At 51.7% G+C, this 135049-nt stretch overlaps 7 protein-coding genes across 10 annotated transcripts; 4 read left to right on the forward strand and 3 right to left on the reverse strand.

Moving 5' to 3' along the window:
- Positions 1–274: 274 nt before the first annotated feature.
- OCSTAMP (osteoclast stimulatory transmembrane protein) lies at positions 275–9113 on the forward strand. 2 transcript variants are annotated; one of them, XM_063350372.1, is made up of 4 exons: positions 275–1310; positions 2225–3269; positions 4473–4816; positions 6754–9113. In XM_063350372.1, the coding sequence occupies exons 2-3, from the start codon at positions 2226–2228 to the stop codon at positions 4812–4814; spliced, it is 1386 nt and encodes a 461-aa protein (XP_063206442.1). In that variant the 5' UTR covers positions 275–1310; position 2225; the 3' UTR covers positions 4815–4816; positions 6754–9113. The 2 variants fall into 2 exon arrangements, with proteins under 2 accessions (XP_063206442.1, XP_063206441.1); XM_063350371.1 differs by having other exon boundaries at positions 4473–9113.
- An 11631-nt stretch (positions 9114–20744) lies between these two features.
- LOC134522642 (thyrotropin-releasing hormone receptor-like) lies at positions 20745–30749 on the forward strand. Its single transcript, XM_063350461.1, has 2 exons — positions 20745–21530; positions 28562–30749. The coding sequence occupies exons 1-2, from the start codon at positions 20745–20747 to the stop codon at positions 28955–28957; spliced, it is 1182 nt and encodes a 393-aa protein (XP_063206531.1). The 3' UTR covers positions 28958–30749.
- Positions 30750–36423: 5674 nt separating this feature from the next.
- On the reverse strand, positions 36424–70669 carry JPH2 (junctophilin 2). Its single transcript, XM_063350177.1, has 6 exons — positions 69869–70669; positions 60787–61570; positions 45210–45328; positions 41145–41929; positions 39990–40087; positions 36424–38945 (listed from the first exon to the last, which is right to left on the reverse strand). The coding sequence occupies exons 1-5, from the start codon at positions 70245–70247 to the stop codon at positions 40007–40009; spliced, it is 2148 nt and encodes a 715-aa protein (XP_063206247.1). The 5' UTR covers positions 70248–70669; the 3' UTR covers positions 36424–38945; positions 39990–40006.
- A 3281-nt stretch (positions 70670–73950) lies between these two features.
- Positions 73951–80936, reverse strand: OSER1 (oxidative stress responsive serine rich 1). 2 transcript variants are annotated; one of them, XM_063350022.1, is made up of 4 exons: positions 80856–80936; positions 77445–77561; positions 75514–75627; positions 73951–74760 (listed from the first exon to the last, which is right to left on the reverse strand). In XM_063350022.1, exons 2-4 carry the CDS (start codon positions 77519–77521, stop codon positions 74073–74075), a joined length of 879 nt encoding a protein of 292 aa, XP_063206092.1. In that variant the 5' UTR covers positions 77522–77561; positions 80856–80936; the 3' UTR covers positions 73951–74072. The 2 variants fall into 2 exon arrangements, with proteins under 2 accessions (XP_063206092.1, XP_063206093.1); XM_063350023.1 differs by lacking the exon at positions 80856–80936 and adding an exon at positions 80271–80467.
- Positions 80937–80941: 5 nt separating this feature from the next.
- On the forward strand, positions 80942–85513 carry LOC134522382 (oxidative stress-responsive serine-rich protein 1-like). Of its 2 annotated transcripts, XM_063350025.1 has the most exons (4): positions 80942–81069; positions 81359–81479; positions 83144–83254; positions 83935–85513. In XM_063350025.1, exons 2-4 carry the CDS (start codon positions 81403–81405, stop codon positions 84617–84619), a joined length of 873 nt encoding a protein of 290 aa, XP_063206095.1. In that variant the 5' UTR covers positions 80942–81069; positions 81359–81402; the 3' UTR covers positions 84620–85513. The 2 variants fall into 2 exon arrangements, with proteins under 2 accessions (XP_063206095.1, XP_063206094.1); XM_063350024.1 differs by lacking the exon at positions 80942–81069 and having other exon boundaries at positions 81097–81479.
- A 3859-nt stretch (positions 85514–89372) lies between these two features.
- GDAP1L1 (ganglioside induced differentiation associated protein 1 like 1) lies at positions 89373–103522 on the forward strand. The gene is made up of 6 exons (XM_063350300.1): positions 89373–89875; positions 92726–92918; positions 96319–96492; positions 98579–98676; positions 98861–98975; positions 101889–103522. Exons 1-6 carry the CDS (start codon positions 89696–89698, stop codon positions 102230–102232), a joined length of 1104 nt encoding a protein of 367 aa, XP_063206370.1. The 5' UTR covers positions 89373–89695; the 3' UTR covers positions 102233–103522.
- A 5047-nt stretch (positions 103523–108569) lies between these two features.
- FITM2 (fat storage inducing transmembrane protein 2) lies at positions 108570–116677 on the reverse strand. The gene is made up of 2 exons (XM_063350193.1): positions 116474–116677; positions 108570–114514 (listed from the first exon to the last, which is right to left on the reverse strand). The coding sequence occupies exons 1-2, from the start codon at positions 116644–116646 to the stop codon at positions 113872–113874; spliced, it is 816 nt and encodes a 271-aa protein (XP_063206263.1). The 5' UTR covers positions 116647–116677; the 3' UTR covers positions 108570–113871.
- Positions 116678–135049: the final 18372 nt, after the last annotated feature.

A 135049-nucleotide genomic window follows, 5' to 3' on the forward strand; every position in this document is an offset into this window, starting at 1 on the left:
CGTCCCCCGGGGAAGGTGCTGCTCTCCCACCGCTCGCTGGAGAGCAGATCCCTGCGTGTTCCGTCCCTGGGGGCGGCTGGGACAGGGCTGACCTCCAGCCCTTTGCCCTCTCCTGCCCAGGGGAGCACGAGAACATCGCGGGGGCCTGGCAGTTCCCAGCCAGCGGGAGGGCTCGGCTCGGCACGGGACAGCGGGTCCCCGTAAGGAGTGTGCTCAGCGGTGGCTGGGTGAGCTGTGTCACCTTTGCCCACAAGCAGTGGCTTAGTGTGAAAGCACCTGGCAAAGGGTCAGGTTTGGTGGGGGCCAGGGAAGGCTCCCATGAACCCTGAGCTCAGTGCAGGGGGTGGGCAGCGGCGGTACACCTTTCTCGTGTGCCAGCTGATGGAGCAGGGGCAATCCTCTTCTTTGGAAACATAACTGAAGAGCAAACACCATGGGCTGGTCCTTGTCTCCCAGCGTGTGGGTTTGGTGGCTGGAGCTCTGTGCCCTGCACATCCCGGGGCTCGGGAGAGTCAGTCCCATGGGGACCGCATGTCTTGGCTTGCACGTCTGGGAGCTTCTCAGTGCTTTGGGAATCCTGCCTGTGGCAGGGCTTTCTTTGCAGTGGACTTGCTGGCTATAAAGAATTGGGAAAGGTTCAAGTTTGAAGCTTCATTTTCCTCCGCTCGGACTATGAGATGAGCCTTTAAGCAGTTCACGTACCCTGCCCACCAGCTCACAGTTTCAGCAGGGAGCAGCAGCTTGCTGAAACAATTATCAGCGCATGGTTTGATGGATCCTACCATGCCCTTCACACCATGACCAATGTCTGAAAGAGGAAAAGCTCCCCTTCTCTCTGAGAGATCCCAAACTTGCTACTTGCTGCTGAGCAGTGGGAGGAGAAGTCAGCTGGGATGAGACAGCTGATTTCCCCACAGGGGATGGCAACACCCCACGTTCCATGTGATGCTTGTTCCATCTTCGTCAGTCCGTATGTCATTGACTCATTTTTTTCAGCTATGTGTCATGAAAATAAGCCTTCTCTGCAACAAGGGTAAAGCCCAAGCAGTGCTGTGCGTCCCGGCTCTGTCCTGTACTGGGGTTATTCCCCGGGCTTCACACACCAGGTTTGCCCACTCACTTTAGGAATTGCCAGCATTGCTGTTCTGAATTGCCTTAAAACAGCTTTGTTTTTGAGTCCTGGATCTCAGCCGCATCGGTTTCCTATCCCGTTTCTCCCAGTAGCTGCATCCAGGATCCTCTCTCATAGCAATAAGGCACTGGAGCAAGGAGAGTTTTCGAGCAAGACTGGGGCACCTCTCTGCCGCTGGGTAAGTAGTGTCTGCTGTAATCCCGCTCCTTCCCTCTGTCTTGGTAGCTCTTGAATGGCCTTTTGCCACTGGAAAACCTCCTTTTCTAGTCAAATTTTTCCCTCAAAGGATAACCGCGGCTGCTGTCGGGCAGGGGGAGAAGGGGATCGCCTGGTTGGGTTTAATCCTGGGGAGAGGCTCCTTCTCCCCACCAGGTTTTGGAGAGTCACTCCAGATGTGAGGCCTGAGAAATGATATTCCTGCCCAAACATTTGTTTTCGGTAGACATTTAAATAGCTTTATGTGACATTTCATCCTGTCTGCAGTGGCCAAATTATTTTCCTGGGAGATTTCCTCTGGCACCGGAGCTTCAATGTGAAACTGTTTTCTCTGATCAGTTCTGTATCTGTCACCCTTAAACCTGCAGATTTTTGTTTGGTCTCTCTTGAGAGGCAGGGAGACCAGAAACTCCCACTCAACTGCCTCTTATCCATTGAACACCTTGTAATTACAGAGCTGATATAATGATGTCCACAGCAACCAGGAGCCGCCTCTTTCTCCCTCCAGCATCCTCTAAATAACCACTAAAGCCACTCTTAGCCACAGCTAAGGAGATGACCCCTCTGAATAGCTTTATTATGATTTTTACAGAAGAGTACAATGCTTTCCTGTGCTTGCTTTAGAGGAGCAGCAGTCGCATTGTACTTGGTATTTGATCTTTCAAGAAATGCCTTGAACTTCCCTGTCCTGCATGCTTCCCGGGAAGATCTCAGTCCCAGCTATCCAGGTTAGTGGAGAGGTAGAGAAGAGTGAGACCAGAGACACTCAGAGAAGGACCTTAGAAAGACCCATGAGTGATCATCTTGAGAAAGCCCCCTAATTAGCGCGTTTCTGTACTTCCTCTGCTAACACCCGGGCACTTGTTCTGTGTGCAGGATGGGAGCCCGTGTCTACTGTGAAGAATTTCTGTTCCCAAAGGTGCGCAGGACCGTTGCAGACCTATGGTTGGTTTACTCCAAGCCTGTCCCAGCAAATGGCAGAGAGCTGTGGACCTTGTTTCTACAGTGTTCCTGCATTGCGGCGGTGATAGGAGGCCTCTTTTACAACTGGATGTTTGCTTCCCTGGAGTACTCCTGGCACCTCTCTGTTGCAATGGCCGTCTCCTTCAGTCTGCTCCTTCTCCTGACCCTTTTCTTGGTGCATCCCGCCCGTTGTGTCTTCAGTATGATCATGCCTACGCTAGGTACCAAACAAGGCCGGAAGCTTCTCTTGTCGACCTGCACCATGATTGTGGTGGTTAACATACTACCCAACATCATAAGCAACATTAAGACCATACTGCAGGTTATTCAGTGTATCTGCAAGAATTCCTCTGAGAGTCTTTTGAACTCAACCGCTCTGCTAGGGACAGCTGCCTGGGAGTTTGGGGATGCAATCCAAGAAACCAGCAATTCCATTAATATTCATAGGCCTATGAATGGACATTTTCAGTTTTCATTGCTTAAGAACAGCTCGTTGATTTACCAGCAAATGCACCTTGCTGGCGAGAAAATTGGGAGGGACTTTTTGGCTGTCGAAGTACTGGTCAAAGACTCTGTACGAGTAGGCAACAAGCTGGTTGCTGGCTTCTCCATGCTTTATCTCTGTTTTGAGTCCACCTGGTATTTGAAAAATTATCTCACCAACCTCCGCTTTGACAATTTTTACGTCACCAAGAAGCTGGAGCGTTTAGCTGTGGACAGAAAAGAAGCTCATCTGCTGGTGGGCCCATGCAAAAACCTCCTTCGACCAACGGGCATGAAGTTGTCCCGGGAAGAAGTGATGCTGTGCCTCGTGCAAGCCATGCTCCTCACTGTGGCCCTGCTGCTGATGCTGGTGGTTGTGGCGATGGACCACTTTGCGTTCAGTGTGGCAGACACCGCGGAGAGAAAGGCGTCTCAGTTCTCCACAGTGCCCGTCACTCTCAACATCAAATACAGTGTAAGTGCTGGGGTCCCCTCCTTCCCTGCACGGGGACCCCGCTGTGTGTCATAGAATCACAGAATGGTTTGGGTTGGAAGGGACCTTAAAGATCACTTAGTTCCAACCCCCCTGCCATGGGCAGGGACACCTCCCACCAGACCAGGTTGCTCAAAGCCTCATCCAGCCTGGCCTTGAACACCTCCAGGGATGGGGCAGCCACAGCTTCTCTGGGCAACCTGTTCCAAGGTTCCAGACCTGTGTCACATCGTAGGAGGTGGCGGTGGGGATTTCAGTCTTCGTAGCCTGACTTACATGACCCTTGCTTCCCTTCCCTGCAGCCAGCTGGACAAGGAACAGGCTTGGGGAGGAGGAGGCAGAGGCACAACCTTGGTTGCTTCTTCCAGTGCACCAAATAGCAGCATCTGCCTGCTCCAAATTACCGCTTCTTGGGAGTGAGAAGGGGATCAAACAGTGCCTCACGCTGCAAAGGCACTGCTAGCATGGGGCAGCCAGATGTCCCCGTGTCTCCGGGTCCCTTCCCTGGCACCATCCCCCAGCTGCAGCGTGGGTGCAAGCACAAAAGGAAGGGGGAAGTGGATGAATATACGTCTCGGCTGCGAGGATATCTCCTCATCTTATTGCACTGGCTGTTCTTTAAGGAGAAAGTCCTGCTCACTGGCTTTGTTGTCACCCTGCACAATCTTTTTCACAAGCCTCCCCAGTTTCTATCTCTTTTAATATCCTTTATTTGGACTAGTTCTGGTTTATTTTTTTAGCCTTCCTCTTCTGCCGTGCGGCCTGCCCCCCTCCCCAGCCCCAGGGTTCCTTATCTCAGATAGCGGCTTATGACGCATTTGCAGTGAAATAATCAGGGATCAGAAAAAAAAACTCAAATATTTAAATATGCAGCCACTAATACTGCCGTCTGTGCTATGTGTTTCACTGTAAATCTCACACGGCGAATACCTGTTATGAGCTCTGTAATAGCAGGTAAAGATGACAGATAGGATCGAGTCTCACCGGGCCAAGTACTCCGCGCCTACACATCGTGCTGTTACTCTCGCTCAGCCTGAGGTGTACATGAACTTCAGCGTCCTTCTCTTAATGCCCCCAAACAAGCTGTAATGGTGATTACACCCCCCCCAGGCCGATGTTTTTGTAGTAACCAATTGATTTTGTTTTGGTCATACCCTGTTTAACTTTTCACTCTCTTTATTTCAGGCTAAAATAGGGATCCTAAGCTCTCTTCTGGAATTTTTGGGGCTTCCTTCCAAAGAATTACCACTTCAGGACTTCAAAGGAAGCTACCACCACTACCTGATCTTCAGCTCTGCCCACTGCAGGATCAGCCGCCCGAAGCCTCCCAACCCCTCCGTGCTGCTCGCTGTGGGGCTGCTCTTCTGCATCCTCTACGCCACCGTATTCCTGCAAACCTACGCACACCGCCTGTGCAGAAAAATCGCAGGCTCCTTCTTCGAGAGCTGGGAGGAGAAGCGAGCACTTTACCTCTACAAGAAGCTGTCCAGGAAGCACAAGGAGGGAAAAAAACGCGTGAGAAACTAAGGGTACTTTTGGAAACACAGGGGATGCCTGAGAGCCGTGGCAGTGGTTGGGCACAGGCTTCTTTGACGGGATCGTGCGTTTAATTTTCCAGAGTCAGAGAAGTGCTTGGAGTCTGAGGAAAAATATTTGCCAAGTAGAAAAAAAAGAAGAAAAACGGTGAAATGCCACACTTTGCATCAATTTAAGAAAAATGGACTAAATTTACTTCCCTTTTTTTTTTTAAACCTAGAAGGTCTGGAGTCAGCGGTTCCAGGAATGGTGGGAGATAGCTCATATGACTTGGAGAATATCCACAGCATTAGGCAAGGCTAACTGGGAAATATGTGCAAGTCAGGGTGGGGGAAGAGCTCATTTGCCTCCCTCACCTCATCCATGCTAGAAGAAGTACACACTTCCTTTCTTTAGCAAGTTATCCCTTCAGGCAGTAAGAAAGGAAACTCATTTAAGGTGATCAATTTAATTTTCAGGGATTTTTTCTTTCAGGTTTCATGCACAGAAACCTGTGCAGACTGGGTAAACATTAGGCTTTAGAAGACAGCTTATTCACCGAAGACAGTGTCATTTCAGCCAACCGAAATAAATTCAAGGCCAATATGACCATGAGATGCACATCCTGGGCATGGGTGGTGGTGGAAATCAGCACGAGGGCTTTACGAAATCACTTCACAAGGGCTCTTTGAAATAAGACATAAATAAAATAGCTGAAGGACCTTAGAAGAGGATGAGACCAGCCAATAAAAGTCAATTTGGGTGTCAGTCTCTTTTACCAAGTAAGAAGTGATAGAACAAAAGGAAACAGCCTCGAATTGTGCCAAGGGAGGTTTAGATTGGATATTAGGAAAAATTTCTTCACTGAAAGAATTGTCCAGCATTGGAAGAGGCTGCCCAGGGAAGTGGTGGAGTCACCATCCCTGGAGGTATTTAAAAGACATGTAGATGTGGCACTGAGGGACATGGTTCACTGGTAACTTGGCAGTGTTAGGTTTATGGTTGGACTCGATGATCTTAAAGGTGTTTTCCAACCTAAAGGATTATATTATTCTTTGATTCTAATTTAGGCCAACATCCTGGAGGACTTCAAATGTGGTAGACAGAAACTTGACTTTGCAGGGAACAGGGAGGTAGCAGGATTTAGAGGGCTGGACTTGCCTGAACCGAGAGCCGGTTTTACGTGTTGCGTTGTTTCAAACTGAGAAACTATGGTATTGTATCCAAGATGCCAAAAATCCATCACTGGAGCAGCATCTGAAACACGTTACTTTTGAAAGAGAGTCAGATCGGCCACATCTGTAAGGGCAAGAGTCAGAGGAGGGGAAGATAAATCAGTGCCAGGTTAAAAAAAAGCAACTTCGCATCTTCTTTTCTTCAAAGTATCTCTATTATTTTCCTCCCTTCTGCCATTAGAGTCTTCATTAAGGTAATTATTTGACATAATGCACCTCAATGAGATTAAATTACAGAACTGAAGTGGCAGCTGCAGCCGGATGCACTGAATTCTCTCAGCTTCTGAGGTGCTTGAAACAAAGTAGGTCTGGATTATTTTTTTTTGAAAGCATCTATCTAACAAAACCCTGGTGCATTCATCTCCCTAGGTTTCTTAATTCCCTGCTGTTTTGATGATTAATCCAAGCACTTTTCTGCCTCTACAGCGACTAGGGGGCTTTGTCATGAGGTTTCTGTAGAAAATGCTCTGTGTCGTTGTTTGGGGAAAGCAAATAGATTTCCACATGCCCATTGAGTAGCCCAAATTATCGGGATCCAGGGGTTAAAATAGCTGGGAGGAGAACAGAGGAGCTCCTTCAGCCAGCAAAGCATCCCAGAAGCATGTTTTCTTCCAACAAGCACATATTTATAAAAAAGTTTTCCTTGGGAAGGCTTGCCTTTTTGACAAGAGATTTGCATTAATCTTTATTTTATTTTATTTTTTTTTAATGGCCAGCAGCATTTGAGGAACCCTCCTGATCAACATCCAGTTCCTTGCCTTCCAAGGGAGATCTTCAGAGGAGATTGGGACATGGGGGAGAGGAGGCTGAAATGGTGAAGTTCTGGGGACCAGCATGGGACTGGCTTTGCTTTAGAGATAGGCCCTCCAGGTTCAGATGGGGGTTTGGAGTGAATGAGACCACAGAGACGGACTAAGAGGACTAAGTACCACCCTGAGTGTCCCATTGAATCCTTCAGACAAGCGCTGCCCAGCTTCCAGCTGGGGCAGCTGAGCAGCATGTGAAGCAACTCCTGAAACACCCCTTTTCAGCCTCAAAAATCATATTTATTAGCAAAAAGCTGTCCCAGTCCAGAGCAGTTCTTGACATCTTCTCTAGAGTCTCCTTCATCTCCCACTAAATGTTAACCACTAAAGACTAGTCCTCGGAACTTTGCACTTCTAGATTGTAAAATTCAGCATCAGACAAGCCTTGATTAGCATAATTACATCTGCTTGAAAGGATAATAATCAGTGTGAGGTATTGCCGCTCTGCCTCCAGAGTCGCAGCCTTCATAAACCCTTCATGAAGCAGAGATGTGCTCCCAGTTCCATTTTGCAGAAGACACTAAGGATGAGAGGGGTAAGTTCTTTGGTGGGTGTCACACCACTTTTAGCAGGGTCACTGGCAGGGAACCATGGGCAGCAGAGCCCCTGTCACCTGCCTGCACGTAGGGGTCAATTCTCCTGCCCTCATTTGGACATCTGCCCTAGGAGCCAACGGGTCGTGCCCCACATGCCATCCGTCTCCTCAGCCTCGTGACCCTCACACATGGATTTTTGCTTCAATACCCATGTAGATATCAGCACGGGAAGAATTTGGTTTTGGAAGGTGAACACCTTGCAAAGCACCGGTGAGGAGGTGAGGGTTGGGTGGTAGCCCAAAACCTGGCTTTTCTCATGGCAGCGCTGAGAAAGGATGGTAACAAACGTTGTGAAGTGTTACGCTCTGCCTGTGTCATCTCATTAGTGTCAGAAGGGTTTTGGTTTTTTTAATTGTAGGAAGGAAGAAGTCAGTTTGATACCCATTATGGTTATTTCGGAGGTGAAGTTGTGCTGATGTTAAAATGTGTGTATGCTAAAGGCTGATACACTTGAATGTCACTGAACCAATGCACGTGAAGAGGTGTTAACACGAGACTACTGCTGCCTGCGTTGATGTCATCAAATATAGACATGTATTGTACATACTTAAGTGATGAATGTGTTTCGAGGAGAAAAGGGATGTTGAAAGCTGGCTCTTTGCCATTATGCCACTTAACCCAGAGCCCCAGACTTCCACGTAAGAAACTAAACCCAGGGAAGGGTGGTAAACGTGACACCTGAGGGGGAGACTCAGGGAAGATGAGCTCCGAGTGGTTTCCAGGCTGAGGGACCAGCAAGGAGAGTCGTGGGGAAACCACAGGGATGGAGTTAAACCCGAAGAAGTGTGTGACAGAGGTGACACCTGGGGCAGCCTGTGCAGGGCGAGCAGAGGGGACCTGCCAGCACGGCTGGAAGGAGCTTAGTCCCTGCAGTAACTTGCTTTTTCACCTCCCTGGGGATGTCAGCAGGACCCCGGGAACAGAAATGGAAAGGGAGGCCCTGAGGAGCAGAGGATGCTCCGACGGTCCCCGCTTTGGCAGGAACAGCTTGTGCAGCACATCAGCCACGTCGTCCCTGGGGCCAAATCAGGCTGCGATGCGTTCCCTGGGCGGGGGCGGGGGGTGCAGCGGGACCAGAGCTGCTGGAAATTGCTTTGCTCTCCTGTGAGGTGTTGTTCCTCAGCAAGATAAAGGCATAACAAAATAGAAAACGTTACCCGTTAGAGTCACATTATGTGCTCGAGAGGTAAGCTGCCTTGCCAGAGTTTGCTTAATGGTGCAACAGAGAAATACTGAACAGATTTACCCAGCAGGCAAAGTTAATTTACTCACATATTTTTATTAAGTAGGGCTAATTTACAAGCCTCGTTATTTGCTAGGGGATTTTCATCCCTCACAGCCACCTCCCACTCCCACCCTCACTTCTGCTCATCACGGCTCTTGTTGCCTTCGTTTTTGCTCAGCATCACCCTCCCGTCCCGCAGGCAGGAGGGAGCGAGACCGAGGCTTTGTCCTGTGTTGCTTCCACGTGGGAGCTCCCGGCGCTGTGCCTGCAGCCCACGGACCAGGTCCTGCGTGTCCACCTCCTGCACGGGCACGTCCACCTGCTCCCTGCTGGGCCGCGCTGCTCCTACACTACCGCAGTGGCTTATTTACTGTCTCCAACCGCTTTCTGCAGGGCAGGATTTCATCACATCTGGCCTCTAGTTTTCGAAACCCGTGAAGTTGAAAGTTCAGGGTCAGACGTTTGTGTGCAATGAGGCAGAGGCAGGGCTGGGGGTGGGGGGGGGGGTGCATTAGGTGGTGGGTACCAAACTCATTGGTGCCGATGCCAGCCCATATCCTTGCTGATGCCAGCCTTGACCCTGCTGTCATGGCTTGTCATTGTAACTCAAACCGGCTGCAGCTGCCGCCAGTGTAAATGCTGCTGTTGATTCTGGGGAAGCCGGAGCAGCCCGCTGCACCCACACTCGCCCTTCACTGCTGTTGCTGTTCCAGAGCTGGATGCCACAATAACCCATCGAGGGCATGGGAACCAGGAGGGGTTTCTGGAGGGCTGGGCAAGAGAGGGGACTTGCAGATGCAACAGCTCCAGCAGCTCTCCCTGGAGCTCTTGTCAGAGCAGGGCTCATCGCTGGGGGCAAAGTCCTTTTATTTTGGCTTTGGTGGGGGCTGTGACTCTCTCTGGAATCATTGTCCCCACCAGGTCACCCTGAGGCAGTTTCTCCACCCCATGCTGCCTGCAGAGGGGGGTTTGGCAGGGCACACAGGAGTGCATCAGTCAGGGTTCTTTGCCTGTTTTCCTCCATGCACTTTTTGACGTTGGAGACTTCTTAATTACCTAGAGAAAAGTGTTAATTACAAGAGAGAAAGGCCCAGGGACTAGTCTTTCCTCCACCGGTGCAACAAACCCAGGGGACAGAAAGACCCTCACACATGGGACAGGATCTACCCTGAAGCCCTGGATTCCCTTGGGGCTTTGTGGTGTATTTTTGTGGATTTTTCACAGATAAAATATATGCTAAGTTCCTGCTTATGGCTGTCTGGCAGGCAAGAATGAATGGCCTTAATATACTGAGGAGCAAATATAAACTATTCAGCTAAGACAGTGCTCTGGGAAAGATGTCATCCATAGTCACAAAACTGCATCCACTGGAGCAACCAATCAATCAAAAACCTCTCTCCAGAATTATTTCCTGATTTTTAAGCAAATTCCATTTTTATTGCATTTATCCTATCTATAGTATTTTCACTGTAATTACAATGAAGAAGCAACATTTCCATGCACCGAACTTCAGAAAAGGAAATATTAATAAACATAAATAAAAGCAAATAAAAGCTATTTCACAGCATTGTGCATGCCCCGCCGTGGATGCGTGCCCTTGCTCGCAGTGCCATGCAGCGTACCCGGGCAGCCATCGGCGCAGGTGGGGAGCACCCTCTCTGCAGGAAGCCTCATCTCCAGGGTGTGAGGAGCTGGTGGGGATGGAGTTAATGGAGTTATGGGGTGGGTGAGGCGATGCGGCTCCCCTTGAGCTGCCCACGGCTGCGAGCTTGCTGCACGCTCGCCAACACGCAATGGCTGGGCTCTACCTGCCCGTCCTGTGTGACCATGGCTACATGGACCTGTGGGTCTGATACAGCTGCTTCGTATGCTCAGGGACAGGATTTGCCTGCGCAGTGCCCTCCGGCAACCAGCGTGGCACTGGAGCTCACCACAAGCTTCATTTACAGAGCGGAGCCTCCAGAAAGCCCCAGCAGAAGATGGACTGACCAGGTCTCGGTTTTCCAGGCTTACTGATGTCCCCAGCTCTACCTAGTGCTCAAGAAAACTCTCCTGTTGCAAGTGTCCAGAACTAGATTTGTACCATGGTCAAAAGCCCAAATCAAGCATGACTACAATGAAGGAAAGCAAAAAAAATGCCAATGCGAAGCCTTCTAGAAGGGGATGTCTGCTCGTGCTTTGATTTGACCAGATTTGATTTGCAGAAGCTGATGCTGTGGCTGGCCACAAAGAAGCACTTTCCGTGTCACCAGACTGCGCATTGCAGCAACGTGGGTGGCACAGGGCCAGCTGGCATGGCATACCTGCAGGGTGCTGCCAGCAGCACTGGTGCCCGGCGGGAGAAGGTCCCAAATGGTTAATCCCATCTGCAGCTTCCATAGGAATATGCAAAACCTTCAAGCAGTGATTCAGTAACGATGCTCTCCACGCATCTGCATCTCCAATTACAGCTGAGATGGGGAAGCTCAAGACTTCATCATGCCGTTCCCGGCGCGGGCGGGGAATGGCTGAGTTAGTGTTTATTTAAGGGAGCGCTTTGTGCGTGAGAAGCCCCATCTGAAGGCAGCTCCACCGTGCCGAGCACTGCACGGCCACCCAGCAAGGGCAGCTCTGCCCCAAGGCATTTATTTACCTTTTAGACAAGGATGGGAGAGATGAGGGAGTTCTTCAAAGCCTTAAAGACAGTCAGTGAGGAGGAAAGCTTCCTTGGGACGGGGTTTTCCCTGCTTTCCCCACAAGGAGAGCTTACTGCAGGGCCTTGGCTGGGCTGTGAGACACTGGTGCCAAAACAAGAGGTAGGGAAAAGAGGCAAGATTATCTTTAGAGGTAAGAGGTGATAAACAAACCGCTATCCAAGTGCAAAGCTTGCCAGAGGCTGATTTGAAGCAGCAAAGAGATGTCAGCACCACGTTATGCTGAACCGATGCCCGGTGCTGTTAAAAAGTGCCTGTTTCCTGACTTGGGGCTCAAAGCAGAAATTGATAAACCCCCAGGACCACAGCACTCCTGCAGTGTCTGACACTGCCCTGGCTGGCAGATGCGATCCAGGACTATCAGGACCAGTAGCTGATGACCAGGCATCCCACCACTCCTAACATGATACCCGATAATTATCTTGAAGCAACTGCCAGGAGATGTGATGTGAATCGGGAACTGGCACCACAGCTCGTTCTTGTTCTTTTGAGCAAATTCTCTTAGCGACCAACATTTTTCCCAAGGAGGAACCAAAATGTGTCAAAATGAGTTGGAGATGTGAGACAGCTGCAGAGAGAAGGGGAGCAATTAGCAATTCGTAGGGAGAGTTTCCCCAGTCCTGGCTCTTTCGAATGCAGGTTGTGTCAGGGTTTCACTCTGAACTCAATGCCCCACATTTTGCAACAGAAAATTTCCAAATTAGTTGCAACAGGCCTTCAGCCTACAAAAAAAGGAGTAGAAATGAGGAAGAAGCAACGCTGGCTATCCCAGAAGACTGATAAAAGCCAGGATTGTCGATACTGAAGCCAACCCTCCAGGCACCTTTCCCAGTCCCCTGATTTCCAGCACTCTGCGCACATAGAATCGTAGAATGGGTCACTGATTTCTGAAGGTGATGGGAGATTCGACCACCCGCTCATTCTTCAGGCCCTCAGAAAAGCCCAGAGACGTGTGATTTCAGCCAGGAACTCCAGTGGTTCATGGGCAACATGAGACTCTGTGGCACGTTGAGATGCTGGTGGAATCGAGTTAGTCAAAGGTTTGTCTCCATCGCTTCACAACCCTTCCCCAGGAGCAGGGCAGAAGCAGTCCTGGGTTTCTTTGCAGACGAGCAACTGAGGAAAAGAAATCACCAGAAGAGATGTTTGCAACATGCAAAAATAAGGTGGAAAATAGTATCATCTTTCCACTTATTTCTTATTTATATGCTGTTCCAGTTGAACCCTCTGTGATTCCTCATCCTACCTGGAAATAGCTGGGGAGATGCTTTCATATCTGAGAAGGGAGAGAAGCCAATTCTGTGAATTTATTTCCCAAGAGATATTAAAAAAACCCCCAGCGCTATGACCAGTCAGGAGTGATCCACGACTCGGATAGGAAATTTTCCTTTGAAGTAGGTTGAGAAACTGAAATGGCCAAGTTCAAAGGCTGAAATCTTCCTCCTGCGTTAGCTGGAAATACGCCGTGGCTGTTCAGGCAATAAAGCGGGAACTCTGCGAATTACAGGAAGGAGCAGGTCGCAGCTGATGACTCGGCTGGGCCAGGCTGAGTCATTTTTTCCTTTTATCAGGGGAGAGAAAAAATTGCACCCTGTGCCCGATGCTTCATGCTCTGTGGTCCCAGGGCATCAGCAACGCCAGGTTCACAGCCCCAGTTAGGTGGGTGTGCGGGGTGGGGGGGAACTTTGGTCCCATCTAGCCCTTTCCTGAAAAAAAGGTGCCTAAAACCAGTGTGGGTTTTGCTCTCTCTGGAGCAGCTGGTGCTGCATGTGAGGTCCTGGGCTCCGTGGCAGCTTTCTCCAACATTAAACCAAATTAATTTCAGAGTGGGGAGAGCTTTTTCCTCTGGCTGGACACTGCGATGAGCAGTGTCTGCAGGAAAAATTGAAAAATGATCAAACCCCACAATCAGCTGAAACTCTTTGAAACCACTAATTGGGTGGAGGAGGCTGCCTAGCCGCACGAGCTGCTGCAATTTCGCCCGCTGTGCTTTGGGATGGACCATATTGGCAGAACTAGTGGGTCAGGCAGGATCCGTGCAGCACCGAGGCGTCAAGGTGGACGGATTGGAGACACTTGTTTGGGGGGAGCATCTGCGACAGCAAGACCAGAAAGGGGAGCTTCAGCCAGACCTTTTCCTGCACTTTCATGCCCTAGACAGTTAGGCAGGGCGCAGTGATGGAGTTCAGTGATGGAGAACTTTATGGACCCCAGTTCAAGCGGGTCCCTGGGTATTTGCATGGGTGCTGACTAAGGACTCGGAGCATTTTGCCATCCCCATGGTGGACGTACTGTGCTGTGCCTCTCCTGGGCTGCGTTTAACAGGCGTGCACCACGGTGCTATACTAAGTGCTTGCTGTTACAGTGTTACGGAGTTGACATTCAGGTGTCACAGAATCTGAAATAACCTTTAATTACAGCCTAATTATTCTGCCAGGGTTTTGTTCTTTCATAATATTGCATGCAGTGCTTTTGTCTCCCCTCAGTGTTATCGCTGCTATTATCCCTGCAGGATGCCCCCCCAGCACCTCATCCACCCTAATTACTGGTTTTGGGAACTGCCTATTTCTGTCCCCACCCCAGGTGTATCCCACCCCGTGTGTTGCCCTTGGGATGAGCACTGGGGTGAGTGATTCGGGTCGGATGTGATGCAGCCAGTGCCCAAAAGGCACATGGGAAGATGTGTCAATTTTCACGCTGAGCACAGCTTCAAGCCTTGCTGGTTTTGGCAAAGGCTCAGCTTTGGTTACCCAAACCACAATTCCCTCTTACAGCCACCAGTTTTTGCACTGAGTGGGAGACCTGGGAAAGACGAGGACTCTCGAGGCTTCCCCTTCATTGTGCTGCCCTGAAAGCCAACGCCTCCGCCTGGCTCTTTGCTCACCCGGGCAGAATTCCTGGTGGACCGGGCACACCGGAGTAAACAGCAGAGCTCATTGGCAGCAGCAAGAGTTGTGAACCCCGATTTGGTGCTGTGGGCAATGCCTTGAGCCCTGGAGGGGCCACGGGGTGTGCAGGGGATGCCAGGGGGGCTGGCTTGGCGGGAGGGGAAGGGGATCTTTGGGCTCCTTCTCCCACGACTGAATTCCCTCCAGTTGCCTGCAGCCAGCCTGGAGCTGGAGATGTGGGGCAGGGCAGGGAATCCCTTGGCACACAGGATGACAAGGTTATTTCCACAGGCTTTGTAAAGATGTGCTGTGGGCCACACTCCCTTGGGTTCGCTCAAGCCAAACGCCTGCTGCAGTGGGGGTTTAAGAGTGAGGGGAATGTGGCACCCCAAGAGCTGCACAAAGCATCCTCTCCCACACCGTTATGCTTCGCAGAGCTGCATAAATCCCCAGCAGTTTGGTTCATTGCACTTCTCAGATCACTCCAATGCATATTACTGCAGAGTGGGTTTTTTTTTTTTTTTTTTACTATTCAGGCTGCATATCTAAGAGCTCAGCCCTTCCAGGAGCTACTTGGAAGAGAATCTGAAGGATGTGCCTATTAAAATGTTAATAGGGGCAGTTCACAAATAAGCTGTACTTAGAAGCAATGACTTCATTGGGGATGCTCCTGGCTGTACAAGGCAGCTGCTGGACGTGGGGGACTGAGCCTGCAGCGCAGGGAGGCAACATCCATCACACACGCTTACAGCTTCAAGAAGAGCAGCCTAGTTCCTCCTTTGTTATTAAAAATTCATCCCAAAGCTGACCTCCTCTGTATCAGAAAACAACTGCTGCATTGGTCCATCTGTGCAATATTTTGTTTAAAAGCCAACTGCACGATGCTGGCCAAGAGAAGCTGATGCAGTCGCTGCTCCAAGGGGTGGCAGGCTACCTCCTTCCTTCAGCCTCCGGAGGATGAATCTGGTTTTGCAATGACTATGTGGTGATGTATTTCTGGGGAAAGATCAGCGAATACCACCTATTAGTGTATTAAAAATTCTTGCCTTTTTATTCTTCAGCGGGACAAAGCCTTAGCGCTGTTGGCAGGACGGCTCCTGAAGGCTGCGCCCCATCGCCTGTGTCAACAACGGGACAATGTACCCTGACAGCAGCTCCCTGCTTTGGAAATTCAGGTATTTACATCGGAGCTTGCGATATCTGTTTTCATCTGTTTGCTAATCTCTGCACAGTGAGTGGCTTTTTCCTTGAGGACTCAGGCTCTGAACGCAGCAGGGATGCGGGGTTGGGCGGGGGGGGGGGGGGGGGGGGGGATGGGGGGTGGATTTTTCGCCCTCTCCCAGTTTGTGAAAGTGGCCTCACTTTGCTTTCTTTAAAAGCTGGAATTATACTTATTAGCTGAAGAAAAATCACCAAGTTCCTCCATGCCCTGAAGGCAATGCCAAGACCTGGTACATCACAGATTTAGCAACATATCCTTAGAAGAGGGTATACAAAGCAGAAAGAAAACAACACAAAAGCCAGGAGGTAACTCTGCTGGTCAGGCAGGGAAGAGAGGAACCTGAGCCAACCCACAGAGCTGCCTCTGCTCACTGAGTCTGGAAATAACAAACCACCCCTGCCCTCATTTGGGGCTGGGGAAACATCATTTCTCCATGACAGTGTTGCCTCGAGCTTGGTGCTACAATAAATGGAAGGAGCTCCTTAAGCCTAGCACCACCAGGCAGGTTTTCCCATCCATCCATCCATCCATCCATCCATCCATCCATCCATCCATCCATCCACCCACCCACCCACCAGGCACCTGCAGGCCCCATGGGAGATGCTGCCTGCCCTGTTCCTGGGTCTAAGAATCTAAAGATATTCTTCATTGTTTACAAGCCTGAATTGGTTTTCCTCCACAGAAATCCATATCACTGCCTTCCTCTTAATCTTTTTCCATTCCCTCAGCTGCCTTTTCATCCACCAAGTTTTCCATAGGGACCACGTGCTGTTCCTTCCACGTCACTGACACAGATGTGATGAAGCCCAGGACCACGAGCTGGTCCCTGGGGGGCTCTCCAGGAACTGCATCCCTCCAGGGACGGTTCCCTGCTCACAAGAATCATTAGAAAAACACCAGCTAGATCATTTTTACATGTGTGTAGCACATATCGAGGTTGATTTTGCGTCTTTTTAACTCCTTCACATCTGCCTCTTTGCTTGGGTTTGATCTCTGAGGGCATTAACCCATAAAGCCCCAAAGCGATTTGCTTCTGGGCTGTGACCCTGGAACAGGTGAAGGCAATTTTGACAGAACTTCTCCCTCCTTTGCCTTTCTAAGCGAGCAGTAACTGCTGCATGTGGCAGACTGACTCATACCTGCCTCTGACAGCACTTGTCACCCCTCAGGTTGACCTGCAGAGCCACTGAGCACCTTCCCACCCGCTCTAAGCCGAGCTGCAGGTCGGGGGGAACCCCTTCCCCACCATCGCTCGCAATTCAAGGCCCAAAATCCTGTAACCCAGCCCCCGCAAAACCACTCGTGGCCTCTTGTGATTCAGCTGCTCCACGTTCACCGGCGCCGTGCGGATGCAGCCTCTGTATCCTGGCTCTAACAGCAGAAGTTTTATGGGTTTAATATCTGCAGGTTATGAAGCACCAGAGAATGGAGAGGTGTTTATCGCAGATTTGGGTAAAAGAGGATCTCTTTCTCCAAGCGTTGTTTATTAAACACGCGAAGCCTCAGAGGTCTCTTTTGTCCATAGGACTAAATGAGCTGCCCGGCGAGGCTGAGCAAGAGGGATGAGCTTCACGGGGAGCGCGGGGAGATACCGAAGCTGGCGCTGAACATCCTGAGCACCCATCCCGGGCGCCGTGCTGCTAACCCAGCCACGGGGCTGCACAGCTTCCCCTTCCCAGAAACACCCCCGCCACGGCCAGCGCCCGGGGACACGGCCATCCCCATTGGGAATCCCCAGGGGAGCAAAGACCTCTCCTTCCAGACGTCACAGGCAGTGGGTGACGGCAGGTATTCACAGGGGACGGCAGCTCGAGGCAATGCCAGCAGGGCCAGAAATACAGAAGTATGTTAAAAGAACCTAACATTAAATGTTAGTTAAAAGAATCAATGCCTTTGGCCACCAAAATATTTGGATTTAAGTAAAGCTGGAAGAAAAAACTTCATATAAGTGTCAAAAAAGTTAGCTTGAGAAATCTTTACTCTCAGCTGGTTGGCCTTATCTTAAATACGCGCCTCAGTCATGTCCTGAATGTTATAGCTCCCGAAAGAGTCTACAATGGGAAAGGTTAATCAGTCTTCACAGCAAACCTCACTGTTTTGACGATGCGTAGGAAATCTCACCCCGGCGTGTGCACCGGGCGTAGACACGGGCACCTGCATCCCCGGCCTTGCGGTGGCACTGAGATGAGCCCGGGGGCCCAGGCAGGAGGAGCCGCTTCAGCCGGGTGATGTAATGCCGTTGTTATCGCTGTGCTAATAACTACCGAATTGTCAGTGCCACAAAGAAAAGCATCGAGGGAAATAATTATCTGTAACATTCCTACACAATGTTCCAGGTTCGAGCCAAACCAAAAACTTCTCTGGTCTCCGTGGGAGTTTGTTTTGTTTCCTGATCCCACAAAGCCAATTCCTGGAATGTGTTTGAGGAAGCAGATGAACCCCAAGTTCCCCCTCAGGAGGTTTGCGAAGGGTTTGTGCCTTCTCCCCTCCCACACACAGTGCCACCAGGCTGGCAGCTCACCCGCCTGTGTTTTCCCCCCGTTTGAAAAAAATACTGTTTTCCATGAGCTCATGAAAAGCAGGCACTAATGACTGTATTTCTGAGGCCTCAGCTGTCTCTGCCCCACGCATCCCGAGGAACCCTGGCATCACTACGATCCAGCAGCAGTCTCACGAAGCCTGCCTGTGTCGGAGTCACTGCGGAGCAGCAGGGTGTGCAAACCCTTGAATACAAATACAACTGTCTTTGTGAGCAAACACACATGGCCACACTTCCCCTCCTTCCCCCAAACACGTGCAATAAGATTAAATGTTATCACTACTCATTTACTTCCTGATATGTTCCGCTCCTCACCCAACCCCAAGTGCCACGCAGAAGCAGAGCCCGGTTTCTGACCACGATGATCCTCAGACCGGGGTGTTTCCCAGCAGTATCCATCACGGCCAGCACAGGGAGCTGCTGGCGCTGACAGATTCCCATCTGTTGAAATAACCATGTGTTGACCACAGTGAGCAATATGCCAGAATAGAGTATTTTTTCAGCTTGGAGAAGGACTGAGGCAGATGGGAGCGACAGCGGGCCCAGGGAGAAACTTCAGAGGGTGATAATGTATTACAGTTCTGCTAAAGATACAGGATAAAGCAACCAGGATCCTGCACCCCTGATAACCACGCTGTGTTCTTGACAGAGGACAGCGATGCTGATTATTACGGATAATTGTGGTAGTGCCTTTTGCCTGACAGCACCACGAGCCTCGCCAAATGGTGTGTGATGGATGCCATCAGACTGGTCCTTACCGGAGGTAGGTGATGGGTATTTGTGTAACGTGCGCTGGAACGGCTGCGAGTGCTCGTGCTCGGGTGGCAGGATCCCGGGGAAAGGCTGCGGGATGACGCAGAGGGGGAAAGCAGGGGAATTCGGGCTGTCGGGGTGGCTAAAGGGGGGCATTGCCTGGCTCCTGAAGAGGTGACTGCCGACTCAGTAGGTGCACACAGCCCAGATAGTATCATTAAACAAATGTGATTTCTAGGGGGATTTTACAGTGCATCTATTTAAAAAAAGGAGGAAAGTTAGAGCAAAGTGCAGCCTGGGGAGGTCTCCAAGGGCAGGGACAAGACCTGCTGTGTGTCCCTGGCCCAGGGCCGTAAGGCAGAGGTGTGAGGCTGGCCGGAGCACACGCTGGCCCTGGTGCAGCCTGACAGTGGAGCCCCAAGGAAAACAAATGGAAAGAGAAGACAATGTTTGTCCTTTATAACTGACCCAAAGGTGAATGAAATGCCATGGGAGGGAGTGAAAAACTGCAAGGATTGTCCTCTGTGGAGCTAAATGGAGGCATAAGGTTTCCCAGAGGAAAGGGGAAAATATTATTTGCCGCAGCAAGCCAGAGTTTGGGCAGACTGCTGTTCCCTGGGAGAGGAGCACGGAGGTGAGGCAAAAAGGCATTTTATCCACCCGGACAGCCCAGGCTTAGAAATTTACCCGTGAAACCCTTCACATTTTGGATATGCGCCTCAGTGTCTGGGATTAATGGGGCAGCTCTGCCTCTAATTGAAACCTAATCTAATAAAACAGTGAGCTTTCTCCTTGTTCTCTCCTCCCCTCCACAGGTTAGGGGACCCTTAGCATTTTATCTCTGCAAACACAATTGCTCTTTCAAATTGAAAATGCATTTTCTGACAGACTGCGGAGATGTCAGGAGCAAGTACAGAATTGACAGCAAATTCTGGTTACTGCTGACCGCCAGGGAGATACTGGATCTCCCAGCCTGACCATCAGGGAGACACCAGCTATCCCAGCCTCTTTGCTGGGGAGATAAGGGATCTCCCAGTCCAGGACTAAGTAAGCCTTTCCCCAAAGGAGTGACACTGATGTGCTTGTTTGGGACAGGGGTGGCTGCAGAAAAGACAACACAAAGAGGACCTCACTTCATGTTTAATGACCCCCAGGGAAGGGGCTCCTTGTCCCCAGCCCAAGGGAAACGGGAAAGGCCATGGGTCTCCGTGGCATCGCCCTGGTCCCATCCTCCTGAGGAAGAGGAAGGAAGGACCCCTCATCCTCAGCTCTCCTTGCCCAGGGGCGACGGTGCAGCCTGTGACTCGGCTGGGGACACAAGGCACCCACAGCCCTGGGTCCTGGAGCAGAGCTGCTCGCTGCTAGGGTGCTCTCAGACCCTGTGCCTCTCCATCCCGGGGTCTCCAAGCTGTCACCCCCATCCCCTGCCCGGGCTCCTTCATCCTCCTCCTCGTGGGCTCAGCGGTGCGCTAGGACCCGGCGGGCGCAGGCGGGGGATGCGGGCGGGAGGCAGTCGGGGGGTCCCGGGGCTGGGGTAGCCCTGGAGGGTCTCCGGCGGTCCTGGGGCGGTCCCGACGGTTTCAGGGGGGGGCTCGACCGCTGGGGGAGGCCTGGAGGGTCCTGGGAGCTGGGGGTCCGAGACGGTCCCGGGTGGTTTCCGTGGCTGGGGGGTCCTGGAGCATCCCGGGGGGTGCGGGGAGCTGGAGGAGTCCTGGCCGCTCCCCGCCCCTCCCGGCGGAGGCTCAGCGGGGGATTTGCAGTGGAGGGGCGGGGGGGGGGGGGGGTGTGTGTGCGAGGAGCCGGGCGGCCGCAAGACTTGGGGTGAACCGTGGAGATAACAGGGAGGGAGGAGCCGGGGCGGGAGGGAGGGCGGGGAGGGGGCGCGGGGGGCAGCGGGGCTCCGCGGCGCGGCTCCGGGCTGCCGGCTCCCCCCTCTCCCCGCTCCCCGCCGCAGGGTGCGCGGAGCTTTGGCTTTGGCGGGGCCGATGGAGAACGGCTCGGCCAGCCCCGGAGCCGCGCTGGGCGGCAGCGGCAACCAGACCCTGGGCAGGATGCCCCGGCAGCCGCTGGAGCTGCAGGTGGTCACCATCCTGCTGGTGCTGCTCATCTGCGGGGTGGGCATCGCGGGCAACGTGATGGTGGTGCTGGTGGTGCTGCGCACCAAGCACATGGTGACCCCCACCAACTGCTACCTGGTGAGCCTGGCAGTGGCTGACCTCATCGTGCTGCTGGCGGCCGGGCTGCCCAACATCTCAGAAGTGGTGGCTTCTTGGGTGTACGGCTACGCCGGCTGCCTCTGCATCACCTACTTGCAGTACTTGGGCATCAACATCTCTGCCTGGTCCATCACCGCCTTCACGGTGGAGCGTTACATCGCGATCTGCCACGCCATCAAAGCGCAGCTCCTGTGCACCGTGTCCCGCGCCAAGCGCATCATCACCTCGCTGTGGCTCTTCACCTCCCTCTATTGCCTCATGTGGTTCTTCCTGGTGGACACGACCCAGGTCACCTTCTCGGATGGGGCACAGGTCAGCTGCGGCTACCGCGTCTCCAGAAGCCTTTACATGCCCATTTACTTTTTGGATTTTGCTGTCTTCTATGTCATCCCATTGGGACTGGCAACTGTCCTCTACGGCCTCATCGCCCGCATCCTCTTCATGAGCCCCCTGCCTGCCACCCCGCAGCACTCCTGCCTGGGCTCCACACACCAGGGTGGCTCCCTCAAGCTCTCCTGCCGGAGCAACAAGGGGGCCCTGAGCTCCCGCAAGCAGGTAGGGGCTCCCCGCCGGGCTGGGGCATGCTGGGCTGCAGGCAGCGCTGTCAGGGGCTCAGTGCTTTGAGGGACATTCTGGCAGGGGGTGGGGTGCCCCAGTATTTTGCTTCCCTTTGTGGAGGTAGTGGAGAGGGTTGGTTTGCTGCACAGAAGCCCCCCCCCCCCCGCCCGCCAAGCCCAGATGGGTTCTGGCAGCACAGATGCGCTCCCCCTGCTTTGGCTGAGCTCAGCGGAGCGAGACAGGGCTCCAGCATCCCTCGGGAGGGGCAGGAGTGCAGGGATGTTTGCTGGATAACTAATTACTGATTGCGTCCCCGAGGAGGGGAGTCACATTATGCCGGTGGGACTCACGTCTGAGGCAGAGTCCTGGGCAGGCGACCTCAGGTTTAGAGGAGCAAAGGGAGGGAAGAGCTGGTGTGAACCCCTGCCTCGTGAGCTGCAGCCCCCTGGTCCCTGCAGGCAGGGAAGGCACCTCAGCATCATAGTGGTGTGTTTGCCTCTGTGACTCCTCCGTCATTCAGCTTCCTGCTCGCTCCCCGTCTCTTCTCCGTTCTTATGGAACAGGCTGCCCAGAGAAGTGGTCGACTCACCATCCCTGGAGGTGTTTAAAAGACGGGTAGACATAGTGCTTAGAGATGTGGTTTAGTGATGTTTTTTTGTCAGAGTAGGTTGATGGTTGGACTAGATGATCTGAAAGGTCCCTTCCAACCTAGGTGATTCTATGATTCTCCTCCTACCTCCTGCCGTCGGTCCTCCTCTTTCTCTGTCCAAATGGACAATCAGTCTCTTGCCCCATCTCCTTGGACAGGTCAGATTCGGGACCTGGGACACTGTTGCCTGCTCGCTGGCCATTTGCAGGAGACCAGCCCATTCCAATTTCAAACTTTGCATAGGCAAAGGCATGGACTATTTTAAAGGAAAGGGCTGAATCTGGGAATCTGGCTTAAGTCTCTGAAATCACCAGTTCTGTTGTCATTTGGAGTGAGCAGGACCTGATTTCCAGACAGCCTGAAATATGCTTCAGCCTGTCTTAAAGCACTTGTTTTTCCAACTCAGTATCTCACTGCCCGACTTGCACAGGAACCTCCATTCCCCAGGAGAGACGATTCAGTCGCAGAGGGGAAGCAAACAGCCCAGAGAACGTGTATTTCTTCATGAACTTCTAAATCTTTTCAGTTCAGCTTTTTTTTCTCCCTTCTGCTCTGGCACAGAAAGGTTTAAAGCAAATCCTGACTTCTGCAAAATTACTTGCCTGCTCTCCCAGGGTTGCTGGCTGCTGCCGGAGCCTCGGCAGGGTGTCCGGCAGCGAGGCTTCGAGATACTACAAGGCAGTACCTAAAGGTGTGGGTTGATGGACCTCCGCTTCCAGAGCCACGGCTGCGGGGCTGTGCCGCTGAGTGGCCGTGCTGCACACAGCGTGCTCCAGCCTCATTAGGATGAGTGTCCGAGGCCGTCAGTCCTTATGGGGCTGGATGACGGGTGCTCCAGCTCCTGGAAGCATCTTGTGCTCTCTTTTCTGTTACACTGGGGATTTTCTCAAGATCATCATTACCTCCTGAAATATCTTGGCATGCAGAGACTTCGCCTGGCTGGCCTGACATCGCAGAGCCGGCATCATTAGGAATAAAGATGGCACCGAGTTTTTAAACTGTAAAGCAATTTCCCAGGGCTTCCAGCTATGATTTGTTGAATGCTTCCTTCTGATTTCACACCAGCAGCCCTTCAAAGCAAACAGTGTTGAGAGTGACAGAGGAAGTAACTCCAGCTGTGCCCCAGGTGGCATTGTGGGCTAGCCGGCTGCCGCACGGGTTGGTGCTGCACCCCAGAGGTGGCCGCAACCCAACTTTTTCCGTAAACATCTTTCACAAGTTCCATATGGCATAGGACAAGATCGCTTCATTTGATATATAATCAGAGGGAAATTTATATGGTTGTCCATAAAAATCAGAGGGGACAAAACCAGGTGTTCAACTTTAACCTTTTGATTAATTGCTGAGGGGATCTGCTGGATGCTTGGTGCAGAAATAAGTTTTCTGTGCACCAAAGCGACGTAAAACCACACAGCTATTTTGATGAGAGTTCTGGGCAGTGTGTGGAGGAGTGCTTCGAGCATAACAAACCCAGGTCCTGTCAGAGCATCTACCTTAGCACTGAAATCCAGCCGGAGGTTTTTACTGGTGGTGCAATGGATTGAGGAGCAGGAGCTGCAGTGAATCATGATTCTGCATATGGTTATGAGGGAAAAAACAACAACCCAACCACCCAGAGAGGAAAGAGGCCTCCAGAGACCCCAAGGGGTCAGCACTGATTCTGCCTTCAATTTGTCTCCCTAGCAGGGGCAGCCAGGGCCACAGGAAAGATATTTTGGGGAGATGCTGCAGTGTGCAGGACCCCAGCAGGGCGGTGGGTGCAGAGCAGAGGGGAGGCATGGGCTGGGCGCTGGGGAATGGGCAGATCATTAAGAAAGGGATTTTGATGTGAGAAAGAAGGTAGCTAAATCCATTCATTCCAGCAGAGCTGCATGAGTTGCGTGTGCCCATGTGAAGGGGCAGGGCAGAGTCTGGGGGGACTATGGCCCCCTCAGCACCTCCAGCACCCGGGTCCGTGGGACACCCCACCAACGTGGCTTTAGCAAAGGCAAGAGAGAGGCACAGAAGGGACCTACCTGGTCTTCTCCAGGAGAGGTTCACCTCCAAGGAAATCAATGGCAAAAAGCCCCCATGCAGTGGGCAAGTATGAGACCTAAAAAGAAGCAGCTTGGACACCTGTGTCCTGTGTCGTCTTCACCAGAGGAAAGGTTTCCTCTCTGATTTTCTGATAGCCATGGCATCACTGCCCTCAAAACCAGAGGAAACTTATAGAAAGAAGAAACACACATGGCGCTCAACTCGGACACTGCTTGATAATAGGTGATGCTGGCTGAGGAGCTCATAAGCAGGTTTCCTTGCTCATTAATCACCCTTGGCCAGTAGGGAAAGGAAAGGGCAGCCTGACAGGTAATGCCATTGACTTCTCATGCTCTCCTGAGAAGTGCTGACAGCCCTTGAAAGTGTCACCAGGAATTCCATGGGGCGCCTGGGTAAAGGGTCTTGTCCTGAGCATCAGAAATGAGGACACAGCATCGGAAACTGCTCAAATGACAAATGCTGGTGGTCTCCAATCTGGCAGGGTGATGAGGAGGCTGTGAAAGTCATGCATGTGCTACCAGTGGGGAAGACTAAAGCGCAGGTGCAGCTTGTTTAAACTGCAATTGCCGTGTAGACTAAACCACTAAAGATGCCGCTACAAATCAGGTTTGCGAGTTTGGTCCGAAACAGCAATAGTGTTGCTGTCTGACAGGCTTCACCTCTGCAGTGAGAGCTTCACAGGACCCTGCAGACAGCAGGTTGCGTCCCAGTCGTGTGGCAAAACAGGACCCCAACCCTTCAAACACCTTTTGAGTTTGTTGGGGTGATGGTGCGCAGTCTGCCGGATTCCCATCACAGACCAGTGGCGTGAGAGGGTGGGTTTGGCTTCTGGAGGATCTGTTGGCCAGGAGAGCAGAGCAGGGTGGGAGGACAGGTGATGGGTGTGTGTAGCTCAGGACCACAATACAGGCATCCATGTCAGCACTCCTCCTCTGGCCTCTCTTTATAGAGGGACCGGCCCTTCCAGGCCCCACGCCCAGAGTCCCCTGGGAGATGTCCAAAAGGGGTTACCCCATAGTTGCCCATTTTTCTCCCTGGACTATAAAGAGCCTGGATGGCTGGGGGTGTTTTGCTGTGGGTGTGCTCCTACGCAGCCCTAGTGCTGCACCGCTTGCTTTTCAGAGCATGAAGATGATGCTGTTTCTTCACTGGTGCCTCTAAAACACATAAGTCCAGAGCAGGACAATGCAAGGCGTGAGTTTTGCTGTATTTATCACTTATAGAAGAAAGGGCCATAGATACAAACACCAGCCACCTCCAAGCGCATATTTCACCCGCCGGAGAGGGGCCACTAGAGGGAGTGGGATTCCTAAGAAAGGATGCTGCAGCTCAGGATGGTGGTTCCTGGACAAGGAGGGGTAGCACTGGATGGGGAGAAGAGTCTGTGGCCTCCAGGACAGGGGCAGAGGCTGGACACAGCACTGCGAGAGGGGATGGGTTGGAAGGGCTGTGCGGGGATGCAAGATGCCGACCATCTTGTACGGAGCAAGAAGGACGCTCACAGTGGGTTTGCTCTGGGAGTTACAGCAGGCTTGACCCATGGAGGTGGAAGATGAGCTGCCCCTTTGCTTTGGCAGAGGGACCCAGGATGTCGTCAGGGGTCTGTACAGCAGATATCCTTGGCCATCCAGCAACAGCACTGGCTTATGTGCTCAAAAGTGGTTTTTCAGCTAAATATCAACAGTTCTAGTAAAACATCCTGTCCTGTCTACAAACCCTTGTCTTGCTTCTATCCATAGCTCCTTTACAGCTGTTGGGTGCACACACTATGTACAACAGAGTTGTTGCAAAACACTTGTCGGAAAAATTGCTGTCCCTGAAGTAGTGCTTCCCTGAGGGATGCCTCGAGGCCACAGCAAAGCTCTGGCTTTTTTTGAGTGCAGCTGGTTTCTTTGGGGCATAATTCAGGACCAGTTCAGTTAGGGATAAATGTCCCAAACACTCCTCGGTGCTGATTAGGTTCATTTTTTAGATGAGCACCAGAAGTAGTAAGTTCAGAGCACCTCAAGTGTGGTATAGTTACTCGCTTCAGCAAGGTGGAGTGAGGAAAGGCATGGAGACAGGTTTTAGCCAGGCACGCAGACAGCGCTGGAGATTTCTTTCCCCACGATGGAGATATGAGAGCGAGTTTGGGATAGACTGTTAGGTTTTATCCAGAGGAGACATCCTGTGTCAACACAACTTTGCTAAAGTCGCACTCAGGAGAACACGGCCAGTACAGATAGTTGACTTTCAAAGGCAAATTTCAATCTTACAGCAAGCTCAGGGCAGGGCTGCCCATCCCAGTTTGTGGTCTGGATGCAGCGTCCTCGGGGAGCACTGAAGGCGTTTAGTGAGACGGAGGTAATAAATCCTCATGGTGCTGTTTCCAGCCGGTTTCCCCTCCCAGGACAAAGATCGCTTTGTCGCAGGGCTGTGGGACACGTAGCAGCAAACGCTCTGTGGATGAGAGCCCTGTGTGGTCTTCTGGGGACTGGAGGGAGGCGTTGGGAGATTGCTCAGGCAGGAGCTGAGCGAGCGCTCGCTGGCACCGCCGGCATTTCCATAACAACCAGGGAAAAAGCAGGGACAGTTATGGCTAAAAAGCAGATGAATCACTGGTTCTTTTCCCAACAACATTTCTTTTGGTCTCAGAAAGGACCGGAATGAACTTACTTTTCAGCCTTATAAGGATACGCTCCCCCTGGTGTTGTCACTCCGTGCAGAGTTCAGATCACTGTTCACCATCACCGTGGGCTCCTGAACAGTAAAACAAGGCAGAGAATTCCAACAGTAAAAAAGCCAAAGATGTTTCAGTCTCAGGAGAAAGCACGTGAGCAGTATTAATCTGTTAGCTTTCTCCCAGCAGAAGGGAGACCTGCCAGAGCGCAGGGCTAAGCGTATAGAAGCTCAGGGGTTTATTGTCCCAGCAGCTACAACCATGCTGGTACGTAGAGATTTTGACCATGGTCAACTGTGCGCCAAGCAGCTGCTCTCCACTCCAAGCCTACCTGTTCAGGAGTATTTCTATCAACCAGATTATCACCCGAGCAGTTGCACGCTAGGTAGGGTGGTTTGAAACCAAAAGCTTCTGAGAAGGCTCTTACTCTTCTGCATGCAGCCAGCCCTTGTAAGAGGCATTGAAAAGCTCTGAAGCTACCTTTTACTGACACATCTTGTACAATCTCTCACATCTTTCCCAAAAGGCAACAAATTGTGGCAGCAAACATGCTGAAGTCTTAGCAACAGCCTCAGCACTGACCATATCACTGCAAGATGTTATTCTGGGAAGTGTCCTCACACAGCAAACCACTTCTATTTTGGCCTCAGCTTGACAATAGCCCCTTTCTTGTAGGGAAAGTTTTGTTGCCGCTACCAACCATCCCCAATTTCTAGTCAAAGCATTACAGGAAGGCATAGTTACTCATGACTAAGTAAAAAAAAAAAACACCACTCCACGAAAAGCTGAGAGACTGTGAACACGAGCCAAGTGCTTATTTCCATATCGAGAACTGGAGTCATTGCACAACTCCCCTTCTGACGTTGGAAACGCCACTGCCTTAATATGCGTGTGGCATCACTGTTTACTCATACTTTCCTCCGTGGGGACATGTGTATTCTGTAAGTATTTGCTGGAGGACAATTGTCGCCTACCAGAAATAGCTGTTGAAATTATTAGGATCACTGAAGTTTCAGTACAAAACCCGATTTTCTTAAACAAGCTTGAGTCGAGCTGAGGGCAATTACTGCTCACTTCTGAATTCTCAATATCTTCTTGTTCCTATTATGTTAATGTAGTACTTCCCTAGTGTGCTGCAAATTAAAATAACCCATGCCAATTAGCTAAGTAACTCCCATATCAGCGCAAGTAGGAATTTCTGTAAGACTCCAGGCAGTCTCCTCTGCTCTCAGTGCTGCTCCGTACCAGGAGCATATCCCTGGGAACAGCATAGCTGGCACAGGAAACCAGAAGATCCTCGGCAGGGAGTTGGGATATACCCCATGGCACCCCCAAAAGTTAGGACCCCACTTTTGCATGAGTTATTCTCCCCATTGATTTATTGTTATGTGCAATTTTCAGATTTGCTGGTGGATGCTTGCCCTAAAGACCTTTAAATGTTCTTCAATGGTAGGTGAAAACCTGTCATTTAAGGGTTTATTCATGCAAGATTATTTCATGAGCAAAATGGATTCAGAGAGGAATAGTCCCATGGTTTGGGTGCCTATTTGGAACACTTAAAGAAAGAGCTAAGCAATATGTAGACTGAATTATCTGTCTGCACCATTTCTCCAGGTGGGAAAGCTCTGCTGGAGATGTGGCATCATCTAACTGTTTCTCTTTTTGCATATCCCCCCTGGCAAGGTCACCAAAATGCTGGCTGTCGTGGTGGTCCTCTTTGCCCTTCTGTGGATGCCTTATCGCACACTGGTGGTGGTGAACTCCTTCATGGACCCCCCGTACCTGAACATCTGGTTCCTTCTCTTCTGCCGCATGTGCATCTACCTGAACAGTGCCATCAACCCCATCATCTACAACCTCATGTCACAGAAATTCAGGGCTGCCTTTAGGAAGTTATGCAAGTGTGAAGAGAAGAGTACTGAGAACCCCGCGCCATACACTGCCCCGGTGTACTACAGCGTTACGAAGGACTGTTCTCATGACAGCTCCGATCACGTTGTCACCGAACATGAAGATCTGAACAGTCTCCCTGCACCTGCAAAGAAGAACAAGCCTGCCAAAGAAATCCTGGGACCCTGAAACAGCACAGGCAGTGGGAGCTCCGCGGCTGTATGCACTGTGTTGGGAAAGTGCCAACAGAAATTGCTTTGGCATTGCAGCAAGCTAAATTTAATACCTCTCCAGGGCATTTAACAAAACAGATTCTTAGAGGCAAATTAATTTGCTTTTCCTCGACGCTAATTTATTCTTGTTTGGTGAAGTGTTAGGTACAGGTTAATGTTTAGCATCTTTAAAGAATCTGTAGTTAAATATAGCAGTGCAACGCTAATCTGTGTTATGTGCAAGTGCAACCGTTTGTTGAGTCGGGCCAGAACATTGAAAGGAAATCCAGGAAGAGAAGGGCATTCAAGGAAAAAAAACAACCTTCTTTCTGCTGGGCCAGTTTTCTTATAGGCTGAGATTCACCTACCTGAATCTACATGCCTGTACCACAGACACCCTATGTGAGCCGCTCCTCTAAGGTCCTTTTAGGATTAACAGGGACAATTAGGCACTTCCAGAAAGTGGCTCTTATCTCAGCATAGTCCTCTGAGGAAGACACCTACCTCAGAGGGGGATGAATGCCTCCCAAGATGATGGTCTTTAACTTCTGATCTAGTTGAAGACGTCCCTGCTTACTGCAGGGGGGGTTGGACTAGATGACTTTTAAAGGTCCCTTCCAACCCAATACATTCTATGATTTTCTATTCTATGATTCTATGTGACTATTTCTGGCCATTGACTGTAAAGGGATTCTCCGGCAGAGGCTCCTGTGTTAGGAATGATTGAAGTTGGGTGCCATGAACCTCGCGCCATGCTTCTGGAAACATTGCTGTGCTGGTAGCACATACACCCAAGGTCCAGACCAGTTGGATTCGTTACAGAAAAATGAACAAACTAATAATGAGTATTCCCTAAGGTAATAGTAATACTTCTGACACTGTGGCCTAAGCTTCTTTTGGATAATTTTACCTTTTCTGTCCAAATTCTTCTAGTTGCTTCAGCTGGATATCGTAGCCTTGTCCTGTAAGCCCCGGTGTGGTTTAGCTGCGTACCATCAAGCAGTCTTGCTCTCCATCCCAGCCACAGTTGCATTTCAATGGCAGGTGAAGCAATTCTCTTATTTCCTGAAAATAATTTGTAAAAGTCCATCAAGTGTTTTGTGATAAGTGACACGCTGACTGTAAGACATTAACAATACTTATTGCCACTGTCATCTTGGGAGCAAAGTAGATATTCATAACCTGCGGTGGCCAAGAAACCAGCCCACGGACGCTTGCCCCAGACTTGCAAGAGACAATCTGGACAGGAACAAAAGGAAAAAGATTACACATGAGCCAAACGCTTAGGCTCTTGCCAAATAAAACAAGTGTCAACCACCAGTAACCCTCAAGTGACTGTAAAAAATTCTTTGAACAGCCAATTCGGCCTCACTAGTCAACACCGGTTTTCAGCAAACTACAGTGTTACGAGGTCTTAGAATTTTGCATCCACTTTGGAAAATATCCATGTGATAACTTTTAAGAGCACAAGACGTTAAGTGATCATTCTGCCTCTATGGGAAACCACTTCCCTGGGCGAGTCAGAAGAAGACCTCACCTCGCACCAGCGTGTCAGGAACCGTCCAGGACCTATTTCATTTTGGTGTAGGGTGGCTTTCCATGTATCATTATTGTATTGTGAGTTGTTAAAATATCTACTTTGCCCCCCTAATAACTGCAGGATGAGGGAAGAGAACATTGTTTTTTGCAATTATGTGTAAAGGTGTGTGTTTGGAATTTAAGGATTCATGTCATTTTTGCGCTCTTTTGTGTATATTGGGAATTTAGGAATGAAGCTCCTCTTTATTGTTGTCACAGTAGTTCTGTACAGAAATTTGGGATTTGCTTCTTGAAGAAAACAGAAGTGTTTTTGCTATAATGTGAGAAAATTGTTCCACTTAGCAAAAGAAACTAAGAAATGAAACAATTTGCTTATAACAATCTTTTCTCTAGTACAGATTTTTTTTTTCCCTTAGATTTTTCCTTAGCAACTCAGAACAAGAAATGGATAAAAGCACCTGCAGCCAAACCAGGGCAGTAAGGACCTTGAAGTAACACACAGGTAAGGCACAGGAGGCAGAAGGGGAGCCCTGGGGCTGCTGCTGGTCCCCTGGACGTGGTGAAATCCAGCGCTGAGGTTTGAGAGTGTCAGCTCTTACCTTCGCATGTGTCAGCTCTTACGTGGGCTGGGTTGAGGCTAACAGGAACAATTTATTGCATAGCCCAGAGCTAAGCTGGGCTCTTGAGCTAATGAGTTCTCCTTCCAATGCATCAGAGTTATCGCCTCAAAACGTAACAGCTGCTTCCCCTGAAGCCACTCCATGCCCTGTCTAGCCAGCACAGGAATTAATTTTCTTCATCTTCACAGCTAACTGTGCCTTGCAGCTCCCTGGGGTGCAGGGCCCTGAGCACGCCGGCACCTTTGGGCGCGCACACGGCATAGCTGTCCCTGACAGCCAGAGACATACGGCGAGCAGTATCCCACCTCTCCTCTCGCCTTTCCCTCCCTGCCCTCCAGCCACCTAACCTGTACAGCTATAAGGGGACGGGGGATGGCAAGGAAGGAAGAGAGGAGCAAATTAACCTTTTTTAGCAGTGCAATAAATTGGTGACACGCTGCAAACACGTTGGGTTGGAGAGGAGGAAGAGCCGGGACGGGGACTCGGCATCCCTGTGCTGTTTGCTTTGGTACAATAACTAGATCACGGCAGCAAAGCAGAGCCCAGCTGCCCTCGGGGGGCTGGGGAGGATGGTGCCTCCCTGGGCGTCAAGCACAGGCAGCATATCCCTGGGGACAGGCTGTCCTGTATCCCCCAGCCCTTCACCCTGTGGCTGCGGGTCAGAGAGCAGCAGGAAAGCCAGCTGTGCCCCGAGGCCATGTGGGAAGAGAATTTACTGTCCGAGCTCAGAAAACCACCCGCATCCTGACCTAAGGCATTCCTCAGGCATGGGATGTGCAGTTTGACAGACAGCCTTGATCTCTGCAAACCCAAGTAGCAGCTCAACTCTGAAGCATCTGCAGCAGGATCTTTCCACCTTGGCATCACATTTCCAGTGTCCGCTGTTCCCCTTTATGCTTTTTTTCCCCTGGAGACATCCTAAAAGCACTATTCTCTTAATTAAATTTCAGCCCCAGGCCAACAGCTAATTGATAGTTCTGAAATTTTTGTTCAACATACTCGGAAGTCAATTAAACTCCAGTTCTCTTCTCCCTTTTCTGCCCTTATCTGCCATGCACTGCGTGATCTTTTGTTATTTTTTGAGAAATAATTGGCAGATAAATTCCCCCAGCACCACGAGATCTCCAGCAAATGCACCAGAGCATTAAACTCTGCAGATGAGGAACGAGTTCCTGCTCCTTCCTCCCACAATACTTTGACCCATTAGGAGGATTTGAGAGAGTTTTAGGTGGAAGTGGAGGCGGAAGGTCAGCACTCAGCTTGCTAAGGAGATGCTGGTTGAGAGGACAGGCAGCTGCATGCCGTTGGGAAATAAAATCACCAGCAGAAAGGAATTAAAAGAAATAACTCACCACTGTAACTTCCTCTGGATATCCAGGGTCTGAATAAAAACCTTGATTCCTTAAAAGCAATCAAAGAGCCCCCTTCAAGCTTGTGCCTGGATTACCTTGTACCCTGCAACACCCCACCCTGCTCATGAAATCTGAAGCTGCATTTTACTCTTAGCACTTATTTACTCTCAACAGCTTGAGCGTAGGCTGCAAGTTTATAAATACGCCACCAAATAGAGAATCTACTACTCCTAAATAACTCACCACATTGAAGACACTCCTCAATTTGATCTAACCTGTTAGTTTCTTAATTAAAGCCCTCCCAGTGCTTGTTGACCTGGTAAAATGCCATCTGCTTTCTTCGATTACACAGCAAACAAGTCCTCTGGCAGGAGAGGGGAGACCTGGCACTGCCGCAGAGCCCTGGGGAGCGGGATGAATTTGTGAGCAGTGCAGGGAGGGGGACGGAGGAGGCAGCTGCTTGGGGAAGGGCTGGTGGGAGAGGGATGAGTGATGTTTATGGGCTGGGAGGGCTACGGGTTGGCTGAAGCTCGCAGCCCTCATCAGAGACCTCCAGTGTAGGAAACACCACATCCATCATGCTTACCTGAATCCGGCTGGTCCCAATGCAGTATTGGTGACAGAGGCCATGGAGTAATCACCTCTATAGAGTGTACAGATGGGTCCTCAGCAAGGGCTATTTACTCCTGCGAAACACAGAAATTTAAATAACTTACCAAAATCTTCAGTTTAAGCCCCAGTCAGGTTGTCTTCTTACCTCATGTCTAGATTTGGGTGGTAGAAAAAGTTCTTTCAGGGGAAAAACTGGGCATCCATGCCAGCCTGCGCTGGAGGACAGCGTGACCATGCTGATGGATCTTTGGGAGAGCCTCTCCCTTGTGATCCCAGCCAGTGCCCTGGGAGCCAGCCGGCCCCAGGGCCATAGAATCATAGAATGTGTTGGGTTGGAAGGGACCCACAAAACACCATCAGTTCCCTAAAAAAGGGAAAAAAAAATCACAAGGGCACCCAGCACCTCTCTGGAACCAGAGCAAGGTATTTGAGCTTGGCTTCTGCTCGGTGGTACAAGCCTGCAAAGAGCACGTTTTTAAAATTAAAGTAGTGGTACCTTTAAATCAGTAATACTCGGGTCACTGAAGAAGATGCTGAACAACTGCTTAAATTTTTCAGAGACACAAGAGAAGGTGGACCACATGTTAGGGAATGAATTCAGTACAGCCACTCTTCAATCCGGTCTGGCCCCTGGCTGCTTCTTTGAATGAATTAGTTCAAGCAGACTCCAATTAAGGAGCTGGTAATAAAGCCTTCGGGATAGCCCTACAGCAACAGTAATGTAATCACGCAGCAGTTATTTATTTATTTTGCAATCCATGCTTCCTAAGGGCCTTGAAGGGCTCTTTGGCCAGTGCTGCCCCAGGACCTGCCTCCTCTTTGCTTGCTCAGAAGTTGCTCCTCAGCGCTCTTCAAACCAAGGCACCCATTCTGGGGAGCGCGCTGTGATGCACAGCAGATCGGAGCTCGCCAGTCCCAAAGGACTGATTCTAATTTCCTAAAATACCCCCAGTTTAGCAGTTAACCAGACCTGCCCATTTCTGTCCTGCTGGGATTTAAAGGCAGACCCTGATGGGAGGGCACTGATGGCACTGCCCAGTGCCCCGATTGCCTGAGGGAGGGAACATGACTGCAACGCCACGGGTCCCCTCTGGCATGGGTGATGGGCAGAAGTATTAAGGATAATCTGTGTTTTGTAATTGCTGAATTTTCTTTAGTACCCACCTTGTGCATTGTGCTCTGAGCGTGCTGTTTCTATAGAGACAGGGGATGCTGTGAGTGCACCAGTGGCCGCTCGCTGCTCCTCTGAAAGGGAACGCTTGAAGGCACAAGCCGAGAAGCCTTTAAAAACTTTCCCCTTTCACGGAGAAGGTCCTGGGGTGGTCCCGGTGCTAGTTCTGAGACGGTCAGCGAGGGCCTGTTGTCCTCCTGTGGTAGCTGATCCTGCCTGTCCCCACGGGCACAGCGTGGGTGGCTGCTAAGAGGAATTAAAATAAAAGCAACTTTTCCCAGTTGTGCAGTGCCAGCCTTTCTGGCAGAAGAGGACAGGAGCGGGTGGCCACTGCGGGGCCTCTTGCTGCTGGTCCCGAGCCGGGCATGGTGCACCCTTGGCTTGGCCAAGCAGGAGGAGAAAGTCACAGCTTTTGAAACTGGGGCTGGGGGCTAAGCCATGGCCAGGCGTGAGAAAACATTTTGCTGGAGTTGCTAGCGGTGGCTATTCCCTGTTGCATTAATGCTCCCAGGACTCACTTTGGCTTTCTCCAGGAAGGGTCTTGGAGCGAAGGCGGTGGCATGGAGGCAGCCCTGTTCCCAGCTCCTGGGCCAGAAAGGAGCACAGTAACCCCCCTCTGCACTTCCCAACACCTATGGGCTGCTGGGGCCACCTCGTCCCCAGCTCTGGCCCTTCCTCTCGTGCAAAGATGAAGGCCAAGAGAGGGGGTTGCTCCCACAAGCCTCAACATCCCACAAGGACGGTGGAGGGCAGCGTGGTCGTCCCCAGGATGCCTGGGCAGGTCACGCTCGAAGGACACCAGGGCTCAGATTGCACCTTCCCTCCCACCCGTGGAGGTTAAGGCTGCTGCCCTTCGGTCACAGGATCAGGCCGGTGCCTTTATCCCGCTTCTCACATATCGGACACCTCCCTGCCCGCACCCGGGGACGCTCTGCCGGGAGCAGTGTCCGGGGTGTTACCCCTGAGACGAGCAGCTCCCGAGGCAGAGACCCAGCACTGTTCCCCCTACCCTGGGGAAGGGGCAGGCTTTTCATTTTGCCCTTATTAGTATTTTTGAGGCAATACGTCATTGCTTTTAGCAGCAGACCCACCTCCCTCCCTGCTGCCTCTGCCACACATGGGCCAAAGATCTGCTCCATTCATCAGCCTAAGATTTATGAGGTGCAAAGGGCTCCAGTTACACAGCTGCCCCCAGCCTCCTCCCAGAGACTGCATGAATGAGACGCTGCCGGTTCCTCCCATACCAGAAGCAAAATAAGCCCAGAGGAGAGTAAAACCATCATTTCACTGTACTCAGCTCCTTAAGTCTCTACCAGAATATGAAATCTTCCCCCACAAGACCCCTTGTGTCCTGCAGAAGCTGGGGGGAGCCCCTGCTGCCCGCGGAGGCTGAGCCTGCGTCCCGCCAGCCCCTCTGCACAGCCCGGCTTTGCTCATGTGAGACACTCCAGAAATAGAAAAGGGATTGAAGGTTTTGGCTACTCTGCATTCCTCAGGCCCCCAAGCCCCGCTGCCCCTGGCTGGCGCTGGGCTCTGCTCTCCTTTCCTCCCCTGTAAATCGCTCTTCCCCCGACTGCCATTTCCCTGTGCCCCGTGCCTGGCTTTCCTCTCACTCTGGCCATTTCAAGGGGCTGAGCGAGAGGACGGGCCACAGGTGAAGGAGAATCAGTCCTCTCCAAACCCAGGAGGACTGTGGTGCCAGAGGAGCGGGTAGCAATGCACAGCTTGGAAGAAACTTGGCAGCAGTCCTGGGGTCCGGAGGCAGCAAAGGGACCTGTCAGCGGCCGTCTGCATCACCCCAGCAGGCTTCGGGCCAGCGAGCTGCCTTTCCTCCTGGCCCCGTGCAACCTCTGGAGGAGGCCGGCGTGATGGTAGCACCCGGAGCTTTCTCAGAGAGCTGGAGGCGTGCTCAAACATCTGGCACCAAACTTTTAAAATGCAGTAAGTGAAAACAATTCTCTTTGCAAAGTACCCCCCAAACAACAAAAAGTACAAGATTTTGAAATAGATATTGGGAAAAAGCTAAAAACCAACCAGATGCCACCTATGAAATTCTGTACCACACGTCAATGAAATCTCCTTTTAGACAGGAGTGAATGTGTCAACCTGGAAAGAAACCTGGAGATTCCCCTGCAAAGATCCACATGGATACAGTGAGCAGATAACTGTTTATTATTGCACGTAATCCAGCAGAACAACCGACAGAAAACTCTGGACAGTAGTACACAGATTGTAGTAAACAGCTTGCAAAATCTGTGATGAAGGTATTTTTGTGTGAAGAGTGAAATGTATCTGCATCTTTGTAAGACCTGAAAAGTATAACACAATATCCTAGTCAGTTTTGAAAGCATGCAGTTTGAGGTAAATCTGTTATTTTTGCATCTAAGAAAACAAAATTCCTAAGGGGCTATATATATGTATATATATCCATATCTCAGTGCAATACGGATATATTTATACGTCACATAAAAGCAAATCTACCTACTTTTCTCAGAAGGTTACTAGGAGGAAAGCACATTACTGAGTGCACATCACATGCATAAAAAAATGGGGCGGGGGAATTACCTTAGCACTGTTGAAAAAGATCCATTTTTGTGCTTAGTGATAAATAAAAGCCCCTCAGGTCTCTCAACGGAAATTGTCTCGGTGGTTAATAAAAGCGGTTGGCATATTGAGACTGCAGAGCTGGCAAGTGAGTGTCAGCAAACGGAGATAAAACGTCAAAGGCAGCAGAGCCTGGGGTTTGCAATACATTTATACTTCAAAAAAGAAAAAAGAAAAGAAGCAAATTGCTACTAAACTATGCTCTGTGGAAGTGTAGATGATGCTGCACAGCTTTCTCAGGACTGGTACAGCCACATGGCTTTTAGGAACAGATCACATTCACTTCTCCCACAGTTAACACCATGTATTTGCTACTGTGGCAACATTCCTGAGCTGAATAAGGTTAAAAAATAAACTTGGTTCACAAAGAAAAGTACTGAATTATTCTCACTTTCCTATGCCATAATTAGAGCAGTTAAATTAGGCAGGTTTTGCCCCGTGTCTCCAGTCAGTGTAAACTCCTGCCTGTCTGCTAACCTGTCTCTGAAATCCTTTCAGACTGACCTTTGAAGCAGACTGGGCATCTGTTTTTCCTTAACAATCATTTCCCCATTCTTTCCAGTCCCTCAGGTTTTCCCACCCAGTCCTGTGCTGTGGGACTTCAGGATACACAGAGGTGCACAACCAACTACAAATAACATTTCCGATTATCTTAAAAAGGGATAGAAAATACATATTGCCCTTAAAAGAAGGAAGAAACACGTCCAAGCACTCAGCCTCACACTAAACTGTAACTTCATCTGTGCCGACTTTCTAAGCTCGCACTGCTAAGGATCAGAGCAGAACACGGTGGAAACATCTTCCAAAGGTCACTCTCTGTCACAGCTTTGGGAAGAATCGGTGCAAACCGCTCAGGTCTCTAAGTCTCACACACAAGAACAGCAGCTAGAATTGCCCCTCTGTACTCCACCACTGCTTAAAGTCTGGCTGCTGCATATTTTTGAGCCTAACACCCAAATACACTGGAGTCACTCAGTGTATTTGCACCTCTTTCCTTTTGGGAATAACATATCTACTCCCACAACAGCCACCCTGCATCCTCTGGCTGGAAAGCCTGTTCGCTCTGTTGCAATGGAAGCGCACAGGAGCCCCCCTTCAGCCCAGCACACCAAGGGGAGGAACCCGCGGGCGTACGGAGGTATTTTTCAGTAAGTACCTCCTTTTTGTTGTAACTCGCACCATTTTCACAGAAGAAAAAGGGGTAAGGGGACAAATTCGGCACACCTGTTCCCTTTCCCGTTACAGCAGGAAGTCTCCCACTGCAAGACACTTCTGAGCAGAGCATTGCTGGTGGCAGGAAAGCGCTCGGATGGCATGCGGTCCCGAAATGGGCACCATCTCCCCCCGCAGCACCCCCCGCATGCACAAACAGCCTCGGATCAGGCAGCCCCTCACACCCCACCCCGCGGTCCCCGTCCCTGGCGCATCAGCAGGCATGGGCAGGACTCTTGGTTACACTTCAACAAGCACAATTTCAACTTGCTCCCCCTCTCAGTCCTCCATACACGGAAAACGACTCCAGGCGACGGGGAAAGACTTTTTGTTCATCCTTTTGGATGACTTCCAAGCATGGAGGGTGATGCTGTCCACCCCTAGCCATGGCACGGCTCTCGTGAGTCATTTTGGTTGCTGTGTATTGCTTCATCTCCATACTGTGGATGATACTCTTTGGGAAGTCTCTGACAATGAGTCAACCAAGGGAGTTAGAAAACACACCAGTGTGCACGGATGAGACCTTCTCACTCATTTTCCTACAGCTACAGACAAATCCCTCATCCCTGGCATGACAGGACAGTTGATGGCTTTGGTGAGAATAATTTAAGGCAACTGCTATTTTATACAAAGAAGAGAAGGAGGCTGAATTGCAGAAACCCTGGCTTTTCCTTGGTAGATTGCAGAGGCCAGCCACAGCTTGGGAGCAGGGAGACTGAACCGATCTTCAGGCACTTTTGTTTCAGGTTGATGTTTGCAGTGCAACCTTGGGATCTCAAGTCCTCCTCTTAGGTGTTTCCAGGTGGCTGAGATTTAATCCCTGCCAGGGTCCATGGTCTCCATCAGCAGCAACGCCTGTCCCAGACACAGATGAATGGGAGAGTCAAGGGGGAGCAAAACACACGATCAACATGTAATCACGGCTGTCTGCAAGGCTTTCACCTGCGCAGGCTGAGTGGGGACTGAGAACACAACAGAAAGCAGTGCCCAGCGGAGCAGTTTTATCCCCCAGGAGGCCCCAGGAAGGCATCCTGATACCCTCATGGGGGCTTGGGAGGTGCCTCTCACATTATGTTCACGTGAGGCCCAAGGGTCAGGTTCAGCGTTGATGAGGTTTTTTTGCAATATTTGAGCCCAAGGCGACAGAAAACTTGTGCAAACCCATGACACATTCCTGTGGGTACGAATTCCACAGGCACAAGAAACCTCACAAGATTTTATTGCCCCTAAATCCAAATGCAAACCCTCATCCCAATTCAAGTGGAAGACCTGAGCGAGCTCCAGTTTAACCTTAGTCAGATACATATCTCAGCTCCTATTTACCTTAAGTAACACAACTACGTAACAGCAGCAGGACTAGCACTGGTGCAATTAGAGCTGCAAATTTCACAGTTTCACATTCTCATTGTGTTCCGGCCTCTTGCTGGGCTGAGTGACAAGAACTATTGCAATGCACAATTCGTCTGGCAGCAGCAGCCATGGAACAGCAAATTGGAAGTGTTTCTTGCAAAAAACAAATTTCAAATTCAACAACACACATTCTTGTACTGGAAGTCTCACTCCATGAATCATGTCCATCCAAGTGAGAAGGCAAAATTATATTGTGGGACTGTATCTGATCAACACAGTTCATTTTTTCCAACTTTAAGGAAATCATTTTATGAATACACTCAGTAACTATTTACTGAAATTACTCCAAAAATTTAGAATAGACAAAGGGTAAGCAAAAATATCAACACTTAACGCAAAGTAATTGTAGCTACTGAATAAATGCCCATGCATTTTTATCACCAGGGCACCAATCAGTGAATGATTTGCGTTGGGGGTACAGCTAGTCAACCCTAAAACATCCACAGTGATGTATACAAACTGAGGATAAAATCTCATTGCTTGTCTTACCTTGTCCGAGGGGCACATCATGTCAAAAAATGTACAAATAGGATGGCCAGACCAATGTTCAGTAAGATGACCATGCAGATCACGATTGTGTTAGGTCCCTAAAGGAAAAACCCAAAACAGAGTATTATACACCACAGCTCCAGGCAAGGAGACAGACACAGCTTGATTCTGCTATTCAAAAATACCAGAATCATCCCTTCCTGACACGCATAAATCTGGTACTTAACAACCATCTGGAATTTCAAACAAGTTGAATATCTATCAATCCCAATTCCTATTTCTCCCCTGTAAACTCCTGCTGAGGAGGCTAAAGCAGGCTAAAGGAGACCCTCACCACAGGCACACAAACTGCCAAGCCCATGTTAAGCTGCTCCTCCCAACTCCTTTCTCCACCCACATCGCCCACATTTGTCAAGTTGCCATTTTTAAGATGAACAAATGCATCCGTATGAGAATGCTCTAATTTCAGACCAAAATACTTCCAAGCTGTGCTTTTCTAAAGTCGCGTTGGAACTGTTCACATCCAAAGGGCTGCAAGATGAGAAGCAGTGGGCTAATGAAACGTCTGGTTTTACAGCTGTATTTGCTAACAGCAAAATTGAGTTTCTGTACTTTCAACCTGGGAAATCAGCTGGTGATTCGATACCACAGTTCAGCTCATGAGGTGCCTCTACTGCAAAAAAGTAAAAGTAACAGGTGAAAAAGAAACTCCACTCAGCTTTTTCTTCCCTGTCCTACATTTTCCCCCCGCTTTCCAGATCCATGTTGGCTGGTGAAGGGGTGGGAAAGGAAGGGGAGAAGAGTGTAAAAGATGTATGACAAAACACCTGTTTTCCTCATATTTTGAAACTGGGACATGTCTGAAAGCATATCTGGCCTGATGCAGAGAGGAAGTTAAAATAACAGGGTTAGGAACGCCAGCCTAGGCGGCCTGGGAAGGCAGCAGGAGAGGGGAAACCAAGACTCTCTCCTCTTCAGCAGGCCTTGGGATCCCGAAAAGAGCCTCTCCGGGCCCACTGCAGCCTGGAGGCCATGGGCTCTGCATCCCTCCAGGCCATTTCTGACGTCCGGGGGGAAAAATAAACAACAACAACAACAAAAAAAAATAAAGCAAAGATGTCTCCCAGGGGTGCCTCCCGGGCTGCCCCACATCACCTCTTCACACTCCTCTGCCTCCTGCGCTGCCACCGCTGTTGTGGCCGGGCCCCGCTTGGCCCCCGCCTTGGCCTCCGTCCGTCCCGGTGCCCTGGCCTCAGTCTTCCTGTTGGCAGCGGGCTCGGCCCGGCCGGCGGCCCTGCGCTCGGGGCTGGGGCGCTGCTTCAGCTCCTTGGGCCGGGGCGGCTCCGGCTTGGCCTCCACCCTGGCTGCCGGCTTCTCCTCCTGCTCCTGTGGCGGGACAGAGGTGCCCCCCCGGCGCTGGGGGTCCCTCCGGGGCTCCGGGGAGGGCGGCTTGGGCTCAGGGAGCGGCTCCTCCTCATAGTCCTCAGCCGGGGAGATGGGGGAGGTCCGGACAGCGTAGCTGTGGTAGCCCTTGATGAGCTCGACGTCGGGCTCGCGCGCCATCCTCTGCAGCGGCCCGATCTCCATCTGCTCGGCGGGACGCCCCCGGCCCCGCGAGGCCGGCCGGCCCTCACCCTCAGTGGGCACGGGGCTCCCGCCGCCCGGCTGGCCGCCCGCCTCAGCCCAGCTGCCGGGACGGAGGGCACCATCCTGGCGAGGGGCCGCCTTGGCCCGCTTGGCCTCGGGAGGGGTGGCGGCGGGGCTGGGGGCCGGGCTGGGCCGTCGTCGGGCCTCATCCTGCTCGTGGAGCTGGGGGCTCTCGGGGGGTGTGGGGGGCGGTGGGGCGCCCTCGGGCCGCGGCGCCTCCTCCTCCATGTTGACGGCGTGCTCCGCGTTCTCCATGATCTCATGCAGCAGCTTCCGCTTCTGGTACTCGGGGCCTGCGGAGAGAGGGCTTGGTGTGAGGAGCTGCTCCGGGGGACGGAGGGACGGCAGCCCACTCCAGCTCCGTGCCACCGTCACGTACCCGTGACAGCTGTGCCCCCAGCCCCGAGGGTTTGGGGATGACTGTGAGAGGGTCCAGGCTGGAGGACGGGAGAGGAGGTGCTCCCAAACCGCAGCCTGCTTCCAGGAGGGACTTCCTCCAGGAGCAGCTGGAGGCTCTGTGTCCCAACACATGCTGTCCAGCTGGAAGAGCTGAAGGAGCAGGCGGGGAGCTCCAGATGAGGGTAAAGAAACAGTGAAAATCTGCAGCCCGGCTTTTTGCAGTCACACAGGTGGGTTATCCTGGGGCTAAAGAGGATCCAGCTCCCATCTAATTTTTTGGGTTTTTTAGTGGCTGGGAAACCCTTCCGTGTGGCTTCTTTGGTGTCTAATAGTGTGGCAACTTCACAAGTGACATGGGGGATGCCCAGTCTCCTCGGGAAAGGCAGATATCCCCAAATGATCTACCTGTCATCCCTCACGATGGGAAAAACACGTTTCTCATGCATGGAGCAGGGCTTTTGGTTTCTCAGCCCTCCTCTCTGCACCGAGCCCTGCAACACCAGAAAAATCACCTGGCACCATCACACAAGGTGACTTGGGGCTTTGGCTTTTGTTCTGGTCTCATTGCCCACACTGACTTATCAGCTCTTAGCAACGTTGCCCTCGCTTCAATTATTCACCGACCATTAAATCTTCACTTCTTGTTAACCCTAGGCCGTGTCTGCAAAGCAAATTGCAGCCCAGCTAGCACCTGGGGAAGTCAGCCAGAGCCTGACATCAAAGACACCCATCGTGCTGGGCAGCTGTCTGAGCAAAATCCACCACTGAACAACTGGGAACATATTTTGGAATAACAACCCTGCACAGTGCTCTGCACACTGGGATCCACGCTGGGACAGGAGTCCCTGGACATCATCGCAATGCTCATAGCAAGTGAGAACAAGAACATGGGCACCGCAAGGTCGCAAACCAGCTTGTTTGAAAGCAAAGCACCTGCTTTTGAAAGTGACTTTGGCCTCATTCTGCTGACCCCAAGTGATGCTGAGGGGTGCAGATGTACAAGGCTTGCTATGTGGTCCTGAATGGCACAGACCCTGGAGCCCTGGCTGCCTCACGGTTCCACCCCTCGTCTCCTCCACCTCAAGGACTGATGCAGACTTGAGCCTGGACAGGAAATTGGGACTGGTGCTCCTTTCCCTCTAATAAATCAGCGGTGCGATTTGCATGCTGCTACCTCCAGCCCATGCAGGCAATGCCTCTGCTTGGAGGGGGCAGTGGGGAGAAAGAGGGCACTGATTTTAGCCGCTCTGCCCTGCCTGCACGCTCCTGTCAATCAGCAGGCGACCCATTCAGGGCCATTTATTTCTGGCTGCAAGTGGATTATTTGGAAGCCATTTCAACAGTTGTTCAGACTCCTCAAAATAGGCTGCCTGTAGCTCCAGGCTCCTTGCTCTCTCCTGCTGCTTTCTTCTCCTCCTGAATAATTCACACCAAAAAACCTCCCAACTGCCTGGAGGGCACGGCACAGCTCTGATTCTCCTCACTTCCCCACCCCACCATCACCTCCCCGCATGACATTTCACCAAGGGCTTTGGCTTACATCGCTCTCCTCTAAGCTATTAACGTTGATATCCTAAATGAAACCCAGAGCTAAATACTTCTTAGAGAAGTGAGGCTTGCTGAGCAGGATTGCCCTGTGCCAAAACCAGCAGCTCCGCTTCCTAGCAAAATCCAAGGGTAGACTTTTGTCTGTTTGTTCCTGAACGGTGCACCCGTGCAAGAAGAGATATTTCCCCTTGTTGTGCACTTAGGGAATTTAGAGATTTAAAAGAATCATAAAAGAAAAACAAGCGTCGGCAGCTTACAAGGGCATTGAAAGAGGCCAGGACCCAAGTGAAGCCCTACATAAAAGTGGTGAGAGGATTCAGCACCGGAGGAGTCAGGAGCGGAGGCCAGGCTGCTTCAGGCATTTTGCAGAGACTGTTTCAATTGTTTTGTTCAATTGCCATGGGTGGAAAAAATAATGTACCTAGATGTCACTATTCTATGATTCTATGTCAAAAACCTCCCATCAGGAATTCTGGTTTCCTTTGCCTCTGAGCTATAAATACCCCAGTGTGCAAAGGGTGAATGTGGAGCAGTGAGTGGCAGCTGGGGGGGCTTATGTCAGGATCAAGCGACGTTTAGCTATTGTTAAGTGAAGTGCCACACGCTGGCTCACGCCCATGCCCAGGCCCTGTAGTGTTTCCCTGCTCAAAGCCAGCTTCGATGGGCCTTGCCGGGCGGTGGGGAGGAACGAGCAGCCCTCCAGCACAGCGTCTCCCCAGCTAGTAGGTGCAGGGCAAGGTGGGAGTACAGGGAATTTAAGCAAATCTGTCAGCGTGACTCTCCCCAGCCAAGCATCGGGTGTGAGCCATTCCCTTTTCTCGCTGCTATGATGGTCCCTTGTGATCCTGCCTCAGCAGCCACGGGGCACTTGTTCCAGGTAACAAAGCCGGATAATAAGAAAAACAGGATAAAAATGTAGGCACTTGGATCCTCATTTTCTGCTCTGTTATTACCTCTCTGGAAAGGAGAGCTTTCCAGGAAGAACAGCTAGCTCGGTCTAGGGAAAGGTAATGGCATTCACAATGCTGCTTCTAATATTACACTTCCTAGCTACTAATCCTCGGTGCTCGGTCTCATAGAAGGAACCTCTCAAGTGTTTTCACAGCCAAATAATCAGCAGTGATGCTAATAAATAAATAGGGAATCAGGGAAGTAGTATTTTGCATTAGCAACTTTCTTGTAGGATATTCCAGCCCCTAATTACCTGAGACTGATCATATCCTGGTGCGGTGTGGGGCCCCACAGGGTATGTGCTCCGAGTCAATGTGCAAAGCTGTTCCAAGAAAAAGCCACGAGGAATATATCTACAGGAGCACTGCAAATAGACCCGAGCTCGCTGCCTGCCCTGCCTGGCGCTGACAGGCCTTCAGAGGGTGGAGAAACATAAGGGGAAGTTGAGGGATTGTGGATTTTTCCTCCAGGCTATGGTAACATATTCCAGCAGGTAAAACGGCAGTGTAAGGAAGACAGCAAATCATCCAGGGCAAGGGGCTGGCTGAACTTGCACAAAAGAAGATTTAGGATACACAGGAGGGCAACTTGTGGAGTTCTAAGGCGGGTGAAGCATTTGAACGGATTCCCCAAGGAAACTGGAAAATCCCTCTTAGAAGATGTCTCTGGTCTTACCTGGCTGGTAGAAATCCGGGGAGAGCTCCCTGGCCATCATCCTGGCTATACCCGATTCGTTGTTAGCTGCCTGAGCTGCCTGCTCAGACCCTTCAGCCTTGGCTTTGGCATGAGCTGTCCTGCGGAGAGAAGAGGGGATGACAGTGAGCACCATCCCAGCTGAGATCAGTCCGGCTCAAGCAGCAGACCCTGTCCTGCAACAAGACCGAATCAATCCATCTGGCTTAACACAGCACTCAGAGACTGCCCACTCGACCCAAAAACCCCACACTCGAGGAGAAAAGACCAGATTTTCAACAAGTAAAGGGCACAGATGCTTAAGGCTAAGGTGCGAAAGTTGCACGTAGCCAGGCAAGGGAGCAGGGTGCATGTATTTGCAAACATGAGCACGTTCACTTGTTGCAGCGAGGCAGCAGGTGCTGCAAAACAGCCTTGCTGTTGTGCTGGGAACACAGAAAACTTAGCTTAGAGGAATTCCTAAAGCATCGCTGTAGGTGTCTTTGGGGCATAAGGGGACAATAATGTGATGGCTGAATGCCGCTACGCTGTCACCAGCCCTGAGCTTGCTGCACCTCACCGGAGGCAGCGTGCCCCTGCCCAGCCCACTGGACACGTTACGTTTTACCCCAAATGTCTCTCCTGCAGCTCTCCAGCAAACACCACAGCTTTTCCAAGAGGCTCCTTTACTCACTGCAGCCCGGGGTGTAGGAAAGGCAGAGATATTGCCTCCCTCTCAGCTTGGCTCCCTGAGTCCTCTCCACTCTTTCCCAGCACATCTCCACCTTGCTCCTCAGGGCTATAGGGCGATCAGAGTTATTTCGCTGGCCGGCTGTCGTATTCCTCACATGCCTCGCGCTCGGTGCCCTGTGATCTTTACACTAAAAGCATGACTGGCTTTACAGCCCAGCTGCCCGCGGTCCGGGAAGGAGCTGACTTCAAGCAGCAAAATCGCACCTTAAAAAATAAGGGAGGGCGAAGCACCGTATATTCAGCTGCTTTGTTCCACCCCGGGGCTTACGGAGAGCTGCTTTCCCCATGCTCTCACTATCATGTTTTCCAAGGCTCCCCATATCTCCCTTGCTGCATGTAACGGAGCACACACTGGCTGCACATTCAAAACCACATACTTTTGTGTGGACAGTTAGATAAGCAGTTAGCAGCCCTCAAACACCAATTCACTACGAATTGCAACCTTTAATGTGGTCTTGTGGTGTCTGATGAGCCCTTTTCAGACTCAGGTTGGTATCTGGGTCATGTTTTAGGGCAAAAAATGAGGAAAGATGCAGTTCTCATCCCTGCAGTGAAAAAACTCCAGAGGAAATTTTGGACTGTCAGTCATGAAATCAGGATTAATTCTTTCCCATTAAACAGAGATGCGGTACACAGACAAAACTAGCTTTAGCCTGAAATTAAAAGGTGATAGAAATGCTGTTCTGAGGCCCTTAGAAGGTAGAAGATATATACATATATGTACATGCATATACACACAAACCATTTTGAGTAGCTGCAGGGAAAGAACTAAACACAGGGCATCAATCCCAACTGATACAGGCAATAGTGTGACTGTTGGGGGAGCTGAAAACACTGTTCAGGTCCCTGCGATAGAGAAGAGGGTGCGGAGCTGCTATGGCTCAGCCCATCTCTCCCTGGGATGACATCCTGCTCCACCGGAGCCACGGTTCACCTCCCTGCCCATGCTCACACGTTATCTCCCTGCTTTCTCTGCAGGCTGAGCTGCCTGGGATTGCTGTCATTCTTTGCCTTTTTATCCAAAATTATTAGAGCTCCTGAAAAACCCAGAGACAAGACATGATGAGGCAGAAAACAGCAATTTTAAGCTGCTGCTCGCAAGCAGGAGGTCTGAGGCAACTCTGAACAGAGAAAGCACCTCCTTTTTTGGTAGCATATAATCAGCGTGATTAATTCCACTATAATCTGGCAGGGGCCAAGGGGGATGTTTCTGTGCTCTCCGTGCCTGGGGGATCAGAGCTGGCTGGGTGTGGGGCACACAGCCTGCCCGGCGCCGGCCCCGGGAAGAAGCTTGAAAAATCAGTGTCCAGCTCTTCACCCCGGCAGGACGTGCTCCGACCCCTGGCTTCGTCCTTCTGCTCTTGGAGGATGGGATTCACCATACAGAGATAAAATTCTCCCTCTCAGCCGCTCGCTGGGCAGGCAGAGCCTATGCCAACCACTTCCCAGCCAGACAACCCCCCAGCTGGTCTGAGGGAGCAGCAGGCAGCTCCTGGCAGGGGGGTGGATGCTTTCCTGAAGGCGACTTCCAAAAAAGTAGTCTGCAAGTGGACTGGATGCAGGGTCTGCTCCCTCTGCTAGTAGGGACGTAGCTGGACTTATGCTGATGTGTAATCAAATGGGTGCAGGTGGCTCCCACATGCTCAGCTCTCCCCCAGCGAGTGGGGACAATGCAAGGGAACAGCCTAGGTGTGTCAGGTGACAAGGCAGCTCCCAATTACACTCATCTCCTGACAGAGATTTCCTTTCCTCCAGAGAAGCTGCTGGATGCTACCTGGCTGCTGCATGGGGCTTGAGTACTGCAATTCCCAGGGACAAAGAGGTGGCGATGCCAAGAAGACCCCGAACCGGGTTGCAGAGGCTGCAGCGAGGATGCCGTGGGTGCTGAGGAACTGAGCCAGCTGGGCTGAGCCACCGCTGTGAGCCACCGCAGCCCCAAGGCTACCAGGGCTCTGCAACGAGCTCTCCTGGGCAGAGGGGCATGAGGCCAAGGAGGCCACGGGGCAGCTCCCGAGCTCCACACAGGGATCTGTGACAAGTTGAACGGCACGACTTCAGGATCCCCTGCTGTCCTGGGGATGTGAGCTGCACGGCAGTTTTACCCGGCTCCCTCACTCTCAGGACACTCGACCTCTGCTCCTGTCCCCTTGCTTGCAAAGTCATCCAGAAGTGCCTGATAGTGGGGGACTGAGCTCAACGCAGCCGCAGCTTCAAATCTGTCAGCTCCGGCACAGCACGTGTTGGCTCTGCCAGCATCCCGGGGAGACCATGGCATCACTCTGCCCCGGCCAGCAGCCTGGCCCCAGCAGGGATGCTGACACCCTGCACTGGTCCCACTGTCCCCGAGATCACTTATTACAGCAGCAGTCAGGTGATGAACATCTGGCTTACAGAGACACAGCATGGTCTTTTCAGGATGTCTACCCTGGCTGTGCCGCACATCCCCGAGGCACAGAGGGAAGGCATCGCTGCTCGCAGCCCTCCAAAAAGACATGCTGAGGGTTTAGTAACCCCGTGACAAAGCACAGCCTGGAGGAATGGGCTCAGCCATAACAATAACATCTAACTCGCCTAGAGTATTTCTGAATCTATTATTTATCCGCATAGCTGGCAGTGCCTGGGAGCTCAACACAGAGCAAAAGTTGGCCCCGGCTGCAAAGCAGGAGACAAACACCATCCGCCCTGGGAGAGCCCAGCACACACAACCTGCAGCGCAGAATCCTCTCCCAGCCACGGCCCGGGGTCTGCCGGGCGCAGTAGTTAAAAAAGAAAATGCTCAGGCAGGTTTGAGGGAGGCAGGAAGGTGATCTTCGAACCTTAGACATGAAACGGAAAAGAGGAGAAATTTCTTCCAAGGTTAAGATCTGCTCAAAAACCAGAACCAGCTTCTGCAAAAAGGAAAATGCCGGCCTTTTATTATGTACTTATCAATTTGACACTTTTCAGGTAGGACTTGAATCAGGGCCACACTTTTTTATTTACTGCTGGGTGTGCTGTCAGCTCCCAGCGCCTCTGCAGAAAACAGCCCGTGCAAAAACCAGCAGAGGAGAAAGTCTGGAGATGGAGGAGGTCGGGGTGAAATTGAAACAGAGGCACAAGGATTTTACAGGACCCAGAAGAAGAATTCAAAAGCCTTTTCAAGGCAGTGCTGGAAACCAAACCGTGAGCATTAAACACATCCGACCAGGGGCAAGAAACACAAACACAGGGCCTTTACAAACCGAGTCTGGTGCTCCCCATCCCAAGCGAGGCAGCACCGCCGGGGATGAGCGCTTCCCAGCTTCTCCCTCAGCCATTTCCCTGGGCAGCGCCGTTAAAAATAGCTCTTGTGAATTCTTTACAAGGAGGAGCAGCAGGCCCGCGCCAAGCCGAGGGGAGGTATGTGGGCAATGCCTGCAGCCCCTGTCCCAGCCCCGCGGCCACTGCCTCCCGGGAGCATCAGCTGGGACACAGCGGCTGCGCCAGCGCTGCTTCAAACCCCACTGGACGGGTGGGAGAGGGAGGGTTAAATGCATCTGCTGTTTTATTTGTTCCTCTGGCACGGCTCTAATGCTCTAATTGTTTTTGTACTGGTGCAGGACAGAGCACCGCTCCTGTCCTTCCTGGCTGTCTCCCAGAAACACTGCCCGAATCATTCCTCCGACTGCTACTAAAATCCCCTGTGGATACTCGAGCCACAGCTGAGCACCGCGCTAACAGGTGAGACCCAAAGCCAAGCCAGCACTCCCGTCTCTTTGGACAGTTTATGCGGTTTTGCACATCCACATTGGATTAGACTGTAAATGAGATTGGAATTAGCAGAGAATACTGCAAATACCAGACGGGGCTAGGGCGCCTGCAGGTGCAGCCATGACCTTGCAGCTAGAAATAGGGGAAGAGCTCAGCTCTCTGCCCAAGCTATTGCACATTTGCTTATTAAGGGAAAGGCAGACCTGTTCAGCACCATCCATACTTCTCCAGGGTCTCCCTCCTCCCTTTGATTCAGCAAACCCTGAGCACGGACCAACTGAATACCTTTTTCTTGCCATTCTTGCTATCATGAGCTGCCAAAAAGGCCATTAAACAAATGCAATTCATCAGTCAGCTCTACAAAGGGAGACTTCTGCTAAACTTTACTTTCCTGGAAACTGGCTTTTCCACCCCCAGCCAAATTCCTGCTCCAGCATCCAGCAGGAATTATTTTGTCCTTCTGGAGAAACTTAAGATAACGGTTTGTCTCGGCAGGAATGTTTGCAGCACTCTGAAGGGATACAGGCAAAGCTGCAGAAGTGCTTTTGCTGATGGCAATATGGTCCCTTCTGCGTTCACCTCACAAAGGGCAAGGACACACAGACCTGACCAGCACACATCTGTGTTGGACTAGACATCCTTTAAAAGTCGCTTCCAACCCAAACCATTCTATGATACTATCACCTGACCAGGACAGACGCTTTCTGGCTTCTCCACTTACCACACTGTCTTTGGACTTGTGTCGCCTCTATAGTTGGAGCATCCCTTTCTTCCTGCTCAGTCACAATCCATCTTGTTCATGCTTCTCCCTCTGCCTCCACGAGTGTGCAGATACCAGCGAAGCTCTGCCACCCTCATTTGCCTGTAGGCAGCCCATGGGACTGAATATCCCTTGTCAGTTCATCTCTCATGCCGCTTTCCCAGCTCACAAGTCAAACCCATCTGTGTCCCAGCGCACGGTCCTGCCCTGTGAGCCAGCTGTACCTTTCACCCTCCTTTTGCGCTTTTTGCTCCATCACGGCTGTGCACGTACCCACTCTGACATCCCTGGGGCTCACTGAGTCTTTGCTGTTTATATTATGGACTCTGCACCCGCAAGGTGTGCTCTAATCATGAAATAAGCATAAATCAACACAAACTGCTTCCTAAAGGAAACACCTCCATACCACCGTAAAAGAAATGTGGAAGGAGAAGCCATCCTGACCTTGCAGAGCAGCTCTGCCCTGCAGGCTCCCTTCCCTTGCAGCCAGCCGATGAGATGCCCCAGGCTTTGCACTCAGGGTACCAGCACTCACACAGAAGTGGTGGCACTCTGTACCTGCCCAGGCTACTTAGCTGGATAAATCGGACCTTTTCTCCTTCCTTCCACAGAAAGGGCACAAACAGGCCATTCAGCCAGGAGAAAAGCATCCTTTTCTGTGCAGTGCTTCAGGAGCACAGGCCTGGCAGAGCTCCTTGCCACCTAACGAGCTCAACAAGCATTAGCCTTTATGATTACTTGGTGAATTTTTAAAATACCGAAATGTTATCCTCAGCTCTAAATAGCTCAGAGCCACTTGCATCTTTCACCAAGGGATACTTCCCCTCAGAACAGTTAAAGTGATATTAATCTTACAGCAGACAGATCTGCAGCTGTCTTCAATAAGACAACAACCTACGCACCCTGGCCCTGCGTTCGGGAGATTTGCTCAATTAATTTCCGCTGCCCTGATTGCCCCGCAAGCCAAGCAGGATGGGGTGGGCAGCTAGCCGGCACGGCTTGGCCATGCCAGCCTGCACGGGAGTCCGTGGGCTGCTACGAGCCGGTGGGGCCAGCACAGACCGCAGCTGCTCTCTGTTTCCCCCGCAGCCCTCAGATGCCAGCCGGCAGCTGCCTGGAGCCAGCTCTAAATGGAGTGGTGCAAGCCAGAACCTGCTGGCTCAAAGGGCTGCCGGCCACTGGTCCGGCACCATGACCCAGTGGCCACTGCACTGGCCCCAGGCAGGGAGGACAGGCAGCTCCTTGCCCTGTCAGAGCCCATCCTGCCAGCACAGCCAGGCTGGGAGGAGCTCATGAGAGCATCCACAGAGGTATCTTTGGGCGAAAAAAAGGGGGATTTGCAGCTGACCCCTGGACTCCCTCCTCCTCCCCTGGTTGTCAGGCCTGCTCTCCTCCATGCTGCCCTGCGTGCAGATCAAGCAGAGCCCGCAGGAAAGAGACTCCGAAAGCAGCACCGCTTTGGGACTATGCACAAATGCCACCGCTTTATTCCAGCTTCCACCACACCATGACCAAAGAGGCTCAACTAATGCTCTGGGGAGCCTTATTTAATTAGCCACCACAGCAAGATCAAAGCAGCCGGGTTATTCCACTGATGAGTCCATCAGAATTTCTCTACAGCACATACGCAATCAGGGTGTTCCAGCCTTTTGTCCCCTGCACGTTCCTGCCTCCCTGCCTGTACCTGCACTGAGCAGGCAGGGGCTGCTCCCTGCCCTCTCCAGGGGAATGAACTCCCGCTTCCAAGAAAACACCAGGGCCGCAGCAGTCATTTGTTTCGAGGGAGCCCAGCCTGACCCAGGAGCTCCAGACCCAAGCTCTGCCAAATGGACAGAGTTCACAATCCGAGCGTGTTTTAACTGACTGCCAGCCCCACCAGCATTAAAATGGGTCAGAAAGTACGTGTTTTCTCTCCAAGACTGTTGTTTTTTTTCAACCAAAAATTTTATCAACTTCTGACTTGAATGTTTTTCAGATTTCAGCAATCGAAACTGAAAGAGTGAGGAGCTGCAGTATCTGTTTTGTGATAGGTTTTTTTTTTTCCCCAGACAAAATGAAAGCAGGCAGATTTCTTTAAATACTGCATTTGGTCAGAAGCCCAATTATTCATCAAAGCTTGCAGCAGGAGCCTTTTTCTCCCAGCCCTCTCGGTCTCTTGAGTTGACATTCACAAATCTGAGGTCCAGAAGAAACAAGAGAGGGAGAAGGGAACTGCGAGGGCTGCCAGCCCGCTGCCGGTTGCAGCACCCATGTCCCCCGTGTCTGCACCCAAGGCTGCTAAGGGCACCCAGGCGATGGGACACCAGGTCCCTCCCAGCACTCGCTGAAGGCTCAGCAGGCCTCGTAGGAGCAAAACGACAAAGCCTTGGACTCAGAAAGCCAATGAGCTCTGTCTCGGCACCGGGGTAAGCTGAAAAAAAATGCACCTCCTCCAGAAGGAGGGAGGGTTTCTGTATCTCAGGCTTTATATTTCAATTGGACGTTCTACTTAAATATTTTCTAGTTTTCAAGATAAGCCTATTTCACATTCCACTGAAATGACGATAACCTCTGAGCAAAGCCTGATGGAATCAGATGATTTTAAAGCCCGGCTGCCTGCTGGCTGATTTCAAGCATTTGGACGGGAGTCAAAACCTTCCTGCTCCACGCGGCAGCAGATCAATTGAGCGAGAAGCTACTATTTTCCACAGTCATTTTGCAGATTAAAGTTGCACTTCATTTTTCCCTTTCTGTGTCTGTAAGCTGTTGAGATAAGGATTTCCCTCAAGGTCAGACTGAACAGCCCATTAATTCCACTTTCCCTGCCTGGCCAGCTATCTGAGCCATACCCATCGCTGCGACTGATGTCCTGCCGTCCCAACTCTGCTCCTCTCGAGGAGATCCCTGCAAGGCACATCCCTGCTGGCTTCAACCCCAAAGACCCAGGAAGCCCTGGAGAAAGCAGTCTGCTGCCCAAGAGATGCTTTCTCCTTGGAGTTACTGAAAGTGCACGCTCCCTCTTACCCTAATAGGGCATGAAAGTGCCTAAGAAAATTCATGCAAGGCGGGTGGAAAACAGCTAAAGCCGTGCGCACCCTCCTCTGGAGTCAAAAACGCATCTCAGCCTAACAAGCACGGGGGGCCAAAAATGCGTTAGTGCTGGAGCCGCGGCCAGTCTGGGCTGGGGATGAGGCTGTTCCGGGAAAAGGAACGGGGTGACGGCATCACACCGTCACTCATTCCACAGCACCCAACCCCTCCAGCCCGCAGAGCCCCACACATGGGGGGACACATCATGGGGGTCGTGTAGCCGGGGCAGGTGTCTGATCCTGGCAATGGACCCCAACCCTGTGGCTCGCTGTCCCCATGGAGGCACGGGGGCAGGAACGGAGAGGGGCTCACCTGAACCCTGCCGTCGGTCGCTGCCTGGCTCCAGCAGCCGCGACAGCAAGGCTGAGCGAGAAGGAGGGGTGAGCCCAAGGGCCCTTTGGGGTTGGATGAGGTTTGAAACAGGCAATACTCCTCCAGAGCTGGAGACTGCTGCTCTGGGGCAGCAAAACCGCTAAAACACAGCCCAACCATGCCCAAACCAGCCCCGCTCGGTCCAGATCATGAGGCTGTAAAGACCAAGCCCTGGCTCTGGGATAGGAGCTGGGTATCTCCATCTCCACGGTGCGAGTGACAAAGTCCCTGAGCTTCCAATCCAGGGTGCAGGGAGGCTCGGGTGGAAGTATTCCTCCTAACCAAACCATGCGCGGTGACAACACAGCGCCATGGCACAAGGCACCTGGGGGCTTTCTTGCTTCAAGAGCTTTGAGGGAAACCCAAGCTGAAGTGGTCCTGGCCGTGGTGGCACAGGCCAGGCAGGTTTCCCCTCGCTGTCCCCACGAATGGTTATCCTGGACACTGACCTCAATTTGTGCTGATAAACCACGCGGAGGAGATCATGCCTGCTCAGGAGCCACGGGGTGAAAAGGTCTTTATTGGCCTGGTTTCACAGGAAGGAGTGAGCGCTGCCAGCACTAGTGATGCACAGAAAAGAGGAGAGTCCCAGCCCCGGGCTTTGGTTGGTGTGGAAACAGATGCCAGCGACTGGGTTTCTATCAACCAAGAGTGAATTAAACAAGATTATCCATTTTATAAACACACTGAGCTCCTTAAGAAACATCTTTGCTGGGAGAGCAGGACCAAGGAGCATCCCCTCACTGCTGTGTCCTGGCATCCGTGTCCTGGCACCCAGCTGTGGCAGGATCCATGGGGCTGCCCACGCGCGTGCTGGCTCTCTCCGCGCCCTGCCTGTGGAAGCGGGGAGATGCTCATTCGCAGTATGGGGGCTGCAGAGCAGTCTGAATACCTGGCCATCAAGGACCTGTCCTCTGCCCCCCTCCTCGACCACCTCCAGGCATGGCTGCACCTTGCTCAGCATGAGCCTCCCCTTGCACCCTGCGGGGAGTCTGGGGGGGATTTTAATGAATCCAGGGCAGTTCTGTCCCCCCCCCGCCCCCTCACCTGCACCCACCTATCTTTTAAGCCTCCTGAGAGGTCAGCCTGTGGCATCTTCAGTGTCCGATGGTACAGCTACAGAAATGCTGCTCCCAACTCCCATGTTTCTCCCTGGCAGCTCCTGCTCAGAGGCGAATTGCAGCCAATATCCCACCTCTTGCTGCCTCCTCGTTACACACCCACCCATCACCCGCTGTGTGCAGACCTGGAGCAACGAGACTGTGAAGCTGGGACAGCAGAGGAGGATGCGCTGCTCTCCCGGGAGGGGAGCCTGCCCGGGGGACTGCCTTGATCCACCGCTGCTGCCTGCTCTCACGGGGTGGCCAGGAGCATCCTGTCCTCCGGCCTCAGACCTAAAGGTCTGGGAACGCTCTGGTCTCCTGATGTGTCTAACGCCTGTGCTTTTGGCTAAAAGCCTGAGGAAAGCAGAAAGCAAAGGATATTTAAAAAGAAAGATAAAAATCCTAAAACTCTTTCAGAGCAAAGCCTGAGTCTGATTTGACAGACCTGAAAATCCCAGGTCCGAACTCTCTGCCCTTGGGGGAGCCAAGCTGTGCCATCAGCCCCAGGAGGCCACCGTGGCCATGGGGCCTGCCCAGCTGTGCCCTGGCCGCACGCCACGCCTCACCGAAGGAGTGCATCGGGAAGACATCGCTTCGGTTGCCCACCTTCCCAGCCAGCAGCATAAACCCCCGGGAGGAGGGAGGGAAGGAGGGAGGGCAGGGCAGCTCGCTGGGGCAGCGCCGTGCCAAATAAAGCACGTTACCGGTGTAAGCGTGCGGCCGAGCTCCATCGGCGTGGGCTGCCGCCGGCCGCGGCGCTCAGCTGTCGCGCTGGGGCAGCGCTGATAGAGCCCTGCTCTGCCTGCCCTTATTTAGTCAGGAGGCTCTGCTGACTCCAGCGATTTCAGGACGTCATTTGCACCACACACCCGCGTTCCCCGAGGAGACGCTGGCTGCCGCCCGGCCACGCAGGCTGGGAACGCTGAGCTCAGGGAGACAGCAGCCGGGCAGGGGAGGCTCGGAAAGCGATACGGGAGCCGTCAAGCACTCCTGTTATTTGAAGGGGGAGCTAAGACGTGCCCCCAAGACACGGGTACAGACAGAAGAACAACTTAGCCTTCAAAACCAGGCAACAGTGCACACTATGAAGGGTGCCCAGGTGTCGCTGCCAGGGAAGCCACACCGATGTGATTTCTGACGCCAAGCGCTCACCGCAGCTCTGCGAGGCTTTAACAGCCCGAGCTCACCCTGATGATAAACCCTACTTCAACAAGAATTAATGCCTAGCATTTCAGAATGCAGTTTAGAAACTCTTATGGATACCTATCCGAGCAGCAGTATTGCGGAACCCCTACAGATATAACATTAAAAAGAAAAATAAATCCAAAATGTATTCATTTTTAGTTGTACTCTCCAAACATAAAACACCCGGCTGCTCAGAGGCTTCAGGGACAGTGATAAGCACAGCAGCAATTATTGCCCCTTGTGCTCCTATTGATTCAAGACCACCTGGCAGATGTGTCTGAGGTGTCGCTAACAGCCCATCAGCGTGGCCAGACCCGTGCCTTGCAGGACACATGGCCAAGTCCCTCCATTGATTTTTGTCCAAGTCACTGGGAAGCCCAACCGTGTGCAGAAACAGACCACAGCAGACGCTGTTGCACTGGAACGGAGATGGGATTTGCAGTATTTACGCTCATTTTGTCCCCTGAAAGCACCAGTGAGAAGGAAATCCCCCCCACGAGCTGCCCAGCTACTGAGCGCACAGCTTCCAAAAAAATCAAAGGTTTCCCCCGCAGCCGGTCCTGCCCTTCCTCTCGCTTTTTATTTTATTTTATTCTACTCTGAAGAGATGAAAGCTGACCGCTTCCACGCTCCTCCTCCCTGCTTTCAGCAGGACCGCCCTATCTATGTGAAGGGCAAGCATATATGGCACAGGCAGCACCCCTGGGTGTTGCTGCTCCCCGAGCACCCAGGGATGCAGAGCACCCACCCACATGCCCGGAAGACTCCAAGGCAGCCGTTACGCACCTCGGGATGGCTTTTAACTCACTCGCTTATGGCTTGGTGGTGGCTGTCCCCTCCTCGCAAGGGCAGGGGACAGACCTGCTGGCTGTCCTTGAGCCCGCTTCTCTACTTAAGCACCAGGGAGATGATGTCCTGGCTGCGATCCCAGGACCTCACTGCCTTTCCCACCCACCCCAACATTTTTTTGAAGGAGCCCCCAGACGGGCCAGAGGGTGGGAAAGCGGAAGGATGGAGGGATGCAGCGGGTGCCTTCGTGTGGCACTGCGGGAACGGCTGTGTTCCAGCTCTGATGGGAGTCCCGTGGGATCACAGCAAGGCAAGTCCCAGGGCACCAGCAGTACGGGGCACAGCTAACGAACATCATACGGTGTACGTTAACCCCCGTGTCCATCTGCGGTTACCCCCGGCAGGAGTAAAGTCACCTCCACTGGCTGCCGCAGAGGCTGTACTTCAGGATGACTTTTCTCCTGAGTGACGGCACTCTGGGCAAGGATTCACTGTACTTGAACTTCCATGAGCTCCATCCTATTAGCTGATCCCCAGCGCTGCTGCAAGACGTGCCCTGGGTCTCTGCCTGACCTCTGAGCAGCACTGAGGGGCTTTGCCCGGGGCGAGGGGACGGCTGGCTGAGCTGTGATGGGCTGTTCAGGACAGTGTGACCCCATGCCAAATGATTCTCCCTGAAATAATGGGGAAAAAAAAGAAAAAAATCACTGTTCGCTCAGCCAGTGGTGAGTCAATGCCAGCTCTGTCCTCAGTCTCTTGCACAACGGGGAAAGCAGCTGGATTCCTGACCTGGGAGGATTTGGGAGGGAGCTGAGGGGGCCAGGGCAGCGGTGTGGGGCAGGACAGGCAGCAGGGCAGGCAATAGCTGGCACTGCTGGCAGCGCCAGCTGGAACGCCTGAACCGGGCAGGCAGGCAGGGCTGGAGCTGCAAAGCAGCCGGCACCTCAGACGCCCTCGGAGCAGCGTGCGGGATGAGGAAGGTTTGCTGACCGCAGCTTACCATTGTCCCCAAACGCCACCGCTCTCCCACCCGTCTCGGCAGGGCAGGTGACAGGCAGGACACCCACCGGCACCGCCGCGCTGCCGGCAGCCTCCTGCCCGCGCACCCCCGGAGCTCCAGCACGTGCCTGGGATTCCTGCGGTGCAACTGGCCGAGGCAGCTTGCAGCGCCTGGGCTTGTTTTCCTCAGGATTTCTATCCCCAAAGAGCCTTTTATGGTGCAAGAGAGTGAAATCTGGACTTCTCCTGACATTTTGCCCCCAGGCAGCGGAAGGCTGGATGTGACGGTGGTTTAGCTCTGTGAGGGGCTGCCCCAAGTGCCAGAAGGAAATGAAACTTAAACATCCATAAACAACAGTGTAGGTATGCGGAGGTACTCAGGCATCCGCACAGTCCGGCCCCTGTGTCCTGCTAATTAGTTCCTAGCAATAATCTTACATACAGATATGTCACATCTTTCCCCCCAAAAGACATTTCTTTGGGGTAAGGTACACGCTGCCATCCGAAAATAAATACAAACGCTCCCTCCAGAAAACTCCACCTTGCAGTTACGACAACGCTAATGATAGTACAGCCCTTTTATAAACCAAAATAAGCGATTTTCACAATCTGTCTGGAATGACTCTCTGTCCTGGGTGTGGAAACTGAGGCAAGGTTCAAGGCCAAAGAGAAAGTTGGTGGCACAGCTGGGATTTAACCTAAGGACCCTCCGGTGGCAAAATTATCTGTATTTACTCTCAAGCCCCAAGCTGAGCTGAAAGGAGGAGGAAGGAGAGCGTGAGTCAGATTTTCAAAAGGCAGCAGGTAGAGAGAGTGGCTCTGCCTAGAGCAACACAGGCCAGGAATAAACACTGATGGAAACGGTGAGTTATAGTTTACAGGACGGAGGAGCCCGAATTCTCCTCCGTGCAGCGGGTCCAGCTCAGCTGCCGGCAGCGCCGTGGGGATGGGGCCAGGGCACCGCAGCATCCTCCTCCTCCCCTGCCGCAACGGCCGCCCCACCACGGGGTCTGCGAGGGGAGGACTCCCCGGAGGAAACCGGCTTTAACATCTTATTTCCTCCAGCTCCGAGGTTTCCTTAATAGGAAATTATTCCCCGGCTGCGCTGGGGAGGGATGCAGTCTCCCGTCAGGGCAGCGGGCGCATTCCAGCCCCTGATGGAAAACACTGCGGAGCCGCTTTTGATCCAACGTGTAAATAGTGTATAATAAAAAGAGGCTTGTGTAAACCGGCCGAGCTCTCGGGGAACAGCTTTTGCAGCTCCAGTCCCCTTCTTTACGGCCGCCCAGCGCTGCGGCCGCACGCTTTGCCTGGGCTTAGTGAAGCCGGTGTCAGGCTGAGCCTGCCCTGCCAGAGGCTCCGGCGGGCCCCATGCCACCCCAGCCCGTTATTTTTATCCCAGCTGGCCCTGCACGGCATTTCGCTTGCAATCCCGCCAGTTTTCTCCATCGGTCTCCAAGGCAACTGGGTTTTGCTAAAAAAACAATTGCACTCCCGACAAAACTTTGGAGCAGAAACAGCCGCTGGGAGAGTAAAGCCGAGGTTTCTCGGAAGGGGAGGGATGGGGTCTGGGAACAGGCGCCCTCCCCGCTGCCGTGACTTCCCATCTCTGCTTGGTAATGAAGTAACTTTCATAATTAAACCGCACTAAAAAGGAGCAAGGCAGGACAGCCCTGGAGCCCCAGCCACTGCCCAGCAGCTGAGCAAAGCCCGTGCGGGGCGAGGTTTCAACGGAGAGGCAAGGTGAAACCTCGAGGTCTCTCACAACCGTGTTTTCCCCAAAGAAGAGGAGAGGAGCGAAGGCTCCAACCCTGCCTGACAATCTCTGGTCTCTGCCAAGCCAGTTCCAAGGTTGGCAGGAACACTGTGGGAGGAGGAGCGCGCTGCCGGCACAGCGCGGGTGCAGGCAGGGACACGAGCAGAACTTTTTCCCTTGCCCTTCCTGGTCCCACTCCGGGACCCGGCCAGGACAGAACTGGGAGGACAAAAGGGGGCAAACCCAGCTGAGCCCTCCCCAGTTCCTCCTTTCCTAGCATCCTAAAGCACTGCGGGCTGCAGGCTGTGGCTGTGTGCCGTGGGATCGGGCTCAGCCGTCCAGCGTGGGCTCAGCTGCTTGCCCTGGCTCCAGCTGCTGGCACAAACGGTCACTCAAAACCTGGCCGAGGACAGCTGGGTCCTGGGGTGCAGATGGGGCTCCCCAAGGCAGCCCCCTCCTCGGTTTGGTACCCGCTGTCGGTTCTGCCTCCCAGTCCGCAGCATCCCAGCACAGCACATCCCATTACAGTGAGCCGCTAAAATTAAGCGACGGCCCTAATGCATCCCATAAACTCCCTACAGAGCTACACTGGGGTCTCCAGGGTTGAGCCATACTCTGCTGCAGACCTGATTCATCTGGGACATGCGCCCCTGGCTGCTCACAAGCTTCTTGGATTTACCATAGCCAAATCCGACTATTTCTCAGGACATCCAGCAGCCTGGCACGGCACCAGGGTGATCCGCATCCCACTGGCTCATGCTCCCCATCCTGCTGAGCACCTGGGATGGAGCCAGTCCCTGCTCCCCCCTGGGTCAGGGCTGCAGGGAGGCAGGAGAGCGGGCAAGAAAGAGGACGGGTCCTGAACAATCCCAGGCTTCCACGAGGGCCCTCAGCCTCACATCACCAGCATTTAGTACAAAGAATTAGATAGAAACTGCGAGAAGCCACGTTTAACCCCACTACTGGCACACGGCGAGGAGGCCCGCAAAACGGCTTCCGCGGGACACGTAGGATGGGGACCACCACCATCATGGGGACCTGCGCATTGGAGCCCTGAGCGCCTACCTGGATGCCGCGATCTCTGACTTCTGCCGGGCGATGGCCGCAGCCCTCTGAGCCCCCTCCACGCTCCTGTCCACCTTCTGACGGATCTTGGCGCTCTTGAGGGGTATCACGCGCTTCTTCATGCCCTTGACGAGGACGTTGTGGCGATACTTGCCCTCCTCCTTCTTGCCGTCGGGCAGCGTGGTGCAGCCGTAGCCATGCCGCAGGTTGTCCAGCCACTCGCCCTCATACTTCAGCCCGCTGGAGCGCTCGCTGACTCCAAAGCCGGCACGCTTGTCGTTCTTCCACTCGCCCATGTAGGTCTCCGTGGTGGTGGCGTCAATGTCGGACTCGAAGGGGGGGTACTCCTCGCCCTCAGCGCCCTCTCCCAGGCTGACAGTGGAGGTGGCGTCGCTGGCGGCCGAGCTGATCCCACTCTCACTCTTGAGGAAGCTGACGCGGCTCTTCTGGCTGGCCAGGGACGACTTGGACTCGGACTTCTTCAGCTTGCCCAGCAAGGAGCCCCTGCGGAAGAGCCCCCCCTTCTTGGGCTTGCCGGCCTCCACCTCCGCGTAGAGGCTGAGGGCGAAGCCCCCCCGGGTGATGGTGGGTGAGAGAGGCAGGCTCTCGGGGTTGGCGGCGGGGGAGTCCTGCTGGGGCAGGGTGCCGTTGCTGTGCTCGCTCCGCAGGGAGGAGAGGGAGGTGCGCAGCGGGGAGCGGACCACGGAGGCCATGCCGTAGGGCACGCTCTGCCGCACGCCGTAGCCATGCCGCATGCCGTTGGTGAACTGGCCCTGGTACGTGCCTGCGGGAGAGAAGAGGGAGGGGGTGAAAAGGCAGCTTGCCCCTGGGTGAGCCAGCAAAGGCAGGTGGGCTGCGGGGTAGCCCCAACTCTGTTACTGCTCACTCGCATGCAGAAGGATCCATCCCCAGGGAGCAGAGGGGACAAGCCCAAGAGCCACTGCTGGCTGGTGACAGCTCACTGGAAAGGGACTGAGGCGCCAGGGGACACTGGTGCAAACCCAAAGCCACTTAACAGACCGGGTCTGGATTTGCATCCGGAGCAGGGAGTGGGAGGCAGCCCCCTGGGGCTGGAGTTTGGGCTGTGTTGAGGGCGGCGGCAGCCCCAGCGGCATGTGAGCTGTGGTGGCACAGCTCTCCTTGGCTCGGTGACAGTCCCTTTCAGCCCATTCTGCAGTTTGTCACTCACAGGCTGCCAGGACTGGCTCTAGACCCCTGACACGGGTGCCTGGCCATAGCACAGGCTGCCCTGAACCTGCAGCTGCATCTGCTTGGCCCTGACATACAGCTTCAACACTTATAAATACTTAAAGGGTGGGTGTCAGGAGGATGGGGCCAGGCTCTTTTCAGTGGTGCCCGGGGACAGGACAAGAGGCAATGGGCACAAACTGGAACATAGGAAGTTCCACCTAAACATGAGGAGGAACTTCTTTACCCTGAGGGTGGCAGAGCACTGGAACAGGCTGCCCAGAGAGGTGGTGGAGTCTCCAACTCTGGAGACATTCAAAACCCGCCTGGACGTGTTCCTGTGTAACCTGCTCTAGGTGACCCTGCTGTGGCAGGGGGGTTGGACTAGATGATCTCCAGAGGTCCCTTCCAACCCTATGATTCTATGATTCTATGATTCTATGATTCTCCGTGGTCCCCAGACCAAGGCTTGTGTCACACTGCACGAAGCAAGAGATGGGTAAAAAAAGGGAGAAGAGGAGCGGAGCAGCTCCGTGTGGGGTTCCTCCAGCTCTACCCCAAAACCCACCACCCTACCACGCTCCTCCAGACCACCCGGTGTCACACGATGATGGGGGACACAGGGTGGACTGTGCTCACTATGGCAGGGCTGCACCCTGGGTACAAGACCCTGCTAAGAGCCATCAGGACCTTGGCAGTGACACCTTGAAGGACTAGGAAAAGCAAGTTGCTCCTCTCCAGACCCCTTCCAGGTCTGCACCTTCACAGGCTCCAGAAGAGTGAACTGGAGACCACTGCTCTGATTTTTCTCACCGTGATGTCAAGAGACTTAAAGTAATAGCATCAAAGCCCCCTGCAAGAAGCGGTCCTAGGAAAGGTGGGAGGGCTGGTGGGGCAGCCTGTGCCTACAGCACCCACACTCACATGCACAGCATGGAGGGCTGCGAGGGTCAGCGCATCCCCGCTGAGCCGGGTCTGGTGGGATGGGACGGGATGGATAAGCCATCTCCCCAGCCCAGCTCTCCCTCCTCTGCAGATATAGTTGCCTCAGAAACCAGCAAACCACCCAAAACAAAAGCAGCATTCAGCTCTGCTCCTGGCATCACAGGACCTGGAATGGGCCATCTCATCCCAAACCAGCACCCCGCGGGGCAGAGGCCGCCAGCAGCCCCCATCCCGGGGCACAGGCAGAGGGTGCTGGGGGAGCACGAACGCCCTGGGAAAGGCCACCCCACTCCTTTACCCTCCCAGCTGCTGCTTCATGCAAGCGACAGGCCAGCCATGCTGGGGACATTATCTTGGGCATCTCTCCTAAACCTGGTTTTCGTTAAGCAGTGACCTACAAGGAGGGACCAAGTTTTGGGAGAACAAGCACTCCCAGGGGCCTGGGCAGACTCAGCAGGGCCAGGCTGAAGCAGAAGGGGGTGACCTGTCTTCAAGGCATTCGTCTACCCCTCTCAGTCGCTGTCACTGAGACCAGGGATGACCCTGCTCCCCAGGGAACAAATCCAGTTCCTTCTTTGGCAATTGTGGGAGTGCATATTTTACAGTCTCCCAGGCCACTTCTGCAGCATAATCTCTCCTCTCAAGCTTCAGGTTTCGTTGAAATCCTCTTTGGACCCGCCTGTGGGGTGTTAACTTACAGCGCCGGGGGCCAGGGAAGACAAGAAGTGCCCGAGCGGGCAGCAGCTGCTGCCCTGGGGTGAGCTGCCCCCCGCCAGCCCCTGCCCACCCCGCGGCACATGGGATTTCGGGCTCCCTGCAGCAGTTGGCTTCCCCTACCAAAAAAAAAATTAGGGTTTAGGTAGCGCAGAGCATCTGCGGTCTGAGGCCAGGCACGAGGAGCACTCTGCCAGGGCATGGGGACGTTGCCTAGTTGCTTGGCAGAAGCTCTGTTAGGAAAAATAAGGGGGGCAGCACGGGTTAGGGGTCTGGGCATGAGCTGGGGACCAAGGACCATCGTTGGAGATGTCCAGGCATCTGGGTGAGCTCTTCACCCTGCCGTGCTCCCAAATCCCTCTCCGTAAAACGATGATGAGTCTTCCTCGCACAAAATGAAGTCACGGAGACTCCTGTAGTGCCCCCACATCCCTCCCCACCAAAAGCCGGTGCTCCATCCCCGCTTGCCCAGCCAGCGAGCAGGGCCGACACACGATTGGGGTGACATTGGAGACCTCCTAGGATGGGACAACCTTGCACATAGCAGGCTGCAGCTGATACTGCTGCCGTGTTAACCCCCTGGGAGAGGAACTCTGGAAAAGTCCCTCAGGTTCAGGGGGGCTCAGCTGCTCCTCGGGGGACGGGTCAGAGCAGCCACTACCCTCCAGCAAGTCCCCAGCCCCCTCTGTCCCCCCCGGAGCAGCACCAGGGCCACCTGGATGGGAAAAGCCATGTGTCACAGTGGGTCTTCAGGGAGCAGATATTGGGGTCTCTCAGGGGCGCGTGTGTCCACACTCAACGCGAGGTGCCACACCAGCTCTTCAGGCTGGTCTCAGCTGCCTGATTTCAGCCCGTATGGCACAAGCAGCATCATCCCCCCCGGCGCACGGTGTGACTGAACCTGCCAACCACATCTGGCTTAACGGAGGGCACCGACACACGGCGCTGCCCAACGACTGCAGGGCGAGCGGGCACTGCCGTGTCCCCACCGTGCCACCATTCAGCGCCCGGCCGAGGCTCCGTGCCAGCGCAGAGCCATGAACCGCCTCTGGAGCGGAGCCAGTGGCTGCTGAGAGCGGCTGGAGGCGCCGGCGGCCGTGCGTCGGGGCACGTGAGGTTTGAGCAGAGCCAAGCCCTGGCTCACCAGCACGTCCCAGTGCGGCCAGTGCAAGAGAGAAAAGGGGCTGCGCAATCCCCTTCTGCATCACCAGCAGGGCTGCACGTCCCTGAGCCGCCACTACCCCCCAAATATCACAGCAGCATGGCCAAGGGGGGCAGGTAGGACAGCCACGCGCTCACACGCGTCTGAGGTTCTGGAAAAAATAACTAAAAAAGCAGCGGATGTGGAAAAAAAAAATTAATCTATTTAGGATGAAAAAGGAAGAGCCTCGCTTCCCTGCCTCCCCAGCCCTCCCTGATTTACCAGGGCGGTGGGACAGGGCCACGTAACCCCAGCAGGTGCAATTATTGGGGGACAGGACCCCAATAATCCTTCAATGCCACATTTTTTCATTTCATAATGACAAAAAACACTGTTTCCCCTGCGACCCACAGGTGCACGGTTCATCACCTCTGCCCATCCCCGACCAAAGCTGGGGGGTGGCCCTGCCTGGGTGCCGTCATAGGATGGGAAGGATTAAATTGCGAGAGTGATAAAAGTGTTAACCCTGCAGCCTTCACCTCCAAACACGCCCCCGGGGTGGCAGCACCCTGCATTTCGTCGGGCAGCAGGACAGGACTGTGCCCGGCCGCATCGAAGGCAAAAGCTTCAGCTCCTGGTGCACACCCAGCCCGGCCGCCAGAGCCCGCGTCAGCAGCGTCACAGCTCCCCTTCCCAGCCCGCCTCTGAGCTCTAGTATAATTAGCGATGAATGTAAATACAAACAACCAGGTAAATAAAGCAAACAACTCGAATCGTATCACTGCCCTACGATCCTCCACTGTCACCCAGATACTGTGGTGACAGACGTGTTAGAACTCAGTGTAAAAGGCTGGGGATGCTAAATCAGTGCACAGAACCACTGGCTAGCCGAAACCTAGTGTTTCTTTTTGCTGCCAACAGTATTACCTGATGGTTTCTGTTGGAAAAGAAAGCGGGGGGGGAAACCCCATAACAAAAGACAAAAAGAGAGGGGGGAAAAAAAACACCATCGCAGCGTTAATTCATGGGTCAAATTCAGTCATGCAGGAGCTTTGCTACAGAGGCAGCAGACACAAGCCAGCACCATCTCGGCTCTCCCAGAGCCCATTCCTGCTTCTCCAGCTGCAGTCCCGGAGCATGGATGGATGCTGCTCCTTCTGCCCCAGCCCAGGCCCCTTCCCACCATGTTTTCCTGCCCCGGGCATCCGAGGAGCCGGCATTGCTGCACATCACCCCATTTCATCTCTCCCGCTAAAGCACACTTCTGCATTTCTGTTCCCCTTTCTCGTGGTCTGATGATCACCGAATGGTGTAATTGTCTCCGCATGCAGTTAATTGACATCACTGGTTTTTCTCTTAGCGCCCTAGAGACCAAATTGCAGCGTCAAAAATAAGTTGGCTTCAGGCTGCTTCTATTACAAGTGAGGTTTTTTCCCCCCTCATATAGATATATTAAGTTATTTGTACAGCAAAGCCTAGCTTTGGGCCAGCTCCTGGATACACACTATGATTCTGCATTAGCAGTGAGATTATTTTTTTTTTGCAGTAAGACTTGACCGGGTCAAGCACTTGGAGTCAAAAGCACAAAAGTACCAAAAAAAATGCGGCTTTTCCTATAGTGGAGACAAAGTGTACAGGTGGAATCCAAATAACTGGGTATTTACTCATAGCTTAGGTTGCAAAACCATGAGTTCCTTCACGCTGTGCCTTCCACAGCCCCAGTTGTCATCTGCTTTAGCGCATCCTGCCCCGATATTGCCCCGATGTTGAAGGAGGTGATTCTGCCCCTCTACTCTGCTCTGGTGAGACCCCACCTGGAGTACCGCCTCCAGCTCTGGAGTCCTCAGCACAAGGACATGGACCCGTTGGAATGGGTCCAGCGGAGGGCCATGAAGATGATCCGAGGGCTGGAGCACCTCTGCTATGAGGAGAGGCTGAGAGAGTTGGGGTTGTTCAGCCTGGAGAAGAGAAGGCTCCGGGGAGACCTTATAGCAGCCGTCCAGTGCTTAAAGGGGGTCTACAGGAAGGATGGGGAGGGACACTTTGTCAGGGAGTGGAGTGATAGGACACGGGGTAACAGTTTCACACTGAAGGAGGGTAGATTTAGATTGGATATTAGGAAGAAATTCTTTCCCTTGAGGGTGGTGAGGCACTGGAACAGGTTGCCCAGGGAAGCTGTCAATGCCCCATCCCTGGAGGTGTTCAAGGCCAGGCTGGATGAGGCTTTGAGCAACCTGGTCTGGTGGGGGGTGTCCCTGCCCAGGGCAGGGGGGTTGGAACTAAGTGATCTTTAAGGTCCCTTCCAACCCGAACCATTCTGTGATTCTGTGATAAAGGGCTCTGAGCTCTTTGCTGGTGACAGCAGCAGACACACACGCGTATATTTAGCTTGGATACCCAAGGAAATATATCATAGCGTTACTGCCTCTGCCCGGCCACACCAGCAGCTCTGAACCCTTCGGCTGATTTCAATCAACACTGCAGAAGGCAAGCTATTTAAGCCACCAGTCTCCTAAAGTTTTCACAGAAATGGACACTTGGTAGCCGAGAGAAAAAGCAAACCACCCACGCAGTGCCTGGGCTAAACCATACCACGAGTCCGCTTCTTATTAGACACTAAAAATCTATACATGATTTCCAAAAGCTTCACTGCAGATTTGGGCTTTATTTAGCCACCAACCTCAGACAGCCACAAGATAAAATATCCTTACAGGGTTGTCTGTCATTGGTAAGCGTATTTTAAAGTTTTTATGTGTGTGGGCATATATCTATATAAAATATAGACATAAAAAGTTGATTTTAAGTTTATTTTAAAACATTAGAATCAGCTCCATCCCCCTGAAATCCACAGGCAGCCCAACCGTGACCTTAAGCTTCTAACGACCTGGCAAGAGCCGCGCGTTCCCAGAGCCCTCCTTCCTCGCGTGGCTGGCTTCCAGGGGGCTTGGGAATCACGTCCCCTACTTGAGGGATGGCAGATTTCCAAAGCCTTTCCAGATGTTTATCTTGGCAACCTCAAATTGAAATATTAACAGGTCCAGTTAGCAGCCCAGTCATGTCTGGATCTTGCAGATGGTGACTGCGTACAGGTGAGGAGACAAAATGGGACAGGGTCCTGCAAGTCCTACAAATGTGATGCTGGCGATTCCCACCTTGGCTTTGGATGCAGCTTTCTACGTGTCCCCGTACCACCAGAGAAGCCGACGTGTTGAATGAACTGCTTGGATGCGATGGCCCAACGCAAGGAGGGAGCTGGGCACCAGCCCCATGAGCCGGGTCTGGCGGGATCTCGGGGGGCTGGGCTCAGTTCAGCACGGCCCAGGTGGCTTTGGCAGGGCACATCTTCATGGGTCAGGGACAAACTGCCAGCCTCGGGCAGCACCGGGGATCACGCAGACGGCACATTCTTGGGCGCAGCACAACACCCCGGGGAGCGCAATGCTGACAGAAGCAATAGATGATATATCTTACAGGAGAAAATCTTGACTCATCTTTCCCCCTCTTCTGTCCCAAAATCTAATCAAATTCAAACTCCTACAGCAAATTTTGCCTCTCCAAATTCTCTCTCCACAACATTAACTTGAACTTCAGTAGCCCTGCACCCTTAGAAGATGATGCATTTTAGGAAGCAGCGAGGAAGCGGCCATGGAAATTCATAGGAGACCTTGACATCTCCAGAATGAAAGTCCCAGCGGCAGCCGTTGCTGACGGTTAGCTGATCGCTGGTCGTTACTCATCAGAGCACACCTTACACATAACCTACACGTCTTACAGCCACGTGAGAAGGTTCCGCAATGCACAAGCACACACGTATGCGTCAGCCTGAACTCTCGCTGCCGCCCTGCAACCTGCACATCCCAGTGTTTAACCGTTCCGCGGCCACGGGGCAGAGGAGGGAGAAAATTAAAGGAGCTGGAAGGACGCATCAGTTCGTGTCTACACCGACAACCTCAAAGGGCACAAACAAAATCACTCAGCTTCCAAGACTATATGCCCAGGCTTAAAGTTAGCCATGTACCAAGGCAGCTCATTGATAAAGATATATATATATATATATACACAAAAGCATAACCCTGACAGCCAGTCTTGAATTAGTCCATTTTTCTAATCTCCGTAAATCCGATGCTTTTCATTCTGAAGATTTATATCATTACCATTATTTTTCTTTACAAACTAACTCCATTGCCTGTCCTAGATAAATATAGATGCAATTCTGATCCATATTTTGAAGGGTATTTCTTTCAAATCACGCTCTCTATTTAGCTATCCTAAATAGGGCAGCCTGGAACATTACAGTACTGAAGAGCTACAGAATTACTTGCACAGAGATTCTTGCGATGTTTCTAACTCCAAAATTGCCACTAATGCAAGAACACAATTAGATTGAGTATTTACAGAGCACAACAAATATCTGACTGCACGGTGCATTTCTGTACTAGCAGGGGTTGAGAGCTTCCAAGTAATTGAAGGGATTTATTTTAGGGAAAGGCGTGTGACTACGTATTTGAAACAGCTTAGATGAACTCAACCAAAACAGTTCGGGCAAAGCAGATGTCCAGGCAGCCTGTCAGAGGCACGCGAGCAGTGTTTAATGCATAGGCACAGCGTGCTACCATGCCGTGGGTGGCTTATATCCGACGCAAAAACATTCACAACCGGCTGCCCAGCGGGCGAGTGACCAGCTTGCTGCGGCCACACACCAGCGAGGAGCTTCTGGTTTGGTTCGGCGATGAACGGCAATAACCAGCCCCTGGGGAACCAGGAGTCACAGACTACACAAATCCAGTTGCTTGGTGTTAACTATTGATACGGACACTCGAGAGCGGCTCCCGAGGGAGGGATGGCAGGGAACACTCCGGCTGCTCCTCCCCTGTATCTGCAGACGGCGAGCCACACACGCTGCGCCCGGCAGTGGGCATCAGGGTGAAAACACAGGCATTTACGAGGCGGCTGTGCCCCAAGCCCTGCTTCTTGACTGAAGCACCCCAATGGCAGACAACTGCGCCCGTCTGGATCTCACCAGTAGGGACAGGTCACCCCTTCAGCAGGGACAACACGCAGCCTCTGCCGTCACCCTGCCAGAGTCCCCCTTACCTCCGTCAGCGTACGTCTCGGTGCCATAGCCATCCTGCAGGCCGTTATTCCAGGTACCTTCATACTTGGCTCCACTGCTCATGCTCTGCCTCGCGCCGTACCGTCCCTTAAAGCCATGGGTCCACTCGCCTCTGTAAACCCACCGTCCTTTGGTCTCGATTCCTAGGCCGTGCCTCTTGCCTTGGGACCAGTAGCCTTCGTAGGTGTTGCCACTGGGCCACGTGTATATGCCCACCACTTCGAAGCCGTAGTTCCAGGAGCCCGAGTACTCGCCCTGGCCCTTGGGGCCGGTGCAGATGCCATGCCCGTGGGCTTTGCCCCCTTCCCACCCGCCGCAATAGGCGCCTCCATCGTCAAAATCAAACCTGCCGCCGCTCATGGTACCCTCCGGTGCCCCCTCAGCCGGGCAGCTTTCCCAGGGGCGCAGCTCCGGGGCGGCTGCCGCATCCCCGAAGGGGCCGGGCTGGGCACCGGGACCGGCCGCCCCCGCCTCGCCTCGCCCGGCCGAGGGGCCGGGGAACGGCAGGAAGGCGAGATCGGAGGGAGGGGAAAGGGGCAGCCGAGCCGCCCCGCTACCTGCCCCGCCGCCGCGTCCCCGCCGCGGGCATGGGGCCCCCCCCGGGCGACCGAGCCCCGCTGCTGGGGAGCCGAGCCCAGCCCCGGGCGGAGGAAGGGGGTCCCCAGCCGGCCGCCGCCCGCCCCGTCCCGTCCCGTCCCGCTCCGCTCTCCTCCCCCGCCGGGAGAAAGGTCAGCGCTGCCCTAACAAGGCCATCGGATCCCAGGAGCTGCTCCCAAAAATAACCCCCCGGAGCCCGGCCTCCGCCTCGGGGCCCTTTTATGAAGGAGGGAAGAGGCACATCCCCCCCCCGCCCCCCCCCCCCCCCCCCCCGGGCAGGGATCCAGGCGGAGAAGAGGCTGGGAAAGTAAATGTCTGCTTAAAATAGAGCCTGGGAAGGGGCCGCGTCGCTCCCCCCACACCGCCCGCCCGCCCCAGCGCACCGGCAGAGGAGGGGGCCGTGCCCCGCTCCGCCCCGACGGACCCCGGGGGGCGCCCGGGGCAGGGAACCAACGCCTCAGGGGGCGTCTTCACGCAGGTTTGGTCGCACCGGTGGGGAAACGGGCAGAGTTAGAGCAAGGGGTAGAAGCACAGCCCTCGCCCAGGTTACAGCGTACATCTTACCCCGGCTGCTACTTTTAAAGTGAATATCCAGAGCTGCTTTAAGGTAGTGAAGAGGATCCACAGAGAATCATTCCCCCCTCTCCCAAAGAGCAACAAACTTACCAAAATCTCCTTCTGTTTAACAGCTGGCAGCATAATTTAGCCTGGAAAATAAAGATGAGACCCTATACTTGGGGCAGCTGCAGATGCGCAGAGCAGTGACAGCCCATGTCCTCTCTACCACCTGTATTTGATGATCAGGGATGAAACACCAGGGTTACAGGCTAATCCAAGCCTTCTCCCAGCCGCCCCTGCCCCATCTCCTAAAGACACTGTCACAGAAGGACCATGAAGAGATGACCTTCCCCTCCCTGACCACGAGCTGCTGAGAAGCTGCAAGGGCTGCGGGACGAGACCATGCCATCAGCAGGATGCGTTCTGCCCTTCCAGAGGGGCTCCCGAGGCCCACGCCGAGCTCTGGGGCAAAGCTGCCACAGGCAACAGCGAGTTCCAGACTCATGTAACACAGCTCTACAACTTGGACAACCTCCACATTGGTGTTTCTACAAACAAAAGGCATAGAAAAAAGCCATACAATATGTAACGGCAAGAAAAGCTAAGCATGTATATGCAGCACAAACTATACAATACCTGCAGGCACAGGTGAGAAGGATCAACTGCCCAATATAAAGCTAATTACAAAAGACTTCAGTCTTATTCAGCCACAAGAAGGAATGGGCGCTTCAGTCAGGGACTCCAACACAACAGAGGATTGCTGCTTGGCAGACCTACCCCTCTAATGCATTTAAAAAAAAAATTTAAAAAAGTCAGATTTTTAAATTGGCTCAAGTGGGATTTTTTTTTTTTTTAAAGCTAAGCTCTTCGACTACTCAGTCATGCTTTCAAGGTTCTCTCTGCACAATTAAGGGTTGGAAATCCACATTTTCTCAAAGCAAAACCAGAGGTTTTTGTTTTGTGGTTTCTGGGTAGACCAAAACATCCTAAAACACCCTGTAGTAGCAGAAGGGAAAGCGTTAAGGCAGCAGTCGCAGCTGCCCACGGTCTTGTATTTCATGGTGTTCCAGGATTTACCAGCCCAAATATGGTGTAACTGCCCTAAGAGGATGCCAAGTTCAGGACCATGTAATTATTTACTTAGCAACTCTTCCTAATCACATAGCACAGTTGTGAGCTGATAGTACACTTTGTCTAAATGTTAATAACTTATGCAGATGTTGGCATTTAAAGAGCCTTTGTTGACCGCTAACATACCACACAACGAGGCTTCAGAAAGTGCTAGCACTGTGCGCACACCAAGGCACCACCCAGAGCACGTCGTCTTTCTTCGTTTTGGCAGAAAAAGTCCCATTCTCCCCCAAAAGGCTGAGGCTCAGAGGAGCCGGCTGTGCCCGGCCAGCCCGCAGCTGGCCTGGGGGGGACCTCTAGTGGCCCTGCACTGCTCGCCTGCCTCCCCAGCCTGCACCAGTTCACATCTTCCTACTCTATTTTTTAACATTACCTCCTGGATTTCCATCCGCTTTCTGTAACACGGTACTGAGCACTTGACTCTGCAGTCCCTAACCCTGCAGGTACCGGTCTGCGGTGACTAGTGACAGAAATGGTAAAAAGCAGCACCGTACAGAAAGGTGTTCTCAGCCCCACAACGCTGCGGTGGCTGCTGCCTGCCAACATTTGGGAACAGGAAAGAATAAGTATTTGAGAAGTAAGGTCATTTTGCACTTTGAAGCTCAGCATTGCAGACAATAGTCACCAAACAATTGCCATGAATTCAGAATGCAGAAATACAACTACCTAAGAGCAGAGAAATGGGAGGGAGATGTGGGACCTAAGTACACTCTGCAAGGGGTAGATGACACTTCAGAACCGGCAAAACAGGTAAATTTGCTTGGCCACTTAGTTCTAAGGTACTAGGCACTGCCACAGAGGCGACAAAAAAAAACCCAAAACAACAAACAAGAGTAAAACTGAAGGATTTCGCAGGGAAATGTCTGTCTCCATTTCTTCTCCAGACCTTACAGTCAAGAAATATTCAGGTACTGCAAATAGTAAAGACAACACAACTCATCTCCCCCTCAACAAATCATATAATTTGATGGGATGTTCCCTTGCATATACGCATATGTATAAGAGACAGACTGTGCTGACGCACACTAAGTATGGCAAACTGGTTGTTTCTAAAGAAACAATTCTGCCAAATCTCAGGAGAATGCAAAGCTCCACCAATATTTTGGACCTGGACAAAGCACCTAAAGTGGCAACGCTTTCATAAAAAGACTGAAGGGGAAAGAAAACACTGTGCTGAAGATTCCCCTACTGTGCAGCTCAAGTCTACGGATCTCAATACTTGCAGTGTTACACTTGGTGTTACAGAGCAGGCTGAACAAAGCCAACAACACGGTGCAGGAACCGGGACCACTGCAGGCTGTTTTGGCCTTCATAAAAAAATAAATCGAACAGGGTCCGTCCCTTCATTTCTCCTTTTGTTAACCAGAGAAGCAACCCCCCTGAAGAAGGCAGGGTATTTCTGCTGCTGCAGGAAAGTCTCTAAGGCCTGCTGGACACTCAACAAGAAATCACGCTTGCTTTACATTTTCCACTGAACAACGCAACAGAGATTAGAACAACCTCTTGAAACAATCTCGCTCTGATCATCCAAGTTTCTTGTCTAGCAAATGTTACGTTAACCTACCGGCATCTGACTACCTCAGCACCAACGACAGGGCAGGAGGATGCCCGTTCAGTCGATCAGAAATGAAGCCTCTTTATGCACAGAGAATGAACAATGCCCCCAACCTAGGAAAAGACAACTCTGCCTCCTGAATTTGCCTAGGGTAATAACAGTACCAAGAAGAGGACAGGAGACGGCTAAACTCTTTGTCCAGCTTAAATAACGAACATCAGCTAAGATGCAAAGAAGTGTTTTTATTGCAAGCACAGTGAGCAGGGAGTGGGTTGTATCTCACATGAATGCGACTGAGGGCAGATTTAAACCATCCACCCTTCTGGTTTTAGTGCTCATTGCTGTCAGGTGTACATCATTTCTGCCATGTGAGACATTTTCTTCGGAATATACAAGTAATATTCCATGTATCCCGAAAGATCTTCAATAGTCACATCATCCACAAAGGCCCTGGCTTGCTCAGAGCAGGAGCGTGGAGAACTTGAGGGAGTTCTTGATGGCAAAGACTGGGAGTGATCCTCAGAAACTGTTCTGTCAGGTGCCAACTGGAGGGTGCTCTGCAAGCCAGAGAATTTGTACACTTCCATATCTTGCCATCGTTTACACTGACAGGCTTTATCTGCACATGCACATGACTTGTTCGTGTTTAGCTTGCACATGGACTGAAAGTCAGAAAGCTCCGTAGTCTCTAGGCTTGCTTTGCATACTAGAGAAAGAGCAGCTGGAGAGTTCTGTTTGTTCTCCAAGGCCGACTGTGTAACAGAAGCTCCCAAAGACTCAACATCAGCTCCCTTCTGGCCACCATCAGGAGCAATACCACATCGTTCATGTGCACAGGTTTCCTTTGGGACTGGCGTCCCAAACCCACTGCTGTCATCTGGGGCATCGATCTGGCTCTTGTGCACTAGCTGGCTGCACGTGGAATGTGGTTTTGTGTTGCAGTGGATAAACTTTGGAGGATGAAGAATTGGAGACTTGGAACGCCTGCGACGCTGGGTTCTCACAACTCCTCTTGAAGGCTTCTTCATAGATCTACCGGGGAAAGGGAGTGAAGATTCACTAAAAGACTTATTGCTGGATTACAAATAACATCGGTCAAAATCTCTACTGCATTTTTATTGCATGCAAGAGCCTTAAGCTCACAGTATTTGCTCAGGGTATTCCACTGTCTTGGAATGTGACTTTGTTCTAGTCAAGCAGCTGTATAAAATATAAAAGGAACACCTGAGAAATTAAACCAAAAGTGTGTGCTTTTAAGGTTAGATAATGACTAAAGTACATGAGACGTGACAAAATAAGCTCTACAAGAAGGACCAAGCACAAGACAACAGCACAAAACAAATGAATCAAGACCAAAGGGTAGTTTTGTTTCAGTACAGGATGAGCGTGAATTTCCACACGGACACTCCAGAAACCAATTATTTATTTTAATCTAGTTCCCAAGGCATACTGACAGCTTCTGCAATATCAAACAGTTATTGAAAGAGATGTATTCATGATTGTTCAATTCAAAAACAGCAGTTCACATTTATATTAAGAAACATCTACGGTGTTTGGAGACCTATAGCTGAACAGCATTTCCTTTCACTTCGTATAATTGTAAATAAGAACAGTAGTCACGTACGAACAGAAAAATGTGGTGTAGAGTGTTTTAAACAGTCTCTGTAATAAAGAAAGCTTGGTTCCCTTGCGTAGGGGTGTAGTTACTAGAAAAGCTGTCTATTTAAAATTCCCTGTCAATGCAGTATCATTTGACGCAGTCTGATAATCCTAAGCTTCTCTTACCCATGCCAGGTTTCCTTAGAAGTACACACATTCTTAGATTTGGTTTCATCTGCTGCTGTTCTGACTAGTGTTCTCGGACTTGTCCTTTCGCCCACAGAGAGAGAAGCAGTACATCTGTGAAAGAGAAAAAAGTTAACACCCTAGATTGGTCAGCATCGTGAATATGAAAAAGCTTATGAATCTTCTTTCCCAGAAGAGATTGCCACAAATTATTTACAATATGTCTTAACAGACCTGCCCACAAAGACAACCCAAATCAGAAAGACAGCATTTACACATTCCTATCTCAAAAGTTTGGATAATGGACTCTCTCACCAACGTGATGCCATTCAGCAACTAGACTGCCAATCCAAACTCCACACGTCAATGACGAAGCACATACAATGGCTAAATTGCAGTTTCCCGGCAGAGGGGAGGGGAAAAACACCATCACTGAAGAAATGCGTCTCTTTTTCCAGAGACAAATAAGCTATTCTTTCCTAAAAATAAATGTTCTTTGGACATAAATAGACTTTGTTTAGCTGGTGAACACTTAAGTCTCTGTCTAGGACAACATAAGCTAAAACTCTTCATACTGCTGCAAGCTCAATCACTTGAGCAACAGAGTTGTGTCAGCTCTTCAAATTCTATTCAAGCCAGGGACCTTAGAAGATTTACTAATTTTTCTGGTGTTATAAATTCCTCCCCAACTCCCATTTTCAAGGAGCTGCGATAATCCCAAGAACAATTTTTCCAAGTTGTGACTTCATATATTACACTGGAATTCACAAGGAAATGATTTTCCAAATCCTCTATCAAATTGGTTCGTTAAGCAGGGCCGATTCCCTGAACGGTGAAGTTAAGTCTCCACACACTGTTCTAGGATAGCTTTAGCTGGTATTTAATAGAGGCTGAACTATTAGTCAAACACCTGCTATTTTCCTTTTAAAGAACAATGAACACAGAGCAGTAAATTGAAGGTCAACAGCAAAAACTCTAAAGTAATTAAGTATGCCTGACTTGGGGGTGGGATTAGTGATACTGAAGAAGTGAGAGGCACTTAGGTGGCGATACATTTCTAACAAGTTTAATTACTTAAATGAAAGGTAACTTTAGAAGCCCATCTACTCACCATCTAAGTTCTACGGTAATTCTAGTTATCATCTTGATATTTACACGCTGCCTTACCCACACCTTCATTTCAGTCACCACCATAATTGCATCGCTGACAATAGCTTACTGAAACACAGTACTATTGAAGTAATATGTAATGGCGTACATTTGACAGCAGAAAAAACAGTATATAGCAGCTTTTTTTTTTTTCCTCATTTCAGACAAAAACGATCATCACCAACAGAAGACACATGCTGCTTGTGTTCTGCTCCCTGGGACAGGGAGGGCAAGTGCCACGCGGCAGATCTCCCACAAAACCAGACAACACAAAAAGGATTCTTTCCCATTTAGTGATTTTGGTTATAAATAGGAAATTTTTAAGTGACATCAATAAAAATAGCTTGTGTGGGAATCATGCAGTGAATCTAACGCTCTCCTTTACTGACATGGAAAGAACGTTTCTCTCCTGGGAAAAGATGGGAGTTTATTCTCATGACAGGCCTTCAGAGCCGTGACAATATGCTAACTTCAATAGCAGAGTTTTAGTGCTACAGACATAACCTCTGGCAGCCAGATTCACGCCAAAATTCATTTCAAGCATGTTGTCAACTGCTGATTAGCGTTAGGTTTGTTTCAAGCCTGTTGGGAGCTAACAAGGATCAAAGAAATCACAATTCCTTCAGAAGTGCAGAATTTATTTCAGTTTGTTCAACTAGAATGAAGGCTTTCAGTGCCTAACCTTTTGGAATTACTTCATTCCTTCAAATTTAGCCACAAGGGTGTTCCCTTTGAGTCCGCTTGAAGATGTTAACTCCGTACCTCCCTGTGGTGTTACTCACCCAGCTGTGTCAACTCTTAGCTTTTTGAATGCTGTCTGCAGGCTTTCCTCTTCTCCATCCTTAGCTTCCGTTTTCATTATTGGGATGGCCAGAAGCTGCCAGAGTTACCATGTACTGCTACAAGGAGAAAAGAGACAAGACTGTAAGAACCTTGTTAAAAACATTAGTTGCCCAGCAGCATCATAATATATGAAAATAAACTCAAAATAGCACACTGAGCACACAAAGCTGAGGTCATTCTAGTAGAACATTTTTGAAAGTTGATTCAGAACAAGCTTTACGATACCCAAGAACGGAACAAACAGTCTCTTGTACAACTGCATAGGTGAATTAGCAAATTTAAAGTGAAATTTGGGGTCAACAGTGTTTTGCACATCCACTACAGTTTAGACAGACTTTCCTGTTTGTCTTAAGAGTGTTACCAGAATAACTCCAGAAGAGGTGAAAAGCGAGAAGAAGCACCACCACTAGAAACAGTCAACTTTCTACAACTACTGTTTCTGACTTTGGGACTTGGTTACATATATATAAAAAAAACCCAACCCACAAAACAACAAAAAAACCAGATTTTTCTTAAACCAAGATAAAGCTTTAAGCTATACAACATTTTTTGATCTTATGTCTAGATCCCAGCAAGAGTAACACACTCCTATCAGAACATGATATTTTGATTGCAAATAGCTATTAAAATTTTCTGACATCAGAAGAAGCTCTTGCACAAGTACAAATGCAAATAATAGTACAAACATCAAACAATAAGCCTTGTTTTAAATAAGAAAGGGATTGATAAAACCCGGCTGATGTATTTCTTTAGAATCTGCCCTGGCCATCATTTAATCTAGCTACAAAGGAATCTCAAAACTTTCTAAATTTGATGCTCTTCAGTAGCGTACTTTCCGCAATCACTTGCACATCCTACACCAGCCATGCTACTGCTAGAAAGTACTTCATGAAGGTTTTCTTCCTTAGCATGGGCTCTGCTTTTGCTGAGCAGCAGCCACCAACAGTACCAAGTCTCAGTTCTGCACCAGAGTACCTCAAGCTCAGTATTTGTTGAAGTTTACCTGGCTGATTAACCTGCTTCATTTAATGCTTTTGACTTCTCTACTTCAGGAAAAACAGGGCTATTTGATGTGGGTGCTATTACTGAGAGAGCCTTCGACTACACTGTATGGGTTGTGACAAGATCATCTTCTCAGTCTTCATCTTTAAATTACAAGGTTTTCATACTCAAAACCCTTCTACAATGAAATCACTGCTTTGGCAGACAAGGGGAGAGCAGTCGATATTTTCCACCTGGACTTCATTAAGGCTTTTGACACCGTCTCCCCTAAGATGCTGATAGAGAAGCTGATGAAGCACAGGCTGGATGAGCAGACAGCGAGGTGGACTGAAAACAGCCTGAACCGCTCCACCCAGGGGAGTGTGATCAGCGCCACGAAACCAAGTTGGAGGTCAGTTACTAGTGGTGTATCCAATACTGGGTCCAGTTCTGTTTAGCATCTTCCTTAATGATGTGGATGACAGGGCAGAATGTACCTTCAACAAGTGTGCTGATGACACCAAACAGGGAGTGCCTGATGCACCAGAGCATCAACAGGCTGGAGAAAGGGACTGACAGGAATCTCATGAACTTCAACAAGGGGAAGAGTCTGCCCCTGAAGAGGAACAAGCCTGTGTGCCAGGACATGCTGGGGCCAACCAGATGGAATGCAGCTTTGCAGAAGAAAGGCCCTGAGAGTCCTGACGGACACCAAGATATTCAAAAGCTGTCTGGACGTGGTCTTGGGCAACCAGCTTGGAGTGGGCCTCCTTGCGCAGGGTGGGGTTGGACCTCCATGGATCCCTACCAACCTCAACCGTTCTGTGATTCTGCATCTTCCTCAAGCTTTAAAAATCCATTAAGGTGACTATCCAAACAGTGAATGGCAATAGCTCCTGTAACAAGAACGCACTTATACAGAGCACTAACTCTACCTAATAATACAGCAATAATGCCTACGCTAGTGCTGCTCTGACCAACTAAGAAGCAGCTTTTTTGTAGCATGGAAAAGAAAAGATCTTGCTGAAGAGAGAGGAGTAATCAGAACCTCTGCAGCTCAGTTACTTATGCAGACACAGAGTGGCAATTTCTGTTCCTTCACAACCTCATTCCAGTTGGAGCTGGTAGCTCTCCCCGCTATTGTTCCGACTGCTCGCTTGGCTATGATTTCATCTGGACACCCTGTATTGCAGACAACTATTATGACACATGCAGACGGATAATGTATCCCAACAATTTCAAGGCACACGTTGTCCAGTGAGTCAGCAAGTAAACATGAGAGGAGGAAGCTAACACACAGACTGACAACACGATGCTCATCTGAGCAAGTTATTATTTTAGATACTGTCTTAGTTAAAGACAACTAATCTGGTGAAACATACGGTCCCTACTTCAAAAAGTTTTTTTTTCTTGACCGAAATAGAAGGTTCTTTAAAATTAAAAATTTCATCTACAACCTTTTTTTTTAAAATACCAAACCCCTGTATCATATAACCTAAACAAGAAAATGGTAGTAAAACATTTTTAGATCACCGTACTTTAACCAAAACGTACTACTAGTCTTAAACGAAATATTTTATTGTGCTGCCCTTCATCACTGACGCAGTAAACCCTCAAAAAGATCCATAATTCATTCAGATAAAGACCCACTCACTCTGTGATAACTAAGCATAAGTTTAAGCATTTTAGACACACCAGCCAACTAGCACCAGTACCAAGAAAAAAATTAATTACTGTGAAAAACAACCAAAGTTTAACGTTGTGTCAAAAAAACACACGGAAACCTGTGTTCTTCATCTCCTGGGACAGCACACATCCATCCTTTCCCATTTTATTTCCAGCTATTCCCCAGCAGTACAGGACTTCTACAGTTCAGGCGTTAAACGCTCCAAGCCGCTCCCAGCCCAGACCCTCAGCCCAGGAGCGGCCCCAGAGCCGGGACACGGCCCACCGCGATTCTCCGGCCGTCCATTGCCCGAACCAAACAGCCCCCCCGGCCGGTTCACCGTCTTTCCCACCCCCCGCACTTCCCCGCCCTCGGCCCCGGGGAACCCCGCGCCCAGCGACACCCCCAGCCTCAAGGAGGGGGGGCCCAGTGGACACCCCGGTCCCGCAGCCCGGGACAAGCCCTGGCACCGCCGCTCGGCCCCGACCCTAAGCGGGGAGGAAAAGGCCCAGCCGGCAGCGGGGGTGACTCAGCACAACCCCCGCGCCCCGCCGGGGCTTTCCCCAGAGCTCACTACCCCCGCCATGGGACGGGCGGCGGCCCAGAGACCCGCCAGAGAGGGCCCTATCGCGGGGACACGCAGCCCCGCCAGGCCCAGAGGAGGGCCCGGGGCAGGGGAGGCTGCCCCACCGCCCGCACTCACCGCGCTCCCCGCGGGCCCGGCCCAGCCCCCACCGCCTCCCGCCGGGCACGGCCGACCGGATGTGACCCCCGCCTCCACCGGAAAAGGCGGGACCAGCGCCCCTGGCACAGGCGCTCAGCGGGCATGCGCGGCGCCGCGGGGTGGTGACCTCACTTCCTGTTGTGCTCCGCGAACCACCCACCTGCCCCCCCCTCCCCGCGAGCGTGAGGCGGCGGTGAGTGACCCCCGCGCCCCGGGGCGACCGGACACCCCCCTGTCACCGGGACAGCCCACATCCCCCCCGCTTCCTCACCGGGAGCGCCCGCCCCGCCCCGCCCCGCCGGCAGAGCCGCTCAAACGCCGGGCGGGCGGGGGCGGGGGCCTTTCCCGCCCAGGCCGTGAGGGGAAGCCGGGAACGGGGGGGGTTGGTGTTAGGGAAAGCGCCTGGCGGGGACTTCGGAACCTGCCTCTGGAGAGCATGTGTGTTCAGAGCGCGGCGTCAGACCCCCGTTTCTGTGTTTCAGTTTGTTCTGCATGGCACAGCGGGCTGCGCGCTGAGAGCCCATCGATGGAATTGGAGGCTAAAGATGAAGAGGAAGAGAGTCTGCAAACAGCGTTCAAAAAGCTGAGGGTGGATGCGGCAGGGTAAGCAAGCAACAAAACAGACCCTGTAACTTGTCAGTTGCTTTTTACGTGTGTGTTTTCTGCTATTATGAATCTCAAAACAAACATCACAAGTTGGGAAAGGTTCCCTGCACTCCAAGAGGAGGCAACTGCATCGCTTGCTGTGAAATGCAGTCATTATAACTGTCTGACAGGCAAAGCAGTACTTTATTACTAATTTTTACACGCTATCCAACTGAAATTACACAGTGACTGCATGAAAACATGAAATGACTTGCCCAAAGCAGTGAACCCCCTCTTAACTGCTGTGGTAGCCGTAGTCACCTTGTGTGATACAGAACTTGTCTGTCCGTTCATGTAAATTCTGGTGTCTTCAGCCACGTACTGTATGTAGCACATGATGATCTGTTTGGGAAGCATCTAAAGGGCAGCACCATCGCTTCGTAGTGTGCTGGAGAGCACAGTCTCACTGGAAATCATCAGGCTAAATAAGAGTGCTGATTGTTTCTGATTTTGAGGGATTTTGTAGTGTGAAGTGTCTGCAGGCATTCTTATATTAAAAACTTATTTCATAACGTACTGGTTATACTGATAATATGTAGTATAAGCATCTTCCTTAAATTAGGAGTTAATTAAATTATTCAGTCTAACAGCTTGTGAGGCAGTTCACTTGAAGTCCTTTGGGAATTCACAGACACAGGAGAAAGCTTTGTATTGATAATTAATGTTACCTTGTGAATTCATCTCCATAACCATCAATACTGCGAACTCATTACTTGCTCTGCATGTTAAAATATGGTTTGCTTTGCTGCTCATTTCCTCTACTTCAGCAGGTCTTCTGTTACGTGTGGAAAGAAACAGCTGTTCTCTAACAAGGAGCTACGCTTATTAAGCATAACACTTTTGATGTATTGCCAGTGACAGACTATGTGGAATTCTGGTTGATTCCTTATGATATCTTCTTAGGCATAAAAAGATCTTGTTTTGCAGGCTTGTGTTTTTAACAGTTCAAGTCTTGTGACTAATCCCTTAAGATCAGCTTTGGGCAGAGTACCTCGGCTCTTCTGCTAGAATTTCAGCCTCATTTCTTACGATTTCCTGTCCTGTGTTCCAAATTACGCATACAGTCATTATAAATGCAGATTCATATGCTGAGGCATTTATGTTTGTTGTCTGGACCTCTAGGGCCAGATGTTTTTTCATTCCATGTTTATCTAGGAAATTTAATGAGAAATAAATTAGTAGTCTGCCCTTGTCTGTTGTACCTCATCCACTTCTCCACTGACGACTTCTCAGCATGCTGCTATGGGTTCTTAACTTTGCATTTTAGATGGGTAGGAGTCTATCTTTAACAACTATTGTCTGACAAGAACATTTGGAACCTGAACTTACATTCCTTTAATGTGTCATTTTGGTACAAATAGGGCGTGACATCAGCCTCTGGGCATTTTGGCCTCCTTTCATTTCATCTCACCTATCTTTAGACACTTGACTGAGGTCAATATAGTAAAAGCGGTTAGCTAAATCTCTGTAATATCCTGTTTCTAACCCACTGACTGTAGAGGAAGTCAAGGCTGCAAACTTAAATGTCTTAGTTAAGTGTCTAAAGCGAATAGGCTGAATCTCGACTTCTGAAGCAGTATGTTCAGGTGTTACCATAATGCGACGTTTTCCTTTTTACTCAGATGTATTGCGGCTCTGTCTGTGGGTGACGGGACGATTCTCAGAACACCGACAAGAGCAGCCATGGATGGAGCCAAGCAACAGCCTGTCTGCTCGAAGGAAGCATGGCATGGGTAAAACATACCCTTCACTGCACCGTGCATGTGTTTCTAATTTGAGACATTTAACACTTGCGTACTGTTTCCAGTGAAAGTTGTTGTTAATTAGTTGCTGCAACATATCTTTTCTCTCCTTTCTATTACAAAACTTTACCGTAACTGTTTGATATGATGTTTTTTAAGGGGCTTTCATCAAAGACTTTAAAAACAATATTGCCTCTTCTCTTAGAGAGGGTACCTAAAATTTTGTTTTCCACTGATTTCCTCAGAAGTCCTTTTCTTCAAGTCTTACACCTTTGTGACCCCCCCCCCACCTCTTTCCTGGGCTATTTTATTTCTGTGTTGAAGTACCTGGATATTCAGTGCAATTCTGCCAGCAGCTCCTCCTGATACCCAGGTTCTTCACTACAGTTCAGTTTGGGATGACAAAGTATCCTTTGCTTAGCACAGAAGATTTTTGGGGAAGTATCTTTAACTAAAGGATGTTTGTATGTGTCTTTCCTGTGGAGAAGCCCCAATTTCTTCGGACTCCTCCACTGTCCCTGTCAGAGATTGTAAGTGACCTGTCACCTGATTTTTCTAAACAGGAAAAAAAAAAAATCTTCTAAAACATGTTTTAGCCAGATTTTAGAGCTTACTGAGCTACGGTGTGGATTCTGGAGTTACCTACTTGCTCACCTGTTATAACCCTGCAGGTGTGCGAGAAAGCCTTCCAGAGGCTCGGCAAGAGTCCCACGTCGCAGACGCTCCAAGTCTCCCGTCCTGCATCCTCCCAAGTTTACCTATTGCAATATGAAAGCCAACAACCAGCTGAAACACAAAACCCAGGCAGAAACATCAAAGGGTAATATCAGTTCAGACATTTTTGTTACAGCAGAACACGGTACGAAGGACAGCCACGAATCTCACTTCGAGGCCAGTGATGAGAGAACTGAACCTTTGGAAGCTTTCACCGCTGAAGAGCCTTTGGAGAAGTCAAGAGAGAATTACCCTGCTCTCTCCTCATCCTTTGAAACTAGCTTGCATTCTAGCCAAACCTCCGACTTCCAGTCCTTATCCATGCTTAGCAATGACAAGCAGTGCCCTTGTACGGACAAGAAGTGCCAGTGCAAACAATGGCGAACCATGGAAGTGTACTCTTTCTCGGGACTGCGGAGCGTCCTGTCAGAGTGCGAAAAGGCAGTCCTAGGAGTTCATGCCCAGTCTCGTCAAAATAGATCCCCCTGTGGCTCAGCCTCATCAGGTTCTCCCAGATCTTGTTCTGAGCAAGCTCGAGCCTTTGTGGATGACGTGACTATTGAAGATCTTTCGGGATACATGGAATACTACTTATATATTCCCAAGAAAATGTCTCACATGGCAGAAATGATGTATACTTGATTGAAAGCAACAGAGAATCCCGAGTCAGGGTTTGTGATAATGGTTGGGTTAAATGCCTTGTCAGTGCCATGTTTTCACTGTTGTGTGTTTGATCAAATGTTTCTTTGCCTCATATAGTTTAGTTTTCTAATAAAATGAAAAATGGAGTATAGTTTCTGAGCTTAGTTCTAAAAAGAATGCACTAAAGTCTGTGCATACCTTAACAAAAGCACTGTAGATCAAATGAACTCCCTTTGTTTTTTGGTTTGTGCTGTGGATATTCAAGCCCTGTATGCTGTTTTCACTATGTTTTGGGAAAAAAAAAAAAAAGCCTTTTAGGTTTTGTTCTGAAATTTTGCAGTGTTTGGAAGATTCATTCTTACTGTGTCCCAGTACTTAGAGAAATGTTTCATAGCTACAGCTCTATCCTCCTCATCCTGCTCTAGAGAGAAGAATGAGAAGGTATTCAGTATTTTGGATAGGCTGGATCTCCTTTCCTTGAATGCTGGCTGGCTCCTTTTTAGTTGGATCAAATTGTGAACGCTTCCTCCTCACAGATATGTTGGGAGGTGCCGAACGTGTGGGTGTGTGCTTGGACCCTTTCATAATCTAACTAGCTCACTCTTAAGCAGTTCTATTTTTCTGCAGATAAGTGAAGCTCTTAGAAGCAAAAATATATTTTGTTATTTGTGCTTTACAGATGGAATAATTTAGCGGGGGGAGTGAAGCAGGCTAACGGGTTTTATTGGGCCATGCTGCCTCAGAAGCAGAGATTGTGGAGCCATCTATATGGATTGTACACCAAGCAGCATGGAAATAGGGTAAACAAGAAGTGTGTATCATACAGGCCTTGTGGTGTAGAGCTATAACATTCCTTCTGGTTGAAAATATTGAAATAAAAAATTTTGTTGCTGAGACTTGCATTAATAAATGTTTGTCAAAACCCAGCAAATTAAAGACTGAATAATTTGACTTAGACTCATCTCCCCTCAAGACCATTTAAAAAAAAAAACAACAAACCAGCAAACAAAAGTCTGCTTTCAGTATCACCTGCACACGCATGCTAAACAGCTGTGTTTAGGTAGAATGCTGCGATTTTTACTTACATGCTTAAAAATTAGTGGTCAGCAAGCCAAGGAGTCACAAGCAGTTGTATAAAAATAGATTATAGCAGATGTAGACAGTTGGCCTTGTATTCTGTCCTAGGGAAGTCTCAGACGTATCTAGATGATAATAATTAGATTTTAGTCTAATCATCCCTAAAATTTACACCATGGATCCAGAAGTTCAGATCTGAAGTTCAGATAAATCCAAATAAGTTAACATAAGAATACAACTAAAACTCTTATTTGGCTTCTAAGTGTCATGCAGTTATTTAGCGTGCGATATTGGCTCATACTTTCCAATTGGATGTAACCGATTTCTAAATTTTCTTGGGTTGGTATTTTACTGTCCCCCTCACCTTCCTGTTCCTGCACTATCCTGCAGAACCACCAGCCCCCCCCCCGCCCCAGGTCTGGTTTTCTTTACTTTCCCTGCTTTCTCCCTGCAGTAAATCTGCTATAATAGGTACTTTGCTTCTAAACATAAATATTTAGTACTAGTTATCTTTGCTGATGTTTTTCGAAGGTTATTTCTGCTTCAGCAGAGGGTGCTGCCCTTGTTTCTCTCCATGTTTTGGTTTTGTGCCTTCTTTAAAATCATTTGAAGGTATTGTTGCTAGAGGTGATATTTCTCCCTTTTAGACTCTTTAACGATGACCCTGCCTCTCTGCGAGCATTGGCCTGGACTCTGTGCCTGTGAAGCCGGGGCACAGCTCTTTCACATGCACAAATATGGTTATTTAAAGCTGGCACAGGTTGTCCCCACTGCCGTCTGCAGCTGGAGCCCTACAAAGGGGCTCGGGGAGGCTCTTTTTCCCCAGAAATGTGGTGTGGCAGCCCGGCTCGAGGTCCCCTCGCTGCAGTTGTTGCTGCTATGGAGCCACTTCTTTTTAATAACGCGGGCACAAGCCCTGGCAGTGTCTGTCCGTTCAAGCTGGAGTTACTTAAAACTGGCAGGGACCGAGGACCTTGGAAGGGCACAAGGGCTGTGGAGCAGGAGGACGTGGAGCAGAGCTGCTCTGTGCGAGGAGAGCCAGGGAAACAAGTCAGAGATAGGCCCTGAAGCATAGGGCTGGGAAGTGGGTTCAAATTGCCGGAAAGCCAGACAGCAGGGAAAAGTCTGGGAGCAGGTTCTCCAGGCACGTTTCTATAGTGTCCTGGGCAGGACACAGGTAACTGGTAGTGAAGGGGGAAGGAAAGGGGGGGAAAAAAAAAAAAAGAGAGACAAAACCAAGCATCAGCGCTCAGCTTTAGAGATGCCACGGTACAAGCAGCGCTGAGCGCAGCCCTGCCAGCCTTTCTGCTGCCAGCCTGCTGTGCCTGCCCTAACGAGCCCAGGGAGTTATTCTCTGTCCAGGGATGCTCTACGAAGTGGCCCAAATCAATCTACAAAAGGACATGTTTAAAATTTTCTGAGAAAGCACCGGTGGGCTTATAGCGCTCCCAGGACTTCCCTCCCTATCTCCCACCTCTCTGCTTCCTATCTCAGCAGATCCAGGCTGTCGTGGTTTCTTTTTCCCAGTGAATTCCCCCCACCCTAGCATTTTACAAGTTACTTGCCTGTCTAGTTTCGGAACTAGTTCAACCAAAGCGGGATGCAGAAGGGCACCCTGGATCAATGAAATTTATTTCTTGCCTTACAGAAGCCAAACCCAGTCCCAGCGAAGCTTTACATTGGCAGATGCTGGATCAGGCCACCGTGAAAAAAAAGAATCAAAAAAAAAAAAAAAAAAAATCAATGGAGCTGATTCTACAGCCCGATTTCCACCCCCTCCTTCTAAAACAGGGAAGGTGCTTCTGTGCCTGCAAAGTCCCGTGACCAACTCCATCCGCCTGCTCTCTCCCCTCTGGAATATTCGCATCAGCTCTTGAGATGACACTCCCTGGATTGTGCATTCCCAAGCCTCCAGCACCCGCAATCCTGCCGCGATGGCACCTTCTGCTGGGGCTCTGCTGATGCCACCGGGTCCGACCACACAGCGTCCCGTGGGGCACAGCATCATCCCCTTTTGCAGGTGGGGAGGCTGGGGACGATCTCAAGGTCACACAAGGTCAGGGCACCCCTAAAGGGGGCTGGCACCAATCCTGCCCCTCAAGCCTTGCTCACGTTTGCAAGCCAAAACCCAGCTGAATAAATAAGTGCCTCCGGAGGCGCCAGGTACCTGTAGGACCCAGAGGGATGAAGCGACTTGTCATTTTTTTTTTTATTCCCAACGGTGCAGCATTAATTCCTCACAAAATATGCCACTAGATGGGGCTTTCTGGACAGCCAACCGCAGGAGAGAACCGCTTCTGCTTGGCCAAGCTGCTCCTTTCCTTTTCTAAACCCAAACGGTGTCCCCTTCCAGTGAAAGGAGCCCCAGAAGGTGCTCCCTGGGCAGCGAGGGCAGGAGAGGAGGCTGCGGAGCAGAGGGCAGGGGGGTGCTGCACCATGGGGCCAGCTCTTAAAAGCTCAGTTTTCTCCGCGTTTGCAGCAGCGCAGGCCACTGCCCTGACTTTGCAGCCCCCAAAGCAGAGGCCCAGCAAGAGCCTTTCCCTGTGGGCGTCCCTAAGGCTGGCGCAGGGTCTCCGGCAGCGCTTGGGAAGCCCTGGGCTGGGGAGGGAGGATGGTTTTGGGGGACTGCTGCCTATGGGGGAGAAGGCAGGGAGGAGGTAGGGCAGGGCAGAGCGCTTCCCAGCCTCCCCCCTCCGCCATCACCCTCCCGCACACCCCGGGAGCAGGGCATCATGACACCAACGGGTTCGTTTTCACCTCCCAGTCCCCAGAAAATTGGTCCTTTCACTCTGCTCATGGCCCTGGGTACCAGTTTGGACCCGCTTCCTCCCAGTGCTCTTTGGGGAATTGTGCCTCAGTTTCCCCACTTGAACCAGCTCTCCCAAACCCTCCCCTGTTTCCCTCCACACCTGGGGCAACCTCACCAGCTCCAGCGTGGGTGGAGATGGGAGCAACACATGGAGGAGCTGCGTTTGCAGCCTCAAGATGCAGGCTGGCTCCCTGCGCCTCCAGAGCCTTCTCCTCCACCCTCTCCAGAACCTACCCCTACAGCCCCCGTAACTGGGGGGGGTTTACCCCCCAAGCATTGTCAGCTAGTCCCACGTGTGGGAAATTATTTCCAGGCTGCCAGATTGCCGGAGATGGAGCGTGACAAAGCCAAGTGTCATAAAGCACCGGCCCAGATGTCCAGGTCGCTGTGTCCAGAAAGGTGTCAGCTGCCTACAGGCGTTTGACTCCAAACCTCTGGGTGATGCTTGTGGCACCTGGAGAGCAGCAGGTCCAGAAGCCCCTGCGCTCGCCAAGCAGAGGGAAGGAAACCTGGCCAGTTTGCTATTGCAATTCTGGAAATGACCCCCAACTGTGCCTACTTTGGTGCAGGACGGCTGACCAGTTTGGCTGGGCAGCCCAGGGCTCTGGTACACAGCGAGGGCTCCTGGGCTCTACCCCGGTACAGGCTACATAACACCCATTAGGCAGTAATTAATCTGTGCTCTCCAAAAACCACCAAATATCTTTAAAGAGCCATTGCTGCTTCCTTCCACAAAGGCTGCAAGGCAGGCAAGACACCCGCTAGACATTTATAGCCATTATCCCCAACGTAGCTATTTATTGTGTATCTGCCACATCTAAACCAGTCCAAAAAAATCTTAATCTCTGCTGCAAAATATTCCTAAGGAGTGGCAGCGGTTGGAGCTGCCCCGGATTGCCGAGCCGGCAGGCAGGCAGGCGGCAGGAGCCTCCGCTGCTGACTCGCCTATTGAAGCCATGCCCGCACGTTTCCGTGGGAGCCCCTCCACGGGCGGGGACGGGCTGCGACTTCACCCCCGCCACCGCCATCCTCTCCTGTGACCCCCCCGGTGCCCACCGCCCCGCGCTGCCCACCCCAGCCGGGGAGATGGAGCTGCCCCGGGAGTGATGCTGCTGGCAGGAGCCCATGTGATGCTGGGCTAGCGCCGCTCTCGCTCCCTCGTCCCTCTCCCCGCTTGCTCGCAGGCTGTCATGGCGACTCCCAATAATGTTACTCCCACCAACTGCAGCTGGTGGCCCATCTCGGCGCTGGAGAACGACGCAGGGAAATCCACGGAGGGGGAGGAAAACCAGGACCCGACAGACCCCGCTCTCAAATCCCAGGACAGGCTGGTTTTGTACCACTGGACCCAGTCCTTCAGCTCACAAAAGGTAAAAAATACAAAGGCTCGGCCGGAATCCTGGGGAAGAATCACCTCCAGTCCCCAGGGCATCCCCTTGCCTGGGGGGGACGGATGCACTCACGGGGAGAGCAAGGGGCTGGTCCCCAGGGCTGGCGAGGGCAGCAGCGTGTGGCCAGGCAGCTCTTTTGTACCTGCGGTTGCGTTTTAACAGCATCTGCCTGGGGAGGGGATGGGGATGGACTGCGGGGGGCTCAGACAAATCCTGCTTTTGCTTTGGGATCGTGGCTTGTACCGGGAGCCGCCTCGGCTTTGTGCTGGCTCACAGCATGGCCAGGAGCGCAGACAAAGGCTGAGACGGGCCGCGGGACCACCCTGCCGCCGGGACGGGGGGAGGCAGCCCCCGGCCAGGCTCCTTCCAGGGACCGGACCCCGTCACGCAGCAACGATTTACCCCTGACGTTGCAGCAGCGCCCTGGAAATCCTATTCCAAGGGTGCCCCAACAAGAAATCACATTTTCCAGGCGAGAGTAAGCGCTCATTTTGCAGCACAGCAGTTGTATAGCAAACCTGACCTTCTCCTCCCGGCCCCAAAGCCCCCGACATTCCCGTGCCATTAATGTCATATGGGGAATGGGCTATTCAGAGGGGTGGGGGGAACACAAAGTTGCCCCAGTTCAAGGGTGCCCCTTGAGCCCCGCAGCCCGGCGGGGAGGCCGGGGGCAGAGACGCAGGTTCCCGCTTGCGGGCACAAAGGAAGGGGAAGGTGCCCATTGCAGCAGGGCGGCTGCACATGGTCGGCTTCACCGCCGCCGGCAGCGGGTGACTAATGGGCTTCTGATCTGCACCGGCGAGGGATGCTCATCCCCAGCTCCCCCGCCTCGTGCCGGGCTCTCTGTTATTTTTTTGCCTTGGTGGTTTGGCCACCGGCAGCAGGGAGGCAGCGGCGAAGGCACTTCTTGTATGGGGTTTCCTACAACCGGCCTCACGTCTGCGGGGCTGGGGACGCTGGGGACAGGGCAGGGCACAGCGAGAGCCACAGCACCCGCTGGCACCCCCTCGAGCTTCGCCTTTGAGGTCACTTGCAAGGAAAGAACGTTTGCTGGAAGGCAGCCGAGCCCAGGCTGGCGTGATGGGTGTCGCGGGGCGGGGGCTGCACGGGACCCCCCTGCAGAGGAGTTTTTGCTTGGAGCCGGCTGCGGGAGAAGCTTTTCCTGCACTGCCCCGGGAGCTGCTCAGAACCACGCTCACAGATCCCCACAGATCCTCCCTGTGGGGAGCATCCTGAGCCCCCACCAGCATCCAGCCCTCCCTGCAAAGGGATTTTTGGAGTTTTACAGCCAGCATTGGGTTTTTCCACCAGATGCCCTATCTCAGCCATGCTGTCGCTGCAGGGACCAGCTGGGGGGCTGGGAACGTTTCATCCCCCCTGGCTCGGACTCATCCTCAGGGTGTTGGCAGGGGATCCCCTCGCCCGCAGGCACCGGGGTTAGCTCGGGAGCTGAGCCCTCCTGCCTGCACTGCCTCCTGCCAGGCCTTCGGCCTCGGCTCTTGATAGCAGAAGGGGGAAGCACGGGGAGTTTGGGGACAGATGCCCTGGGGGGTCCTGCCTGGGGTTTATCCATCAGCAGGGAGGAAAAGGCTGAGGGCAAGTTGCAGTTGAAGGAGCCAGGCTTTCCCTTGTTTGACTCGAAAAGAAAAAATTAATTTGCCAGCCCTATAAATAATTAATGACTGATTCCCCAGGAACTCTGAAGTACTCATAGAAATGCTTATATTTGTTAAGTTGTATTTTTAGCTGCTGCTAGTTGGAGGAAAACAAGTTATTTTCCCTCATCCGGTAGTTCTGTAAATCATGGCTGTCTCACATCCCCTGAGGTGTTTTTTTTTCCCCTGATTGACATACTTAGCTCCTAACGGTCAGGTTTTTTTATAACCCAGAAGCATAAAATGCCATCCCTGAGTGTATGTTCGGCACCATCTCACGCAGAGAGGAAAGCAGTGGGATCAGCCCTGAGGGCCAGGGATGCCAGCAATGGGGATGGTGCCCCACATCCAGCCCCGCTCCTGCCTCCTCCTGCCCCTTGGCACTGCTGGACTCCACTTTCCCACCCACAAGATGGGTGGGTGCCACCCCAGCAGTGCCACTCGCTGGCCCGGGGCCGGAGGAGGGCAGTGGCAGGGCAGGCAGCCAGTTTGGCACAAGAAGCGTGATGGCAGCAGGCGATGCCCCTGGGCCGGCAGCACCATGGAGCAGGAGGGATGCCCTGCAGGGGCTGCCTCCATGAAACAGACCCGTCTACCTGCTCAAAAAGTGCCTAGTAAAGCCAGAGCCCACCCCCGAGCATGGGACATACCTGAGTTAGCATCCAAGCCTTCTTCAGCCAGGCAGTGGCACCCACTGGGTGCAAACTGTAGCAACGCTGCAGCCTCTTCCTCCTCCTTTTCTTCCTCAGGTGTGTGCTGGGCTGTGCTGGGACCCACGGCAGCACCACTGATCCCTCCCAGCTGGGGAGCTGCCACCTCCCTCCACCTGCTGCCGAGGGATGGGCTCTCAGCCCTCCAGCCCCTCTGCCTGTCGCATGGGCCAGCAGCGACCAAAGGGAGGATGGGCCGTGACCCCACAAAGTTCAGATGGGTTTGGGTCTCCCCAGTTTCCTGGGAAGGGAAATCCTCGCTTGGCTGCCTGGCTTTTGCAGCTGCCCTGTGCCAAGGGCCGCTTGGCTTCTTGCAGGACGAGGTGTCTCCTGGCACATCACTGTCCTTAGGCGGCTGGGGAGGTGAGATGGGGTGGCGATGGGGTTCTTGGGGTGCATCAACAGCTCTCAGGGCCGGTTCAGTGTGTGGGGCTGAGCCCTTTCTCCCCGGCCTCTTGCCCCAGGTGCGGCTGGTCATCGCGGAGAAGGGGCTGCCCTGCGAGGAGCGGGACGTCAGCATGCCCCTGATGGAGCACAAGGAGCCCTGGTTCATGCGGCTCAACCTGGGGGAGGAAGTGCCCGTCATCATCCACAGGGACAACATCATCAGCGATTACAACCAGATCATCGACTACATGGAGAAGAACTTCACGGGAGGTAACGAGGGGGTGGGCTGCGTCTCCCGGGGGGAACTCAGGTCTAATCCAGATGCTGTTGGCCAAATATACCCACCTTCGCCTGGATAGTTTCATCTTTACCCCAGAAGAGCAGCAAGCCACCAGCCCTCCACAAACTTTTACGTTTTCCCATGAAAATGAAGGATTTCCATCAGAAATCCCCAAATGTCCCTTGGACCTCCCCTGCTGGCCCTGGTGCTGCCATGCCTCCAAGAAAACTGCCTCTTTAAAGCCAAAGACAACCATGCTGGGGACCATGGGAGGATAACGTGACACAAGCCCAGAGAAAGGGACAGCCAGGAGATGGAAGCTCGTATTCCCCCCGGAGCAGGGCTGGGGTCAGTTGCCAGCCAAGCCCGGCACACCGGGATGCTGAGACGGTGCTCGAAGGCAGCTGTTTGCAGGACCACTGCAGCAAGCAGCCTCTCCCCAGCATCTCACATCCCTTCGCTCTCATTTCCCCCACCCTGCGGGCTGTCAGGCTGGGACGCTCCGTCGGGGAGGCTTCAAAGCCGAGCAGGGAGCTCGGGCTGTGCCGTCACGACGCTCGCCCCAGCATCCATCCCCCTTGCAACAGAGACATCAAAAACATCTCAAAATAGCTCCCGAAGCAAGGGCATCTTGCCAGCTCAGCTGCTGTCCTCTCCCGGCCCCGCCGCGGTGGTGCTGCTCGGCAGAGACACGATGCTCGCTCGCTGGCGGGGCAGTGGGGATGGGACTGGTCAGGAGAAGCCCATGCCGGCAGCGGGTTCCAGGGAAGGGCAGTCACTTTCCTGCCTGGCAGCAGCCCCAGGACCAAGGGGCATCACGGAGCATCGCTCCGTGGTCCCTGCACTGCGCAGCAGCTTCACCCGGTCTCTGGGAAGGGCAGGTGGTCCAGCATATGTGACAACAGGCTGTCCCAGCGGGAGGGGAACACAGCATTGCCCATGAACTGGGAAACTCCTGTCATTGAGATTTTCCAGCCAGGTACAGTTCCTTCCTTTTCACTGAGAAGTGGAGAGGGCCCGGAGCATCGCTCCCTGCTGCGTGCTCTGCCCCGAGCCATCGCCCACCAACGCCAGCTGGCAGAAGCGTTACCAGGATGCTGCGGTGTTGGTCCAAAGGGGAATCACCCACCTCGCAGAAACGTGCAGGGCTTGAAAATGCCTTTATAAGAAGGTGTTTTCACTGAGTTATGTTTTTCCCTGGGCTGTGAGCGTGGCCTTTTTCAGTTACTTACATGCACCCTGAAGGACAGCTATCAGTAAAAGGTTGTGTGATGAGCAATGTTTTTTTTTCCCCCAAAAAAAGCAGTGAATAGTGTCCATAAGCCACCTTTGAGGGTGCCTCTCGCTAGGGCACGGGCTGCCAGTGCCAAGAATCCACTGATGGGTCGGCTGGTGGCAATGCATCTCAGAGCCTGGGGCGAGGGGCTCCTCCACAGGCTGCACCCCCAGATCATCCTTCTGAGCCTCCCCCTGGGCCAGCTTTGCGCAGCCCGTCAATGGCTCGCTATATAGGGGGGCTCTTTGTCAGGGAGTGGAGCGATAGGACAAGGGGTAAAGGTTTTAAACTGAAAGGGGGGAGATTTTAGATTAGATGTTAAGAAGAAATTCTTTACCCTGAGGGTGGTGAGATACGGGAACAGGTTGCCCAGAGAAGCTGTGGCTGCCCCATCCCTGGCCCCATCCCCGTTCAAGGCCAGGCTGGATGAGGCTTTGAGCAGCCTGGTCTATGGGAGGTGTCCCTGCCCAGGGCAGGGGGGTTGGAACTAAATGATCTTTAAGGTCCCTTCCAACCCGAACCATTCTATGATTCTATGATATGAAACTGCAGCCCATACGTGCAGGTCTGCCGTGGTGTGCAAAGGCATCCCATGAAAAAACCTCCCTGGAACATGCTGAAGGACGTGGGCTGGCGGCCAGCACGCCGCTATTTCACTGTGGTCGTTCCGTCTCGCTGCTGGATGGGGCAGTTGCTCTGGATGTGCTGGTTTCCAGCCTCGGCACCAGCCCGTTGGCTGCTGGCTGTGAGCCCTGTGGAAGGAGCACACACAGTCTATAGGTTGGTTATTATTTTTTCGTTCAGCCAGTCACTTTTCTTGGATGGAAAATCCCCATTTGGAGAGCCGGAGCCCAGGCAGGGCAGACAGCGAGCAGCCCACAAGTAGGGAGGAGCTACCAACACGTCCCCTCGCTCAGGGGACAGTAACGCTGATGCCCATCGGTCGGAATGACTTTATGGAGCCTACCAGCAGAGCCCCGAATCGGAGCTACCCCGAATCGGAGCTGCTGGAAGGTTTGCAATACCGGAGTTGCCAAAATTTCCCTGGCTCCTGTCCAGCCACAGGTGTGATGCTGCCTGGTCCAGGACAGGGTGAGCTGTGCTTCTCTGCCAGGTGGGCAATGCCAGGCTGTGCCCCCAGCCTTGCTCCTGCCACTGGCATCAGGGCCGGGCAGAACTGTCATTTCAGACCCTTAATTAAGGAGCCACGTTGGCCATGTCTGCCAAAATCCTTCTGTTGATGCGCCTTAACTCAGCCCGAGACGCCGGCACACGGTGAGCCCTGCACTGCGGACGGCGTGTGGGCGACCGGGTGTACCGAGTCCTGGTGGTAAATTTACTCCCTACCTATTAACTGCTATCTGCAAACACCATAAACATTTATGATCCCATAAAAAAGTGGACCTGATATTCTTGGGGGAGACGAGAGCAACATTTCTCTCCTTGTGGTGTCATCTGCTGTGTATTTTGAGCTGAAAGTGTAATAAAAAGAGCAAGATACAAACTGCCACCCGCAAAACATGAATAAAACCCAACGAGGCGAGGGAGGTGCTGAGTCGTCCGGGTCGGGGGATGCTCCTGCAGCTGAGGCACCGGCTGAGTGTGGAGGGAACGTGTGCTGGGCTCCTTTTTCGGTCATCAGCTCCCTGATTACCCATTTTGAATGGAATTTTCGAGGAAGCCCAAGAAAATTAGGCACCTCATTGCCACTGGTGTAATGAGTGCGTAACTCAGCAGATCCCAAACTCACATCCCTGTGGTTTAGATTTTTCTGCAGAATGGGAAGATTTTGTTCCTCTTCTGAGAGATGTGAAACCACAGTGTACAAATCCAGGGGCTGCAGAGGTGAAGGGCTTGCTCCGCTGAGCTCCTGGGGCTGGGTAGTGACATACGTACATGTCCCTGTGGTCCTGCGGGCTCGCTGTCTCTGGGCACGGGCTGGCTGCGCTCCGGGACGGGATGAGCAGCGGGGATGGGGCGGAACCAAGTGGGGAGCACGATGTTGAGTCCTTGCTTGGAGGTAGCTCCGGCCAGGACTGCGCACTGGTGTCCCACGCAGGCTAACGAGCCACTAATGAGCGTCCAGCTAACAGCTTTCCCCTTTGCCCTGGCAGAAAACGTCACGCAGCTGATCCCGGAGCCGGGCAGCCTGCTGCACTCGCGGGTGCTGCAGTACCGGGAGCTGCTGGACTCGCTCCCCATGGACGCCTACACCCACGGCTGCATCCTGCACCCCGAGCTCACCACCGACTCCATGATCCCAAAGTACGCCACCGCTGAGATCCGCAGTAAGTCGCCTCTCCATGGGTCTGCCCAGGGCTCCCCCAGACCTTCCTTTAGGCTCAGTTTGGCTCCGCAGCATGGCTGGCCACCCTGCTCTTGCTCATCTGCCCTTTCCACCAATGAAGGCAGGGACAGAGCTGGGAAACAGCAAAGCAGAGCTAGTTTGGGGGCTGCAGGCACCCTGTAGAAGCTTCCTAGCCCTGGGGGTGTCTGTGCTCCCGTGGGTCATGCACGCTTTTCGCCCAGATTTTTCTAGAGCTCATGAATTTTCTCCCTGTCCCACATGTCCCCTCTCCCTCCTGTAGCTCTAAGGGCAAAGGTGGGTGACTACAGCCAGATTGAGTTGCAGATAGTGGATGAATCGGCATCAGACTGTGTACCTGACCTTCAAGTGCTCATGAAACATTGACGATGCTTAATATAACTCAATGGCAAGGATCGCTTCTGGAGAGAGTCCCTCGCCACAAACGTGACCTTGTTAGGAGGGCACCAGCATGCCCCACGTGTCTCCCCTCCTTTAGGCTCCGACCCCAAGCAGCACCCATAGCAAACAATCTTCCCCCCCTGCCCCCTTGTCTCTTCAGCTCCCTGGGTCACAGATGGTCCCTCTGAAACAGGACGCACTCACGCACAAAGAGAAACAGGCTGTTCCTGAGGTGTATGTACCTCATGGTCTGCCCTACCTCTGCTGGCACCCTGCACAGGCAGCTTTCCCCATGTCACTAAGTGTCACCTCCACCCCCAGAGCCCCTTCCCCTCCCCAAAGGGTGCCGCTGCAATGGCTTCAGAGCCATCTGCCTCGCATCACCGCCCCAGCGCTCTGCTGAGGTCCTTAAAAACATCTCACTGTCCAAACCTCCTCCCTGGTGGCATTTTTCCACAGCCGCTGCAAAGGAGGGGCTGTGGGCAGATCCGCGGGGTGTCCCGGTGCTGGCAGTGCCCTTCCTCCCCGGCACATCCCCTACACCCTGGGCTGCCCTGTTGCAGCGGGTGCCAAGGCAAATCCACGTAGTTGTGTCCCAAGGAGAGGGTGAATCAAGGGCCAGGCTCTCCCAAGGTGAATAGGGAATGAAACCAGGGTGAAATCCAGGCTTCCCTCCAAGTTACAGCCCAAGGAGAGCCTTAGCTGGGAGCCTTAGTGAGCACAAGCTTCAAGGTTCGTGGTAGAAAAGAGTGAGTTTCACCATTTTGTAGCAAAGTACAGTCCCAGCCAGCCCTGGCACCTCCCGCAGGTCGGCAGAGCCAAGCCCTTATTGGAGGGAACAAGGAGGGAGAGACAGATGGTCCCCCCGCAGGAAGAGATTAGCCCAGCTTTGGGTGATTTATGTCGTCCCTAAGGTGTTACTCTGCATCTCGTATTCCCTTCTTCCATTTACTCTGCTCCTTTCCCTCCAGCCCTCCCTTGCACAAAGCCCTTGGCACCCTCCCTGTGCCCTGGGAGGGAGGAAGGTGGGCGTTTCTCCTGTGCTCCCAATGGGCTCCGCGCTACCGAATTGCATCCCTGGACACCAAGCCAGGGTGGAACAGCTTCATTCAGGGGGGGAGCATCCCCTCCCATGCCGCTCCCTGCTCGCACTGCTCCGCGTGCACCCCCCCACACGGGCAGCCATCTCAGACATCCCAAAGGATCGACCTGCTGGGGCTGGAGCTGCGGGAACCGGGTTATGGGGAAGCTCAGGGGTGTTCTTAAAAGAGCGGGAGACAGAGATCTGCTGGCAGGTCTGATATGAATCCAGCAGAGGAAATGAAGTGCTGGGACCCTCCCTGAAACCCGGAGAGATGGGACTCGCCAAGGCCAGGGAGGGGGATCTGCTGCGCCCCGCAGCCAGCGCTGCCCTGCCGTGAGCGGATGGGGGAGCTGAAGAAGCCATGTGCCCTCAGGAGGGCATGCGATGCCCCAGCCACCCACTGCTATGACGACATGGTGTCAGCAAGCCATGAATTTGGCGCATTTTAGCTCTCTGGGCTGTTTTTCTTGGTGCCACAACACTATCTTGCATGAAGGACAAGGTACTTTGCTACTAGACACAAGGCCATCCCTACCCCCACCAAACAGCCCACCCCCCATCCCCTCCGTCTGTCTCCCCCCAGGACATTTAGCTAACGCCAGCACGGACCTGATGAAGCTGGACCATGAAGAGGAGCCACAGCTATCGGAGCCCTACCTCTCCAAGCAGAAGAAGCTCATGGTAAGTGGGTCAAAGCCACACACATCTCTGGTGGTGGTGGGAGACATAACCCATGGACCTGCCATGGGCACCTGGTGCCTCGTGCCCCTGCATGGTTACAGGGAAATATGTCCGTCCGTCCGTCCGTCCGTCCATCCGTCCATCCACCCACCCATCCCCAGTCCTAACCCTGATCTCCACCTAGGCCAAGATCCTGGAGCATGACAACGTGAACTACTTGAAGAAGATCCTTGGTGACCTGGCGATGGTGCTAGACCAGATTGAGGCCGAGCTGGAGAAAAGGAAACTGGAGTACCAAGGTAGGCACTGCGCTGGCTTTATGGGGTGTTTTTCCACGCGAGACCAAGGTGCGACACCAGGAACAGCCGATGGCTTTGCACCTGATGAACATTCCCCACAGGGCAACCACCAGCGGGGCCAGGGTTGCCGCTGGGCTCTCCTGTTTTTGGGTACACCGATGTCATTGCAGCCGTGGTCTTACTAACCTCCGGCAAGCCACTCCTGCTCTGGGGAGCCCCCGGGCCCCTTGCCACAGGGGACAGCAGGACCCCTGTCCTCATGGCTGCTCTGTGGGAGCTCCAAAGTCATCACAGGGCGGTGGCAGGTCCCCTCTGCCCCAGCAAGGGGCTGCCAGTGGTTTGTTTAGGAAGGAGCAGGCTGGTCCAGGCTCTTGCACCACAAGGAGCACAGACTGACAAAAGCATGGGGTTGGTGACATGTCCCACAGCCAACTCCCCCCCATTCACCGGGCCGCGGCACATCCCAGCGGAGCGTGGGCAGGGAAATCTGTTTGGAACTTGAGGGGACCTGGAGGGGTGGGAGCCTTTACAGGACCTGCGTCAAACGCCAGCGGGTGGGGGAGAGCGACACCCGCCATCCCCGACATCAAATACACGCCGCTGGGTGCCTGCCGAGAGCCACCCCAGCGCCCTGGCAGACAAGGATGCATGGGCACAGCTGGGCATCCCTTGTCCCGCCATCACCCCAGGATGACGCCGTCATCCTCCTGTCCCCGCTGCCGGCAGGGTTCATAATCCCAGCCCCGGGACGGCTGGTAGCCGCCAGCGCCGCGGTGCCAGGTCCGGAGCAGAGCCCAGGCGCAGTTAATCAGGGGACGGCCCCGCAGCTGCCCCTGCCCTCGGGGCCGGCCTCGGCCGCGGGGAGCCGTGCGTCACGCTCAGGGACACACCGAAGGGCCCTCGGAGGTGCTAAGGTCGGGCCCTGCAAGGCACCGGGTTGGGGATTTGCTGAGAGCTCTGGTGGATTCACAGTGGCACCCTGCATGGCCCTAATTGCCTCCAACGAACACCCTCATTAACGGATCCGAGACCTGGCGCAGCTCAGCAGAACTCAGCCTAATGAGGTGCCCTTGGAGGACGTCCCGGGCGCCTGGAGCAGAGCGGTGGCTGCTGCCGGCACCCGGTCGCTCCGCTGCCTTCGGTCCTCATGTGTGGCTCCTGCTCTCTGCTCTGGGCCCCCAAAGTCCCCCCGCTGTGGCCACTGCCAGGTCGGGATCTCGGCAGTGGGCACAAGCACCAGCCCTTTGGCAACCTCCCAGGAGCCGCAGTGCAGCAGCTCTCCTCCCACGCAGCCCCGGCTGCCGGCCCCGCAGCGCAGCAATGCAGGCAGGGCAGGGGGAGGGTGGGAGATGCCGCAGGAAGCACGGGGCGACCCCCCGGCCACAGGCGCCTGCTGGGCTGGGATGGGCTGATCCCAGCTGGAGCCGCTGTGGATGCAACGGGGACGAGTTGCCCTTGCCCGTGCTTCTGCCCCGGGGTACCCACAGCCGGGTCCAGACCGCACCAGCGGGTGCAAGCCCAGAGCCAGGAGGAGCAGGGCTGGATCACAGCCCTCTGCCAAAGTCACCATCCTCACCTGTGCTTTCTCCTTCACCCACAGCAGTGCCCGGGAGCAAGGCAGGGACTGCAGCCCCGCTTCCCTCACCTCCCAGCCGGAGTATCCTCAGGGTCCCCAGAGCACCCAGGAGGCTCCAGCCACAGCACCCCCACAATTCATTAGTCACCAAAAACATTTATTGACTAATTAGGCACAGGCAATCTGTCCATTTGGGCTGTGCCTCTAGCAGGATCAGGCAGGCTGCCAGGTGGCTACAAACGAGGGCTGCTAATTACCAGTAATTCCCCTGGCCTGGCCCCGCAGGCAGCACCAGAGCGTGCACAGGAGTGCACTAAAGGTGCCGCTCTCTCCCTCCCAGATGTTAACAGTCACAGCACAATGGAAGGACCCCAAAATTAAGGATTTAGTGCAAAGCCGGGGGCTCAGGCTAGATGGGGACAGGTTTCGTGTCCCTTCTGCTGTTCTTCCTTACCTGCACCTCCCGTCATCTGCCTTAGCTGCATCCCAGCCCTGCTCCTTAGCATTGAAAGGGCATCCGGGGACTGCTTAACACTATCCTGGTCTGAGCCCACTTCTTCCAGCCTAACAACAGCAACTTGGCTTATTTGTAGACATCTCCCTGGTCAGGTTATTTCCAGGGTCACCCCTTATCAGGGGCCGTCAATGCTTTGGTGCCCGTCCTCACACCCAGCATTCGCACCGAGCTCTGCCTGCCCCAAAAACCTGGTACTCGGCACAGATGTGCTGCCAGTTTTGGTGTCCCAGAGCTGGGTCCCTGCTGCAGGAGAGGGGACAGAGGCAGGAGCTCCCCGGCAGCCCGCGGGGAGGGCACCCAGGCCAGGCCAGCAAACAGTTTTGATTCCTGAGGATTTCTCACATCCCTAAAATAGGACAAGTTAACATGAGACTCCTGAAACAGCTCCCTGCGCAGCCAAGGACAAACTCTGCTGCTGTCCCCGAGCACGAACACAGCAGCAGGGGTCACCGCACCGCATCTTCCTTCAAGAGAGGCCAAGGGCCCTTTTCCAGGGACCTCCTGGGTACGGGAGGGTGCCATCTCCCGCTGCTCTTGACTTGGGAAAGAGGCAACAGAGCCATTTTGCAGGCAGCGGTTGGTATCTTCACGTGGGCTATAAATGATCACTTGATATTCCCACCTTGGTGGCCCCACACATCCTCCATCACGTAGCCCGGTAGATGGGGTCTGATCTCTTGGGACATCAGAGAGCTGAGAAAAAACACGCCAGGTCTAATGCAAATGCTCCAGCCTTCGTGGACCTTTTGAGCAAGCCTTTAGGTGTTCACCCAAGGGTTTCTTCTTAACCCGACCTTCTCTCTTGCTTCTCTCTCTGCAGGGCAGAAGTGTGAACTTTGGCTCTGCGGATGCGTCTTTACTTTGGCCGATGTCTTGTTAGGAGCGACCCTGCACCGCCTCAAGTTTCTGGGACTCTCTAAGAAATACTGGGAAGATGGCAGCAGACCTAACCTACAGTCCTTCTTCGACAGGATACAAAAACGCTTCGCCTTCAGGAAAGTTTTGGGAGATATACATACCACGCTCCTCTCCGCAGTGGTGCCCAATGCCTTCAGGCTGGTCAAGCGGAAACCTCCCTCCTTCTTCGGAGCCTCCTTCCTGATGGGATCTCTGGGAGGAATGGGATATTTTGCTTATTGGTACTTAAAGAAAAAATACATCTAGTGCTGGCTGCTCGGTGTTTAGTTTGGTGTCTCTGTGCTGTGTGAAATTATGATGAAGCCTCAGTAACTGTAATGAAATTTGAAGCAAGGTAATGAATAATTATATTGTTTAATGTAACATTCCATAGTCTAGAAGTAGAAACGTATACTGCAAGGAAATAAGACCACAACAACAACAACAACAACAACAAAATATGCGTCAACTTGTAAATGCCTTTTTTAGGTTTAAGTATTCAACTCCAGCGAGAGGCTCAGGGGTTCACGGGCTCAGCCGTGCCCACCGGGAAGTGACGCCGCCTCCGGCACTGGCCAGCTCCAGTGGGAGAGACGGGAACCCCGGGAAGTTTCCTGACGCCCAGGTTGACTAATGAGACTCGGATAATCCGTCCTGTACGTTTGTGTTTCCAAATTGTTCACCGGCCACATTTCACACCTGCAGGTAGCGCGGACTCTCTTCTCCTAGAAGGCGTTGTGTTGTGCTCGGAGGCTTTCCTGGGAGCAGGGTGCAGTAGCTGGTCACAGTCAAGGTGGATTTGCATCCTTCAAGTATCCATTTTTTAAATTATTTTCATTAAAAGGAATATTTTTTATTGAGCTGCTCTTAGAATGTATCCACTTTCTACGTCTGGTTTTGGTGGGCTTTTTTTTAAAAGAATTTATCGTCTGTCTTTAACTGCTGCACTTTTTTCCTGAGATAAATCATTTTGACTTCCATCCTGAATTTTGGCACACGAAGGAGATTGTTGTTTTAAGCCTTTTGGCTCTGTCTCTTTGAGTTTTCTTTCAGGGATTTGCAAAGCCTCTTTCACCGACTGAGCGTATCCGGACTCTGAAAAAGTACGACCATTTTCAGAACTTTTCAGCACTTTCCTGAAGGCGCTTTGGCTTTCTCTTCCATCGGGGGCTCTTTTCCGTCATTTCCTCGCTGTGTGTTTTCTTAGGGACACTTTGCACAGAATCACGTTGATGACTTTCTTGTGCCTTTTGCATGTTGGAAAGAATAACGGGCCTCACTGCTACTCATGCTTTGAAAACGGAGATCCTCAATAAACCATTCGGGAGGAGAAACGGCTTCACATTTCTAAATGTGTTCAACATCCTTCTACTCTTATTTCAAAGCATGCCCGGGGGCAGAGGGATGCGCAGGTGGTTTGTGTTTTTTCTCATGTATTGCCTTCGTATAAAACTTGCATGGAAATAATACGGAATCACGGAATTTTTCAGAGTTGGAAGGGACCTCTAGAGATCATCTAGTCCAACTCCCCTGCTAAAGCAGGATTGCCCAGAGCACATCACTCAGGACTGCATCCAGGCGGGTCTTGAAAGTCTCCAGAGAAGGGACTCCACAACCTCCCTGGGCAGCCTGTTCCAGTGCTCTCTCACCCTCACCCTAAAGTTTTTTCTCATTTTGATCAGAACTTCCTATGTTCCAGCTTGTGCCCGTCACCCCTCGTTCTGTTACTGGGAAGCACTGAATGGCTCCATCCTCCTTAAACCCACCCTTTAGATACTTGTAAACATTAATAAGGTCTCCCCTCATACGTATTCCTCTTCCAAGGCACTCATTTCTGTAAGCGCTCAGCCTGCTAAGACCTCCTCTGGCTGGTTTTCCAAGCACTCCGGTGATCCCTAGAGAGCCGTGCTGCATTTCTAGGCTCGGGAATGTTATGCCAAGCGTGGCTGAAGCCATAGGAATTGCATTTGCCCCCAACTCAAAAATTAGCTTTATGTATTTGAAAGCAGCAGGATTTCCCGGGAGCTTTGGTTCTTGATACAACCTGGCAGCCACGGAATTGTGACTATTTAGCAGGAATTACAAGGGATGAGCACGTAGAGATTAGCCAATGCGCGAATTTATGCTGTGCTTGCCACAATTGCGTAGGCTGGTCTGACATACTTCTGGAATACAACGACCTGCGCAGCTGCAAAGGTGCTGTGATACCCCCAGCGATTAGGGCCACGCTTAAAACTGGCACGTGAGGACCCAAATCCACCCAAATCTGCCCGTGCAGACCAGGCACCTGCAGCCGAGCTGCCCAGTGAAACATCACAGACACACGCTCCCCCAAATAACCGTTACGTATTTGCTTTGCGGCACCAATGACTTTGGAAGAAATAGTTATTATGCTTCTTTTTGAAGAGGGAGGCAAGAGGGTCCCCTGAGCTCATCCCTTTTGCTGAACGCAAAAGGTGTAAGAACACACAGGATAACCATAGTTCATCTGGTCCCTCAGCTGGTACTAAACTCCCCAGAATAATTTATAAAAATACACCGACATGAAATCCTTACCAGGATTTCAACTTTTTACCTTCGTCCATTGTCCTACTCACACATTCCCTGGTGATCTTCAAAAGCTGATGATTCCTTTCCTTTTCTGTAGAAAGGAATATTAATGGGGGTACAAGGCCAGGAAATCCAGAGAGAACAAGAGCAAATAGTCACTCCGTTCCCAGGATTTCAGCCCAAAACTGAGGCAGAAGGAAGCTGTTTAGCAAGACTGCTGATGCTCACTTTGCTCCTCAGTTGTTTTGGGTTTGTTTGTTTTTTTTTAAAGCAAAGAATAAATTTAAAATCATGGAGCAAATCAGAACTCCAAACACTGGAGATAACAGGCGTTGGATTTGCTTTGGAGCACCCTGTTAAGATGCAGCCATGATAAAGAAGCCAGAGGCAGGGGCTGGAACAAGGCGCGGGTCAGTTTGGAGCAACACGTGAGAGCTGCCAGCCGCGTCGCTTCGTGGGAAGCCAAAGATGCTGCAGTGATGAGTTTAGTACAGGTTCTCAGCTAGGACTATCCACTAATGCGCCTTTGTTTTAGACCAAATTAAAAAAAAAAAAAATAATAGTAAAAAAAAAAAAATCAGTGCTACTCCCTGTCGCTGAGCCTTGTTTCCCTGCCGTGGTAATGAAAAGACACCAGGACTTTGCTCCAGGGAAAAGCAATCCGGGAGAGCAATAAAAGACAATTACTGTGACAGGCAGAGGCTGGATTGATGTTCAAGAGCACGCTGAAACGAACCGGGAGATGAATGTCACCACCCCGATCGATCCAGATTAGCGAGTTACTATAAGCAGCCCTGTGGTGATTACAGGCAGTCATAAAAAGTTGCTTTGGCTGTAGCTGATCTGAGACTAATCAGACTTTTCCTGCTCTAGTTCCATTTAAAAGGGGAGCCCACCGCACTGCCCTGCCATCAGACAGGCGCTGGCCCGATGCTCGCTGCCCAAAGCGCTTTCCCTACACAGAAACATGAACGTGACAGCAAAAATCTGTTTTCTCACTCTAGGACTTCAGGGTTTGCTCTCAGCAAGGCGTGGGGTGACAGCAGCACCCAAGGGGTAAGGCTGGAGGGTGAGGCACCTCAGAGATGCTATTTGGAGCAAACCTCTGCTCTGGGACACCGTAGGATTTGCTGCTGAGCCATTCTGTGGCAGCTGCTGCCACCGAAGCGCTGGTTTGGCCGCACCAGGCAACAGAGGGAATGGCTCGTGAGGAATCTTGCACCAAATCCTTCTGTGTACCCGATCCCGCTCCAGTTAGGGGCCTGCCTTCTTTGGCTTTACTCTACGTGTGTACTTATTTACCCCAGCAAGTGTTTACCCTTCAAAATCTCTGTGGTTTTGAGGCAAATGTGCTTCTAGGCACCTCAGGGCCCTAAAATCTGTCTGTGCTGTGGAACTTTTAATTATCAGAGTGGATAAAATCAGGGGCTGGTTGTCAAGTCCAAGCCACTCCAAGTACCTCTGAGACGGAGCTTCATGACACCGAGCGAGCCCACGAGGAGCTCCCTCCTTGTCACTGCCTCCTCCCTCCCCAGCTTCTGTTTAAGGGGCTCCCAATGGTCAGATCTGTACAACTACAGCTTCTGAAATCTTTTTACTCCTACAGGTTTTGCTTAAAAAACTCAATTATAAAAATGGAAAAATGTACATGTCGGTCTTGCAGCTGGCTGGCAGCCTTCTCCTTTGCTTGTTCAAGGGATGGAGAAGACCTCTCCATGCAGAATAATGGATTTCAAAACCGAGCTTGCCAGAGGACGGGGAACACACCACAGAGCCTGTCTGTCACAGGTTGCCAAAGAAATCGAGATCAAGGGCTCTCTAAGAATACTTAGTGACCATCCTGTGGCCCTCTCAGAAATTAATTTCTGAGTCTTGCTCTGTTTCTGAAGGAAAAGAAACACCCATACCACCCCGCTGCCATTTCAGTCTCCTGGCTAAGGAGGAAAGGGGGATGGTGTAAGAGCTGTTCCTTCAAGCGAGGGAAACCCTCTTTCTGCTGTGAAAATATATGAAGGGCTTCCCCACCTGAGAACAGCAAACAGAAAACATTAAAGCTTGTGAAAAATATTTGACATCAGGTGGTGTTTGGTAGCGTTCACTGCTGTCATCAAGATCTAAGCCAAAACCACCCCGACTGGATCCACAACGCAGGCAGTGCGAATAACTAAACCCTCAGGCTCCTCAGAGATATATAGGATTAAAATAATATGGGATAATATAATAATAGTATATAGGATTAAAATAATATGGGATAATATAATAATAGTATTTTGAGATGGCCAGGGATAACATAAAATATGATAATATGGGGTTAAAAACTAAATAACCAAAGATCCAGGAAATAATGTACAACCTAAGAGCTAACGACTGTAACTCCACACCTGCAGTTATCTGTGGCGCGGCGGAGGATAAGGAGGTAACCTCACATCTCTTCACGCCATCAGCAAAGCCGCTATTACTACACAAGTCTGCGGAAAAGCTCCTTCTGCCGTGGTGGGACAGAATAAAGTCCCCGGCATGGGGACTCTCAGGCTGCGCCCAGAGAAAAGCTCAAACCCACAGGTGTGACTGGGAACAAAAACATCTGCGTGAGCGTGGTGTGGACAGGGAGAGATTTCGTACCCCTAAAGCACGGCCTCAGCGGTAAGTCAGAGAGGTTTTCAGGCGGAGCCGTCTTTAACACTGAATCTAAAGTTTTAAGCAGTAGTGAAAAAAACACTAGAACTCGTATTCTGAGATAAAGCACATTCATGACAAACAAATTCCCTCATGCTGATTTCCAAATGACATATTTACTGTCATTGTCTTTTACTCTCCATTTTACACGCTTTCCTCTGAAGGATTAAACGGAGAGAACACAGTCTGCTTGTAACGCCTCCCAGTGAAAGGAAGAATACCACACACGGCATAAATAATTTAGGTGAAGAGTTGCTTTGTCAGAGCCCAGCTGTCTGTGACCGCAGCTGCGGCGAAGGCAGAGGCTGTGGACTGCAGTAACCTGCGTGCTGCCCGCCAAGGCTCTACCTGCAGACGGCAGACGCCGTTGCCAAAGCAGATTCTTCCCGTTTCCACGCGACTTCGATGCTGAAGAATATCGGCGAGCAAAGCGTCAACCTCTACCCACTCCTCGGGAGCTCACGATAGGGGGCTTTTTCCTTTTTGTCTTTCTCCTCTGCACAATGATCGACTTTTTTTTCTTTCCGCTCTTTTCTTCTTTACCCCTCTCTTCCGTCCTACCCCTTTCCTCTCTCCTGGACCCCCCCGAGTTCACCCTCCGGCCGCGGACAGCCGGGGATAGATGACCATTTCCAGAGACATTTCTGTCGCCAGGAGCCCAGGGGCTGTGAAGCTCTGCACCTCCCATTTCCACCTGCTGAGAAAGAACTGCTAAGAAATGAAGGAGACACGGTCTTGCTAGAAAGCTCTTGACAGCACAGACCAGCGACAGCTTCAGAAGCCTTTCTGTAAAAAAAACAGCATCCAACCCCCTACTTTCATTGCCTCCTGTCTCAGCCCTTTCCTACCAGCACTTCATCTCTCCCGCGACCTAAATCCTTTTTAGCTCCAGGAGAGTTATCCAAATAAAGCTACTTTGCAATCAGGACAGAGCGTAACCAGGTCTGAGGGTGCTTTATAATGCTGCAGGCACTTCTTGACATAGAATTAAGCATTCTGCAGAGTTACGCGCTGTTTTGCACATGCTCTTTACATCACAAGGTCATGTCACTCCACTGCAAGCCTCCTGGAACACTCTTCTATTTTTGCTTACCCAAAGCAATTTCTTTCCATTCCGTGCCCTCGGAACCAACCACTACAGAACAGCAATCGGGAAGATTCTTGGCCACAAGCAAAAAAAAAAAAAAAAAAAAAATCCCCAGAAACCAAAATAAGAAAAAAACCCACCCTGGCATGATTTTTCTCTTAACTTCCAAATCATGACAATCAACCAAAAAAAAAAAGAAATTCTTAAAAAACTCAAACCTCTATCATTCCCATTCTTCTGAAAAACAAACCAGTCAGGTCAGGCTATGGCAAAGCTGGAGCAACAGTGCACAGTGCTGGGAAGAGCTGTGGTCTAGAACGACACTCTATCAAGCACACATTAAATCTGTGCTCACTTCCATCATTTGCAAAACACAGAGGGCAGACCCCGAGTGCCATTCCGAATCCCCACAATCCTGCTGGGCTTGGATTTCCAAATTCACGTATTTGGATATAAGGCCAACAGGCTTCGAGGCCTTAGCATCATCTTTATTTTCAATTAATTTTGCATGGCTTTCTCCATCACATCAACTATTTTGAGCCACAACCTATATTCAGCTGAATTTTCTCCAGCCCTGAGTCATGATGTTCAGGCTGTCACTGATGCAGTCACGCCGCGCGTAACCCCTTGGCACTGCTCATCTCCCCGTCCCCAGGAGAGAGGGAAGGCTCCGCAGAACAGAGGCTGCGCGGGATTCAGGGAAGAGATTTCCAAAGAGAGCTGACATTTACACTGAGGACATGCCTATTTATTGCTCTGCCATCAACAACGCTTCCCACAGATTAAATGCATTAAATTGTGCGACCGAGGGAATACGTGACCTAAAACTGCAAAACAAACCCAGGCTGGACATGCAAAAAGGCTTCAGAGATGCGAGACAAAAAATAATCATCATTTGTATTTACTTTGGTGCCACACTTTCCTTTCTTCAGTCTTACCCCACTAGGGAGACCCACAGTACAAGTGCAGATCTCCTACCATCGTCAGGAAAAGCACGATTGAAAAAGGGCATTTTTCTGAATACTTCTTTCCCTTGATACTCAGCTCTCCTGAAAGGCTGGTGAAGCTCTTCACCTACTGCTTATTTTCTGTGCCATGTTATAGTGCCAAAGCTTTACAGAGACGTTACTCAGCTTGTTACAAGGCACGCGGCATTGCCTGCGTTTTGTGATGGACAGAGGGTAGTTTAAAAATAAATAATCTTTCAGACTAAACAGTACTACATAATTGCCTGAAATTTCAGGGACTGCCCTCAATCCTGAGAGTAATTTCCATTTCTGCTTTCCCAACTTGTAACCTCTACATTCTCGTTATATATTTTGTTTAAGCCCTAAGGTACCCTTCTCATAGTCAAATGAATTAGCAATTTCCTACTAAACACCTGGGTGAAACCACTGTTTACCAAAGTGCAGCGTGTGCTCCCGAGAAAAGGGCAAAGCTAACTCTACCGCCGCACCAAGTGGCACCGTCACGTTACCTTCTCTTTCCTTCCAGGAGTTCAAGCCCATCAGGCACAGTTCTGCTTCAGTGAATTAAGCCTGTGCTTTTTTCCAGGTGAACACCACTTTCAGTGACAGACCAACTCCCTTTTGACAACAGTTAATTAAGACTTCAGAGTCACAACAGCCTATTTTGCGAGTATTAATTACTTTTCATCTTAAGCTTTGGCAAAACACTTAAAAGAGGCGTAGACAAAACACAGAGAAAGCATGCATCTAGCAGAGGTAAAGAGCATTTATTATTAATCTGCACTCCAGGAAGCGAGGTGAAGCTATGAAAGAAATAGTCCCAGGAAACAGGTTTCTGAGTGGAGAGAGATAAACGCAGGCTGATCAAAAGGGAAAAGAGCTGGAAAAGGCTGATTGCAGAGAAGCTGCAGGGATCTGCTTTAAACTACGGTGGAAAAAACAGATACTATTTCACTAAGAAAAGTGACCATAGACTGTGTTCACAACTAAAGCCTGATTTTTCGAAGCATTTAATATATCACAGCAGCCCCTACATTTTCCACTAAAGCGCAACACGGGGCAGAACTGGGTGTTTCTCGCTTTGTCAAGAAAGCAGGATTTTACTTTTGCAGCCGCTCCATGACCCGAGTTTCAGTACACACAAATAAATTGGCAAACCAAGAATACTATTTAGCACCACCAAAGCATTCAAAGAGCAGGCTTGCTTTGAACAAAGACTTTGAGGAAGAATCCAACCCCAGTCTCAGAGACGTTTAAAGCTCAAACTGTTCAGATGGCTCTTACGAAAGATCGAAACTTTCCTGTTTGCCTGATCTTGCCTCCAAGTGACGCAAACATTTGAAAGCGTCCCAGGTAAGTGAAGAGTGAAATGAATCCTACTCCGGTTAATCTTCCCACCATGTTCTAGCTGAGACTCCCTTCCTTGCTGGCTCCAGCAGAGGAAAATGTTTAAGGCACCAAGAACGGTCTCATCCACCTCAGCCAGGCCAAACGCTGCTTCTGCGAAGTGCTGTGATACGGAGCTTACAAAACAGGCTGGACAAACATAGGCAGTGAAAAATTAGCAAACGTATGTTCAAATATGTAACATGCCAGTAATTTGCTGGAGACAAAAACTCCCTAATTCTACAGACACAGAAAGACAGCTCTACAGGAACAAGACCAGGGACAAAGGAAAAAGACCAAGTGTTTCTTGTGATTACAGCTGCTGTCTTTTGGAATTCACTTCAAAATGTGAAAATTTATCTTTAAAATGTTACACTTTTTTTAATAAAAACTGAAACAAATTAACAATAGCTGTTGACAGCTGATTCGTGCCTTTGGCAGAGAACATCAAATGCAACTACTCACAGCGCTTTTTCTCTTTAGCTGCAAATCTGTCGTAGAGGGGCCACATTTTTGTTTTACTGATAAAAGTGTATTTGGGAGAGGGAAGGAAGTCAGATAAAGGTGATGGCAAATATGTGAACAGAAAATTTGCAACCTTTCATTTTCAGTACAAGGAAGCAAAGACTTACTCCAAAATATGAGTCAAAAAGCACAAAGAAATGGTCTAGAGCCCAGGGGAACTTTCTAAGCCAACAGCTGGCACATGGGCTCTGGGTACCGAGAAAGACGCACACGCCAAGATTTCCAAACTCATAAGCAGTATTACAGCCACGAGAATTCCTCCATATATTTCAATGGATTAGGCTTTCATTTTGCTACAATAAGCAACTGTCCATGTTTATGTAATCAGCTGCCTGGCGTAACAGGCACACATTGGGAAACTTGCTTTTATCAGGCATGGCTTTTTTTTTTTTGTTTTGTCTTTGTTTGGTTTCTTTTTACACACTGTACTTTTGAGAATCTGTGCTATATTAACTCATTCAAATACTGTGGAATTATCAATGTCAATCTGATCATGCATCTAGAAGTCACAAAAACACCGTGAGGCTGGATCATTCCGGGAAACGAAGAGCAGCGGCAGTATCTTTACGGACATCAGAAACAGATTCTCAAAGACACAAACACCAATAAAGTTTTTAAGTGTATTTCTTTCATTGTTTAAATAAAAGTTTTGAGAATAACCATATCCCATATTATTTCCATAATAAAAAGTTTGTATGACACTGGTTAGAAGTGGACAGATATATCCATATAGTGATTGCACAAAACATTTCTGAAACTGAAGATAATTTCAGCAAGTCAGTTGGCTTAAATAAACAGCATTTCCTGTTTCAAGGCCATGTCTATATAGCAAAGTTACATAAAGATAACCTAAAATAGAAACTTAAATCTAATGAAATGAATCAGAAAACCTTCTGGGTATATAATCCCTTGTCATGGTGAAAGTGGCTTGCGGTCTAGCTTAACTCTATTTGGAGCAGGCTTACATTACATCAAAAGAATGTCTGCAAATGAATTTGCGTTGTTTAAATAAATTTAGTTAAACCCAATATGAGTTAATCAGTGCAAATTTTCCAAAGAGTCAGCTTAAAAGGCAATTCAATGCAAAAACAAAAGGAGGAGCTTGACAGAAAATACGTAACCTCCTGAAACGGCTTCTTTCTGCGAGATTTGTACGTTCTAAGGACGCACAACTCCCACCTGCCACTGAATTCAGTGGAAATTCAAGTGAATTCAGCTCTCCTCAGAGGCAGACCACAAGCGTGGAATTAACACTGCTGTATTTATTGCAAACACTACTGCTCTCTTGCTGGAAGAGAGCTGTTGAGATGACAAACAGAAGTGTGCCGAGACTAGAGCGTGGTGCATCACACCCTATATTCAGCAAAATAATCACCTTGGAGTCAAACGCTACAGCCAGATCAAGCCTGCTCTCAGATTAGCGGACACTACCTCCAGCCTTGCCCACAGACCTTGTTGGCTGTCTCGTTCATCACTACAACTGTCAAACAAATTTTGTGCAGTTGTGACATGAATACGCCTTTACGAAATAATAAAAAGCTTTTCAAGATAAAAACTATGCTAAATGGTTGATTGATATGATGAGTAAACCCATCCCATTTCATACCTATTCATTATACAACAGCAGTGTTTTATTCAGTAGTGGGTTTCCAGCCACATCAAAAGTGGCCACAGCTTTATGTGCAGTCAAAATTAATTAGCTTATTGATATTACTGGATAAGCAAGAATAAATATTGCTTCAAGCACGCTGCTTTGCAGCTCTTATGATAAACAATGTGTTTCATTCATTACCAAGCAGACTATTTGGGAAACAGCAGGTTAAGCTAACTTGTTCCTAACACCAGAATACCATTGTTCTTCTAGAAGAAACAAACTGCGAAGTACTCGTTGCAAAGTGTGCAACTCATAAGATTTAAAAAAAATTAAAACCACAATTCTCATATTTGACTTTTTAGCAAAATTGGAAGGAGTTTGGTTTTTTTGTGTCAAGAATAAAATGACAAAATATTATTATAGATACTTCACACAAGGAGAAAGTTAAGGCTGTTTTTCAAGAATTTCCTCTTTAAAGGCAGGCATGAGTTTAAAGTCACTTAAAGTCTCCTTAAGACATTTAATCTCAGATTTACTCTCTGTTGCAGAAGATGTAGACAGCTAAGAAGCATGTGGCAAGTCAATGTATTTAACGCTTGATAACATGAGATGTTCCAGTTTCACAGCAGAACATATACTGCTATATACTGCTTTAATGAGTACTGATATTTTTGCAACACTTGGCACCCTTATGAGCTTTCCCATAAGGCAATACAAACAGGAGTACTAAAAAAAAAAAATAATAATAAAGTAGTATGAGGTTTGGATCATCAGTGATATTTTGACATAAATAAATCAAAGAGAGAGAATTAATCTGAGATCAGTCAAGCTCTTAAAGAGCAAAGGCCTCTGTCAGCCTTGGATCTGCTCCTCCATTTATCAATAAAACAGATCCAACTTCTGATTTCTTTGCTGAGAACGCCAGTTAGAAACTCCTAAACAAGAGCAGATCTCTTCCAATACCAATTTTTTTTTTTTCCTCCCAAGGAAGCAGCTCATTACCACCTGCCAGTCATCAGCTACTACAGATTTGGTTTCCTCCAGCCCATCACCTCCTCTTTACAGTGGAAATGCAGTAACCATTCCTACATTCAACTACTCCAGTACTGAATTTTAAAACTTATCTGCTATAACTGTATTTCTTTGAACTCAAAGGTATATTTGGAAGAGGTAGTCCAGGAGAAAAGGGTTTCAAGTACCAAAATCTGTATGTCCCGTACCAAGCTGACAGACCTATCAGCACACCGAGAAGCTTTTGACTGAAGTCGTGGAAATAGACCGCAGTGCAGAGAAACATGAACACCCAGATCATGGTGAGAAAACACAAGGAAACAAACAGGCCGTTGATCACAACACGCAGCTTAGAGTTCTGGTCTATGGACAAGCCTTCCAGCACAGCCACCTCCTCCACAATCATCAGAGCACAGTACGAGAGCAGGAAACAGTGCCCTGAGATATCAAAACCATTCCAGATCCCGTTGTCCTGGTGGCACTCCTGCTTGGTGGCATACAGCCGGCGAGGCTCGCTGAGTTTACCCGAGGTAGAGCATGCGCCAGTGAGATTCTCGATATACATGAAGAGTCCGGTGCAGACATACCAGATGGCAGTGCCCACCGCAAGTGCACTGAGACGCCGCAGCACCATCAAAAGGCTCTTTGTGGTACCATAGAGGAACTTGCTCTTGGCAAACTGATAGGTAGTGACTGTGATGAAGGGCAGCAGAAGCCAGAACGTCCATGCCCAAGCCACCTTCACAAAATATCTGCCAGAGAAAAAACAAGAGAAACATCCATGTGTGAAACTTCACAGGACCTGAGCTAAGTGGTGGTGCTTGAAGAAGCAGGTTTTCAAGGTCAGTGCTTAGAGCTGTCTAAATCTGACACTTGTGCCATCCCTTCAAAATAAAGCATAGCTAAAATCTTAACTGTCTCCCCACTACTTCTCTCGGGCCCAAAACCTGAATACTCCCTCAATTGGGTACTTCCACTGTTTCCCAGGCAGTGTTCCCTCAGACCTAGAGCCCTTGTTCAGACTTGCAGTAGACTTGCAGATCAGTTTTGCAATTGCTTTTACCCTACAAACCCGCTCAACTCTGCCCTACTCAGAATGCAGCTGCAAAGAATGTATTTTTAGCTTGCCACCCTGATCGCAGTAACCCTTTCTCTGACTCTCCTCCTCCATCTCAATTATCTTTGCTTCACCACCTCACCCTCTTAATACTGAATAAGACAGCCAGGAGGAGGGCTGACTCTTTTCTCTAATCAGCCTGTGAAATTTGTCCTCCGTTATCACCTTATAAAATAAATGAAGAAGCAGAATATGTTTGTTCCTTTGCTGTCCCTTCAGTTGATAAGAGCTTTCCTTTGGCAAAGACAGATCCTCCCATCTCTAAATTCACTCACTGCCTTGAAAATTTTTGCTATGATGCTTATGAAATCTCAAAAATCATCTGATGATGTGCTGATATGCTGTTTAACAGGAGAAAACATTCCGTAACTAGCCCTCTTCAAATCTTTAAGTGGAGCAGGTATAAGTGAATTTACTAAGAAGCTAGGGAGACCAAGTCTACGATCACCTTTCTCCCCTTAGTACCTTCCAATGCAGCTTGCTTCCTATCAGCTGGTGGGAGAAGGGAACTGTGCAGCCCCGTCTTTGCCCACATCCCAGTTTGAAAAAAAGAGATGGCAGAATTCTGGCCTATGGCTGAGCTATTGCTAGACACGCAGTCATCATTAAATCATCACCTCAGACAAAACCAAGCAGGAATAGAGTTCTGAATCTTCATTAGGACCCTAACAAAAACTGTCAGGGCCTTGCCTAGGATCTTGAGGAGTACCTCCATTACTCTTCATTACAGTAGAGGGGGCATCTGTGTGGGAACTACAGCTGCTATCATGGAACAGTAATTGAAAATAAAATCCTCATTTTATTGAGACAGTTAAAAGCAAAAAAGGCCGCTAATATCATTGCTGCCAGCAAAGCAGCAGGCAAGTAATTTGTGGGGAGAAAAATTGCTTCAGGAACTGTCACTACAGATAACCTTCCTCTATTTAAAAAGGGAAAATTGAACCGTAGCATGTTTTTACTGTAACATCAACTTCACTCTCTTAAGTGTTCCTGCCAATCTTTCTTTTCAATTGCACTAAAAGCGGCTCCTCTCCCACACGTCACCAAATAACAAATCCGAATCAATAAAGTACAAAATTCCCCAAGTCACAGGGGAAAACAGCAATTTTAGCTTTACTTTCTGATCTGTAGCAGGTATAGTGCACGTGCACTGTCCCAGCCCATTGCCTTCCTCATGCCCTTCAAAATGCTCAAGTGTAGCTTTAAAGAATGACTAAACCAGTTAAATCATTGCCCGAGTACTAGGAAAGGACTGCAGTAACTCTGCTTTTAGAAAACATAAGACGCTAAACTACTTATTTTCTTCAGCTTGCTTTTAAATCAGTTCAATAACTATCAGGTGACTCAAACCTGAGGAATAACCTGGGAGCTAAAGAAGGGGGAAAACCCCTCTTTTTCCCCTTCCCATAGAAACTGAGCAAGAAACTCCAGTTGTTCTGAAGTCTTACGGCCCTGTAGCCTGTAGCAGACGTTAAGACCGCGAGATCTGACAGAAACCACCACTTAGCCCCCTCAGCAGCCCAGCACAGGCACGGCCCCCGCTATTCCCCCCCGCCATGGTGCAGGCCTCCCCGGCCCCCCAGGCCCTCCTCACACGTTGAGCGGGTTGCGCTTGTTCCGCATGGGCGTCTCGGGCACCAGGTCGCCGTCCTTGAGGGCGGACCCGAGGAGGACGATGGCCAGCAGCAGCCAAGGCAGCCTGCGGCTCACTCGCCCGCCGGCCAGCCCGGCCCGCAGCCAGCGGCCGCTCCGCTCCAGCCGCTCCATCGCCGCCGCCTCCGCCGCCCCGCCCGCTCGGCCGCCGTACCGCGTCACACGCCCGCCCCGCCCACCCCCGCACCGCCCCCGCGCCCCCTGGCGGCGCCCGCGCGGGAACGGCGGCGGGGGTGCGCATGCGTACTGCCGCGCGGCGGCGGGCGGGACAGCGCCCCCTGCAGGGCGGTGTGGGGTGCACGGGGGGCCGGCACGGTGTGGGACCCATAGGGGAGCCCCGTTACAGTGTGGTATCCATAGGCGGCGGGCGGTGCGGTAAGGGATCCGTGTGCGGGCCGTGTTATGCTATGGGATCTATGGGGGGGCGTTGCGCTATAGGATCCATAGAGGAGCCCCGTTAGGGTATGGGATCCATGCAGGAGTCCCGTTGCAGCATGGGATACATGGGGGGGCCCCATTGCGGCATGGGATCCATGTGGGAGCCTCGTTATGGTACGGGATCCATGCGGGAGATGCGTTAAGGAATGGGATCCATAGGGGGGCCCCATTACAGTATGGGATCCATCGTGTATCCCCATTATGGTAGGAGGAGCCTCATTATGGTATGGGATCCATGTGGGAGACACGTTATGGAATGGGATCCATAGGGGGGCCCCTTTACAGTATGAGATCCATGCAGGAGCTGCGTTACAGTATGGGATCCATACGGGAGCTGTGTAATGGTGTGGGATCCACAGGGGAGCCCCGTTATGGTATGGGATCCATGCGGGAGCTGTGTTACGGTAGGGGATCCATAGGGGAGCCCTGTTACGGTATGGGATCCATGTGGGAGCTGTGTAACGGTGTGGGATCCACAGGGGAGCCCCGTTATGGTATGGGATCCATGCGGGAGCTGTGTTACGGTAGGGGATCCATAGGGGAGCCCTGTTACGGTATGGGATCCATGTGGGAGCTGTGTAACGGTGTGGGATCCACAGGGGAGCCCCGTTATGGTATGGGATCCATGCGTGAGCCGTGTTACGGTCGGGGATCCATAGGGGAGCCACGTGTCCCGCACCGGGAGGGGCCCGCGCTCGTGTCAGTGACAGCGGGGTAAGACGTGTGCTCAGAAACGTCCCTTCCCCACTGTCCCCTGTCAGGACGGGAACGGCGGCAGCGGTTTGGATCCGTCACCCGGTGGGCTGACCGCCTGCAGAGCACCGGCAGAGACCCCTGAGGGGCTCGTGGGGTGTGGGGTCTATGCCATAGGTTAGGTTGGAAAAGATCTTTAAGATCCTGGAGTCCAGCCGTTACCCCAGCGGTGCCCTGTCACCACCGACCCACGTCCCTCAGCGCCACATCCACACGGCTGTTAAATCCCTCCAGGGATGGAGACCCCACCACTGCCCTGGGCGGCCTGTTCCAGCGCTGGACAACACTTTTGGCGCAGAAATATTCCCTGATATCCACCCTAAACCTCCCCTGGCACAACTTGAGGCTGCTTTCTCTCATCCTATACATGAGCATCCAGTACTTCTAGAGGAAGGCGGCAGCTCCCCTGAAGGAGAGTGTCCTACCATGACAGTCAAGAGAAAGTTTAAGAATTTCTTCATTCAGTAGAATTTTGTCACTTTTTTCCTGGGGCTTCAGAGAGAGGGAAAAAGTATTTCTGAGGCTCTCAATGCTCCTGCCCCTTTTCACTGCCCATGTTTGATCCCTGAGGTCCCTTCCAACCTGGTATTCCATGATTCTGTGATATTTCGAGCCGAAAGTGGTGTCCAAGCACCGGCCGTCGCCGTGGTATTTCAGACCTATGTCATCTACTGAACTGCTGCCGCTGTCATTTCAGCTTAGTTCTTAAAAAATAATAAAAAAAAAGCATCAGCAAGCAGAGAAATGGCTGAATGAACAAAGAGCCTTTATTCATCCCAATGGCCTCCGGAAGAAAAATAAGAAAAATGTGAGATGGGGCGGGGGGGAAAAAAAGCAGATCCTATCTGAGACGGGATGGGAAAGTGTTTCTTGCCAGGGCACGTTTCAGAGCTGGTTTGCAGACATGGCCAGCGAAGCTGGGGCAGCGTCTGGGCTCAAAGAATCACAGAATCAAAGAGCAGAAGGACACATCAAAGGGGCTGCAGCCGATACGGAGAGTTTCAGCGACGGAGCTTATCCAGGGTAAACGGCGTTTGGCAATTTATTAGGTGTTGGTTTTAATAAGACGGCCACGGCCGTGTCTAGCGCTCCCAGCCATGGCGTCGTGTGTCCCCCTCCCTCCCCCGAATTAGAAAAGATGGGCGGCTGCGTTCACTCGGACGAGCGAGGATGAGAGGGGCTGGGAGTGGGTTTGACAGAGCCCGGCATTGTCTGCCTAAATCCCCCCTCCACCTTTGAAACCTGGCCTCCCCTCCGCTGCCCAGGTGTGGGGCTCGGAGCTCCAGACTGTCTGCGACACCCCAGTGAGCTGGAGGTGGCCAGCGGCTCGGCTGGTGGCTAATGAAGCATGCGGTGGTGTCTGCCACCCGGCAGGAGGGTTTCACGAGCTCGGCACCTGCTCCGGATGAATGGAGTTGACGGCACGGGCTGGAAATGCGTCTGTCTTCAGCCCAGCTTGAAATGTCTGAGGATTATCTCTGTCAACCGTGGATTCCCGCAAGCAAAGCTCAGCTGGGTCCAGGTGTCCTGCAGATTTAGAGTAAATCTCTGCTTTCGGGCCATGCATTAGCTGCCACGTGCATCGGCCAAGGCCAACAGTCCTTCTGAGGAGCCGATCGCCCCTCCTCTGTGAAGAACCACGGAAGCAAAATTTAGGTCTTTTAAAACTGCAGAAAAGGCTTTTATTCATAAACGGGGAATAAGGTTTGCTCCAGGGGGATTGCAGAAGGTTCCCAAAGAGCCCTCACAGATACCCGGTCGAGCTGCGACAGGTATAAACCCTACTAAACTGCAATAATTTGTCAGGTATAGCAGATATGGCTGCCCGATATGGCTGTCCTTCCCTTTTTTTGTATCTTTTTCCTTAACCTCACCAAGTCACCGCCTGATGCAAGCTGAAATCTTCCAGATTTCTTTAAATAATTCTTTGGTTGTTTTGTTTTTATTTGTTGGGTTGTTTTTTTTTTTTTTCCAGTTTAATTTGAAGCAAGGCCCCCAACAAATCGTTTCACTTTCATTGAGAAATCCCAGTTTGCCTCTAAAGGACACAGGGATAGGTCTGTTAGGGGCTGTAGAACCCCCTTCAGAGCTGATGGGTGGTTGGTGAGCCGTGTCCCTGCACTCCCAGTCACCCGGAGCGTAGGGCACTCACTTGGAGAGACAAAGAGGAGATGCCGGCCGCCTGAGCAGAGGTTTCAAGTGAGAACCAACACGCCTGGGAAGAGCATCCTCACTCCTGAGCTGCAACAAGCTTGGGGGAAGTCTGTCCTGCTCACAGAGTTCACGTGGTGCCAGGTATTTCACTACTCATTGGAGCAAGAACGACAGCACTGAGTTATTCATTATTTTCAACAATTCTAATTGCTTAGAAAATTAATTTATCTCATTACAGTGATTCTGTCAATCACTGTGATTGCAAAGAACTGTGTCTTGCTGGTGTGAGACTATGGTATGGATAGCCCTCCAGCAGAGGGCTACGAAGATGGTCAGGGCACCGGAGCATCTCGCTGATGAGGAAAGTGTGAGACCTGTGTCTGTGTAGCGCGGAGAAGAGAAGCCTGAGGGGGGATCTCATCAATGCTTATCAATATCTAAAGGGCGGGTGTCAAGAGGATGGGGCCAGACTCCTCTCAGTGGTCCCCAGCAACAGGACAAGGGGCAACGGGCACAAAGTGATACACAGGAAGATCCATCTGAACATGAGGAAAAACTTCTTTCTTTTGAGGGTGGCAGAGCACTGGCACAGGCTGCCCAGAGAGGTTGTGGAGTTTCCTTCTCTGGAGACGTTCAAAACCCTCCTGGATGTGATCCTGTCCAGCCTGCTCTAGGTGACCCTGCTCTGGCAGGGGGGTTGGACTAGATGATCTCCAGAGGTCCCTTCCAACCCCGGCCATTCTGTGATTCGGTTCTACCTTCTGCAGAACTGAGGATCCTCATCTTGAAACAGAGTCGCCTCCGTCTCAGCAAACAGCCAGTGGAAAGACCACCCTAGCAACCCTTGCCAGGAGCCTAGGGCAACTGTGCACCTAATTTGGGTACTTAAAATTCGCTGTGGAGAAATTTAGACCTTCTTGCAAGACAGTGACATTTCGCTCAGGCTTGTGGTGCTGCACCGTGATCTGCTGTCACTTAAGACGCTGAGAAAATGGTGTTGTATTCGAATATGCTGCAGTAGCATCATATAGTAGTCTCACAGGTGTGTCATGAGACCACTATGCACAAGCTCTTCCTGCTGAACACGCTCAAAAGAATTGCATGTTAGAAGGCGGCAAGATCTCTACTGAAAAGTCGGTTGTGCTTTAAAGCCATTTGCAGAATGAGTTACGGGAGTTTAATTCTTCATCCCTTTGCTAAAGCCCTTCAGCCGCTGTGAGCGCCCCAACAAGGGAACCTCCCGGCACTGAAGAATAAGCTGGCAAAGCTTTGGAGGTTTGCTGTGGAGCAGGACCAAGAAGTTTGAACTGAATCCTCGGCTCAGTCAGTCAAAACTGAGTCTCTTGACCGTGCTCAATAGGAATCTTTCTTTTTTGGTCAGATTTCTGGGTCTGGTGTGCTCTGTTGCAGCCAAGGAAGGATGCCTGGAGGAGAAGGAGAGAAAAGCCGCACACATTTTTTTTTACAAAACAGAAGCAATTGTTCTTTTCTGATGCAAGTTTGGGCTAGGGTGGGTTCTCCCATGCTGCAGGGAGGTGTGCTCCAGGAGGAGACCTTGGTCGCCCCCCAGCACGCTGCCTGGTGGGACCGGCAGAGCCACCAGCCTGTGGCCGCACACTTGTGGGGCTGAGTCACCCCACCACCACCGGCCCATTTGAGACCTCCTCTCCTCCCATATTGTCCCCCGGCTTCGGAGCCGTTCCCACACCCGCTGGCATCTGCTCACCCACCGTTGCCTGCCCAGGGGGCCCCTCGCCAGCCCCCAGCCCTTCCCTTGGGAAGCCAGGTGCTGGTGGCGGCCGTTCTTGCCCAGCCTCCCCTGCTCTCTGTTTTCCTTGGCAAGTGCTGCTCACATCTCCATGATTGATTGTGTTTGAGTTTGATCATGGAGCGTCCTGGGATGTTTGCATGAGAGGTGCTACATAAGCGTAATTCGTGCTGTATTTTCTTTGCCTAATAGAAGCTTAAGCTTGAAGTTTAAGATGGTTTCGGCCCTTTGCTGAGACACTGTCCATCAACCCAGATGCTTTCAGCTCCGCGGCCTTCTCTATTCACTGTCAGCTTAAAAAAAAAAATAAAGAAATAATATTGTGCTTTGTTCCTTTGTGTCAGTGATGCCTTTGAAATGCAGCCTTCCTTTCACATCATCCTAGACTTTGGTGCCCGTCTCTGCTGGGGAGCAATGCTCTTCCCACGAGCCGCGGTCTGGCCATGGGTCTGGGCAGAACCAAGAGCAAGTCTCGCTCCTGCGGGTGGATGCTGCGTTATTTACGGCAGAGATGCTGAGTCGAGAGACAGAAGAGAGGCGATGGTAACCCACCACCACCTGTGTGTCTGCCCGAACCTATGGGAAGGCTCTTTCCCAGTCCTGAAACCCCAAGAATTTTAGAAAAAGGTGCGGAAAGTAACCCCAGGGAATTTGTACAGGCTGCACCATCACTGGTACTGGCCTGAAAACCTCTGCAGGTCACACGTTTCCCCTCCAGCTCCCCTCAAATGAATAGGGAGGGTATGATCTGAGCTGCAGGGAATTTTCAGCATATTTGGTGGTTATATCCAAAGATCAAAATATTTTGGGATACCGGGCAAAGCATAATAAAGAACCGATTCAGTTTTCAGCGGCGCAAACTTTACTAATGCTCCAAATTAATACCTACTGCTACAAAATATTTACATTTCTTGTTCTGCGCGGCCAGATTGCAGCAGAGCAGACTAATGACGAGTTTTAATTTACAGGAGAGAATGGTCTTGTGATGAGCGTGGACTCCGAGGAGCTGGGTTTAATGTCGGGCTCTGACAAACCCCCTCTCCAGCCATAGGCAAGTCCCTTCGCCTCTGTATCCCCGCGCCCTGAGCGGGATACGGGAGAAATTCTGTTCTTCTCCTCCCTAAATTTCTTTCAGAGACAATTGTGAGGTTGCAGAAGGACACGATAATGATCCGAAGAGCTTAAAAATAACCCAAACTCACAAAGATGTAAAATAGTTACTCTTCCTACAATACAAATTACACAGCCCATTAGCAGATGAAGTGGGGATGAGATTGCACATGAAAAAGCAGAATTCATGTGATTAAGTATACATGTGCTTGGGCATAAAATGGTCTTAATTAGTCATGTTTATCTATAATTGCCTGACTTCCTCGAGCAGCTGTGGTGGCTGCGTGCGCAGCTCCTTGCTGAAATCTTCCCTGGTTTTTGCACAGCATATAACGTGCGCCTTCTGTGTTTGCCAAAGAAAATCCTCACCTCCGCACCCCCCCCCCCCCCCGCAACAGCTGCATATTTGAATTAATTCCATTCTCGCTGCGTTGTTTTTTGGGGGGTAGCTGCTGGGTAGGTTTTTCGCTGCAGGCTGAGTGGGCAGCAGCCCCATTAGCCTTTCTGTTAGCCATGTGCTAAAGGTGGTATTTCCGCTTATTCCCTTTCTGTAATGATTATCAATCACAGATTAAACATCATGTAAATCTCACAACAACAATTTCCACAAAAAAAACCCCAAAACTTTGCTGGGTGGCCCTCTAGCTACTGTAGAAAAATATTGCCTTTTTTTTTTTTTTTTTTTAAGATGAAGAAACTGCTGTTTGTTGCAACTGGTCAAATATGGGAAGGAAATGGTCTGTGCTTATTCATTCACATTCAGAAATATGAACTTTTCAAACTTTACTGGTGCATTTTTAGCTTGTATGTTTGCAGGAAAGAATCAGAGTCATATACTCAGGTGTAAAATTTGGAAGTGACTTTGTGTTGATTACCTGCAGGGGCCACAGTTAATAGTTCTGGTTTCTTGACTATATAACTGGTACAGCCAACCACATAACATGAGCTGTGGCTATTTCAGTCAAATATAGAATTACAAATATCAAATGTAAAACTAAAAAAAAAATAATATACATACATAATATTTAATCTGTGCTTTACCGGCTTGGTTAATTATAAGTGTTGGCTGAAAATGTGTTATGAATTTGTCCTGACCATAATGAGTATCGAAATGCTCTGTAGATTAAAATAATAATTACAAAAGATGTTCAAAGGGTATGCTGGATAGCCAGTGCACTCAAGATGGTCACAGTCTTAATTTGGAAGCCTAAATTAATAGAATAATTTTTTTTTAACCTACGTATATGCAGTGTTTGGCTCGCTGAAGGCCTCCTGCTCGCCTCGGCACGCTCCTCCACTGCGGGGCTGCCCCACATCTCAGCCTTCCTCAGAAGAAACAAGGGTGCCCCAAGCCATGGAGTGTATCACTGGGGTCATCAACCACCGGTGGCATCTGAAAGACAAGATGGGCAGAAAGACAGCGAGGTGAGGGGATGTGCCAACGTGAAGAGCTCTGAGCAGCGCCCAGGTCAGCCACCCCTGGGATTAGGACAGTGAAGAAGTGTTTGCCTCAAGGAGAAGCCCAAAGCTGTACTGGTGTCTGGGCTTTGGGCTCTGGTTTATCACCATTTTTCCCAGCCAGGACTCTTCCCTTCAGCTTCTGCCGGAGTTTGGGAGCACTTGCTTTGCTGTCTGTACCTGTGTGGTCCCACCGGGTGTAGGGGGAGATCTGCCATTAGGATTAAATGCTCCCAAACGGCAAATTAAACCTATTTGTTATGGAGCTTCTGCACCTCCCTAAGGCAGCTAATGAGATTTTACCGTCAAGCCCAAGAGGCTGGCAGGGCCGTTACTGGTCCATTATGGTGTGGCCTAGTTTCCCAACACAAAGTGGGCCAGACTGGCTGCTCTCAGCTCTCGACGAGGAAGCACATCCCAGTCCACCAGGAATGGAGCATCTCCCAGAATACAGCGGTCTGTTCTGCTCCCTGCCATGGTGGGAGGAAGGTATGGAGGGTGGTCAACAGTGCATGGTGGGGGGGTCACCAACAACCCGAGGAGGAGATGGGTGATGAAAGTTGTACTCCTGCTGCCTGGACTCTACCTGTTCTGAGAATAAACAACGTGTTTTTTTTTTGTCTTTCCCTTAAAGTTCGGTGAAAAATAAAATTAAAGCCAAATCTTAGTGCTTCAACTAAATCAGAGCATTTACCAGCTTCACTTAAAGAAACAGGATTCTTTTCACCCGTGTTTATTTGTACAGTTCAGACAAGCTGTTTATTTAAATGTGAGCCCACCACAGATGTGCAACTCAGCCCAATCTCTGTTGACACCATTCAGAAGTCAGGGAGAAAAAAGTAATACACGAGAAGCATGTTCTGCCACTTTGCTGGAAAGAAGGCCTTTCTTTCTGCTGTTTATTTAATATAGGCTCCAAACAATTGGCAAAGCAGGTCTTACCCTGGTGCGGGGAGATGAGCAGGACCCTGTGAGGTGATGGAAGGTGCCATCGCTGCATCAGGCGCCCTCTGAGAAGGATGGGGGATGCAGATACCCTCCTTGTAGCGCAGCTTTTTTGCATGCTGGGGGGAGCTCCCTCTCCCCGAGACGTCCGCGTTGCTGGGGCTTTGAACTCCACTTCAAAGCTGGGGCGAGGTTTCTGTAAACCCAGAGAAACAGGTAAATATTTATCAGAGTCAATTAACCCTCTTCATCACCTCAACGGTCATCTGTGCGAGACGGCTGGAGGGGTTTTGGCAGGCACAGAGGGGAGCCTTGTTGATTTACTGACCCACTTTGGGAGGCGGGTAGACACAAAACACTGCGGTGAGGAGACCTGGAGGTTTTCCCCTTAGCACGGTCTGTGAACTCACAGAGATGTCTCATCTTTTCTGTTACTGGAGCAGGCAGAAGAAAGAGGTCCTGCTCTTGCCTGGGGAGAAAGGGAGAGCACCAGTCCTGCTCCTAGCACTGCTCCTCTAGCTTTATAACCACTTCATTCATCCCACTCACTCCAGATGGGCATCAGCTGCTCACAGAGGCTGAGAGCTCATCGTGTCTCTGACCTGCTATTGCAGGTTTAAGGGTAGACATTGTGAACTACCCATGCCAGAAGACATAATATCATATAATGCCTCCGTGAATTTATCAAGTTCTGGTTTCCAACATCCCCCCAACCCACTTACAGGGGTCCAAGGTCTTGGTTTTGGAAAGAGGGCTTTGCTGGGCCACTCTGTCCCTGGTGTCTGTGTAGCAGCCAGTGGAGGGGGCAAGGAGGGCACCCAACAGCTATCCCCAGTCACCAAACCACTCACCAGCACTCCCAGCTCCCCCTCTCTTATCAGCACAGCATGAAAACACCGGCTTAAATAAGAAAAGGGGAAGGGAAAACTAGAAACAGCTGAGCACCAGATGAGAAGGATGAGGCTAGGCTCGTTCCTGAGCCCCAACCTGACCCAGCACCCCCCTGCTCGGACATGGCCCCCCGGGCAATGCCACCCTCCCTGTCTGTCAGCCAGGAACCCGCAGCTGCATGCTGACAAGCCGAAAAGGAAGCGCTGGGGCTGTAACAGGGTCCAGCTGGGACCTGTGTGCTGCCCCTGAGGGTGTCTCTCCCCTTGGCTCTGGGAAGATGCTGGGGGAGGCTCCGTGGGTGTCCCCCTCCCAGCTTCTGGAGTCCGGTGCTCCGGCACAACTCTCACCTCCTGTGCTTTCAAGGCAGGGAAAGCCCCACCGCCCCGGCGGGCTCGGCTCCACAGCAACACATGGGCAGCAGACAGGACACCGGGGTGAAACCACGCTCCGTGTCTGCTGGGGAAGCGGAGCGGGGAGAGGGATGTGCCAAAGGCAACATCTGTCTCGGTGAGCTCAGTGTTTGCTGTCCTGCGAGACGCCGGCCGCGGGGCAGATGGGCTCTTGTCCTTTCCCTCACCGAGCACTGAGCTCCGACCTACCAGGTGCCTCTGTGGGAGCTGGCGCTGGCACATCTGTTAGCAGGATGAAGGCTGGATTGTACCAGGCTTGCCTGCGTGGGATAGTTAAATCTCACTAGCGGCAGTGGGGAGGACGAGGCAGCATGAACCTTATCGGCTGTGGTCCTTATCAGACACCACAAGCCCTGGTCCCCGTGGGGCTCGTGCTCCCAGTACTGGTGTGTGCCCAGCTCCACTCCTGTTTCCTCCCTGTCACTCGTGCCACATGGTCAAGGTCATGCAGCAGGGATGTGTCAGCTCAAGCCACCATCAGACCTCTGTGTCCCTGAGGACTGGACAGAGCCACTGACGAGCTGCAGGAATCCCGCATCCAGCTCCCTCTGTACATCAAAGGGCGGGCACTGGGGAACGTGGGCTCAGCGGAGCTGCCAGGACTCAGAGCGTCCTCAGACCAGACAGTTATCTTCAGATGAGGTGTCCCAGTTCCCAGGGTTTTCAGGGACTCACGTGTCAGCACATCCCCTGGTCAGAGCAGAAAAGACCCCGGGGAGCGTGTCTCCATGGTGAGAGAGATGTGGAGACAATCACTCCCATTTTGGCTGTGTTCAGTTAAACTGCAGATCACGGGTTTGGACCTTCCAAGGCCTTGCTTGGAATCAGATTTCCTTCTATATTTCCCTAGATACATGGGGTTTTCCCAGTGTGTTTTAAACAGCCTCATTTATCCCTGGCAGATCAAAGCACATGCACCTCAGGGAGCCATGCCCTGCTGGGACGGTCACCCCCGTGTCCACCCACCACCGTGTCCTGGCTGAGGAACCCAGGCCATGCACTGACACACCAAACCCTTCCCCAGGGCCAGCAAAGAGGAATCTCCCTGTACGGGGAGCCTTTCCTGGTGGGAGCCCCCCAGGATGGCTCCCCACCACCAGCAGTGGGGACCAGCTGGTGGCACTGGCGGGGAGCAGAGTGCCGTTTGTCCTGCCCGGCACCAAGAGCCCTGGCCGTGCGGCAGCTAGGCTGGTGGGCAACTCTCTGAGGTTTACAGCCGTGTTTCAAGCTCTTCAGGCAGGAATAATTCACCGGCGGGCAGGTTAGCCCATACTTTAAGAGAGTTCATGGGCTTCTTGTTGACATTAAGATCACACAGGGCAGGATCTGCAAGTAACCCTCGTTGTGGCCACTGTGGCCAGTGACCCAGCCTCTCAACAGGCCAGGAAATATATCCCAGCATGAAATAACACCAACTCTGCCTTCATGCCCAGAGCAGAGGGGTAACGATCCCCCAAGCACATGCACTGGCGAGCACTGACACTTGCACCAGGTCATGGGCAAGGGGCTGTTGGCAGAGGGCAGCCTCTTTCACTTGAAAGACAGGGCAGATTTGGTACGGGCTCTGCACTGCAAGCACGGTTTCTCCTCTTTTTCTCTGGGCGCAGATTATCTATAACGATGTTGTGCTGTTTGCTGCTTGTTTTCCACTTCCAAACCCTGTGGGATGGCCCAGCCTGGGAAGGAGGCATCGGTGTGCTGCTTACCACCTTTGTCTCTTCTTGCTGAGCCTCTGCATCCCAAAACCATGGCTGTGCCCATCTCCCAGCGCGACCCTCTCCCAGCCTCTGCAGCACAGCACAGCACAGCTCCGCAGAGATGCCGTGCCACCGACACGACGTGTCTCGCCAGGACCTCCAGCTGCACGCTTCCTCACAGGCTTTTATGTTCTTGGAACAACAAAATTTATCACTTGTGGCAGACAGGGTGTCTAAGTGAGTTCGGGGACTGCAGCTGCTTCTCTCAGCATCTGGCACAGGCTGATCCTAGGGAGCTCCTTTCATTAAATCACCCAGCAAATACTTGTGGAATCAGAGCTCTTGATTTCCATTCCTTTATACTTCACGTATGTGCTTGGCTCAGCCTCGGGAGGTTGCTTTTTGGACGGTCAAGTGCATGCAGGCCCCCAACATGCACATTTTGTCGTAATAAATGTGGAGTCCAAGACACAGGAGGAGCAGATGACGCCTCGGTAAGTCTGAGACAAGGCATCAGTGATGGTATGTCTACAGGCTCTGCAATCCCTGCCTGGTGTGCCAGGGCAGGGGCTGCTCGAGCTGTGTTTAAAGGGCAGCACAGTCGTCCTTGGGTGAAGGCTGAGGAAACTGAGCAGAAAAGAGCATGCCAAGATTCTCGTTTTCCCCTTTACCAGCCTTTGTCCAGCTTTGAGCAAAATAGCTCTTGCTAAACATCTGAGCCTCCGTGGCTGAACCTGCGAAATTTCATGCCTAGGCAGAGAGAAACCTGGTGGCTTGGATCCAGCCATCTGGATGTGGGAAAGCTTGGAAGTCCCATGAGAAAAGGGAGATTTCTTGGCAAAGATTCACATTAAATCTTTACGGGAGAGGGGAGGGGTGAAAATACAAAGTGTTCATCAAGATGCTCCCGGCGTGCGGGCAGAAGCCAGGAAGCCCCGAGATCATAGAATCATAGAGTAACAGCATTGCCTAGGTTGGAAGGGACCTTTCAGATCATCTAGGGGTGTGCAGGTACAGCGAGAGATTTTAAAAGTGCGGAAAAGTATTTGAAGCTCATTTCAGCTTCAATGCCAGAAATAGGCAGATGTTGCAGAAATCCTGTGTAGTCCTGTCCTGCTCACCTGGAGGGGCAGGACCAGCTCCGAGGCGGTGCTGGTCATCGGCAACCCTCAAAGCCCTCTGGTAGATGTGATCAGCATGATAGTATGGATGGAGAAATGTGTATGGAAAGCGGTTTGCCCAATGTCACTCATGAGACCAAAAGCTTCAGGATTACACCCTCGTCTCACCCGTTAGGTGCTCTCTCTGCTACAGCGCTGATGGCCTCCCCGGGAAGTCCCAGGAGAGCTGAGCCACTGCTGTTCTCAGCCTTGTGAAGAGTTGTTAACACACCGAGAGCCCTTATGGGCTCGTCTTTCCTGCCCAAAGCCTCCCCATCTCCTCCAGACGCCCCTGGGAGCTCCTGTGCTGTGTCTTTCCTCCTGCACCACCTCACTGCGCTCACCAGAGTCTGCTTTTAAAGCTGGCCAGGCTGTGAGAGATCACCACCCACCGGAGCCACGGCCTCCTCCCTGCTGGACATGCCCCAGGCAGACCCTGGGGAGAAGCAACACCTTCAGGAGACCCCATCCCAACATCCCAAGGGATGATAAACCACTGCAAGCACTCCCTGCTTCCTTCAGAGCTGGGGAGGAAAAGCAGCATCTCTTCTAGCCCCACTGTTATTTAGTCTGAGCCAAGCAAACAAACAAACAGCAGCAACATTTTTCTGCGGAAAAAAAACATTTTGCAGCTGGAGAGAGTGAACCGTGCGCTGGTGGGGATGGTTGGGGGGTGTCCGACAGTGCTGCAGTGGGGGCCCGGGCACGTGAGCACCGGGGCCACCCCCGAGAAGAGGAGCAACGGGAACAAGACCTCCCTGTGCAGCCATGACCAACCCGCCTGTGAACCGGTGCCAGGTGCTCAGTTTCTATCTTAATTTTGGTCTTGGAAAAAAAGGGAACGGACTGAACACACAGGGGCTGCAGTCAGGCTGCGGCACACACCCGTCCAAGCAAGAAAATTACACGGTAAGGCTGCCAGGGTGTCCTGACTTCACTTCGCCGGGTCTGGGCTTTCGGGGCTGTGATCCGCTTGCCCCCGACCGGCAGCTGATCCACCCCTTTGCCGGCGCTGCAGCATTTCCCGACTATTGCACAGGTAGCGCTTACTGCATCAGATGCCGAGGAAAGAGACAATCTCCGCTCGCCCCAGATGATGCCTTTCGTGCAGGCTGGTTTTGCCCTGTGGGATGGGGAAATCCCACCAGGACCCCGGGGTGGGACCGACGGGTTTCCCACCTCTGAGCCTGAAAGCCGACCACATGGAGAGCAGGCGATAAGCACAGTAAAAAACCACCCCACCATCGTCATGTGTCCAGGGCTGCTGGCTCCTGTCCGTGTCTGCGGGCAGGGCTGTGGGTGCACAGTGGGGATGGGGGTGGTGGGGTGGTGGGCACGGGGCTGCTGTGGGGTGGGGGGTCCCGGTACCCAGCCTGGGCTGGTGAGGAGGTCACGGCTGATGTTTGGCGCCCAGGTTTGGGTCTATCTCGGTCTCGGCTGGCTCGTGGTGTGATGGGCCCCTCTTTCCATTGACCTGTTAGATTCTTCTCACGTTGGCAGAGCGCAGCAGGACCATCACGCACCCACAGTGCCGGTCTAAAAAACAAATCGTTAGCAAACAGCGAATTAACTATCTTCTGGATTGTGCTGAGAGGAGCTTCCGCGCTATTTAAGTGGATTTCTAAACTTAGCCCAGTTACTGTAAAAAATACCTTTGCGAGAAACTACCGTCCGCAGCACTCAACTTCAGAGACATTTATTTCTAGAGCCGGCGGAAAAATTTCTCGCCTTTCAAAGGCTCCAATTATATCTTGGTGCTGGCTGGAACCGGTGGCCTTTGCAGCTTCCTCACAGGCAGTCGCGGGCTGCTGGTGGGGACCACAGCTCTGACGGTGCCGCAGGGGCAGGGGGAGAGGTGGGGGGGCTGATACCCACCTACTGACCAAGGAGATCACATAGGATCCCATTAGCCGTGATGGACGCCTTAGTTAGTACCCCAAAACAAGCATTTTTCACTTTGCATCACAAAAGCATTAGTCCTGCTGCTTTTTCAGCTATGGTTGCTGTTAGCACTAAAGACTCCCAGGGTCAGGCTTCTGTCAGGACCTGGCCAGTTGCACCAGCAAAAGGAGCAACTCACAGCTCGCAGAGCTGGGGTGATGCCCAGGTGGCCTTTGGCTAGTGGGTCGGTAGCCAGGCTGTGGGCAAAGCAGCTCTGTGTCACCCCACCGAGCCCAGCCTGGGTGGTCGGACCCACATGTGCAGGCTCCTGCTCCCGACTGCCCGTTCCCTGCAGCATCACTATGTGTAAAATGGGAAAGGGTGGGGTTTTTTCACCTTTATTTTTAGTTTTTCTCATGTCCTAGCAAATATGCAAGTGGAAACAGTGGGTTAAGAGAGGACGTTGCACCTAATGCAGAGGCAGGCACTAGGCATTGTGTGAAAGGCTCCAGGACCGCGGTCCCGACCGCAGAGATTGCAACTGCTTGTCCCTGTCGATGGATGAGCCGGCCCCTGGCACAGGAACAATCCCGCGGATGGATTTTACAGCAACATCCATGGATTGCAAACAGTCCTGCAAATCAGAGAGGTGATTGGAGAGAGCAGGAGGGAGTGGTGAAGCATCTCATGTTTATTAATGGAGATGCTCCGAACCCCAGAGTTTGGACTAGGCACGTGCTGCCACCATGTTAGCCTGCTGTTGTAGGCAAGCCGTGATGCCTTAAGTGGTTGAGATAAAGGCTGGAGAAGACTTGGCCCTCTCCAACCTGTCCTGCTGATCTCTCCGCTGTGGTCCCTGCTGCCGTGGCTGCACATTCAGGGTCACACGCGTGGTACCCCCGGCATGAGCTGTTCCCCGCAGCTGGCTCAGGCGCTCCTCCCTTCTGCCATCCCTCCCTCCTCCCCCTAATCGCAGCCCTGGCAGAGGTGGAATCTTCTTCTGCAATGGTCTGGAAGTGTATGGCTGGTGCTTCCAGCTGGCCACAAACAGCAGAAATGCAGCCCAGGAGACAGGATTGCTGCCCAAGCGGGTTAGGAGGCAGTCTCCAGCAGCAGGGTTCACATGGGCCTGGGGTCAGGAAAAAATCCAGTAGACATCAATAACTGAAGCCTTCATAAATAATCCTGCAGGCTCTGGCAAATGCAGCTGGGCTATCTTGCTTCAGGTTTCCTCCAGAGGTTTGCTCCCCCTGCTCAATTTTGCCTCCTGCCTGGTGTGACTGTGCCGCACTGGCACGGGGAAAGCAGGTTCCTGGGTGTGGAGATGGCCTGGCTGGATGAGGGATGACCTGATGACAACGAGGGAGAGTGAGGTGAATGTGCATTGCACCTTGGCTCTCTGCTCCATCCCAGCTTTTAAAAGTGAATAATAGGAACAATTCGGGCTACCAAAATTCACAACATATCACAAAAACCACTCCCTCTCATTAAAATTGTGAAATTTCCTTTGAGAAACTTGCTCTGTTCCTGCGATGCCTGAGATATCAGGGAGAAGGGGTTTGATACTTATCAAACTTCTTTAATTTTGATGAAGAAAGGCTGAATCCTTTGGCAAAGCCCATCCCAACGTGGTGTCCCTGTGTTCTGGCCAAGAAAGGCACAGTTCTGCTGGCAGCCAGGAATTGACCCCCTGATTCGCGCAGCCTGGGAGGTCACCTCTTCGGCGTGAGATTTGACTTTTCCGCACCCCTTCCTCCAAGGCTCAGCTTGGTTCAGAAAGGGATTCAACATTTACAAGGAGTTAATTTCCTAATTAGCAAGAAAGATGACTCCGAAGTCCTCAGACCTCAGGACTGGTCTCGGTTGGGTTAGAGCTCAACGGGGTGTTTCACTCCAGGGAGATCACAAATAAACGTGCAGGAGTTCAGCCTGGGTTTTCTCACACCACAACATACGGAGATCAAATCTTCTGACCACCAGAGTCAGAAGGAAGATCTCCTTTGATAACGCATGAGCAGGAACCAACCTCTGGGTGTGTTGGACCTCTACAGGGCTCTAGAAACACAAAAAGCCATCAAAAGCCCCACTTTCCTTCCCTGCCAGGGTGGGCACTGTGGTAGGTGGAGCCACTGGTGGTGTTTGGGGGAGGACTGGGGGAAATGAACAGCTTTCAGCAAATCTGGAAAACGAGCCTTTCTGCCAGTTCATAAGAGGGGGGTATTTTACTAGAGCAACAAATTTTGTGCATTACTTGGGAAAACTGTTTTGTTCAAACGGGGCTTTTGTTTTGATTTTACCCCAGTAAAGAGAAGGCTCCTGCTATGGAAAGGCACACCAACCTCCTCCAGGCACAGGGATGCTCAGGGACCAACAGCACATCCCGTCCCCCAGCAAAGGGCAAAGCCCTGCTCAGTCCTGTGTGGGCTCATGTCACCACCTGCCGCCTTGATCCACGGGTGATGGGGGATGCCCGAAGCCAACAGACGGGAGAAGCAAACATGACAGAGGAATCCTGCGAGCCCCGTCGTGGCTTATTCTGGGGCGAGCTGCTATGTGTGTCAGTCTTAAAAGCATCGGTGGGCATCTCTGCCAAGAGAGTGCCGTGAACCCAGTGATTTATCTCTTTTTTTTCTCCCCAATGCTGATTAAAATGAGAATTTGCCGGCACGGCTGCTGTATCCAGCCGAATGCGTGTGCTTCTTGGCTCCCAGCGAGGTCCTCGCTGCAGATACCGTGTGCTTTGGCAGCCGGGCCAGTCTGGGCTGCAGGATATTACGCCTGGCAAAGACACAAACCCCTTCCAGTTCCTGGAATTTGGATTGTCTCGCGGAGTGCTGATTAAGCAGTGCTTTCAATCTGCACCCAAGACAAAACCCTCGCCTTGTCTCCGCTCCGAGGCTCGGTGTGGCTCGGCTGCTGCGTGGCAGCGGGAGCTGCAGTGGGTTTGCTCGCCCCGAGCCCCAGGGAAACAAAAAAAAACAAACCCCAAAATTCTTAAATGAAAAGAATTTGCATTTTTGCAGTTTGCGGTGCTGGACGAGCATTTGCTGCTCAGGGCTCTGTCTTTTGTGAAATGACAAATCATGGAAAATACCCTCCCCATAGCACAGCCCCGGTGCCCTTCCCACCTCCGTGTGCGCTTGGCGGCTGCTGCTCCTCCCAGTATGCCCAGACCACGTCCCCAGTCTGCCCAGTCGAGATCGCTGCTGTGTGTCCCCGTCTGCCTTTCTAATCCGCTGGGAATGAAACCGCCCTCACCAGTTTCGCTAATGAGAGCTTTGATAGCCGGGGTTGAGCGGAGGGAGGCAGCCCCGGTGTGTGCCGTCCCGGTGTGGTACGAAGGACCTTCCCGCTGCTGGCCCCTGGAGCTGGCACTCGCCCCCACATACGGGTGAACATAAAATCGGGGTGCCAGCAAACCGGGGATGGTGCTTTACCGGGCGCCTGCGGAGAGGTGACTGGTGTTTTGGGGTGGGCTGCTGCTGGGAAGGTGAAGCTGAGCTGGTTGGACCCCCTACAGCAGGCAGCCTGGAAAGCTGGTGGGCTCTGGGAGCCACCCGGACACCCCGGCGTGCCCAGTGCTGGCATCTGTGTGTCGGCACGGTCCCCACAGCGTGCCCAGCCATGCCAGCACACGGGATGATGCTCCTCTCCGCCCCGAGGGGTTGGAGATGCCTCGGCAGCGGTTTCCCTGTCTCCTCGCTGGCACAATCATCATCCCACCCGCTGGGTGGGGAGTGGATGGAAATATCCCTCCCGCACATGTCTCCAGCCGCTCCCCAGGGCCCGCAGCATCTTGAGTTGCTTTACGAGAGTGCAGATGCCAGGAAAAATATACATGGGGGACTATTT

Source organism: Chroicocephalus ridibundus, chromosome 12, assembly GCF_963924245.1.
Source record: "Chroicocephalus ridibundus chromosome 12, bChrRid1.1, whole genome shotgun sequence".
NCBI lineage: Eukaryota > Metazoa > Chordata > Aves > Charadriiformes > Laridae > Chroicocephalus > Chroicocephalus ridibundus.

What these genes read in the sequence shown, in the direction of transcription:
- OCSTAMP (XM_063350371.1), top strand. Translation starts at nt 2,226, where the DNA reads ATGGGAGCCCGTGTCTACTGTGAAGAATTTCTGTTCCCAAAGGTGCGC. An exon ending in CTCTCAACATCAAATACAGT is followed by an intron (nt 3,270 to 4,472) that starts GTAAGTGCTGGG and finishes TCTTTATTTCAG; the next exon opens with GCTAAAATAGGGATCCTAAG.
- LOC134522642 (XM_063350461.1), top strand. Translation starts at nt 20,745, where the DNA reads ATGGAGAACGGCTCGGCCAGCCCCGGAGCCGCGCTGGGCGGCAGCGGC. An exon ending in CCCTGAGCTCCCGCAAGCAG is followed by an intron (nt 21,531 to 28,561) that starts GTAGGGGCTCCC and finishes CCCCCTGGCAAG; the next exon opens with GTCACCAAAATGCTGGCTGT.
- JPH2 (XM_063350177.1), bottom strand. Translation starts at nt 70,247, where the DNA reads ATGAGCGGCGGCAGGTTTGATTTTGACGATGGAGGCGCCTATTGCGGC. An exon ending in TCAGAGATCGCGGCATCCAG is followed by an intron (nt 45,329 to 60,786) that starts GTAGGCGCTCAG and finishes TTCTCTCCGCAG; the next exon opens with GACAGCTCATGCCAAAGCCA. An exon ending in AGGCAGAGGAGTGTGAAGAG is followed by an intron (nt 40,088 to 41,144) that starts GTGATGTGGGGC and finishes TTTTTCCTTTAG; the next exon opens with GGACCTAACACAATCGTGAT.
- OSER1 (XM_063350022.1), bottom strand. Translation starts at nt 77,521, where the DNA reads ATGAAAACGGAAGCTAAGGATGGAGAAGAGGAAAGCCTGCAGACAGCA. An exon ending in CTAAGAGTTGACACAGCTGG is followed by an intron (nt 75,628 to 77,444) that starts GTGAGTAACACC and finishes TCTCTTTCACAG; the next exon opens with ATGTACTGCTTCTCTCTCTG. An exon ending in TCTAAGGAAACCTGGCATGG is followed by an intron (nt 74,761 to 75,513) that starts GTAAGAGAAGCT and finishes TTTCCCCGGTAG; the next exon opens with ATCTATGAAGAAGCCTTCAA.
- LOC134522382 (XM_063350024.1), top strand. Translation starts at nt 81,313, where the DNA reads ATGTGTGTTCAGAGCGCGGCGTCAGACCCCCGTTTCTGTGTTTCAGTT. An exon ending in CTGAGGGTGGATGCGGCAGG is followed by an intron (nt 81,480 to 83,143) that starts GTAAGCAAGCAA and finishes CTTTTTACTCAG; the next exon opens with ATGTATTGCGGCTCTGTCTG. An exon ending in TCGAAGGAAGCATGGCATGG is followed by an intron (nt 83,255 to 83,934) that starts GTAAAACATACC and finishes ATAACCCTGCAG; the next exon opens with GTGTGCGAGAAAGCCTTCCA.
- GDAP1L1 (XM_063350300.1), top strand. Translation starts at nt 89,696, where the DNA reads ATGGCGACTCCCAATAATGTTACTCCCACCAACTGCAGCTGGTGGCCC. An exon ending in CCAAGCAGAAGAAGCTCATG is followed by an intron (nt 98,677 to 98,860) that starts GTAAGTGGGTCA and finishes ATCTCCACCTAG; the next exon opens with GCCAAGATCCTGGAGCATGA. An exon ending in AAGGAAACTGGAGTACCAAG is followed by an intron (nt 98,976 to 101,888) that starts GTAGGCACTGCG and finishes CTCTCTCTGCAG; the next exon opens with GGCAGAAGTGTGAACTTTGG.
- FITM2 (XM_063350193.1), bottom strand. Translation starts at nt 116,646, where the DNA reads ATGGAGCGGCTGGAGCGGAGCGGCCGCTGGCTGCGGGCCGGGCTGGCC. An exon ending in AAGCGCAACCCGCTCAACGT is followed by an intron (nt 114,515 to 116,473) that starts GTGAGGAGGGCC and finishes TTTCTCTGGCAG; the next exon opens with ATATTTTGTGAAGGTGGCTT.